The 139,946-nt window shown below is 46.1% G+C and overlaps 1 protein-coding gene, 1 long non-coding RNA gene and 1 pseudogene across 4 annotated transcripts; 1 reads left to right on the forward strand and 2 right to left on the reverse strand.

The window, feature by feature from the left end:
* The first annotated feature begins 13,015 nt into the window (after positions 1-13,015).
* Positions 13,016-103,911, forward strand: LOC118594614. 2 transcript variants are annotated; one of them, XR_004946391.1, is made up of 5 exons: positions 13,016-13,150; positions 92,529-92,776; positions 93,946-93,985; positions 94,612-94,661; positions 103,748-103,911. It is a non-coding gene; the product is annotated as an uncharacterized LOC118594614 (long non-coding RNA). The 2 variants fall into 2 exon arrangements; XR_004946392.1 differs by lacking the exon at positions 103,748-103,911 and having other exon boundaries at positions 94,612-94,748.
* On the reverse strand, positions 19,503-88,374 carry Fgf1 (fibroblast growth factor 1). 2 transcript variants are annotated; one of them, XM_036204588.1, is made up of 4 exons: positions 88,074-88,374; positions 37,448-37,650; positions 25,413-25,516; positions 19,503-20,573 (listed from the first exon to the last, which is right to left on the reverse strand). In XM_036204588.1, exons 2-4 carry the CDS (start codon positions 37,614-37,616, stop codon positions 20,382-20,384), a joined length of 465 nt encoding a protein of 154 aa, XP_036060481.1. In that variant the 5' UTR covers positions 37,617-37,650; positions 88,074-88,374; the 3' UTR covers positions 19,503-20,381. The 2 variants fall into 2 exon arrangements, with proteins under 2 accessions (XP_036060481.1, XP_036060480.1); XM_036204587.1 differs by having other exon boundaries at positions 19,503-20,576; positions 88,074-88,367.
* A 25,294-nt stretch (positions 103,912-129,205) lies between the features above and the next one.
* Positions 129,206-129,656, reverse strand: LOC118594612 (annotated as a pseudogene).
* Positions 129,657-139,946: the final 10,290 nt, after the last annotated feature.

The raw sequence follows: 139,946 nt of genomic DNA on the forward strand, positions 1-139,946 counted from the left end.
AACTACATGGAGAAACCCTGTCTCAAAGACCAAAAACAAACAAACAAACAAAAACAACAGCAACAACAACAAAACCCCCTGAAACAAAAACAAAATATGGCTATGTGGAGAGCCTGACACTTGGACACTGACATTTTACTGCAGAGAGTAGTTCTGTGCATCCTGGCTTCATTGAGAGTTTTTCCTCAAATGGAATTTTTTTGTGGGGATAGCCTCTTAAAGTTGATTAGTTTTTCAAAATAATGGAACAGGGCTAGGGTATATAGTTCAGTGGTAGAAAGAACGCTTACCTAGGATTTGATTACTGATACAAAAATGAAACAAAGAGTTGGGACAGGAGAGGTGGAATCATCCAAAGGCACAGATGTCACTCAGACAGCAGTGACACCCCAAGCCCTTCTGTATGTGCTGGGTGCTGGCTGAGTTCTCCTCAAGTTCTCCATTGAATCCTCATGGTAGCCCTGTCCCTAGGTCCTTGTACGTTCCCCATTTTACCACACAACGGGTAGACATTTAGGACCATAAGTCACCTGCCCATGTCACAAGTGGGTTTCAACTCCAGAAGCCTGACTCTAGACCCTGGTTCCTTCAGAGCCGCTATGCTATTGTGTGTGAACTCTACAGAAAGTGCACAGTTATGCTGTGTCCCCACTGCCTAAGACTCTGACGAAGCCCACCTGACCATCCACAGATGGGTAGAGAGCACGCTCTGCCATCTATGTGTTCATATTTTGGTTTTATTAGCATTCTAATTAAAAAATTATAGGCCGGGCATTGGTGGTGCACTCCTTTAATCCCAGCACTCGGGAGGCAGAGGCAAGCGGATCTTTGTGAGTTCAAGGCTAGCCTGGTCTCCAAAGCGAGTTTCAGGAAAGGTGCAAAGCTACACAGAGAAACCATGTCTCGAAAAAACAAAACCAAACAAACAAACAAACAAAAATATATATGTATATATACACAAGTATTTTATATATCATTCAGTTGTTTAGTTTTAATAGTTGTATAAAATATACACCAAAGGAGTTTATATCTAGTTTTACATATTTCTGCATATTTTAGTAATATTATAATAAAAATGACTTGTCCCAACACTGTCAGTCCACAGTTGTCTACCATTAACACCTTGAGAACATTAATACTGTTTACTTTAAATAAAATCCCTCCACAGCTTAAGACTGCACATATTTTGATTGGCTGGGAGCTGAGAGGTAATGAGAAAGCCGGAAGCGGAAGTGCAGGAGTGGCCAGCTGTGGTGACGGAGTCCCCACCGTTGCGAGGTTAATGGTCAGGCTCTCTCAGCTCTTTGAAGACAGGTCTTTTCTTTCTTTGCCGCTGTGATTGCAGTGAAAAGTCAGCTGTTGCTGTAACCACCACCTGACAGGTGACCATTCTTCCCTCCAGCTGCAGCCAGGGTGGTTCCTTCTGCGGCACTTCCGGTACAGGGCATCCCTGCACCCCTGGGACCTGAGCTGCTTGTCTGTCATCAAACTGGTATCCTCCGAGTGTGGGCTTCTCACCTCCCATCTCTCCGCATTCTGTTCTGTTGGTTCCTCGTCCTGACCATGCCACGTTCTGATACTCTCTTCAGAGCTATTTTTATGTTTCCCTCATATTCTCTTTAGATATTACATACTTAGGATTTTTAAGTGGCAGGCAATGGTATATTTCATTTCCCCTTTAAAAGATTCATTTTTCTACTTTAATTTTGTGTGTGCCCATGTGTAGATATGTGCTTGTGAGTGCAGGTACCCACAGAGGCCAAAGTCGTGGGATCTCCCTGGAGCTGGAGTTACAGGAGGGTGTGAGCCACCAATGGACCTACTGGGAATCATCTTCTAGAAGAGCAGGAAGTACTCTTGACTGTGGAGTCCCATTTCTCCAGCCCCCACTTTCCTTTTAAAATAAGGTATATGATACATTTTATACACATATTTATTTATACTATGCAGTTAGGGAGTTTTAATGAGTGTGTAAACCACTACACTCACTCAAAGCACACACTTTCACCCCCGACCCAGTTTCCTTGTGTCCCTTGGGGAAATTTTCAGGAAACATTTCTTTAAATTTTTTGTTTGTTATTTTGAGTAATGACTTGGCTGTCCTGGAACTCTTCTGTGTAGACCAGGCTGGCCTCAAACCCACAGAGATCTGCCTGTCTCTGCCTCCTGAGGATTAAAGGTGTGTGCCACCACACCTGGCTTCTCTAGTTTTTTTAATGAATTAATTTTCCTATTAATGCAGATTTGTTCATGGCATGGATTTGTGTGTATGTGCATGTGTGTAGGTCAGAGGACAACTCTGAGGAGTTGGTTCTCTCTCTTCCCTTTTATATGGACTTCAAGGATAGAACTCAGATTGCCACAATGATGTAGTCTGTGTCTTACCCACTGAGCCATCTCTAGAGGCCCCCACCCCACCCCTTCTGGAATCTGAATTATCTGTGCCTTGAACATTTAGATATTGTTCCCCTAGGTCTCCTAGGCTTTCTTCACTTCTTATTCAACTTTATTCCTTAGTTTTCTTGATTTCTTTTTGAGACAGGGTCTTATGATGTAGCCCTGCTTGGTCTTGGATGCCTAGCATCCCTTCAGCCTCACCTCCCAAGTGCTGGGATTCCAGATGCTCTTTTTGCTGTTTGGATTGGCCATGTCTATTAGTATCTTTGTGTGTCTGCCCCCAGTTTTTTGGCTGAGTGCATAGAGTGGACTTTAAATTTTTCAGTTTAGTTTGTTTTAATCCTTGCTTTCTCTAGTATTATTACTGTTTTTGTTTTTAAGCTTCTATTTCTGTGCTTAGAGTTCTTAACAGTCCATTCAATACATCATATTTTCCTTCGTTTTTTTTTTTAGTATGGTTTTAATAACTGCTTTAAAGATTTTTGCCTGTTAATCCAACATCTGGAACTGCTCACAGCCTGTTTCCGTGGGCTGCTTTTCCCCTGAGTACAGTGCAGTTTAGCGTGTCGTGGCATAGGTAGTAATTTGGGTTGAAAATTGGGCCTTGTAGGTAATACATGATGGCAACTCTAGATTCTGTTGTCTTCTTCTGATGATCATTGCATTTTGGGTAGAGTAGGAGATCACGCTTGTGGGGTACAACGGCCCATAGCCTTTGTCCTACGGCTTCATATCCCAGCCTGACTCCTTGGGGGTTTACCTGGTTCTGTGTCATTTGCTGGCGAGCTGAGGATTTCAGCAGTGAGAGAAGTCACTCTCTGATTTTCTTGCTTCTAAGGTACCCTGCCTCCCCAGCTTTTTGGCGGTTTTGAGCTCTATCTATGCTATTTTAAACCTAAAAGATTTTTTTTTTTTCAGAGCTGAGAGACAGCTTACTTGATAAATTATCTGCCACACACACATGAGTTTGGATCTCCAAGAGCCATGTAAAAGCTGGGTGAGGGTGTAAGCATCTGTAACCCTAATGCTGGGAGTGACGGTCGGGGGTGGAGACATGAGGATCTCCAGAGCTCATTGGTTAGGCAGTCTATCCAATCAGTGAGTGCCAGGTTCAGTGAGAACCTTTGTTTCAAAAGATAATGTGAAGGGCCAGAAAGATGGTTCAGTGTGTAAAGGGGCTTGCTGCCATGTCTGACAGCCTGAGTTTGATCCCTGGGACTCAAGTTATTTCTTGACCTCCACACATGCACTGTGCTGCACACAGATGCAAGCATGCACACACATATAAATACATGTGTATATTTCTTTTTTTGGATTTCCCAGACAGGGTTTCTCTCTGTGCAGCCCTAGCTGTCCTAGAACTCACTCTGTAGACCAGGCTGGCCTCAAACTCACAGACAACTGCCTGCCTCTGCCCCGCAAGTGCGGGGGAATTAAAGGCGTGTGCCACCAAAGCCTGGCATAAATGTATTTTTCTGAAAGGTGGAGAGTGACAGAGGAGGACATCCAGTGTCAGCCTCTGACCTCCACATGCACTTCCACATGTGAACACACATACACATATAAATTAATAACAATACAAATAAATAGACATTTAAAGAGTCCGTTTTTTTTGCCACATGACTTGCTCATAGGTGGGGTCTGTACTTGGTTTAGAAGGCACACTGTTCTGCTGTCCAGGGTCAGAGTTCTTCTTGGGGTCTGTCCACTTTCTTGCTGGGACCTTCAGAATCTTCAGCTCGTCTGCGTGGTTTAGCTTCTAGTGAGGGGTCTGGGCAGTCCATGCTCACGAGTTTGTAATTCTTCCATGATTTTGCTGCTGCCCGTGTTTTTCCTGCAGGTTCCGTCTACGTCATCCCCAGCCTTGAATTCTGCTCCCTGGCACTGTCAGCAGCTGAGACAGTGGCTTCCCTCAGCTTCTCTCCACAGCTGTGTCTGTGAGGATTGGGCATCACTTGTGGGCCAGGAAGATGGCACCTCAAAAGTCTCACTCCTTATCATGATGGTTTTGAGATTAATCACCTCCCCCCCTTGCTTCTGTGCTTGATTTTAGGATCTCTCCAGGTTCTTGGTCGTCTTTAGTGTTGTTATTATATTTTTAATTTTTTAGTTATCCTGTATTTTATTGTTTTATCTTCCATGACCATTTGAGTTGTTTTCCATTTCTGAAAATTCTGCCGTTAGGCTCACAATTCTACTGTTTCTATTTTTCTTTCTTTCTTTCTTCTTCTTCTTCTTCTTCTTCTTCTTCTTCTTCTTCTTCTTCTTCTTCTTCTTCTTCTTCTTTTTTTGCCAGAGCTGAGGACCGAAACCCAGGGCCTTTCGCTTGCTAGGCAAGCTCTCTACCACTGAGCTAAATCCCCAACCCCTGTTTCTATTTTTCCAATGAAGCCCGAGTTAGTTCCTTTCTGAGTTAAATCTGTCTTGTTTTATGATAACCTCTGTGCTCTTCTAAATTAAGCCTTCTTATGAAAAATATATTTGATCACTGTAAAGTTAGTTATGTTAGTGTGGGGTGATAGTTCCTGCTTGTTATCCTATCACTCGGGTGCTTGAGGAAGAAGAATCAGGAGTTCAAGGGCAGCCTAAGCCACACAGTCAGTTTGAAACCTGCTTGGAATATAACATGAGACTCTATTTCAAAGGGAAAAAAAAGAAAGAAAGAGAGAGAGAGAGAGAGAGAGAGAGAGAGAGAGAGAGAGAGAGAAAGGAAGGAAGGAAGGAAGAAGGGAGAGAGGGAGGGAGAAAGAGAAAAGAAGACAGAAAAACGGACAGGATTTGTGTATATCTAGTTATTTCAGGTCCTGAAGATCTTGAGTATTTAATGGTGCTATTTTTTTTCACAATATTCTCTCTTTCAGCATTTTTCTAAGTAGTTTTTGGATCGTGAACACTGATTAAACGCGCAGTAAACTTGGAGCCCTGTTTTGAGTCTGCAGTTTTCTGTCTGCCTTTGCTTGGTGTTCTAGGAATACCCCAGGCTAATTTCTGTGTTTGTCTCTCAGGCTAAGAGTTCCTGCATCAGGCAGGTAGTACACATGTGTATCCCCAGTCTTCTTGAGGACAGGGTGGTGATTATAACCCCATGGAGAGCTTCCTTCCTCCTGATGCAGGGCTGCCCTAGCTCTAGATTGATAGATATTTCTCTAGCCCTTCCCCTCACTGACTACAGTATAGCTCTTTGAGATTCTGTCCTGTCATTCTACGATGGCAGGAAAGGCGGGTCTTTGGGCTCCTTGTCACATAGGTACAAGTCCCACCAAGGACAATGTCCTCATAACCCGGTTACGGCTCAGCACTGTAACATCAGTGAGGGGGCTTTAGCATAGTACATTTTAGGGATGCACAAACAGCCAAGCCATGCATCTGTTCATCTCTTCAGACATAGTTCCAAGTTAGTCCTCTGGAAAGCTTGCTCTAGCTCCCCTGGGCAGAATTCTCCCTCCCACCTGAGTTCCTGTCGCATCCTGCACATACTTCTTTCAGCCTCCTCATGCTACATTCTAATGACATGTGTGCATAGCACACTCTCAGGCAACGTGAACACCTCAGTTAGCATTTTCTGTTTGATTCTTCAGGGTCTGTCATCCCTCTGCTCCTAGCAGGGACTATTTTATTGTTTGATTGTGAAGCAGGCTGGTCTCCATCCTGTTACTGAAAGGAACAAGATCAATTCATAGTGGTTATGAAAAAGAATCTGCCATATTTCTTACAGAAACCAGAGAATCAAAAATATTCTGCCCTCAATCCTTCCTGGATTGTTTGGTTCTCCCTGGGGCACACCACGTGACCCAGAGGCTTTAAGGAGAGAGTTTCTTCAGTGTGTTCCAAGTTGTGTTTTCTTTCTTCAATCTGTGCAAAGGCTTGCGGTTCTCTGTTTTCATACCCAGATAAAGATGTCTCCATCCATCCAGTTCCTCCCCCAGCTCTGGAGCTAGTGCCATGTCCAAGAGATTCCCTGCTGCCCCTCTGCTCCTTCCTTGCAAAGAGTGTGGGTTTAGATGTGTGATTCTTTTCAAGCTGCTTCATTTCTTTTTGGATTGATTAGTAATAAAGCTCCCCAAACTTGGACGAAAACATCGAATGCAGACTCTCTGGAGGCATAGCAGTAAGAAGCCAATTATGCCATGTTTTCACTTACACTTACTTCTTCCTTGTTCCAACCCTCACCCACGGCTGTGGGGGCAAACTTTGTCTTGCTTTTGCGTGTAAGGGAATTTGTTATGAACAAAAAGCATCTTCCTGTACTCCACCTGCTGGATATAATGTACAAAAGCCTCAGCAGAAGATCTAAATATTTAGCAAATGTAACCTCAGCCTCCAAGCTTTCAAGCCTGGAATACATTTCACAGACTCTCAGATTTGAACCCAGGCCAGATACATGCATACAGATCCTGATTATTTGTGTTCTTTGGCAGAAAGTCTAGAGATGTGTTATAATTCAGCTGTGTGCACAGTTATTTACAGATGTTGCTAGTGGGGTCCCCCCCCCTACTTTCTTCTTTCTATTACTGGTCTTTATCTCCCTGGATAGTCTAGTTCATACCATGTTCCCCACCCCTGGCTTTTATACTTGAGTCTTACTGTTAGTGTGTTCTCTATGCCACAGAGACTTGGCCTGGCTGCTACCTCTGTCTGGAATGATCTTCACAGGCCTTGTTCATACCTCTTCATCTGGGTCAGTTCCTGCTCTGCCTTCAATGTCAGCCTACTTCCTCAGGACATCTCTTGAGTAAGTTAAAACCCCCTGATTTATAGCCTGAGGATGTTGGATGTATTTCTCTGTATGAGCCTTTGTATAAAGTACATCCTGAAGCAGAGTGTCTATGTGGGACACATGATACACAGATGTTTGTTTTATTATTAACTATAAGTTTATTTTAATGTATAATTTTATTTCATATTTTAAAATATATTTTAATTGAAATATAACTCATCATTCTCCCCTCCCTTCCCACTCTCTAGCCTCTCCCAGGTATCCTCCCTTTAACCCCTCCCATCCCCCTCAAATTAATAGCCTCTCTTTCTTTGATTGCTACATACAAATGTATTTACAGTCACAAATATATAAATATACCTGCTGAATTAGTTTTTGTTGGTGGTGTATATATGGTTTCCAGGCTGACCACACTGCATTGGACAACCAGTAAGGGGACTAATCCCTGGGAGAGACTTCACTCTGCAGTCTTTAGAACTGTTGTTCTTGGTCAACAGGTAGAACCCTGTGAAATTTTCCCACGTTAGCATGTCTATTGATATTGCCATTGCTCCAGTCTGGTTTATGCAGTCATTTTGAAGAGAGGCTGTTTCACAGCAACTTCCTGGTGTTCTGGCTCTTACACTCTTTCTGCCTCCTCTTCCTGGATGTTCCCTGAACCTTCAATGCAGAGCCAGGATGGAGATGTATCTCTAGGGGATGGACTCCCCAACATCTATTGATCTCTGCATTGTGTCCAGCTATGCTTTCTGTTTGCTGTAAGGAGAGGCCTCTTTGATGAGGTTTGGTAGCTACATTCACCCAGTAAAGGTGGCTCATTCACAAAGAGAGCTTATGGGCTGTGGGTCTCTTAATGGATGCTTTTAAAAAATGTGCAGTCTACTGGCAACTAATAACTCTTTGTGAACATTGTAGTCTAGCCTACTATGGTCCTGTAGTAGATGTAACTGACTCTATCTTAAATAATACATTTAAAATAAATAAATAAGTTGCCTGAGTTACAAGTTCCATCATCAGATAATGGGCTAATGTGGCGAGCAAGCCTTTGAGAAGCAGGATGAAATTGGGCAAGGTTTGGGGAATGATGTACTCACCCATAACTCCAGCAAAGAACTTTATTGGGCACCACTGTCATCTCCAGGCTTGATATATAATTAATAGTTATTGAGAAGTATGATATTGACTCTGGGAAGTGGTGGTACATTCCTTTAATCCTAGCACTTGGAAGACAGAGGCAGGCAGATCTCTGAGTTCAAGGCCATCCTGGTCTACAGAGCAAGTTCCAGGACAACCAAGGCTACACAGAGAAACCCTTTCTCAAAAAACAAACAAACAAACAAACAAACAAACAAAAACAAAAAACAAAACAATAAAAGAAGTATGGCATTGTATGTCTGTATTCCCAGCACTTAAGGGGTTAAAGAAAGTGGGAGTGTAAAACTAGTAGTCTGGACCACATAACAAGAGACTGTTTTTTTAAAAAAAATGTTGAAAGGCTGCACAAGTGATTGAATGACCAACCTAACAAGTGTCCTCCCTCCTGGAGTGATGTCCAACTGGTGATGGGCCAGGGGGTCGGAAGGCTGAGGGTTTGCTTGCAGCTCGTCCGTATGGACCACACACAGAGTGGGCAGGTGGAACCTGGTAAGCGGAGATTGTGCCTTCAGATTCCAAAAGTCTCAGAGTGTCACAAGGTTACTTCTGGCCTGACCTAGTTGGGGACAGGTATTGCCGTACACTGGGTGCCTGAGGGGCCAGCTCTGAGATGAAGTTAAGTATGTAGCAACTTAAGAGTTCTCTGGGCCAGTGAGGAAAGAGAAAGCAACAAGTAGGGTGCAGGAAAAGTTGAGCTAATGTCAACAGAGTTCTGAAACTAGAATGATGCTTCAGAGCTGTCTGTAAAGGTGAGACCTTGGGGTTGGATCTTCTATTAAGGGTCATCATCTGGGCTGCTTGTATGTGATGCTCCCAACAGCCAGAGGGTGACTCCTGACAGGGCTGGGAACACAGCACAGGGTTTGCTCGTGTGTCTGTCATTGTGAGAGAGTCTCTTGGAGTGACCTATGTCCATCACTCTCTGTGGGTGTGTCTTCCCTGGGCTTAGAATGTCTTTACTGTTGCCAAAGTTTTTCCTCTATATTAAACAAAAGCAAAGCCAAGCCAGACATGGTGGCACATGCCAGTGATGCCAACACTTGGGAGGCTGAAGCAAGAATGTTACTGCAAGTTCATGACCAGTCTGAGCTCTGTGTTAGAGGGCAGCCTGGGCCACACAGTAAGAGCCTGTCTTAAAACAGTTGGGTTTTTGTTTGTTTGTTTTTTAAAAGCAACTTCATATTAAATCAAAGACACATCCTTGCTAATTCTCATTTAAAATACTAGATAAGAGAAATCAAATGGCACTTGAACTATCTGAAGATAGCTGTATTTCCTTTTATAGCCTTTCTTGACTAAACAAACTTAATTATTTGCCTGTTTTGCTTTTTTTAATACGTTTTTTTTTGGGGGGGTCCTTCTCTAGTTATCTGTTATAATTCAGTAAACTTGATTTAAAAAGCCAGTTTCTCCACTCTCTGGCAGTATTTCCTTTTATTATTTCATTTCATCTCATTTTGTGGTACTAAGGCTTGAACCCAGGACTTTAAGTGGGACATTCAAATAGTCTATCACCAGGCTACATTTCCAGCCCATTCTCCCTGAGTTTTTTAAATTGAAAAACTCCACTTACTATGCAGCATCTAGAGTGAGATATATTAATTACCTACACGTGGACTACCTAGTCAGACTACAATGGGAAGTAGCGTAGCTTAGGCCTACGTAAGCTCGAGGTCAACTGAGATTCTCATGTCTTTTTCCACATAGATTGTTTGCAGCTCAACATTTTCAACTGTGGATTCATGAAAGTTGTCAACAAGGTCGCCAGACAAAGAAGCTAAATGGCCCCTTGTAGCCTTATTTTATTTCATGCCATTTATAACCAGATTTATTGTAAAAAGAGTAAAAATCTGATGTCTGTTCAATCCCTGTGGTGTGCTAGGCACACTATTTCAAAGTGCCTGCATCCTCCATCTCATATAATCTTCCCATCACCTTGTGAGGTTGATTGGTTTCCATTTGCCTCTTATTGAGAAGGTACTGGAAGCACCCATAGATTGAGTGACCTCAGATTGAGTGTCCTATTGATTAAGTATAAGTAACTCTCCCAAAGTTACAAAGTCAGTTAATGAAGGAGCCAAGATTTCATGTCTGGCAGTCTGCGTTCAAAAAAAGTCTTCTTGATCTAGGTTGATTTAAAATTTTTAGATTTATTTATATTTTGATTTTGTGTAACGAGTGTTTTGCCTGTGTGCATGTGTATTAGTCACTTTTCATTCACTGTGATAAGACACCATGACCAAGACAACTTATACAGGGAAGGTTTATATGGGGCTTATGGTTCCAGGGGGATAGGAGTCCATGGCCATTGTCTTAGTTAGGATTTTTATTACTGTGAAGAGACACCATGACCATGACAACACTTATAAAGGAAAACATTTAATTGGGACTGGCTTACAGTTTCTGAGGTTTAGTTCCTTATCATCATGGTGAGAAACATGGCGGCATGCTGGGAGACATGGTGCTGGAGAAGGACCTGAGAGTTCTACATCTTGGTCCTCAGGCAGCAGGAGGAGACTGTGCCGCTCTAGGCCTAACTTGAGCATATGGTCCCTCAAAGCCTGCTCTACAGTGACACACTTCCTCCAACAAGGTCACACCTCTTAATAGTGCCACTCCCTAAGAGCCAACCATTCAACCACATGCGATATTCCTATTTAAACCACAACCGTCATGGCAGGGAACATGGCAGCAGGCAGGCAGGCATGGCACTAGAGCAGCAGCTGAGAGCTCACATCCTGACCTACAACCAGGAGGCAGAGAAAGCACAATGGCTCAAATCTTCTGAAACCTTAAAAGCCTGGCCCCAGTGACACACTTTCTCCAATAAGGCCACACCTCCTAATTGTTCTCAAGTAGTTCCACTACCTTTGAACCACATAGTTGCCTTAGTTAGGGTTTCTGTTGCTTTGAAGAGACACCATAACCACAGAAACTCTTATAAAGGAAAACATTTATTTGAGGTGGCTTGCTTATGGTTCAGAGGTTCAGTTCATTATCATCATGGTTGGGTGCAGTGTGCAGGAAGACATGTTGCTGACTACATCTTGATCAGAAGGTAACAGGAAATGGATTGTCTGTCACACTGAGCGAAGCTTGAGCAAAAGAGACTTCAAAGCCTGCCCCCACAGAGACATACTTCCCCCAACAAGGCTACACCTACTTCAACAAAGCCACACTTCCTAATAGTGCCACTCCCTTTGGGATTATGGGGGCCAATTACATTCAAATTACCACAATAGTCAGACACACGAGTTTCTGAGGCCATTCTTATTCAAATCACCATAGTCTGTTGCAGCAGAGGACATTGGATCTGCTGGAACTAGAGTTACAGGCAGTTGTTAGCTACCATGTGGGCGCTGGGAATCAAACCTGGGTCCTCTGCAAAAGTGACAAGGGCTTTTAACAGCTGAGCCATCTCTCCAACCCCAAGGTTATTTAAATTAGGTGATGACTAACTGAAGACAGAACACACCAGCGGCTCTTCTGAGATGATCAGAGGGATTAGAGAGATAATAACTTTTGCTGGTTTTTTTAATTCATTCATTCATTTATTTATTTATTTATTTATTTAAAACATGGTCTCACTATGTAGTCTTGAGCTCATAATCCTCCTGCCTCAGTACCCTCAAGTGCTGGGACTACAGGTATGCACCATTGTGTCCACCTGCCAATAACATTCTTCAATTTGAAGGAATTTAAAAATAACAACTTTCATAGAGATTTTTTTCCAGCACCATGTTTTCTGAGGAGAAGGACCATACTTTTTTTTTTTTTTTTTTAAATCTTCGAACACTGTAGGTCTAGCACAGGGCATAAGCTATGAGTATGCCTTGTCCATTTATTACCTATCTGTTCGCAATCCCTGCTTGCTCTTTCGTGGTGATGCCGGGGCAGGACTCTGCAAACGGTTCTCCTCCACCAGGGTTGTGAGGTTTGCCAGTAGAGGGCGCTGAAGGGACGCTAAGAGAAGGGCTTTTCTTTTGGGTCCTGGGACTTCCCTTCTTGCTGGGTGCCCATAGAGACCTGGTGGTGCAGAGTCTCTGGGAAGTTATTACTGTCCAGAAAACTGCATCAACAGAGCTCCACCAGCACTCGAATCGGAAGCTTCTAAAGCACCATCCAGTGGGCTCCAGACACATCATCTCGGCACAGCCCACATCTCTTCCTTGAGAAGTCACCAATTTCAAGTTTATTCCGTCCTTGAGTTCCTTCCTCTCTTCATCCCTGGGAATAGTAGCTGCTCCTTGCACCTGCCTTTCTAGTATTCCTTAGAGATCTCTTTACCTCTCTTAGCCATTAACATCTCCCTGTTCACATTATTGATGTGAATGCTGTCTCCTGCTTGAATGCGGACTCATATGAGGGTAGACAGTAAATGATTAATAAGTGGATGCGTTAGTGCACCATCAAGGATAGATGCTTCTACTTCCTGTTACTGCTTTTGAGGGTGGCACTGGGTGCTCTCTGCCCACTCAGATTTGCCCCAGAGGTCCAAGTGTTGTGCACATTTTCAAGCAATCTTTAACGCCATCTCTCTTTTTCAGGCAATGAAATGTTGCATGGCAGTCTGGTAGCACTGCATTTCTATCTCATTTGCTCTCTCTTCACAGCCTTCCTGGAACATCTATAGTGTCCGGAAAGCCTGGCCAGTTCTAAAACCCGCACCATTGTCTGGACATTTTTAAGGCAGGTGTGCTATTTTGAGAGTGTCATAGATTTTCCTATTCATTTCCACAGGAAACTGCTGGATGCTTTTAACACACTTGATATCCCCGGGCTCTCAAAGTCCTGCCTTTTCACCTCACACAGAAGAAGAAGGAACAAGAATATTCCTCTCACTTGCTTCAGAGAAGAAAGCCTCTTGGCCAAGGCATGTGGGTAAGAGAATCTAACATCTTATGCTTTTGTGTCTCTGGGCCAGACTATACACATTGTTTTTCCTATGACAGGAAAATGTGAAATGTGAAAATCACAATGAAGTCTGTTTCTGCATAAATTGCCTTTCCACACTCACATCCTCAAACACTTGGACCAAGCGAATCAGTTCCTTAAACCGAACAGAGTTCCCAGCAGAGAGGACCCAACCCTTCATTAAGGCTGGAAGAAAAGCACAGCTGGGACAGGGTGAGGTTTTGCTTGTTTGTGTAATAAAACGGACACCAGTGTTTAGCTGCTGCCTGTGTAAATTTAGCCTGTGTGGTGCAATGGGGTAGGAGGAGGAAGTAATTTGGGAACTACCTCCTCCCCACATCACAAACATTCATACCCCATCAGAAGACCCCCAAATTAGGTCCTATAATATGCGATTGGATGAGGCAAACCAGTGTGTGACCTCATTTCTTGTTTTAATAGTCAGGGTGTGAAATGTCGTGGTCACTATGTCAGTTGCAAAGCGGAACCAACGTTTCAGCGAGATTCCAACAGTCATCTAGCAGAGGTCCCCCAAAGCTCTAGGGAATGTCAGGAGAGTTAGTGTGCTTTCCAGGTGTCCCATCCCCATGCCTCCCACTCCAGCTGAAATGTAGAATAAGTTTTATGTGCAATGGCAAAAGGAGGTTCCTCCAAGGGAGCAGAGGACAGGTTTGGGGAGGGGATTATGTCATTTTAATGGTGGTGAAAGAAACTACCACTAGTGCTTTTGAGATGGAGAATACATAGGTCTCACAGTTCATTTGGGCTTCAATCTCCCTGTAGTGTCATGATTGTGCCTAACTGCTGTGGGATGTTCTGTATGCTCTGCATGTGTTGCTCTGATTGGTTAATAAATAAAGTGCTGATTGGCCAGTAGCCAGGCAGGAAGTATAGACGGGACAAAGAGAGAGGAGAATTCTGGGAAGTGGAAGGCTGAGTCAGGAGATGCTGCCAGCTGCCGTAATGAGAAGCAATATATAAGATACCAGTAAGCCACGAGCCATGTGGCAAGGTATAGATTTATAGAAATGGGTTAATTTAAGATATAAGAACTAGATAGCAAGAAGCCTGAGCCATTAGGCCAAACAGTTTAAGTAATATAAGCATCTGTGTATTTATTTGAGTCTGAGTGGCTGCCGGCCCAGGCAGGACTGGAGATAACTTCAGCTATACCTAACAACTTTTGTGGGCTGGTGAGATGGCTCAGTGGTTAAAGTGTTCACAGTGCAACTGTGAGGATAGAGTTTGATTCCCCAGAACACACACAGATGCCAGATGAGTAAGATAGTCCACTTACAATAATTCCAGTTTCAGAAGGTAAAGACAAGGTATCCCCCAGAATAAGCCAGCTAGCAAGACTAGTGGTATCTGTGAGCTCTGGGTTGATTGAGAGACCTTATATCTATAACTAAGGTGCAATATTGATAGAGTATTGTTGCTTGGATTCTAACAGCTCCCTTGGAGGGGTGTGTGTGTGAGAAGGCACAGTGTCAACAACACAGGCACTTGGGAGTCTTTGAAGGCAAATAACAGACTCATTTAATCAATGAGAGGGAAGGCCTTGTGTACCCTCCTCCCAGGACCCAGTCTGTGTGGTCATCCCTCATTGGCTGGGCATGATCAAGAACTCTGACATTGATCAGGAACTCTGACAGCTCCTGTTGCTAGGCCCTTGGGCCTACTCCAGGTTGGCTCTTAAGGAGTATGTTATGTGCATGCCTTGGCAACTGGTCTGAGTCAATTTTCTTGACCTCATGGGCATATCCTACTACAGAGTATGATCTCCAACAACAACAACCTTGGGCCTTTACATGTATGCCCACATACATGTGAATGCAATACCCCTCCAGGTATACCCACACACATCCAAAATATGCACACTCAAGTGCACACCACACATATACAGATGAAAATGGAAACAAAAAAAACCTTAATTTGTGAAAAGTACAGTCAAAGACACCTTTTTGCTGTTGTTTGATGGACCACTATTACTATTGTAACCGATATGACAAGAATCTCCCTGTGCTTTGGTCCTCTCTCCAGCCATTCAGCAAACAGGAAGTCCATCATATAAGCATCCAAAGTGATTACATCATTTCTATTTTGCTCTTTGTAGTCAAGAGCACACCTAAGAGGGGGCAGTCCCAACTAATCCCTCAAATACTTAAAAGGCACAGGGTTGCCTTCTAAAAGTTGGCTCACCAAAAATGGGAATTTCAAACTCTGTGTATAGGCTGCATTGTGGCAGCAATGGTGTTTACCTCATGCTGGTAAATTTTTGTGTGTGTGTGTTTTAGGTAGATGATAGGTGAGAAGATCATTTCCAGAAATTGATACTCAAAGTCCTTAGGTTTATAACCTTTTCCTGGTTTAAGCTCTTTTTATGTGTTTCGTAGAAATGATAATAAAATAGAACTCTGAGGCCAAGAATTAGAGACTTTATAGACTGTGAGAGTTAGGGAGGGGATGACCTTAAGACCCAAAGTGTGAGAATTCTCAAGGAAGAGGAAGTAGGCCTGAGTCTCCAGGATTCCCATAGCAGAAATGAGCTGGACCTGTCCTGGAGGCCACAGCAGATGCTTGGGGCATCTCATCATTTTATTCATTTTGTGTCACTTATGGATCAGAGAACTCATCAAGCTTTGGAACAGATGGTGCCTTTATCACAGGGTGTCCCCTTGTCCTATTTATTCAAGAATGAACCATGTCTTTGTAAACACTACAGTCATAGCGCAGAATCATAATTGGGCCTCTTCATCTTTGGAAAGGAGAATGGTTGCTTTAAGCTAGCAGTTTTCAAACTGTGGTTGTGACCCATTAAAGTTGTGGTCTGGGACTGAGCTATGCCTGACCTTTTAGGACACAGAAAGAACACAATGTACCCATTACTTTTTGTGAAATTGTGTTTCAGCTGGGTGTATGTGTAAGGGTTTCCATGTTCTGGGTTATAATGGCAGGGGATGAGGGTGCTCCAAAAAGCTCTGAAGTACCACTTAAGACAACTTACAGTATTATTATTGTTATTATTTATTATTATTTGGGGGGTATGCATGCCATGGTGCACTTGTGGAGGTCAGAGGACAGCCTTATGGAGTGGATTCTCTCCTTTCACCTTTATGTGTGCTCCGGGAATTGAACTGGGGTTGTCAGATTTGCCCATCAGTATCACTAACTCCTGAGTCACCTTGCCAGAAATTAATGCAGTATTAGAAGGAGAAGGACTGACTATAATGATAGAGTGAGTGCAGGCTGCCCATCTGTTTTCTTTCTGCTTTTTTGTGGAGATTGAACCCAGAGCCTGAAGCTTGCTGGGGAAGCTCTCTCCCCTCAACTATGCTCCAGCCCTGTCCAGTTATTTTCCTAGGTGGTTCATGTGCATGCGTGTGCGTGTGCATGTGCGTGCGTGCGAGAGAGAGAGAGAGAGAGAGAGAGAGAGAGAGAGAGAGAGAGAGAGAGAGAGAGAAGCACCTGAGGACATTAACTCTGCCATATGCTAGGCAACAGAGTGCTTGTTCTTAATTCTCACATCCCATCTTAAGACAAAGTCCTTTGACATTGACCTAAAATTTTGAGTAAATCCTTAATTTTTCCAGTTCATGATATCTTTGCCTAAGCAGAAGCCTGTCGACTTGACCACAGCAGTGTGATCTCACATACTGTGTACAAGGGAGGAAGAAGCCCCTGAGTCATTAAGAGTGCTTGCAAGATTGTAGATGATTCCCCTTCCAGAGACCTAGAAGCTCCCTTGTGTTGCCTTGTTTCCAAACAAGGTGAAACCGTTTCTCCCTTAGCTTTTCTCATTGGCCGCAGTGTCTCCTATCTAACAGTAAGATAATAACTATAGAAGACGATGCAGCTGACTCTCTGGGATGCCCGATGTCACCTCGGCGATGCCCAATGCCCTTCCACAGAGAGATGCTCAGAAACACGAGACACGTCAGCCTTTAACACAACATTTATTGGTATCTATAAGGTGCAGTGTGCTACAGTAGGGAGAGGCAGGGTGGAGTCGACAACGTCAGGCATCGTCTTCATCAGAGCCTGCTCTGCAGCCACGGACTGCAGTTGCTTTAGGCACTAGTCTCTGCAGAGCTGAGCACTTGGGTTTCACTGTCTTCAATGCAAAGCAGGGGCCTCGTCTCCAATAGCAGCTGAGGTACCAGTTAGTTTTTTGTCTGGACACACTGCTGCGGGCTGTCGGGGGAAATGCCCAGCTCCATTTCTGGTATGTTACTGTCAGAAGCCCATATGCTCCTCACACTTCGTAGGGAGCGTTGGGTGCCTTTTGTCACAGTCAGCTTGGAATTGTGTGAGTGCATGTGAGAGGCACATGACAAGCAGATGGCTTCGAGACTTAGTGATGGAAGAGAGTGCACAACTGAATGTTTCCACATTCAGTATCCCAGACAGCCCAGGGACTGGCTTACTGCTTCCTTTCTGCAAGATCTGACAGCTCTTTTCCTGATTTGAAACTAGTCCACTCCCGTGAGACAGACACAGGGTTAACGTTGAAAGTCCTGGGTTCACTTTACCAAGCTTATCCCCTCTCACTTTGTTGGGGGTTATCTACCATTGGGAGTTTCTAGAACATACTATTGATTCATTGATTCAGTAGGAATCTATGTAGTCTGGGATTTACTTGGCTGGAAGAAATGAATCCAGAGCATCTGTCTTCATAAATACATTCCCAGGGAGAGGGTACCAGACCGACATGGTCCCCAGGGGCCACTATCCAATGCCTGACACACACTGGGCCTGCAGTAGCTAATGGATAGTGACTCGGTTGATTGTTAAGGCCACAATGCACAGCAGTGCTTTGAGTCTCTGAAGTCACAGACCCCCAACTCATCTGTGTGCAGTGGTTTTAAATTTGTCTTGGCCAATGTTATACTTGAGTTTGGTTCACATAATAAAAACTACTGACTATTCTAAGTATTGTAGATTTCTTCTCTGTATACTTTTACTGGCCAAATCTTCGAATAGTTATACATACAAAGACATGGTAAGCCATACTGTATCATCACTAGTATGCCTGAGATTTACTAAAACAAAACAGAATCATCTTATCCAAGTTATAGACTTAAAAAAAAAGGGTCATGAATCATCTTATTGTAAGAAAGCAAAAACATTTTCATGACTGTTATTATTATTTTTTTTAAAGACAGGGATTCTTTATATACCCCTGGAACTTGTTGTATAGAGCATGCTGGACTTGGTCTGACAGAGATCTACCTGCCTCTGCCTCCTGAGTGCTGGGATTAAAGGTGTGTGCACCACCAAGCCTGGCAGAACATTATTATTAACCATGTTGTCAAGTGACTCAGTTCAGTTCCTCCATTAGCACTTGGAACTCTCAGAGCTTCATCATCTGTTTCCTATCCTAGATATGACAGTATAGTTGGAAGGAATTTTTTTAAAGGAATAATTCCTTTAGGTCCTCGTCAAACAATTGTCAAACAAGTGAACACTGCCATTGGTTTTAATCCACAGCCACCATATCATTGCTTTAGATTAAAAAAAAAAAAATTGTGTGTATGTCCAAGTGTGTGTTTGTACATGTTCATGCAGTACCTCTGGAAGCCAGAAGGGGCCAGCAGGTCCCTGGAGTTGGAGTTAGAACCAGGTGTGAGCACAGGGATGGGAGTGCTGGGAACTGAGCTCCTACGCTTTGCTGGAGCAGTGTGCGCTCTTAACCACTAAGCCACCTCACCAGCCCCAGATACATGTTTTTAAAGCACAGTAGAAGACCAAGAGGAAAAGCCTCATGAATAAATGTAGTGTGTTAGAGAAGTAGCTTACCTCCTATGCAGTTATTATCATTCTCTGTGGCTGAATGTGAATCCATTTAATTCCTTCAAGCTATATAAAATGCGACAAAAACAAAGTCTCACAGTATATTGAAATGGCGTATGAAAGGCCTTTCCATGGCCTTTGTGTCATTTGTCAGAGATGAATAGTGTTTCTAATTTGCTGCCCACTTGGGCCAAGTTTACTTTAAGGGGAGGCCTGTTCGGAGAAATAATGATAACAGAAATGGTCTCTTGGGAAAAGCTATTGGTGAAGTTTAACAGTTTTTTGAAGTATGCTTTCTATGTCTTCTAAGTGGGCATTTTATAGGGCACTGGGCCAAAGTGCCTTAAATCCATGCTTAACTACCATGGACACTGCCTGAATGTTCAGGGAGACCCAGGCAGTTGGAGGCAGAGGAGGGTGAGGTTTGAGCAACCTTTGTTTGAATAACATTTTCTTCTTTTGAAAGCATGGTAGGGAAGCCAGCATGGACCTGGGAACCCTTTTAAAACACAGGACTCCCACACCAGCCTTGTCAAATCAGGTTTTATATTCAAATCAAACCCTCAGATGATCTGTATGCATGTACGATTTGGGGGCCATCATACTGGGACCCCAAAGCCCTTGTTTCTTGGTGGCCCAGCACACCATGTCATCCATGGCTTTAGTTTCTCTTTCCTTGTCCTCATGTCTAAAACCTCTCTTTTGAGAGGCTAGCATCCACAGCTGAAGGGCCCTTCCTTTCTCACTTCTCCTATACCCATGGCTCATCCCGACTGTAGATGTTTCCTTGGTGACTTGGGAACGACTGCTGGGCCTCGCCTCGCCTTTTACTCAGTGCTGAGACCCCACACTTCTAGACTGTCCACAGACATGCCACTCCCTTTCGGTTTTAAGTCTGTGCATGCAGGTGGGGGTGGGGGAATTTCTGCCTCTATCATGGAATTCCTCCAGTCTCACTATCAATTTCTTTACTAATATTGGTGGGGTGCTGGTAGGGGGAAGGGTAGACCTGCTGGGTGCTTGGGGTACTCAAATTAGGGCTTACTCAGTAAGAGAAAGAGCATGGAACCAAGGACCAACTTCTCAGACCCCTCTGGATGCTTCACATGGCCCCATCTTTGTGTCGTGAGGTCCAGCCTGCAGCAGGTACCCTGAGGCAACTGGATATCCAAACCCAGATCTAGACTGACCAGCCAGTTGGCCCCTTAGAAGCAATTTGGTCCCTCTGTTCCAAACTGTGCTTCGGGGGTGTGGGGGGAGGAAAGGGCTCAGCAGGAAAAGTGAACTGGCTATTATTAGAAGCACTGCTTACAGATTCGGGCTCTGTGGGCTGGGGTTAGCGCAGCCAATGGTCAAGGGAACATTTTAGGGTCAACCAAAATAGGGAGCACCCAGACAGATCCCTCTAGTCGGAAGATACCGGCAGGGGGAGAAACAGGATTGCTTTCTGGCCATAGTGAGTCCGGGGACCACGCTTACAGCTCCCATTCTTCTTGAGGCCCACGAACCAGTTCTTCTCCGCGTGCTTCTTGGACGTGTAAGTGTTGTAATGGTTTTCTTCCAGCCGTTCCAGGAAGAGGCATTCTTCATCTGGTGTCTGCTAAAAGGATAAAAACCAGAGCGGGGCAGAACCATTAGTGAAACTGAAATGGGGTTCCTCTTTTGTTCACCAGCTGCATGGAAAGTCTGCTCAGACTCCTTCCCACACTGGTACTTTTCACTAAAAGGCTGGCATTTTCACTAAAAGGCTGGCATTTTCACTAAAAGGCTGCCATTTTTGCCCCAGTACTGTCATGAACACGAATACTTGTGTAAAGTTTGCTTTGCACATATAAGCACACACTGGAGCTTCAACACATTCCTGTTGTTTTGAGATGGGCCTTGAACTCCTGATCCTCTTCTCCCTGCCTTCCACAGGCATGTGCCACCATGCCTGGCCGTTTGGAAAAAGAGAAAATAATCTTACTTATTTTAGTTGTCTGTGAAAAGAATTATATGCTTTAAAAACTTTGTGTGTGTGTGTGTGTGTGTGTGTGTGTGTGTGTGCGCGCGCATGCACAAGTGCACTCATATTACTCACTCATGGAGGTCAGAAGACAGTTTGTGTGGTCGGTTCTACGTGTGGGTCCTGGGAATCGAACTCAAGTTGTCAGGCTTGACAGCTACCTTCTTTAGGCATGGAGTCCTCTAGCCAGGACATGAATTGTACTCTTAGGAAAATCACAAGGGAGCCATGAAATGATGGCTCAGCAGAGACCAAACCTAACACTTGAGTTTGATTCCAAGGACCCATGTGGTGGAAGAAGGGAACCAACGTCCACAAGTTGTCATCTGTTCTTCACACTTGTGCCATGGCACACATCTCCCCCTGTTCTGCCTTCTGCCCCACTAAGCAATAAATAAATATATATAATAAAGAGAAGATCACAACTTCAGTTGAAAAAGGAAAAAAACCCAAAGCCCACCACCTACATGTAGGCAACTGTGGGTGTTGGTTGGTTGGTTGGTTGGTTGGTTGGTTGGTTGGTTGGTAGGTACAGTGCCAGAGATTAAATGCAGGACCTTGTACATTCCAGGCAAATGCTCTACCACAGAACTATGTTCCTAATTCTAGACAACTGTTAACAATTCACGAATACCCTCCCCTATCTCTTCATGTACATGTAGAATGTATAAAGAAGGCTGTGGATATAGAGTCACAATCTATCAAGGTCGTAGTCTATTTATTTGCCTTTTTTTTTTTCTTTTTCAAGACAGGGTTTCTATATCTTACAGCCCTGGCTGTACTGGAACTCACTTTGTAGACCAGGCTGGCTTCAAACTCACAGAGATCTGCCTGCTTCTGCCTCTTGAGGGCTGGGACTAAAGGTGTGTGCCATTGCCTTATCTGCTGTTTTAACATTGGGCAATAAACTAATGAAAGTGTATTCAATATCCCTCCCAAGGGAAAGTGAAATATTATTAATATTTGTTAGTAAGGATATCTTTCCGAGTGTGGCTGGAAGATAGGAATCAAAATCGGAAACACCCTCCCTCTGTGTCTCTCTACCCCTTCCTCCCTCTTTCTTCTTTTTTCCAGTACTGGGACTTGAACTTAAGTCCTCCCACATGCTAGGCAAGCCCCTCCAGCCCCCAAACATGCATTATCTTTAATGCAGCAATTTCCTGTCTAGAACTTTACATTTAGGAGGCAGTTGAATGAATGTAAGTCATATTTTGAGGGTGGGTTTTGAAGTATTGGTTATTGTGGCATAAAGTGGAAGATGTCTGTGGCAAGGTGATCATTGGAGGAGATAAAGTTCCCTCCTCACAGTAGAATCCAGTGCAGCTGTAGGCTTATTGAAATACCCAAGCATATTAATTAATATGGTTACTTGGAAAACGTCTATCAGCTACATTTTACCTACAATTCCTCTAGTAAGAGGGAAAGAAGTCAATGTTTCAATTTCTGTGGGAACAGATTTTGGAAGGCACATATTCAGTTTGAATTTAAGGCAATGGCGTGGAAACTCTTATACTTGACACTGTCCATTTGATGACCTGCCTTATCGGACTGTGCCTTTTTCAAGTCACATGATCCCTATGGACTCTCTTCAACCACAGTTAAGTTCTGCTTCCCTTTCTCATGGTTTTTAATCAGATCATTCACTGTTCTTTATATGTGGACATGTTTGTTTTAATAGGACATAAGATCTACCAAACAGAGAGGTGGAGTCTTGTTAGCCTCTATGGTCTTTTATCTCCTCTTAGACACAGCTTTGCAGATGATGGCTGCTCACTACCTAGTGAGTGGGTAAATGGAATTCTTTTTTCTTCTTGCTTGGGTAGGAGCCAGATTCCTGCTAAGCAAACAGTCTGCTACTGAGCTACATCCCAGCCCCAGAGTTAGCTTTTATTAGCAAGGAACTATGCAACAGGAAGTGTCCACTTCTCATTCATTTATAGTTTAGGGAAATGACACCTGGGTGAGACATTGTGGATCCTTCTGGAACAAAATAGGATATAAATATAGTATTTAATTGAATGACTCTACCTCTGGAGGAGCTTGGTCCAGACACTAGTAATGGGGCACATTGTTGAGACAGAAGGAAGGAGGTGGTTTTAGACTGTGTGGGTTGTTGTGACCCTGTAGCAGGATTACCCCCACGATGGCCATCAGTGGGTGTCGGGCCTGCATTCAGTGATGAAGGTGGGCATGGTCCCGTTCCCAACCTGTTCTTCCTTGTCATACTGGTGCAGCCAATGTTCAGAGTGGCTGAGTCATGGCTGAGGTGGCCAGCCATCTCAGAGGTGCTACATCTCTGAGCCAGGCTTTGTGTGTACATGCTAAACACTTGGCACAGTGCTGGGGACATGTTCCTCAGCTGTTGATTCATGCCTATTGTTGTGGTTGTTTCTATTTTTATATTTAGCATGCTTTCGCCTCAGTTACTTAGGTGACATACACTCATTGTAGAAAATTTGGAAAATATAGGAAGCCATTAGTGTATTATAAACCTACCCACCTACCACCCCTGTAGATAACTACATTAATACTTTGTTATACAGTGTTTCAAACTAATTTTTTCAAAATAAAAATATCCTTTCTACACAGACCACAAATCTGAATTAGAACGGATGAAGACCTAAAATTTGCTCAGAGCATGAGGCAGAGCATTTAGCTATGTTAGAATGTTTCTTTGTCAATGTGGTATCTGTGAAGATTCTTAAGTAGGACATGCTAAGATCTTATTCAGGTGAATTACAATGATGGCCATGGTTGATGTAGGAGAGGATTTTTTTCCTGGAGCCTTGAGAACACTGGTTTCAGGCAGTTCTCCTTCAACATTTACATTTAAGTGTAAAATATTAGAATAAATGTCAGAATGAATTTCAAATAGAAAAAGCCTAGAACCTTGCCATAATCTCAAAGCCACATAGAGTATGTGAGGCTCACAAGCTGATCTTTTGTCTTAGAGGTATCACCAGAGAAGTGTCTCACAGGTGCCAGAAGCTCAATTCTGTGGACAGTCTTGGGCCTATGTGAGGTAGATCCTGTCTGTTGCTATAGACAGGGCTCACAGTGGACATCCGACTTGTTAGATTAGGAGAGACGGCGTGAGCTTCATCGGAGATGGAATGGTCGGCTGATTGGATGGGCAACTGGAAGAACGGCCTTAAAGTCCATTTCTGGTGCAGCAGTCACTGCCCAACTCCAATCCCCTGGAGTCGTCTCTCCCCAGGACAGCGGTCCATCTTCTGCCTCCTAGTGGGCAGTGGGAGAGCTGCACTGTGTTCTCACCCAGCCGGCTTCTTGTGCCTCTATGCTAGTTTGGCAATTTGGTACCACTGAAGGTCAGCCCAGACTAAACCTGCCTTCCAGCCTGCCTTTTTTTGTAGGTACCATCTTCCCAAAAGGGAAGGATTGGGTCGCAAGTTACAGACAAGATTCTTATAAGTGCTTGGATACAGAGAAGGGATCTCAGAATCCAAAGCATTCCAAGTTGGTTTTAACATTTTAGGTGATCCTGAAACAGGAGAGATTATCTGCAAATTTTAATACAATTTATTTTTTTAATGTTAAACTACTGTAATTTTGATTTTGATTTTTAAAGAGGCATTAAGAGATGGGAGAGACGGGCAGTGGTGGTGCACACCTTTAATCCCAGCACTTGGGAGGCAGAGCCAGGCAGGCGGATGATCTCTATGAGTTCAAGGCCAGCCTGGTCTACAGACTGAGATCCAGGAAAGGTGTAAAGCTACACAGAGAAACCCTGTCTCGAGAAAAAAAAAAAAAAGACAGGAGAAGTAACATACTCAGTAAACCTGACTTCATTTTCCAGTACCTATACTAAAGAAAAGAAAAAAAAGTCAGGCTTGGTGGTATGTTTGTCCCAGCACTGGGTATTGGAAGTCAGGCAAACCCTGGGGTGTTCTAGCTAGCCAGCCTAGTCTACTTGGCAAGTTCTGGGCTAGTGAGGGACCCTGTTCTTCTTTTTTTTTTCTTTTTTTTTTTTTGAAGGTCAACAGCACCTGAGGACTGATACCCAAGGTTCTTCTGTGGCCCTCAGATGCTTATGTGCACACAGGTACATCTCCACACACAGGCAGAACATTAAGAGACACACATAGTTCTCAGTCAACTCAAGAAGCATTTTTTGGGTTGAATGAATAGAGTAGGCTTAGGTATTCTGAAATGAGTGCCCGACACGTTGCCAAAGTACCAATCATCATTTCCTGCCTGTCTGTCTGATAATCGGAGTATTTTGAGAGAATACCACAAGAAGCTCTTTTATGTTGGTGCCTAAAATAAAGCAAGGTGGAGGGTAGGAACCGTACTGGAAAAAATAACAAACAGAGGCTAATTGATGGTGTGTCATTTGCATCACCCCGTGTAACAAGACTTCTGGAAACCTCAAGCCTTGGCTGAATCTGGAGGCGTCAGCCTCATACTTACCGAGCCGTATAAAAGCCCGTCCGTGTCCATGGCCAAGTACTGGCCAGTCTCCGTACCCTTTATATACACTTCGCCCGCGCTTTCCGCACTCAGCTGCAGCTGAACTGGAATGAAATTAACACAAGCAGAAATCAACAAACACCGCACTTTGGCCAGTAGCCCCGTAGCCAGAACAGCCGGCTATGGAAAATTCTGCTTATTCATTTTGTAGCACCCCGAGGATGAGCACCCAGTGGATCAAAACGGTAGTTCCTGTTCCTTTCTGCTCCAGGGAGAGCTGTTCATGGGGAGTTGCTTTCCTGAGAAAAAGAGAGACAAAGGCTAGCTTGGCAGCCCATCTACCCTGTGCATACCTGCCCAGTTCCTCTGTCCTCCCGCTCTGTCACCTGAGGGGAAATCATTACAGGGAGAGGTAATACTTGTTTCCCTGGTTCTGATACCCCGGAGGTCTTGGAGTACTGTACAGTAGCAGTGGCAGCAGCTTTAGCTGTCACCCTGCTGGATAGGGACACACCTTCAAGGCAGAGGGACATGCTGGCAGATCACTAATGTTTTAAACCCAGACACTGTTCTTTTCCTGGAGAGGAGAGAGTTCCAGGGAGTCAGGACTCACTCACAGTGAAATTGAGTGAACTCTTCAGCCTCCAGAGCATCCCAAATAGGGCCCTGGCAAAGAAGACATGCTCAGGAAGGGGAAGGAGTTACCCATTTTACCCATACATGCAGGGACAAGAGCAATGTTCTCAACTGGGGGCCATTTTCTTCCACAAGGGATGCCTAGAAAAGTCTGGGGATTGTCTGTGTCATTATAGCTGGAGGGGAAGGAGCAAGCTACTGGCCCTAGTGGGCAGAGGCCAAGCATGTGCAAAACACCCTCTAGTGCAGAGAGCAACCCCTAAAGATCCTGGAAAGGTCTCACCATGCTGAGACACCTTATGACTAAAGGCAAGGATTGTAAGTCACTTGAGGCGTACATCACCATGTGTTCTGGTTGATCCTCTCAAGGTGCCTTGGGTAGTGATGGACGCATATCAGAGGCTAATACCCAATGGATAATTATTATTTTGCTTATTCACCTACGAAGGGAGGTGCGTTAATGGTTCATCCTTGGGAGCTAGAATTAATTCTGGACTCCTCTGGACAATTTCTTTAGTCAATAGACTGTCACAACTGTTATTCTGACTTGGAGTATAGAAAGTAGATTAGTGGTGGCCATGGCCCGGGCGGGGGTCAGGATTGTGTGAGGAAAAATATAGTTGAGAGATGTGTGGGTGTTACTTTGCTTCTGTTCGGAATGAAATCGGGACCAGGATGACAGCCCAATAAGCGGGGGTGGGTTAGAGGGCAACAGACTTGACAGATTTCTCTATGGGTCCATTTAGACCCCTCCCACCCTCCATCAGCACCACGATGGATATGCAGCTTCAGCACAGTGATGGATATGCTGCTTTAGTGGCTGAGGTCCTGGCCCTCCCTTCCTGTCCATACGCTTCATCCTAGGAGACGGAAGCACATAGAAAGCCATTTCTAGAGATAGCCTGTGTGTGCTTTTCTAGAGCGAGCATATGCATGGAGGGCCAAGTACTTAGGCTCTCCTCTACAACAGTGTTAGCATCCTTTTTACACAGTTCTTTGCCCCGGTTTTTCCTGTCAGTGTGACAAGTTAGCTTTTTTTTTTTTCTCTCGGTTGAGATTTGAAGTGTAGGAGTGTTTGCCCTGTGTGTGTGTGTGTGTGTGTGTGTGTGTGTGTGTGTGCGCGCGCGCGCCACTTGTGTGCCGTGCTCCTGGAAGCCAGAAGATGGAGTCAGACAGTTGTGAGGTGTCCTGTGGGTGCTGGGAATTGAACCCAGGTCCTGTGAGAGAGCAGCCAGTGCTCTTGATTGCTGAGCCATCTCTCTCCCCTCTCCAGCTTGTTCTTTTTGTTTGTTGACTTGTGCTCCGTTCTGCAGCCCAACGGTTGGCCACATCCTGACAGATGTGCTGGAGTTTCCCCCTTCCTCTCTGCTTTCCTCATCCTCCAATTCACACAAGAGTGACACATAGTTACATCACCCCTAGGAGATGCACCTCTGCACCCTCGGAAGTCTGCTGGAGAGACTCAAGACTTCCCCCAACTTCCTGTGGTGAGCAGAGTTTATTGAAATTACAGGAAAGGAGCTGGGAGCCACTGACTTCCATTCCTACTGGTCTCCCTAGCTTTGGTCATCTCTGAGAGTATGGTCATGAGACAGTAGGCCAAAGGACATCCAGTAGCTGCTCCCTCCAGACTCACATTACTCACTTGCTTACTATGCTCTACCTGTGTTAACTTTCAGTTCGTGTGTGTGTGTGTGTGTGTGTGTGTGAAGATAAGAGAACAATCATGGATGCTGTTCCTCGGGATCTGTCCACCTTGTTTTTTGAGCTAGGGTCTCTCAGTTGGCCTGGAACTCTCTCACTTGGCCTGTAACTCACTGGTTATGCTAGGCTGCAGTGAGCCTAGGAATCTGCCTGTCTCCATCTCCCCCACACTGGGATTGCAAGCATGCATCGCTACATGCTTTTCCGTGTGCATTCTGGGAATTGACCCTGTGTCCTCATGCTGGCACAGCAAGCATTTTCCTGCCTGAGCTATCTCCCCAGCCCTCACCAAACTCTTTTGTACCTTAGGATCCTTGCACATCCTATGCCCCTGTCTGGCATCTTCTTCCTCCAGACATTTTTATAAGGTGTACTCTCATCCCCCTTCAGGCCTCTGCCTAAATATCTTCTCAGAGAAGCCTGCTCAAGTGTCTGTGACACTCTGCCAGTGGGTCCTGTCTTCCCCTTCCCTGATCCCTGCCTATGCCCCCCCCAGTGCCCATGTACTCCCTTCCTCATCCACTTGCTGCTTCCTTTCATATGCTCAGCACGTAATTATTTTATTACTTAAAGCTTTATCCAGGAAGCAGAAAGAAAGGAAGGGAAGGAATTTTGCCCATCTTGTCTTGACTCCTTGGGTCCCTGGTGTAGCGTCCTGCACACAGTGTCCGGTTGGTATCAGCCGAGTGGATGTCATCAGGCTAATGTTGGCAGAGATGGTTCTGCCCAGCCTTCCTCAACAGCTGTGGTCTTTGAATTATGTTCCCAACACATTCTTTGGAGTGAATGGGGTCCAGGTGAGAGGTGTAAGGCTTGAGGCTACACTCTGTCTCCAACTAGTAGAGTGACCTTAGCCAGGCTACTTAATCCCTCTTGGGCACAGTGATGGGTGCTTAGGTTCCATGTCTATCAGGTTCTCTCCAGATCTGATAGTCTGTGAAGCATGTGGCTGAGTATGATAGTGACGCTCCAGGGAACAGAATGGTGTGGTATGTCTACATAAAGGAATGAGGTTGTAGTGTATGCTAAGACATAGGTGAGTCTGGTTGCAGTGGCATGACAAGCCCAGAATCAGCAAATATATAAATACAGTGAGTAGATTTGTGGAGCCCAAGGCTGGACAGGAGTTGGAGTAGAAAACTCTTAACTTAATGGAAGAATCACAGTTAAGAGCCTGGGAGATTCTCTTTTGAAAATTAAAAGTAATAGAGATGTTTGTACAACCCTATGAAGAAAAATTGTAAGGGTCAGTGGTTAAAAGCCTCTGTAGTGTCAACTAGTGACCTGAGTTCAATCTCTGGATCCCACGGTAGATTAGTTGGTTTTTTTGTTTGTTTGTTTGTTTGTTTTTGAGATAGGGTTTCATGTAGCCTAGGCTGGCCTCAAACTTGTGATGTAGCCAAGGATGACATTGAACTCTCAATCCTCTTGCCTCTATTGCCCAAGTACTAGAATTAGTAGCTTATGCCACCACACTCGGTGAGGAAGGTTTGTTTGTTTGCTTTTTAAAGCATTTAATTTCCTAGCTCTGCCTCTTGCTGCAGGGCCAGGTGAGGGCAAGCTCTTTCCTTCTGTGAAATCCCATCATGGCCTTGGAAAGGTCTCACAGAAGTAAACAAGAGCTGGGGCCTGTCTAGCACATGACTTCAGCCCTCAGCCAGGGATGGTATGCTGGTGAGCGTCGGCTGAAGAGTTTCCTCTATAAATATTATTTCTCCAGGATGTCCAAGTTTCCTAGCTCATTCTCACTGGGTTTCTTTCTGGCTGTGTTTCCTACACATATATTTCTGCGAGCAAGGCTGGCAGGAAGGCACTACGCCCAGCCTGCACCATGCATGTCCGTGACTGGATGTCCAACCCTCTGATGGGGGACTCCATTCTGGTTCTGCAGAGCGATACCCTCTCAGCTGCTGGCTGCAGGGAACACTCCAGGCAGGGAGGAAGTGTGACCTCAGAAAGAGGCAGGGGCTGGCCACACAGCGTACTCCTTCTGTAGCAGCAGAGCAGGGGCAAGGATTGTAAGCCATTTGGTGCCCCCCCCCCACCCCTACCTGTGTGTGCTAAAAGTTGTGCTCATGAGTAAAAGTACAATTAAATATCTCCTCACGCCCCCCTCCCCCGTCACTCTGTCGCTCTCTCAGTTATCTCCCTACCCCGTTTTGTCCCCCCATACAAAAGTAGGAGATAACATACAGCAGAGAAATTGTAGGGAAATAAGTAAATCCTTGCTGAAAAACGTTTAAGAAGCATAAGCTAGTGTGTATAGCACAAACAGATGTGTGTAAAATGTAAAACTTACTGGACACTGTCAGGCGTGTGCTGCATCTGCCCTGGGGAGGCTGAGAAGGAGGTAGAGGACTGGGGACCCATAGAGGGAGGGTCTGATTCATCCTCATGGTCTCTCTATTTCTCTAGAATCAGTTCTGCAGCCATCGCTGGGTCCTGCGTGGATGGCATTTGCTGGTCTCTGGTCTGTATGTATATAATGCATGCTTTTGGTTTTACTGTATACACGTGAGCTACTACAAAGTTTTCATCGAAGAGTCACTGCCTCCCACAATTCTCCCTGCCTTCCAGGGGTGGTAATGTTTAAAGCTCTGTTCTGAGTCAATGGGCCGATTCTCAGAGCTACCCAAGACTCTCCTCCTTTTCCTCCTCTCCTTCCTTCCTTTTTTCCTTCCTTCTTTCCTCCCTCCCTTCCTCCTTCCTTGTTGTGTGTCTAGGAAGTGTCTGTGGAAGGTTGCATGCATACTGTGATGTAAGTGTGGAGGTCAGAGGACTGCTTGGAGTAACTTCTCTCCTTCCAAAACCTTCACATGGGCTCTTCTAAAAAACGAACAAACTCAGGTTTTAGACTTGTAAGCAAGGGCTTTACCTGCCAAGCCACCTTGCTGCCCCCAAGACTGATTCTTGCTCCTGGTGACCTCTGAGGTAGTCTGTGACTCAGCTCAGGCTTGAACACAGGGATTTGTAAGAGTTTGAGTGTGCCAAAAGTACCAGGGGTGGGGGTGTGGGATGGGATGGAAGGTCACAAAACCCCTACCTTCTCCATATTCAACACCCTCCACCAGGTGAGTACCCTGAGCAGAGAATGACACCCTCACTGGGAGGGAGACCCTGACGTCTGTGGACAGGAAGGACAGCAGCCCTGGGCATGCCAAATTGCTTATTAATGAAAACAAAGTCTGTAGCTAGCTGAGTGCTTCCTTTAGCTCAGGTCTGAAATGGAGACAGCAAATTTTGATTTAGCAGAACAGGAAACAACTTTCGAAAGGTACTCTCGTGGTCGATAGGAAATTCAAAGCCTTATAGAAATTGACTTGAAGAGGGCTGAGAAAGGCTTGTGTGGTAGTTTTTTTCTAAGTGACAATGTGTCACTCTGTAGCTCAGGCTGACCAGGTAGTTGCAGTGATTCTCCTGACTCAGGTTCCCAAGTACTGGAATGGTAAGCATGAGGCACCATATCTAGCTATTTGGTGGATCTGTGATGGTAAACATCCTAACAGAGTCTAGGGTTGTACTTTCATGTGTTTCTGGTTTTGATTTTGGTGCTGGGCATTGAACCTAAGACCTCATTCATGCTAAGCTTGGATGCTGGAGGGTGCTGGTTTGAGAATACAACATTTAAATATCAGCCTAAAATGGACACCATCATCTTGGTAGCTCATGCTCCTGTGTTCCATGCTCACTGTTCATCACCCTGTGGTTTCTGCATGCTTACAGCTCCTTCTGAAGAGGAGCCCAGCACTCTCCAGGGCTCCACCAGCTTCTACCCAGGTACTCTTGCCTTATGCCTAAGGAGTAGCTGGCATCTGCTTTCTTTTCTGTGACCATAACCTTCCATTAGGTCATAGCAGTAGCTTGTTCATAGAGAGGCACTTTGATCCTGTACTTTCTAGAGCAGAAAGAAGAGAAAAGAATCCAAGATGGCTAATACCAAGAGCGATGAGCTCTGGGACCCACACTCCATGTCCACCCTGTCCTGCACTAGAGATTTTTACAGCTGAGGTGACATTTGGTATCTTGGGCTGGGAAGCCAAAGAGGAGGGCCTTGCTTGTGTGTGGCATGGCCTGCCCTTTATGCCTGCTGCTCAGAGAGAGGCCACAGAGATTACGTGCCCAGTTTATTCTGGGTTGGAGACTTCCCGGCCTTGGTTGTGTTTACTCAAAGTGAGGTCAGCCTCATTCAGAACTCAGCCAGGTTGTTTTATGTCAGTGGAGTTTATAATTAAAGTGTAACCACAAACCAGTCTTTGCAAAACATTAAAGACAGAGAAGGGAAAACTGGACTAGAGGGGGAAAATTCCAGTGGTTTGAAATGTACGAGTGTGTGTGTGTGTGTGTGTGTGTGTGTGTGTGTGTGTGTGTGTGTGTGTGTGTGTGTGTGTGTGTACATATGGAAAAGACATTTGCTAACATCTGTAAAGGTGTCTTGTCTTTTAACATCTGGAAAAAAGTCAGACAACTTTTTATTTAGTTCAGAGATAGACTGAGAGACATATGTGTGTGTATTCATATGTATACTGTAGTTTCTCCAGAAAAATCCCTCTATAATCAAACAAGGGGTCTTGAGTTAGACTCAGGGACCCAAGAGGCTGATACACCACATATGGCAGGCAGGAACATCCTGTTGGGAGGACATTCCTCTCTGTAGCCCTCCCCCTCTTTCTGCCTATGGCAGCAGGGCCTAGCCCTCCCAAATGTGGTTCTTTGGAAAGCTGGTGAGGAATAGAATGCCTTTACCATTAAATGTGGAGTCCCATCAGACCAGACAACGGAAGTTTGGACTGCCCCCAAACAGTATACAGGGAGGGATTTCACTGCAGTGCGGTCTGCCTGGATCCAGGGCAATGCAGTAAGATCCTTGGACCAGCAAACTCCCCTGGTGCCTTTAGGATGTGGCTAGGTTTATAAATATTTGATTGGCACACACTCTGCTGAAGAACATTTCCATCTGTGTGGTGAGTGGTGCCGAGGATCTGCCTCCCTGACACAGCCTCCTTCCTACGTGCTGGGGAGGCTGGGGGCTGTAGGCTCCACAAAGAGGCTGAAAATTAGGGATGCTTATGAGTGTGCCATTCCTCTGCAGCTGCTGTTCCAGCTGTTGATCTTATGGAAGAGGAAAACCCGACATGCCTTCTCCAGAGAGGAAACTCTAGCAGGAAGAGCAGACAGGCATAGAGCTCTTTTCCTTTTCTCTGGTGGCTCTGTCCCAGGGAAGTTAGATGGGAAGGGATTGCTGGGCCAGGTCCTGGGCAGGCTGTGGCTTTATGCCAGGTCTCAGGAGCTCCAATTGAGACAGTCTCAGGGAAGCTAGGATGTAAAGTCAGCAGCAGTTCTGTGAACAAGTTTAACATTTATTTAATGGCCAGCTCTCAGATGGTTAAATGAGGAGGCCCAGTGAACCTAAGGAGGAGGAGGAGGAGGATGGTGACCCTGGAGAATGGCACTATTTTGAACATTCCGGTGCCTGGCAATATGTTGGGCCCTCTCTTAGAAATATCACATTTCACATTCCTACTTTCCTAAGAGGTGGAGAACTGTTGGCATTCTTATTTTTAAATCAAGGAAACGTTAGGGGCATAGAGGAAAAGTAACTGCCATAAGGTGTCACAGATCTGGTAAATACAAAAAGGGGACATCAACCCGTCCTTGCCTGTTTGCACCACGAGATAGGATAAGCATGTCAATGTATTTAGTTTTCGGGGTGAAAATGATGTCTGTCATGATGTTAGTAGTTAGTATCAGGGTGGTGGTGGTATCCTCAGGGGACGCGCTTAGTATTGGAACAGGGAATAGATGCTCCACAAGCTGTCCCTGTGAGAGGCCGGTCACATCCTGTTAGCTTTAGGGTTTTCAGCGTGATGATGTCTAGTGACCTCAGAGGATTGTTGTCAGGTGGAAGTGACCATCTGTGCACAGCCTGGCATGTAACAGTGCTTGACAGGCATTTCTTGAGGTACTGTTGGGTTTAAATTTATCTGCCAACAATACAAGTCAGCCGCTCATCAAATTAATGCTTCCTGGGCACTGAACCAGTGACAGGCAATATGCTGAACACAAAAGCTGCAGTGTCGAGCACCAAGAGACAAAGTCCTTGTCCTCAGGGGGCTTTCAGGGGGGAAGTCCAGTAAACAACCACATAAATAAATGCAGAGTGTGAGGAGAGAAGTGAGGAGAGGTGCACAGATCTGTGGCATCCTTCACATGGATGCTGTAGCATGGAACTGGTCACCTTCCCCTGATCCTGTGGCTTTCCCCAAACTCTCTCACAGTCACATTGTCTCTCAGAGCTCGTATTCTGCTATCAGAAGCAATCTTTTCACAAGCTGCATCTCCAGGGCCCCCTGAAACCCTCACTGTCTGTTTGTCTCTATCGTGGATACTACGACATGGTAGCTAGTGTTTACATCATGTACAGACAATTGCCCAGAGCTGTGGCCCAAGCTTTGGTGAAGGCAGAGGTCTCAACCCCGCCTCTCTACGGGAACCTGGTAGAGACATTTCACTTAAGTCTATTTTAGAATTGCCAGTGCACAGCGTCCTCCAGAGGTTGATACCACAGATAAGGTACTTGGAAACTATTTCTCCCTAGGGTAAGAGAGACAAATTTCAATAATTTCCCCACTTTGTGCACAGGCTCTGAGGCAAGTTCTGTCTTGTGGGGTTTATATGCTTGTCTTTTAGGGTTGCTCTTTCTTCAGGAAACTTTGGAGTACAGCTCTACCTGTCATGCTCTGACCAGTGATTAAAGAATAGAACTTCCAAGCTGGGCTGTGGTGAGACACGCCTTTATTTAACCCCAGCACTTCCGAGGCAGAGGCAGGTGGATTTCTGAGTTTGAGGCCAACCTGGTCTACAGACAAGACAGCCAGGATGACATGGAGAGAAACCCTGTCTTGAAAAAACCAAACCAAACAAAACAAAACAAAACAAAACAAAACAAAAAACCCCCAAACAAAAAACCACCACCACCACCACCAACAACAACAAAAAAGAACTTTCCTTTGGCCGACTGTGTGTGTGGATCATGGCTCTCCAGGGTTTCCACTCCAAGCTGCCCAAAGACTGCCTCTGAGGCCTGAGGTTCAAAACGGCAGTGCCACCTCTGGGCAGAAGATGGCGACAGATCCACACCCAGGGAGATCGCCCATGCCTAGGAGGCCCCCTGTGGCAGGCTGATGGGTAGATAGCACTTCAATACCACAAGAGGACGAGGCTGAGTCTCAGTGAGATTAAAAGACTGCCCAAAAGTGAGCTCTGGGGACACTGCAGATTAGAAGAATCATTGGTGGACAACTTGAAGCTTCTCTAGCAGAGTAATCATGCAAAACAGAGAGACTATTAATTGTCTGGTTAGAAAGTGGCCGAGTAGGACATGAGCACCAGCATTCCAGGGCCCTGACTGCAGAGGGTGGGTGGATTGTCCTTTCTGGTTTCAACCAGTACAGGGCAGATTGCTGCCTATTTACCTTAGGACTCTCCCGTTGGCCCTTGTCCTTAGTTCTAGAATAAGCAGACAATAAGCACGTAGAACTACTTTGAATGTTGGTAGAGAAGTGTGAATCCAGACTCCAGCCCTTCATGGGCCAAGAGAAGTGCCTTATTATCACACTGCATGTCCATACGATGCAGTGGGTCTGGAGACTTGGGATGGTAATGGCAATATTGGCCAGCATGTGCTGAACTGTTACCCTGCGCCAGGGAGGCACTATGCCAAGAATGTTTACTACATTATTTCGTTTACCTCTCCCAAGAAACCTGTAATCAGTATTTTCATTTTTTTTTTAATAAGAAAAATAAAGCCTGAAAGATTGAACCTAAATTCACACAATAAATACCCCGGCATCCCTTGGGCACATAATTCCTTACAGCTCTCCTACTGAGCAACACTGAGTTCCCAGGGCTTCTGACAGCTGAAGTCTGGTAGCTAAGTGCCATCACAAGCTGTCCTAGTGTTATGTACCCTGAGACATCCTAAGCTGCTAATGACCAGAGTGAAGGCACATGACCTTTGTCCAGAAACCCAGAAATTGTAGCCCTTTTGTTACCCCAAAGCTTCAGGTTTCCAAGAACCAGGCAAACCTTAAGAAACATGTTACCATGTTAACCTTTGGCTTGGATCTTGGGGACTAGAACATCTCCCATTAGTTCAGAAAATTGTGAAGACTTAGTAGAAACATTTAAAACTCAGAGGAAATAAAGCTTGGTGCCCTGGGTTGTGTGGGTGGACCCATGGATTGCATACTATGTCCAATGCAGTGAACTGTAGTCTTAAGTTCATTGGTAGCACAGGGTCTCTGTTCTAAGCCCTGCTCACCCCGTGCAGCTGCAGGGTGACTTTGCTTCCGACGGTTCTTCCCTCCACCTCCTGACTGCTGAGATCATAGAGGTATAACACCATATTCAGTTTTTACTTGGCGAGGCCTCCTATGCTAGGCAAGCACTCTGTCAACTGGGCTACAGGCTCAGCCCAAACTCGGTTATTTTTAATGTTCTAGAATCTCTATTTTTGGCTTGTCCTGGGTCCCTGTTTTTCATAGAATGGAAAACATGTAGGAGGCCCACTTGAAGACAGGTTATCCAAACAAAACCCCCGAATCATAAGCCTGCCCCATCTGGCTGGCCCTAGCACCCACCTTTCTGGGGAAGGAGAGACAACACCAGCACCCATCCCAGTCATGTGTGCCTCTGAGACTGAGCAGGGTATCTCAGAAGCCATCTTTGCACTGTCTGTGAAGTTTGGTGCCTACACCGGGTGAAATTCAACATCGAACACGTAAGCCATCACATCAGCAGTTGGCATCCCCCTTTCAAGCCAGTCCCAAGCCTTCTTTCCACCTGTGTCTCTCAGCTTGCAGCCTGTTTGGCTCTTGAAATTGCTGCTCCTCTATGCAGGGATCATATCTGACGTCTTTAACTTCCCTACAACATCTAATACCCTAGTGGTACTGAGGGAATCTCTTAGTAGAAAGCATATATCTAAACACACACACACACACACACACACACACACACACACACACACACACACCAGCACTAGAAGTACTGGTCAGGTAGATTATTTTCTCTAAGCCATACCACCATTTATCTACATTGTCTGAAAGCCAGGCTGCTGGGAAAGCCCAGAATTGTCAGCCACTCACTCTGTGGCTCCATTAGTGTCTGGAGAATGACTCGCCCCTTCTACATACCACAGCCACATCTGCAGAATGTGCTGCAGGAAAACTGCATAATTTATGATGTGTTAGGCTATGCTTAGATATGGGGATTCTCAAATCAAGCCCAGTGGAGACATCACCTGGAGAGTCTGTTAGCTTGAAATTGAGCCCACATCTTTGTGCAGGATTTCCCACCCCTGCCCATCAGGTTCTTCCCATCGTGGACCAGCAGGCCCTTGTCTGGCTTGGGGGCCTGATCTTTTGTTAGTTTATAGAAACCTGGGGGCAGGGGGCAGTGATTGGACCCTAGCAAAGGCTATATGAGGCCAACAGAGAATCCTTCCAAAAGCTTGCAATAAGATGTAATTAGCAAAGTGGTAGCCCACAGTTCCCTGTCTTCCAATGCCAGCCCCTTGGTATATGTATGTTATCTCATTTCTAAATGCATTGCGCCTACATAGAGCCTTGCTGTCCTCCCATGCTGGACTAGGGAAGACACAGGAAAGTGTGGGTGCAATTCAGATAGCTGCTTACTGTGCTGGTCGCTCCTGTCCCTCGTCCCATCCACTGTGCCGTCTGGAAGGATCCTCAGGAAGTGGCCCCCGTTGCTGCAGTAGAGCAGTTTGGGCTTCTTGTAGTTTCCTGGAGGCAGATTAAACCTCTCGGTCAGGGCTGTGAAGGTGGTGACCTCCCCTTCAGCCATGGTTCAGCAGCAGCCGGTGGTGGTACTCTCAGGACTGAAAGAAACGGAGCACACCTGTAGAATGTTCTTCAGGTAAAGGTACGATAGACATATTCAGGAGGGGAGGACCGCGCAGGGCCACAGACTGCTCAGGTGATGCCCAAAGTGCACGGGCCTGCTAGGTGAGTGGTAGCAGAAGAGGGATGGCCCCTCGTCTAGAAGAGGTTTTCCAGTCTCTCTTCCCTGTTGGATACACCTTTTCAACAAGCTAGATTCCCCCCCCCCCTTTTTTTAGAACTTCAAATTTAATCATTTGGCCAAGAGGAAAAACATTACGTCTTGGTCCCTCCTTCTGGTCCACACACATCCTCAAATTAAATACTGTAGTTATACTAAAATAACACCTGGGGTCTGGCAGAGACCCACAGAAGCCAAGAGGCCGAGGCTGAGGTTCTGCCTTCCACCCTCACACTGTTTTGACTAGGCACTGCCAAGCCAGAGGGGGGCAGAGGGCACAGATGGCCTGGGCATTTGGGCACCTGTGAGCCAAGGGTGCAGGAGGGGCAGCAAAGGGTTAATGTGTGTGGCAACCTTCTAAGTTGGCTGGAGGGAGGGAAGAAGGCAGAGAGAGGGGTTGGGGCATTTTTAAAGAGCAACCACTGCACCCGGGAATACTTTCTGAGACAGAACATCTTGAAGGCTGTGCCTGGCCACTGCTGGTTTCATAGCCCTCCACCAGACCCTCTAATCACACAGGGATGTCAGGTCTGTCCTTGTACCCAGACTATCTTCATCTTAATTATTTTCTGATATGAGATGCCTTTATAACACAGAGCCTATCCCATAACATTTTCTAAACCTCTAACATTATATATATCCACTACGTATACAATTCACACTAGTGTAAAAGTGTATCAATTATTAACGCTGGGGATTTGAAAGTGAAGCCAATGAAAGTTAGAATATTAAGCCATGTATTTTCCCCACCACTTAGGAAAAGAAAGTCCTAATAACTACAAAGACAGTGAAAGTTGTTTGTTTTGGGGTTTTTGAGACAGGGTTTCTCCGTGTAGCTGTGGCTGTTCTGGAACTCACTCTGTAGACCAGGCTGGCTTTGAACTCACAGAGATCCACCTGCCTCTGCCTCCCGAGTGCTGGGATGAAAGGCATATGACACTACTGCCCAGCTTTTTTTTTTTTTTTTTAAAGAGCAGGAACCTAATGTTGGCCTCACCTATGTATAGCTATTAATCATATATGTGTGTGCATGTGTGTTTACATGTATGTATGCATATATACATATATAACAAAGTGGTTTTATAACAATAGTCATCATCACCAATAACAAATGTTGTGCTGAAAAATAATATTTGTTAACTTCACCCTGACCCTTTAATATGAATGCTAAGACTCCTATTAAAAAAATTAAATCAGAGCTTAGAGGTGTTAAATTGCCCGTGCAAGGTCAACAACAAGAAGCTAGGTCTCAGAATGAGTCAGTGAGCACCAAGCCCGTCTGCCCTTAATTACTATGGAAAGGTTACATGATTTCACTGATGTAGATGTATTATGACCAGAAGTGGGGTGTTTGCCCATTGTATCAAATTACACCTGCCCATATACACTTGTCTTTTCACCTACCGTCACGATCTAAATGCTAATGATCTCCAACAACCTCCTCTGCACCTGTTCCCTGTTAACTCTGCAGCTGGATTCCACATAGCTCCTCAGGCCAGAAGAAACTCATGCCAGTAGCATCATGAACTCCCAAGACCAGTCAGAGCTCCACATTCCATGCCCTGGTCAGTCCTGCACGGGCACTCATGCACATCTATTCAATTGTAACCCAAAGCACCAATCTGGATAACTTGTCTTTGCAACTGGAATTAGAGCTTGAACTGGAAGTATCCACCTTTTTTTTTTTTCTGCACTTGGCAGTATGTCTGGTACATTCCTCTATTCTGCAGTCCCATAGGTCAGCTATTGACTTCAGTTTCAGCTACTGTTTGGGAGGCCCCTGCTTCAAGGACATGCCCCAAGTTTAAATATACATATAAACTACATTCGAAGTCAGACTATCACCAATGGCTCTCAACACATGGTGCAACATTGTTCTTGCCACATAAGATGGTAAGAGACAGATAATGTTATTTACATCAGCTGTGGAGGGAGGATTTACCATTGTGTTTTTCTTCCAAATTCTCAATATTTTCCAAACATTACCCTTTCACCTCAAGCCTCTCGTCTCTTTGCCCACTTCCATCTCCTCTCTCCTCAGCTGTTTACCCTCAGCCATTCCTTACTCTCCTTCTCTCTGAAACACTTTAGTTTTTCCTTGCAAAGTACTGGAGATGGAGTCTCCTGTGTACTAATTTTTGTTGTTGTTGTTTTTTGAGACAGGGTTTCTCTGTGTATCCTTGGCTGTCCTGGAACTCACTTTGTAGACCAGGCTGGCCTTGAATTCACAGAGATCTGCTTACTTCTGCCTCCTAAGTGCTGGAATTGCATTCCCTATCACTGCCCAGCTCTGCATACTAATTTCACATACCCCGCACCACTAGCTGCACCCTGGCTCCCCTCTAATATAAAGCAATGCAGCTATTTCAAGTGTAGCTAACTTCATTGGCGCTCCATTACCTCACAGATCTCCCTTCTTAACAATGCAAATGAGAGATCATATATTTTTTTCATTTATTTTACCCCTAATACTTCCTAAGTTGTGTACTTCATTTGCTATACAGGAAACAATAACCACACTCTAATGGCTACCAGTAGAATTGTCAATCTTAGGAGAGTAGAACTTTCTTGTTGTCTCAGGGTCTCCTCCAGTGGTGGTTTCTGATTGCATTTCCCATACTTCCGAAGTTGTGTACTTCATTTGCTATACAGGAAACAATAACCACACTCTAATGGCTACCGTTGGTATTGTCGGTCTTAGGAGAGTAGAACTTCCCGTCTCAGGGTCTCCTGCAGTGGCAGTTTACATTTGCATTTCCTATGCTGTGGGCCAGCTACATATCAAGGATGCCTCCCCTCTTCAGCCCTAGCCGGGAGTGGCTGTTAGGTTGTTTTCTAAGTGCTGGGCATAGATTTGGCTCTACCTGCCTGTATGCTTGCCTCCATCAGTTGGGATAAAGATGAATAGATACACCAGAAGGCTGGATGGGGTTGGAGGTACCAGCTCTGGCTAAGAATTATACTAATGTTCTCATTTACATGTGGGTATAAGCCATGCAGTCTGGATGCCATCCCCTCAGAACCTTCATCAAATCATGGCCTTGGCCAGCACTCAGCGGGTCCCCAGGGGTCCTTCCTTCTGAAACACGGTGAGAACTGAAATGTATAAGGCTGCACCTCTATTCTTTGCCTGCTCCTCTCATAAATGGGATAGTTATGGGATGGCTGCACAATTGAGATACTCTACTAACCCTTCAGTTCACATTTGCACCTGGATGCTGAGAGCCACATGTTGACTCCTTAAATTAAGCCTGGCATCACCATGGAGCTGATAGCCTTGGCAGGTAGATTTATGAATCATCTGAAGCCTGGGGGGGGGGGCATGAAAAACCTCTTGTTTTTAATTTTATTTACAATTTACCTATATTTTGAGAAGTTGACAGTCCAGAATTCTTTGGCTAATCCATTGTTTGCTAAAGGATGTGAATAAAGGAAGTATATGGTGTGGCAAAACCATAGGCAGCAACCTTAACAAGTGTCCCTGGGGATTAATGCAAACTGCTCTCATAAATGAATCAATTAGCCAAATGAAATCAGGCATTAAGCATAATGTGGATTCGCAACTACTTCTCATTACTGTTGTCTGGTTTATAGTAGCTATCTGGAGAGGGCATTTTCTACGTGGGAGATGGAGAAAAGCAAGTTCAGTGGAATCCCTCTCATTGTCTCGCACCAGCCAGCACCTGGATTTAGGACGCTGGTGAGATTTTAGGAAAGCCAGATGATTTTCTTGGTTTCTTAGTGACACCAAAGTGAGAGACACTCAACCTATTGGAATGTCCATGTTAAAGCTGACAAACTCATGCTGGGCGGCGGTAGCACACGCCTTTGATCCCAGCACTTGGGAGGCAGAGCCTGGTGGATCTCTGTGAGTTCGAGGCCAGCCTGGTCTGCAGAGTGAGATCCAGGACAGGCACCAAAACTACACAGAGAAACCCTGTCTCAAAACAAAACAAAACAAAACAAAGGATTAAAAAAAAAAAAAAAAAGCTGACAAACTGAGTTAGCTGTGAGCTCTGGATCAGACACATGAAACAGTGGGAAGTTTATACCCTAGGCTGGGAGCTCAAGTCATTTTTCTATGTGGCATAAGAAGCATACTGTACAGCCCTGGGCATGCACAGATGGGAACATGGATGTCCCATCTGGAGATGTTTCCTCTAATGATTCCCATTTGGCCTACTGCACAAAATCCTCTGAAGAGTTAAAGAAACACAACATTCAAAAAGCACCTTGGAAGTATAAAAAATGTGACCCAGCTTCTTAGGGACAAGAGCACATGGTTATATTAAACCAGTTGAAGCCTGGTGTGGTCTGGGTCAGCTTAATTTAAGAGAGTTATTTTTATTCTCTTCCATATGGGGCAAAAATTAGCTAAGCTTCTCCTTTTATTAAATCATAAAGGTGATAACAGAGTAGATGAGGGGGACAACGATTAGTTGGTTGTATAGGGAGAATTCAAGTCATTGTTGCAGACTCAGATATGGGCAGATGTGGAAGTGACCCAGAATCCTGGTGTTCCCGGGAGGCATTGTGCTTAGTGTAGCTCTGGTGACTGCTGAGGAGAAAGAGCTAGGGTTCTGAGAACCAAAGGCAGATGAACATTGTCATCTGCAGGTTAGTTTTAACTCCTGCTGCTGTTTATGCAGCAGAGAACTGGCCATGTAGAAAGGCATTTTGCAAACTGCATAAAGCCATTGATGATAATGTGTTTTGACTAAGGTGGACCTTGAACCCAGCATGTATAAAACAGGACTTAGTTCCAGTTCTAAACACTGTCCATGAATCAAATCACCCAGAAGCATTAATACTGCCTCTAGAGATGTTAGCTCTCTTTAGATTTTATTTTTTTGTTGAAGGTTAGAAATAAATAAAATACATTTTAGCCAGCAGCTGGTGGGAGTGAGAGGCAAGAAGTGAAGTGGGTAAAACTGCATTTATATGAATTATCCAGGAAAAAAGAAAAAATATTGCTCCAAAGTAGATGAATAAAATCAAACCAAATCTATTTATAGCCACAATAAATATAAATGGACTAAATTCTTTAGCGATAGGAGCTCTTAAAAATCCATATAACCATATGCATTCTGACTACAAGAGATACTTTTAAAACATAAGGCTATAGAGTGATTAAAATAAAAGTGTAAAAAATAAACCAGGGTCAGTGGCATGCACACTATGGACAAACACAGTAAGACTCAGTCTAAAAAACCCCAAAACTCTAATGGAGTGAGGAGGTGGCTTATATATGGGAGAAAAGTCTCTGCAAGCTGACCAATGTTCTGTCAACTGACAGATTAATATCTAGAATATATAAAGAACTCAAAAAATTAAACAAGAGTAAAGCAACCTACTCAAAAAAAAAGGGGGGCCGAGGAACCAAACAGAAGTTCCAAGAAGTAGAAATACAGATGACCAGTAACTATTTTAAGAACTGATCAACATTCATAGCCATTGTGGAAATGAAAATTAAAACTACTTTAAGAAAGCTGAGCCGTGGTGGCACACACCTTTGATCCCAGCACTCAGGAGGCAGAGCCAGGTGGATCTGTGTGAGTTCGAGGCCAGCCTGGTCTACAGAGTGAGATCCAGGACAGGCACCAAAACTACACAGAGAAACCCTGTCTTGAAAATTAAAAACAAAAACAAACAAAAAAATTCAAACTACTTTGAGATCCATCTTACCCCAGTCAGAATGGCTACCACCAAGAAAACAAATGTTAACAAATGCTGGTGAGGATGTGGGTAGGGGCAACTTTTAGTTACTGTTGATGAGAGTGTAAACCAATGCAGGACTATGGATACCTGTGTGGAGGTTTCTCAAAAAATTACAAGTGCCATATGACCCAACTACACCACTCCTGGGCACATAACCAAAGGACTGTGGGTCCTACCACAGAGGTACTCACATATCAATGTTCATTGCTGCTGTATTCACAATAGTTGTGAAATGAAATCAACCTAGATGCCAGTCAACTGATGAATGGATACTGAAAAATGTACATGTACCAAATGGGATTTTGTGCCCATAAAGAAAGGTAAAATTTATGGGTAGGACTTGAAAATACTTCATTAAGTGAGGCAACCAGGGTTCAATAGACTTTGTGTTCTCTCATATGGAGACCCTACTTTCTAATTTTTGTACATGAATACAATTTGAAAGAGGTCCATGGGAGGTGACGAAAAGGCTTTAGGGAAGAAGGAAAATAGCAGAGCTTATGAGATGTAAGGGTGGAAGGAGGGATGCTGGGGTGGAAGGTCTAAGCAGGGATGCTGGGGCAGGGGGATGGGTGAGGAGGGGGTGCAGGAAAGGCCGACCTAAACTAAGTGTATAGGAAGGAGCCATGTGGGGGTAGAGGGCTGGGGAGAGGACTCTGTCAGTAAAATGCCTGCTGCTGAAGGATGAGGACATACATTCAGATCCCCAGCATCTGTGAAAAAGGCATGTGATAGAATCAGTAATCTTAGAGTCCTTGAAGCTCAATGGCCAGCCAACCTAGCTGAATCAATGAGCCCCAGGTTCAGTGAGCAAGCCTGTCTCAGAAAACAAGGTGCAGAGTGACTGAGGAAGATACACAGGCACACAAACATGTACCCACCCCCAATTGTCTCTCTCTCTAAATAAGTATTTTTAAAAATGAAACGTGATAGACAAATAATAATAGTTAAAAAGTTGGCCTGGCAACATTGATATGAGATAAAATAATTCCAAAGTAAAAAGAATGATTACAGGCAAAAGGAAGCCTTCATTGCACAGCGATAAATGGAAAGATTCAATGGACAGATTTGATGGCACAGCTTCAGTGTATACAAGGCTAAAATTGAAGAGAACAAGAAGGTGGTAACTCCACAATGGCGGTGAGAACTTTTGATACATCTTTGTCTCAGTGGACAGCACAATAGATACAAACAACAACAACAACAACAACAACAACAACAACAACAAGGATGCAGACACCGGAAGGGCATGGCCACCATGTTGAACTGAATAACTGAGAGGATCTTCCCTTAACGCGAAAGTGAACACTATTGCTCTCAAGGATCTGTGGGATATTTACCAAGATCGTGGAGGTAAGACTCAACCCAAATAGAAACATTTGGATTACCAGACTGTTGTGTGAATAGAAACCACTCCCACCCATCTTTACAGTCCCAAGACAGCTTCCTCTCTCCTCTCTGCTGGGTTGCACCGACTACCTTGTAGCTCTCACCTGGATGGCACTGGCCTGGGCAGTGCGTTCTTCTCTAGCATTGCTCACTTCTGCCACTTTCAGCCCCTGAGGACCGCTCTCTCCACAAGATGTTTGGCTCGGTAGAGTTCTGCCACCTTTAGGGTGAAGGGCAGACGCCCAGCCCGCCGTGGCCTGTGAGGCTTTTGTGATCTGCTCTCTGCCTAACTCTGTTGCCTTGTCTAACTGGGCTCTTTATATGCACCCACCACCCCGCCCCTTGCATTCTTCCAGGCCTTTGCCCAAAGCTGACAACAGCAGGTTCTCTCTCCCCTTCTTCCACTGTAGCCTGGCTAATCATACTCATCCTTCAAAAATTCAACTCTCACATTTCTTCCTCCAGAAAGCTCTGTGTGGACATGCTCCCCCCCCCCCAACCTTGACCTCCCAACGCCTGTCCACACCACACACACCAGGATGCTGGGTCTTTGGGTTCCTTCAGTAGCACCGAGTATCACTATTACCTGTGTTCCTCTTTCACAACCCTCCGTGGATTCCTGTTGCTGGGTAAACATCAAAACTCTGCTACAGCCTGCATGGCTGCTGGGGGCCCAGGCATTTCCCCCTACCTTACCCTCCACCCAGCTTCCTCTGCAAACCTAGAGCTCATAACCCTCCCTCCCATCCCGGGCCACTTGTCCATGCTCTTCCCACTGGCTGGGATACTTTCCTTTCCGTATTTGTCATCGGGTCTTAATTCACTCATCAGTTCCTTCAGAAAGCCCTTTCTGACTTCCCAGAACCGAGCCAGACTCCTCCTGCCTCACAGGCGCCCCGCCCCCCCCATTCCTTCCGAGATCCTCCATCAGTTTTTAATTACACCTTCATGCCCCTGATTATTTAATTAATATCTCCCTTTATGACTAGACTGCTAGCTCCATGGAGGCAGAAACTGGTCTGTCTGTTCACCATGGTATCCCAGAGGCTGGCAAGAAGCCTGGCACCTAACGGGCCCTTGACAAATATTTGTAGAGTGAGTGAATGCAGTCTAACTATGCTCTTGACTACCTGCTTCATTAGTCTCTGACACTCTGAGAAGAAGCTGCCCGCTCCTTCTGCCTCTAGCACTTGGCAGACACCTTTGTGTATTTGTCCTGGTAGTATTTGCCCTGATGGAAACATGTTATCAGAAGGCCTAATTAACAGGTGGTGTGCTGCAGGTATTGACAGAGAGGCTGAGTCAAAAGCCTTACCTATATTTTAATCTCAATTGCATTCAACAGGAAAACCCTTCCTTAGAAGCAGGCCCTGAAGTAGTTCCCATTTGTAACGATGATTTCCTTACTTCTTCAAACAAATACTGTTAAAATTACTGAGTCCAGAAGGGCAAGGATCAGAACTTTCAAGTCTGGCCTCCATATATAACTAAGAAAATGATTGATAGGGCCCAATAGAAGGATTCTAGGTCTCCTTATTTCTGCCACAGAGTGTCCAAAGGCAGGCACACCCTCAGTGAAGGAAAGTTTGACTGTGGGAAGGGAGACGGCGTGTTCTGTTCCCAGCTCTCCTTATTTCTCCTGCTGTGTTCTTGGTGCTCTGTATGGATCTGAGTGTGACGGGGTTGGCTGGCCTGGGGGTTGGCATGTCAACCTGCTGTCCCCAAGCCAGTTCTCTTCCATGAGCTGAAATTATTTTTTTCCATCATTGACAGAAAACTGTGGAGTCAACTGTGGGGTGGACTTCAACCAGACTGTACAGGTGTTGAACCCTTCAAGTTCCTGAAAGGTGATTATAGCCCAAGCAGAAATCATGGTGCCATTGGTTAAGCCATCATTAGTAGCTTGAAATAAACTCTGGTAAGAGTGCTTATGTCACCTGGCGGTGGTGGCACACACCTTTGATCCCAGCACTTGGGAGGCAGAGGTAGGTGGATCTCTGTGAGTTTGAGGCCAGCCTGGTCTACAGAGTGAGATCCAGGGCAGGCACCAAAGCCACACAGAGAAATCCTGTCTTGAAAAAACAAAAAAAGAGTGCTTATGTGACAGAAATGGCCATATAAACAAGACTGGAACACTGGCAATATCAATGAACAGGCTGACGTGGAAGGGGAAAATTTCATTGGGTCTCACCCTAGACAAAGAACTACAGGCAACCAATGACTGCTCAGAGGAGAAAGAGCCTCTTCCAGGGGTGAACCCCCTTATTGGCTGTCCATTACAGGGTGGTCAGCCTTGAAACCATCTATACAAACAGCAGAAACAGACTCAACAGATTATATTCATATACTTGTGCATAAATATATGTGTGTGTATGTAATAATAATAATAATAAAAAGAAAAAGGCTGTCAACTTATAGGGAGGGGGCTGGAAGGAGGGTACCTGGGAGGGGCCAGATGGAGAAAAGGGAGGTGGGAAAGTGATGAATTGTATTTCAATTAAAAATATTTTTTAAAATGTTGTTTTCTCTTTTCTACCCATTCCCCCACCTGGCTGATTTATTAGCCTGCCATTCAACTTGAGTTTAAATCTTGTTGGACATTCATTAGTAAACTATTCTTTCTCACAGAGCCTCAGTTTCCTCATAACCATGGCTGCTGCACTGAGTCATGGTAAGTCTTAACCTACAACACATCTAAAGTTCTCAGCCAGGCCCTAGAGAACGTGCGAGCATCTGATTGTTGCTAACTTGGTTATGACATACATCACGTAGCCGTTCATGATGTTGATTCAGAATTGAACAAACTTAAGTCTTAACATAGCAGTGTTTGAAAAGTGTCTTCCTGCTAGGCTGGAATGTTCCACCATCACTTGCATGCAGCACTGCTGTCTTTTCATTTGCTTACATCAGAGGTTCTCAACCTTCCTAATGCTGCGATCCTTTTCATACGGTTCCTCATGTTGTGGCGACTCCCAACCACAAAATTATTCTCATTGCTACTTCATAACTGTAATTTTGCTACTGTTACAAATTGTAATGTAAATGTTGGGTATGCAGGATAGCTGATGTGTGACCCCTGTGAAAGGGTCATCTGACCCCAAAGAGGTCATGGCCCAAAGGTTGAGAAACACTGGCTTGGATGATATGCTGTACAGTGATGTGATGGGATCTCTGAATTCTATAGGTTCCAAGGTTGTGTTGTCCATAATGACAGAGGGCCTAAGGTCTTAATAGTCTTCCTGTCCATTTTTTTCTTCTAAGCTCTGGGGATTGAACCCAAGGTCTTCTACATGCTAGGCGAGTTCTCTATCATTGAGCTACATCCCACCCTCCTCCCCAGTTCCTTAGGAACTTTCTAATCCCAGAGAGCCCGCAAGTTCCTGGACATGTAATGTTCCTGGGCTTCCATAATCAAATGATTGAGGGAGATTAAGATGGCATACTTCAGGTGTCAATCACTCCTTGTGTCTGCCATGGAGAGAATGCTGCAGATGTCCTGGGAATTTAGACAAAGAAGAGAAAAGAAAGGTCCCAAGTCCCTAGCACCCAATCCCGAATCGTAAAAACCTAGAAATACTTTCATAACTCAGATTGTGGCAAAGCCTTTCTACAGCTTGTTTAAAGTCTTTGTTTACCCATCTAATGTTGACATCTGTCTAGTTGACTGTAGAATTGCTATTGTATTTGGTTGGTTAGGGGACTGTCTTAGACCCCATGGGGTTGTTTCGTGGTGTGTGATAGATGAGCCATCCCAATGTCTTTAAACACACACACACACACACACACACACACACACACACACACACACACACACACAAACAAAAACAAAACTTTCAAGATGGTTTCTTTATGTAGCTGTGGCTGACCTAGAACTTGCTGTGTATGCCAGACTGGCCTTGAACTCACAGAAGTCCATTTGCCTCTGCCACATAAATGTTGTCATGAAAAGGGTGTGCCACTGTGCTTTCTGCCTTTAAGGCGGCTGTAATCAACCTTGCTGGACTCAGCCAGGCTCCAGAGAAGGCCGTTGTTGCCTGGACCAAGTGCAGCTGGCAAGAAGTAGGGCTGTCATCTAATCCAGGTGCTTTGCCCTGCAGCCCAGTCTTAGCTTTTGCCTTTACATCTTCCACAGAGACAAGAGGCAGATGTATTCCCACATGGGTCAGAGACAGATGCACTCCCATGAAGGCCAGAGACACAGAGAGGCAGATGCACCCCCACAGGTCAGAGACACAGAGAGGCAGATGCACCCACACAAGGGTCAGACACACACACACACACACACACACACACACACACACACAGAGAGAGAGAGAGAGAGAGAGAGAGAGAGAGAGAGAGAGAGAGAGAGAGAGAGAGAATGCACCCTCATAAGGATCAGAGACAGAGAGGCAGATGTGCCCCCACAAGGGTCAGAGATAGGAGGCAGATGTACCCCACAAGAGTCAGAGGGGGGTAGATGCACCCCCCACGAGGATCAGAGACAGAGAGAGGCAAATGCACCCCCCCAGGAGGATCAGAGACAAAGAGGCAGATGCACCCCCCATGAGGGTCACCTCCAACATCTTTTATTTCTTCCTTCATTTGAGATCTTTGATTTTCTGCAGTCTGACTTATTCAGCCCCCAAACATCTCCCCACCATAACATCATCATCCAGCCGGAGGTCAGACATTCTTTTTACTGCCTGCAGAGAACAGAATCCACATGGAAAGGAAAAGCAGAGACTGCCTGGCGCAGTGGTGTGTTCTGCTGGCCCCAGTTCCGTCTGAATTTTAATGGGACACTCTGGTCCAGCGAGTCCTGAAAACCTGCGCACATCTTAAACAGAAATATCCTTCCTGCAGACTGAGGCATTAAAGCTGGGGCTTAGTGCCAAATGTTAAGTGATTCTGCAGGGGCTCTTGCAGCCTCTCTCTCTCTCCTCCAACCTCCTCTTACTGATGTGTCTCCAAAAATCTTTTTAATCTGTTGTGCAACTTTACAGTCTCCAGGAAGGGCCCAGCAAGGACATTCCTTTCTCCAAGTCAGCTGACTTCCCTGCTCTTTAGAAGATGGGGTTTGCAGAGTCTTTTCTCTCTGCATCCCTCTTGACCTAGAAATCTTAGCGTCTTCAAACGCGGTCTTTTGAAGTGTGTGCTTGTTATCTATTTGGACCAGCCAAAGGTTTGCCTTACCATGCCTTACCCGATAACCTGCCCTGGCTACAACCATAAACAGGAAAAGTTCTTAAACATGTACAGTGTATCAGACATGGTCCTAAACATGCTATATACATTAGTCAATTCTCAAAGACATTCTGTTAGAGAAGCGTTGCCCGCCCCCTTAACAAGGTGGCAGATGAATAGTGTAATATTTTCAATCCAGAAATGTATCCTGGCCTATTTTAGTGTTGAAAGTTTAAGATCTCAACAGAGGGTTTTCTGATGTCAAAGTCTATAATTTTAATCATGGATTCAGTGTGATCAAGAGAACAAATGCTCTTTGAACTAGGTGACCCTTCACCTTCTCTGTTCTTTGTACCCTACCGACTGCTGAAACTTGTGTGGCCCCGTACACAGCTTCGAAGAAGGGGCATCATTTGCTTTTATGCAAGTACAGTCTTTGCCCCTGACCGCTGTCCCTTCCCATGGTGCTGTAGTGGCTACCACTGAGGTTGTTCTTCTGACACGTCAAGGTGACCCAGGGTCACGTGAGATCACCTTGGCCCTCATCAGGTGATCAGTGGCCATGCTGGTAAAGGTCTGGGACAAGGCCAGAACCTATTTGGGAAAGGGCTGACCTGAGAGGATTGGAAATGGCCATGCCAAGGAGAGTTCTCGCCACCTGAGATTTGGATTTTGGTTTCTATGCTGTCATTAACTCCTTTTATGACTGGCAAGTCACTTACTTGACCTTTCTGCTCCTCTGTTGGGCTGCCTGGGACTGGGGATGTAGCACAATGGTGGAGGTCATGTTAAGCATGTCAGCCGTAGGTTTCCAGCAGTACCATAGCAAAGAAAACCAAGAGTGCCAATCCCGTGACAGTGTTGTGAGGAAGAGGAACAAAGTCTGGGCAGGATGTGACACATGAGTATTGGTAGATCCTAGATATTATTACATCGCTCATCACACCCTATGTCTCGGTGGGTTGGTTCATTAAACTATTAAGGCATTTGGAGTTTCACGGAGCAGTTTGAATAAATGAGCCTTTCTTGGACTCATGGGGACTGTTTTCTACTCTTCCTGCAAGCTACTTGAATCACCCCATTTTTCTCAACCCTAGACAACTGCACGGTTCAGCTAAGTAAACCTGTCGCTTAGCCAAGACTAAAGCCCTCACCCCCAAGACATGTGTTTATAATGTCACCTCACTGTTGGGCAGCCTCACTTTCAATAGCCCTGGCTCACTCAAAACACTATGAAAACAAAGGACAAAACTCACGTTTTGGCCAGACAGATGCTATCCAGGCGTCTCTGGAAGAGGAGGTGGCAGGGCCAGTGTGTGGCTGGTGTTTAAGGTGCTTGGAAAACCAAGTGGGGAATGAAAACCCATGGAACTTGCTCATGTGTCAGTCTGTTCTGGACCTTGAAGGAGAGCTATGGAGGCCCCAGCTGGGCCCTGAGAACTCCAGGCCAGGAGCCAATGGCAGAGCTGAGGTCCATGATTTACAAAGGGATCCTGTGGGTGTCACAGCCAAAGGGCAGGAACAAAAGAGCTACCAGCTCTGGGACAAGCATTCCAGGACTGTTTTTGCAGGGACTGCGTTAGGACAGTGGCACACTTGTTCCCTTTGGCATTCTTCTTTTTAAGGAGTGTTGGTTATTCTTAGCAATTCTTGTATTTACCAACTCTCTTCGATCCCATATGAATAGTCCCCAAGGGGCTGTTTTTCCATTTGTACTACATTTCAGTGCTGCTGGTGGCTCTCAGGATCCTGTGACATAGCTTTCCATATACAGGTCCCCATACAGCCTAGCACCCGGGTGGGTATTATGGGATAGAAATGGAGCGGGAGAACAACATCACCACAGGTCCTGGAGGAATAGCCAGCCTTGGAAAAGGGAGGAAATCACTTGGAAGTGAGCTGAAATCTCATGCCCAAGGGCTAATGTAAGAGATAAGTCTGCCCTGGTATCTCCTGTCTCCAGGAAGGTACGAGTTAAGGTCAAGGCACCATTTCTCAAAAAATGATGAGGGTAGGTAGGTACCAATAGCTCCAACTGCCCACCCCTCTGTCCGAGGAGGCCTCTCAGTGAAGGTTACACAAGCTTGGCTGGTAGCTCAAAGCACCCAGCCCTCCACTTCTCATGGTCTCCTTCCTCATTTGTGTGTTGTCCTATCTGACCTTCCAAAGCCATTTATTTTCTTCAGCATCCACTACCCCTCTCATGTTTTAGGGATCAAAGAACCACTGTGTTGGGTGTGGCTGTATGAAAAATAAAATGGAGACACTTAAGTTATTGGCCCTTGAAAACGATTGGGCAACAAGGAGGATGGAGAGGCTTCAAAGGGTCTCCTGTCTGCTTTCTCTGCCTTAATTCCCCTGGACACCCAAGGATGTGCATTCCTGGATCCTCCCTGCTCTTGGCAAGCCCCAGGGGGCTCTTCTAGAGTTATATAAATCTAAGTCTTTGGACAGGCCCATGGAGCGGGGCAGAGAGAATGCAGAGCATGTTCTAGTTTTTTCATCCTCCTGTGCAGAGTGCCCAGGGCTGTGATGTCCCCATAGGTCTGATCTTACAGGAAGTACATATACAGATGAGTATTGCTTCTCAACATTGCCCTCCACAGGACCAGTCCTTAGACTATAAGATTTCACAGTGCAGAGTTTGATGGACAGGAAACCCTTATTAACACAGCATTTTAAGGCAGGGCCTCTTCAGCATCAAATTCTGTTGTACCACCTTCATCTGAGGAAGCTCTCCTCACTGCCCTGCTTCATCTCAGTCCTAAATGTGTCATGGTATGGTAACTTATGATGATTACTGCTGTCCATCTCACTACTGTACACACACACACACACACACACACACACACACACACACACACACACACCTGTCCATATGTATATGTGCATATACACGGACATACATACAACTCATTAGGTTTCATATGAGGTGTTGTTTTGCTCACATTATATTTTCATCATTCTTACTTAACTTGTCTTTTCATCCTCTTTCTCTTCATTATTATTGTTATATTTTTAATATAAATATTTTCTCCATTACATTGATTTTTTTTTTTTGCTTGTTTGTTCATCTTTTTTGTTTGTTTGTTTTGTTTTTTGAGACAGGGTTTCTCTGTGTAGTTTTGGTGCCTGTCCTGGATCTCACTCTGTAGCCCAGGCTGTCCTCGAACTCATAGAGATCCACCTGGCTCTGCCTCCCGAGTGCTGGGATTAAAGGCGTGCGCCACCACTGCCCTGCATTTGTTTGGTTTTTTGAGACAGGGTTTCTCTGTGTAACAGTTTTGGAACTCATTTGTAGACCAGGATGGCCTCAAACTCACAGAGATCCACCTGCCTTTGCTTCCCAAGTGCTGAGATTAAAGGCATATGTCACCATTGCCCAGCTGAATTTTTACAAAATGTTGCATGGTTACTATGGCAATGGCTTCCCTTGTGTTACCCGATTCCCAGCCTTATTAACTGTCTGACATCTCTGAGGTATACCAATCAAACTCTGACTCCAGTGAAGGCTTACCAAATGTACTTACTCCTCATTACCAATTCCCTGGCCAATTTATGCACTGACCTACCGCACCGTCAATCATATTTTCTCAAAGATGTTCTTATATGATTCTCTGTGTCATTTAATGCAGTGTCAGAGAGAATGCATACTAAAACCCTATTTTGGAGTGCATTCTAAACACCTTCTTCTAGCTGAGTGGTGGTGGCACACGCCTATAATTCCAGCACTTGGGAGGCAGAGGCAGGTGGATCTCTGTGAGTTAGAGGCCAGCCTGGTCTACAGAGCTAGTCCAGAACAGGCTCCAAAGCTACAGAGAAACCTTGTCTTAAAAAACCAAAAACAAAACAAAAACAAACAAACAAACAAACAAACAACTCTCTTCTAAAAACCTATTTCAGATTGGTCATTCCCTGGCTAAAATTTTTCTATAACTTTGCATTTCTATAAAGCAGAATCTAAATCCTGGCCTGGCCTATATGATGCTATGTGGCCCAGCACATCCTCACACTAATTTGTCCCCACATTCCAGCCTCCCCATCATCTATTCTTGGATCCTGAGTTCATTGTGGTCTTTACCACACAGCCTTCCAATAAACTGTTCCCTTTCCTAACAGTGGCTACTGGCTGACTTCTACTCACCCTTCAGATGATATCTGAAGTACCACCTCCTCAGAGATTTTCCTTGCCCTCGCCACCCAAGTTTAGTACCCCTCTTCCTTTGTACTCTCTCTCTTTCAAAAGGTATTTGTTAATTTTTGAAAGACTTACGTGCATGAATATTTTGCCTGAATGTGCCCCATGTTCATGCTTGGTATCCACAGAAGTCAGAAGAGAGGGTGGGATCTCCTAGAACTTGAGTTATTGATGGTTGTGAGCACCATGTAGATGCTGGGAATTGAACCTGAGACCCTGCAAGAGCAGCAAGTGCTCTAAACCACTGAGCTATCTCTCCATACCCTATGTAGAACCCTTCGTGTTCTTTTCTTCCTCAGTGCTTACCACCTCCTGTTATTAATTATCTGTCCCTCAGCTCTCAGTTCTTTCTTGATGTGTCTCTTTTCTTAGACAGCGAGCTCCTGGGGGTGGAGAGGATGTTTCTTCATCTCCTTCTCAGCCCTCAAGGCTTGGCTCAAATACTCATTAGATGACGAGGAAGGGAGAGGGAAGAAGCAGATAAATGAAAATTTCAGATTGCAAATTCTTGACCCAAAGATTCTGCCCCACTGAAGGGCTTTCGTGCTCCACTCGCCTCTCTGTTGTAATGAACTTGGCGCTTCTGAAGTAGGTGGCTTTCCCCTAGACTAATTTTATAGAAAAAAGAAGGAGGCAAATATAGAGATAATTGTTGACTCTCACTCATCAAGTCCCGGCTCCCTATCACCAGCATCCTCTCCAGAGCCTCTGCACAATTCCTGGGAACCACAGGAAACAAGGCGACTGACCACTTGAAATACTCCTGCAAAAATAGCCCGGATTTGACCTTCTTCCTGTGAAAGGATGCTGTTCCTCAAGGCAAACATTACAAAGAAATCTTATCTGCTTTTAGGAGCTTTTCTCTTCAATCATTCTCTCAGCAGAATCTATCTGGCCAGACTCAGATTTCCGTTCTGAAATTACCCCCATGCTGGCTGGGTCATGGCTGTAGTCGATTGCTCATTTATTATTTTGATGCTGTTGTTTGTGCAGTAAAATGAAAAGATGGGAGGAAATCAAGCTGCCGGGACGATCCTCCAGGAGAGGAGGCTCTTTCCTCCCCAGAGCTCATGTCTGTCTCGCTCCTTCCCAAGTGTGAAGCTTCCTTGTTCTCTGTTCTCTTACACAATCCCTTACTTGCAATTGCCAAGTTACTGCTAAGTAGTTGAACTTAATGTGCCTTATCTAAAGGACACTAACTCTGTAGAGTAATTACAAACACTTCCCATAAGCCGGAGTCAGCCATAAATTCCTCGAAAGAAGAGTGTCACTGGCTTGTCCTGCCCTGTTTGTGTCCTGCCTGCTGGGTGCTTTAGCTTACAAGCAGTTCTTGGGGGAGTCAGGAGCACAGTGATCTCAAACAAGAACTTTCTCTTTGAACAACAAAAACATATGAAAGCTTGGAAGGGGTTTTCTTTTACTATCATGGAATCTCCTAAAGACATGTCTTCTCCTGTTCCACAGGGGCATGGTGCCCCAGGCCTGGGAAACTGGGCTAATTTTTAGATCTGTTGTATCAGTTCAACAAATAAGCAGGATATGGACAGTTCACCTAGGTTACTTCAAGTATAAGACAAATACAAGAAAATTAGAATATATACATAAATGATAATGAGAATGTTTTTTTAAGGTATAAGATTACTTCTGCCAGAATTTAGTCCCATTAAATTTTCTTCACTTTCTTTTCTTTTAGACAGAGTCTCGTGTAGTCCAAGCTGGCCTTGAACTCCCTGTGTATTAGAGGCATGCCTTGATCTCCTGATTCTCTTTCCTTTATCTCCTGAGTGCTGGGTTTATAAGTTGTGTGTCTTGATGCTGGGTTCTTCTGTTAATTTTTGTATTAAATGTAAACATTTTACAAAGTGGGGTTATATAAATATACACTTACATAAATGTATCATAATGGTTAATATTGACTGTCAACTTCACAGGATCTAGAATGTCTGAAGAGATGAGCCTCTAGGATGTCTGTGAGGGATTTTATTCATTTGGTTAAATCAGGAAGATCTACCCTAACTGTGTATGAGAGTATCATGTGGGGTGTATGCAACATACTCAACATTATACAAAGGCTCAATGAACATGATGAGCTACTACTGACTCTTCTGTCCAATTCTGTCCATCACCTTCCTAGTCTACCTACCACAGGTCCCTGTCACCAGGGTTAGTTCAGGCAGTGTTAACGTAAGTGACTAAACAGAATCTGCCCCCCTCCACTTGTATTAGATGATGGATACGCAGCTTTCACCTTTCTGCGTGGCCAAGTCTGATATGTGGCATTTTCCTTTGCTCGGAGTCCATGGCACCTGCCTTTGGCATTCCTGGGAGATCTGAGTTTCCCCTCCCTGCTGCCTCTCTTGTTATCAGGACCTACCATGGTGCTCACATCCTGGGCTTTCTTCTCTGTGTGGCCCAAGATGGGAAGATTATGACAAGTCCCTCTTCCTAGTTCTAATATACTGGGACAATCAAGCTTGGTAACCCATGTCTAGCAAATTACCTCAGCAATTAACCACACTGTGTGAACTGTGGGCCTCAGTAACTCTTTTGGTATTAAGATACAGAAAAGTAGTTCTGCTTAAGGGAAACAAATTTGATTATTTTTCTTCCTTTAGCTAAGTCACTGAAATATCTCCAAATCTACTTTTTTTTTTTTAAGCAGTAGCCAAGGGACACTGCCAATTTCTATGTTTATTTTTTTCTTTCTTTCCATTACTCTTATTTCCTTTACTGAATAATTGTTGTTGGTACTGGGGGAGGAGAAAGCAAAACAGAGCATGAGGTTCCTTGCTCAGTTTCACAGCAGGAGGCTGGGCACCTGAACATGGTGTTTGTGGGTTTCCTCTGAGGCTTTGCTTTGGTGGGACCTAATACAAAGGCCCAGACCTGTAGAAAGTCTTTCTTAGTCCTGCCTGCCAGCTTCCAAATAACCACATGGAGACTTCTTATTAATTATGAAAGCTCAGTTGGTAGCTTAGGCTTGTTTCTAACAAGCTCTTATAATTTTAATTAACCCATTTCTATTAATTTACTTCCTGCCTCGTGGCTTTATTACCTTGACCCTGTACTGCCCATGCTGCTTTCCTGCTTCCTCCATGTCTGGCTGGTGACTCTCCTTCCTCTTCCCAATGTTCTCTCTGCCCCCAATTGTTTTATTAAACCAATCCAAACGACACATCCTTACAGTATACAAAAAGATTAATCCATAACACAGACCATTGTGAACTAAGCCAGAAAGTGGTTCTGAAGAATTAGCTAAGGCCTACCTACAGCACACAGGCAGGCAGGTCCATCATAGAGGAAGTGACTGAAACCCAGTACTGAAACACAACAGTATTGTTGTGTTTTTGCTTCTTCCTGCCCTCACTTTTTTGGGTAAAGTTGCTTCCAAGGGTTCAAGAATCTGATGTGTATTCCTTCACCTAACCTGCATTTAATGAGCACTTAGTAGTACCAGGCATGGAGAAAGGAGTAGAGAATAAGGCACGCATAATGAGGCACTCTTGAAGTTCAAATTCCAGTAGGGAAGATGCAAGAGATTCTGGGTGAACTGGGCAATAGAACAATGAAGTGTGTGTGTGTGTGGGGGGGGAATTTCAGGGAGCCACATGTCAAGTGATCTACAGAGCCTGAGAGATGTCAAGGGGTCCTGGAGGAAGGGTTGTTCCTATTGGGAGACAGTGGAGAAAGGCATGTGCACAGGTACTGAGTCCAGAAAGAGCACATTTCTGTTGAGGAACTAAAGAGTCCATCATGGAGGAGGAGAGAAGGCTGTAGCTGGGGCAGCTGACAGGCCACTTGGAGCCTTGTGGGCATTTATTGGCAGGACTGTGGAAAACGACCAGACAAGGCAGGGTAGGGAGTGACATCATCAGATTCGCAATTTTAAAAGGTCACTCTGGCTGCTGAGTGGAGTGGTGGTCAGGTAGAGCAGGGTCGTGCATACAGAAGCCCACATAACAGGTATGGGAGCCTCCCAGGCGTGGGTGTGGGCCATGGGCAAAGCCACTCTTCGTAGCTGCCTGACGAGACTATTTTGGAGACATCAGTCCAGGCACCTTCTCTAAGAAGGTGGCAGCATGCCATGGGAACATGGGACTCAGATGTTAAGCAGCTGACTGGAACAAGGCATCATGACAGCTCAGGGGATGACACATAGCAGAGGAGCCACTCACCCTGTTGTGCCAGGCTGGACCCTGGGACTGTTGTCCATTCCTCTTCTGCATGTTTTCTACTCACAGGAGCTTGGACAGCCAGCCAAGCCTTCAGCAGAGGAGTGTGACCTCAAGACCTGCCTTTCCAGCCATACTGCTCTGTCCCTTCTGACATCTGCTGTCATTTCTAGGAGGGGTGTGGCTAGGGAAGACAGCCAGTGCTCCAAATTCCTTCCCCACTTCCAGTTCCTCCGGCACTTGGTGATGCCAGAGAAAATGACTGAACCACCTGCCTAGCTCTTTCATTTACTCTGAAAATGCTCTCCCCCCCACACACCGAAGCTGCTGTGTTCCAGCCCCATTCTCTGATGGGGAGCACACCTGCAAAGTTTATATTCTAGATGTTTCCTGGGGACCCACTTGGTTTCCAAGCTGTCCTGGTCTTTGTATTGAGAGAAAACAGATGGCCCAAGAGTTCCCTGGCATCATATCCATAGTGGCCTCCAACAAGAGTGAACTTCCAGTTTCAAAGTATACCAACATTGTGCATACCTTTGATCTTACTTCCCTATTGGTCTGGACCTCTCTGTACCAGCCTGTCAACACCCCTACCTGCCTTGGAAAGACAGGGTACTTCTTTTCCCTCAGACCCAGAGTGAGCCTCATGCTTGCTGTCTGTTTCCATTGGGGTAGAGCTCCTGTCTGCCTTGCTCAGCTTTTTATTCCCAGTTTCTCACATAGGTCTGGCATATAAGACATGTTCAATAAATATGTTGGCTCATATAAAATACAAAACAACTCAAAATGGATTGACATCTTATGCATAAAATCAGAAACTATAAAAACGATTAGAAGAAAATACATGAGAAAAAACTTAGCAGTGGTCTGAGATGGGAGTAGAGTTGGAAAGATGGTTCAGTGGTTAAAAGCATTGGCTACTCTTGCAGAAGACCAGGGTTCAGTTCCCAGCACCCACATGGTAGATTACAACCATTCATAACTCCAATTCCAGGGAATCCAATGCCCTCTTCTGGCCTCTGTGGGTACCAGGCACATATATGATATACATACATACCTGCAGGCAAACACTCATATACATAAAATAAAAATAAATAAATCCTTGGGCCTGAAGAGATGGCAAGCAATTCTACTCTCGAATATATTGAAATCATTGTATCAAGTAGACATCTTTATCTCCACACCTATTGCAACCAAGATGTCTTTATCCTTGCATCTGTGGCCATCAAGGTGAGGAACCAGACCCGCCTTAAACAAAAGATGAAAATGCTATCATTTGCATCAAGATGAATGAACCTTCAGATATTACCAAAGCAGACAGACCAGGTCCAGAAAGACAAAGACCACTGGATCTTGCTTAAGTGTTGAATCTCAAACAAGTCAAGTTCATAGAAATGTAGAGTGGTGGTTGCTTGCAGATAGGGAATGGAAAGGAGAGGATGTTGAGCACACAGTTCTGGTTAGTCAGGATGAGTGAGTTGTGGAGACCTGTGTGCAGTGTGGTGAAAATAGTTAATAATAATGTGTCCTTGGGGCTGAGGAGATAGCTCATTTGGTAGAGTGCCGTCCAGCAAGCGTGAAGTCCTGGATTCAATTCCCAGAGTCCTATAAAACCAGTGTAGTGGCACACACCCATAGTCCTAGCCTTTGGGGGGTGGAGGCAGGAGGATTATGAGGTCAAAGTCATCTCCAGTTACACGAGGCCCTGTCTTAGAAAGAAAGAAAACAAAGAAACAAACTTTAACTTCAAGCCAGTTACCTCACTGTTCAATTCCAGCGCCAAGGAGACTGAGGCAGGAGGATAGTGAACTTGGAGCCAGCCTGAGCTACATAGCAAAATCCTATCTCAAGGATAAAGAGATCCCAAAGTTGTCTAGAGAATGAATAGAAAGGGGGAAAAATCAGGCAATAATAGTATATCCTTAAGTGCTCACCAGACAACTGAGAGCTATGGGAGGTGGTAGGTATGCTAATGAGATTGATGGCAGAACTTACTTCACATTTACACATGTATCTCCATACCTCCTTGTATGTGCTGAACACACATCGTTTAAAACCAGTCATATCTCAAAAACATGGAGTAAAAATATATTTGTTTGGACAGAAAGATGGTGGGAAGAATAGCTGTGATGTGTCTGTCCATCCTATGTGACACATTTTGATGACACTGTGTGTGTTGCCTCATGTTTTCTCAGGAATCAATGCTTGATTCCCCAATTATTAATCCAAGTGTGAGAATTTTGGTTAATGAAGTCAACCTGAAGTCCAATTCATTTTCTAAAACCATTGACCCCTCCTCACAAAGCATTCTAGCTTACCAGAGTTAAGAGACCGAGGGAGAGGTGAGATTGAATTCAATTATTGTTCACTAATTCTTCCAACAAACATTTAATGGCTGTGACTTGTCAGCACTGCATGTGAGGGGAAATAAGAAAGGTCAGCTGTCAGCCCCCATTTCGTCCCATTGCATACCTTCGTTCATCTAAGGAGAGCTGAGGAGCAAGTTCAGGGCCTCACACATACTAGGTAAGTGTTCTGCCACTGAGCTACACACTAGCCTGGAATCTCTCCTTTTCATTTTCAGAAGTGAACACCTTGGAGTTGGAGAGATGGCTTGGAGGGTAAGAGCTCATGTTGTTCTTACAAAAGACCAGAGCTTCATTTCCAGCACCCACATTATGTGGCTTCCAACAGCCTGTAACTCCAGGCTCCAGGGGATCTGACACCCTTCTCTGGACTCCAATGGCACCTTTACTACATACACACTCCCCAACATACACATAATAAAAAAAATAAAATTAAAAAGATGTGAACTCATGACTAAGATAGTCTGAAATGGTGCCTGTTCCCCTCGCCCCTACTGAGCCGTGGGTAACAGAAGGGAACAGTGTATGAGTACATGGGGAGTGGGCAGGGGGGTTCTCTGAAGAATTAGCATTGGAAGATTTGGGGATGTGTAGGAACTTGCCAGGTGGGGTGAGGGATGTGTAGGAAGGCATTTGTATCTAAGTCTGGCCTATTGGAGGAGGCTTTGGGAGCCCCATCAACAAGAAGCTGTCATGTTTCCAAAAGTGTGATGCTGACCTCCTTTCTTGCAGTTGTGATTTTAAAAGGCAATAACAATGTATATGACTGAAAGGAAAGACCACAAATTACATACATGCATATATTTACATACACATGCACACTATAGAATACACACACCCCTCAAAATATGACCATAGCCAGCATTGGGTGGTAAGATTATATATACAATACCTATAACCATTTTTAAAAATTTGTTTAATACCTATTTGTGTGTGTGTGTGTGTGTGTGTGTTCCATATTTTCTGTACTGTTTATAAGGAACTTTTCTTATATAACCTGAGACATTTTAATAATTAATTTAAAAATACTGGATATATCCCTTGCTAGTCGAGAAGTTAGTACCTTGAGTTTGTGCTGAAAGTTCCTCCCTCAAAGCTCCCTTCAGGAAAGCAGGGATCCCCCTCCCCCAAAAGTAAGCGCGAAATCTCTCAGTAGCTGACTTTAAGGTTCAAGATGGAGGCGATTACTCAGGGACCCTTGTTGTGCATTTAGAATAGAGGAGGGTCTTCTCAGGTGAAGACTTGTCTTCTTCTGGCCCTCATTCCCTCCTGTCCCTGTCAACATACAGCTGTGGTCAGCCAGATGTGCACCTGTCCCTGGTTCCCCAGTGTGCCCGCTATGGACCCTGTCAAGTCATAAGCCTTTGCGTTCCAGTCCTTCATGTGCAAACTAACAGGCATATGAAGAGGAGGACATGAGACTGTGCATCTCAGCTTGTGTTGGCACAGCCATGGAAGGTTGGCTGTTCTCAGGCCCATTGTCTTCTCCTGGTCTTTTCCACCTACCACCTGGGAAACACTGTTCTGAGATAGCTGGTTCTGTAAGCCCAAGCCATACAGCAAGAACTGTGCCCTCCAGAGTGGCCCCAAGAGCGCTTACGCACAAACGCGGCTTAGAACATCGCTTCTGCTTACCTGCTGGCACGTGGTTGGCTTTCTGAAGCGATGGCAGAGCCTCCCAAGGTTAGAAAATGTCTCTGGCCAGGAATCCCTTAGGAGCCTGGCTGTGCCTGGTGCCTTCTTCCCTCCGTGAGCCAGCACTCTCTTTAAGCTGGGCCTCTGGCTTCTCTGACTCAGAATGTCTTAGGTCATCCTGAACCAGCCTTCCCCTCCCCACCTTCCCTACTTCTACCTGCTTCTCTGGACATTTGTCATCCTCAACTGCCCAGCATCTTCAGCTCCGCCCATCTCCATCGCTCTCTCTTCTACACATACATACGCATCCCCACATCACTACATAGGTCTTGTCTGGGTGAGAGAGTCCTATATTGTAACGTGGGGCCACCATGCTTTCCCAGTGACTCTTGGAACAAACCCAGGCTTTCCAGACTCCTCTCTCCAGCTTTTGTTTTGGGTGTTTACAGTTCAGAAAGCCAGCCCACTCTTCTTTGTCCTTCCTGTCTACCATGCCATTCAGTCCTCCGACTGCTGGTCCCCAAACCTCCCTGGGCTTCTGGATGATAAATGCCTGCTTCTCTTCCCTAGACTGGTACCTATACAGCTGCTGGTGGAATCTCTGGCAGAGAACCAGAGTGTCAGGCACATAGTAGGACCTCAACAAACGCCACACGAATGAATAAGTAACACCATCAGAGTATACACAGGGGACTCAGAGCAAGCCAGCATTTCAGGTGGACAGCCAGCCAAGCCACCAGCCTTCACACACCCTGGCCTCACGCCTAGTCTGACTCTGGGGCATTCAGATTGCCTTCAAGCTCCAGCAGGCAAGCAAGTCTTCCAGCAGTGACTGAGCAGCAGGGTGTGTGTCAGCCACGTTTTGAAGGGAGTGAGTAACTACCCAGGCAGTGTTCAGCTTTAAATCATGGCTTACACTGTGGTCATCTCCTGAAGCTCCCTGCTTAAAATGGAAAGTGACATTACTCATGACGAAGGACAGACAATAAAATAGCCATTTAGGTGGGGCTGGACACAATGGTGTGAGTATTCCTGATGATGGATGAGTACATCTGCCCTGAGACAGTTCAGTCATAGAAGGGCTTTGAGTTACATTTCCAAATTAGCTCATCATTCAGCACCTTGCTCTCTGGGGTGTCAGGCGACATCTCGCTCCTCAGCTATGGCAGGCTTAATAGGAAGAATGTTCCTGAAGTGGTATCAGAAGGAGGGAAAGCAGAGCTGGGACTCAATCTCAGCTCTTGAAGTTCCTAGCTCAGTGACCCTGAGTACATTACCAGCCCCATCCCCACCCCTGGCCCACACCCTCAGGCTCCTCATCTGGGAAAGGAGTTAAATAACTGTATCTACTCCAGGTCATGGAATAAACTAATATGAAATTCGGTGGCACACTCTGACTCCACCATCTGGTATGTGATTGACATACCGTTGGTGGTGGCTGCCATTGTTGGCCATGTTCTCTTGCCATCTTCTTCCAATGGTTTCCACTACTTCTCCGTCTACATGCTTTCATTCCTTTGTTCATGCCACTTGGCCTGCAGGAGTCAGCTTCTACCTCTAACACCCTCCTGAGCTGAAGCCATACTCCAGCCTCCCTCCATGGTCGCCATTCTTCATTTTCAAGTGGTCTTGCATTTTGTAGAAGTCTGTCAGCTTATATATCAAGACCCCCTATCTGATACCTGACTTGTCACTGTTTCTTTCCATTTTTAGAATCCACGACCCAGGACAGCATCTAATAAAATGCACAAGAATGAAGCAGTCAGGTTTTCACAAGATCTCATGGACAGAGCAGACACAAGGGCATGAGGTTATCAGAGTTCAGCGTTGGATTCCAGGGCTGTAGCAAAATGCTAGTACATGCAGGTAGAAGGCAGAGTGGGCCAAGGTCCGCTTCTATAGGAGATGGGCATTGGATAGCCTGGTAACAGGTGTTTTGTTTTGTTTTTAAAGCACTACAAGCCGGGCGGTGGTGGTGCACACCTTTAATCCCAGCACTCAGGAGGCAGAGGCAGGTGGATCTCTGTGATCTCTGTGATTGTGAGTTCAAGGCCAGCTTGGTCTACAGATTGAATTCCAGGACAGCCAGGACTGTTTCACAGAGAAACCCTGTCTCGGGCTGGGGGGAAGTGGGGGTGGGGGGAAGCACTACAAATGTAATATTTTTATTAGGAAAAAACATATGACCATGTTTCTAATAATACTTTTGTCAGAGTTCCCGTAGCTAGGTTCATGTTTTTCTCAAGAAGGGTGCTGTTTGCCTACAGCAGGTTATGCACATGTCGAGACATACATGTGTTGAGACCCCTAACTTTGCATGGTCTAGCTCTGTAGACACTGAACCAGGAGAACAGCTGTCTTCAAGTCTTCTGAGGGTTGAGAGAGCTCCTGCCTTTGACCACCTGTGACTGTATTAACCTACAGCCATCTCAGGGCAAAGCCTGCTCACTCACGGCTCACTTTCTCAGCATATTGAATGTGGAGCCTTCACTGTGCTGAGCACATTGTTGTATAGCATGGGAGATACTGTCAAAATAAATTAAGGAAGTGGTCATAAGCCCTGCATTTTAGGACTTTAACCACCATGGGAGATTAGTATGCACAAATAATTCTCATAGGGAAAAATGTGACAGATGTCACAAACAATACATCTAGAGGTTCTGTTTCTTGAGCCAGGGTCTCCCTGTATAGCCTATGCTGGCCTGGAACTCTCAGCCCCCCTCCCCCCTTAGCCTCCCGAATGCTGGTATTAGAAGCATCTGCTACCATACTCCACCTGGCATCTGGGGTTCGTTTTGTTGCTAGTCTGTTTGCTGAGGGGCTCACAACCCAGGCTGGCCTCAAACTTGCTATGTAACTGAGGCTGGCCTTGAACTCCTGATCCTCCTGCCTTTACCTCCTGAGTGCTGGGATTACAGATGTGTTCCACCAAACCTGATTTGATGAGGTGCTGGGGATTGAACCCAGAGATTCATGCATGCTAGGCAAGCCCTTTATGGACTGAGCTACATCCTTGGTCTCTAGTTTTAATAGGAGTCCTCACAGGCGTGTCAGGGTGGTTATCTGAGGAGTAAGGCAGCTTGAGCTGGTGTGTAAATGTAATTAAGGTCTGAAGCCACTAAGAGTGGCAGGTGCATTAGGCAAGGGTCACTATGTAGTCAGAAAAAGCACCGGGGAAACACCAGAAAGAGGAAACTGTCCACTTTGAGGCATTCATGAGTTCATGGTGTGTGTGTGTGTGTGGTGTGTGTGTGTGGTAAGTGTGGAAAGATCATTTATAGCCAGATTTTACATCCCACTGCCTGTTTGGCACCTCAACTTGGAAAGGCACTAATTATCGTTATGTGGCAGAACTGTTGGCACCCCAAGCTATTCCTACCCAGTATTTCAAATCCTAGTAAATGTTCCCAGTGCCTCATCCTGAAACAAAGAGAGAATTTCATCTATTCTCATCTAACCCATCAGCAATTTCTGCCTCCAAAATATATCCTCATTTTGACTCTTCTGCCTTCTCCGTGACTGCTACCATGTCCTGGGATACCTGGTTCCAATCTGTGTGCTCCTGGATCAATTTTCTTGAGATAGGTTATATCCCTTTGCTTGCTCAAAATACTCTTACTGAAGCCGGAGGTGTAGCTCTGTGATGGGATGTGTGCTCAGTGGGCCTGAGCAGCTCCTGGGCTCTCCCTGGCCCTGTTATTCTCCTCTCCCCAATTACCCACAACGCTCCACCCATGCTGCAGCTTTCCTTGTCTTCCCTCATTGCATCTCGACGGTTGCTGTTCCCTTTGCCCCAAACACTATTTCTTGAACCCTAGATACTCTTTGTCCCTTAGATCTTTTCGTGTTGACCCCTCGTCACTCAAATATCAATTCTGATGCCACAATTATAGAAGGGTCTTCCTTGATTCCAGAGTTCTAAGATGCTCAGGTGACTCATAAGTGACTCATAAGTATATTCAATTTCAGAAGCACTGGTCCAGCAGGATGCAGAATTCCTGAGGGATAATTGTTATGAAGCTCAGTTGGCAGGCTGAGCTTGCTCAGTCTGTAGGACGGAGAAGAGGGGTGTCCCTCAGACAGAGGGATGTGGTTCTTGAGGTCCCAGCGTAGTCAAGAGGCAGTGAGCACCTTCACCACGACAGTCTTGATGAAACAGCTGTCAGGCTAGCAAGACCATTTATTTGGGCACCCACCCTTTTCTGGATTGTTGGTAACTTGGACACGCTTGCCTCCTTGTGCCACGACACTCGGCTCACTCACATTTACTTCAGTGATTGCCACTGGCTCTCCTGGGGCTTCTTGGAACATCAGCCCATTTAGGTGGTTTCTTACACAGCAACCGCAAGCTGAGCGGACTCCAGGAACCATGCTCTTCCGAGCCTTCTTCACTCTCTGCCCTTTGAACAACTTTCAGCATTTCTGTTCCCCCTGAGCACACTCTTTGGTGAGAGGGATTTCCCATTTCCCTGCCTTCTCTTTGTTTTTGCTTCATGTCAGGAGGAAGGACTTTTGCTCAGGCCTTCTCTGTCTAGCAGACAGGCAGGTTCTATTCCTGCGGAGGCTTGCCAATCGTCTTGTGCACTCTTTCCTCCTCCTCATGCCTCCTGATGACCTTTCCCTTTGCATTTTCTCAACATGCAGCTGTTTATGGCAGAGCTCTGTCTTCAGACCCATCATCATTTGTTTTTGCCTTCTTTGGATGCTCACACACCTCTCCATTTTCTTTCTGTCTCTCATACTTAATCTAGAACTCTTACATGGCCAATCAATGATGATGGTGGAGAGATACCTACAGCTGCTTGTTTGTGACAGCCCAGGCTGGCTTTGAACTCTCCTCAGCCCTTTACCTCCACCTCCCAAGTGCTGATATTATAGGCACGTGTCGACATACCTGGTACCCTGTAACTGTTCTTACCTGAACTCTTCTTGATAGTCAATATGTGATCATTTTATAACTTGACATAGACTTTCTTACCTTTTAATTAATAGACTTGATTTTTTTTTTTTAAAGAGCAGTTTCAGGGTTACAACAAAGCCGAGCAGAAAGCACACCACCACCACCACCACCCCCACACACAAAGCCTTTGTCATGGTCACCACCTTCTAGTGGAGTGGCACATTTGTTAGAATCCATGAACCTATGCTGACGGCACCTTGTCACCCAGGTCTGGACCTTGCAATGTGTTCGCTGTTGGTGGTGTACTTTCTAAAGGTTATAGCAGACATGATGGAATTCTTACAGTGTCACACAGCTGGTTTCCCTACCTGAAAAATCTTTCTTTGTCCACAAATTCAGCCCTCTCTCTTTCCTAACTGTGGGTGGCCATCTTTCTGTCTCCATGGTTCTAACTTTCCCAGATAACCATACAATAGAGATCAGACAGCCTGTAGCCTTCGGTTGGCTTCCTCTCGGTCATGTGTCTTTAAGATGCTTTCACATTTTCTTGTAGCTTCATAGCTCATGATTTTTTAGTGCTAAGTACTATTCTACCATGTGGACTTTTAGTATCTTTTTCAACTCCATTTCCTGGACTGGAGGCTAGCAAGGTAATCGGAAGCATGAGCTGAAAGAATCTACAGTAACAGCTATTATGGCTATTTGGTGAGTACTTAGTACCAGATAACTCCTCTGAGTGCTTAGTACCAGGTACTCTTCAGAGTACCCTTAAGCCCATGACATAAGTGCTATCAACAGTCTTACTTTACAGGTGAGGACTGAGGCCGAGGAGTTTAAGTTATTGTTCAAGGCAGCCTGTCCAGGAAGGGATCTCCCTGGGACTTCAACCCAGAGATTCTGACCTCAGGTCTTAAGACAGACATATATTTCACAACAGGGACATGATCAGAGAAATGTGTCACAAGGCTGCTCTGTCATGTGAACAACAGAGACACTACTTGCCCAAGCTAAGACAGTTATGACATCCCTGGGCTGTGTCGTCTTCTGAGACTGCCCATGTACAGCAGCCTGTGTTCATCCTTGTGGAGCTCAGGACTACAGTTGACATGCCCCCTCCCAAGAAGGAAAGCATTGTTCTCCCACCATCCCCAGATGCTGCCTCTTACTAATGTCAATATTTTTATGTAGAGCTATTGAAATTATAAGGGTGCCTTTTTTTTTTTCTAATGAGAAATTCAGAGCACCATAATGCTCAGAAATTACCAGTGCTTCTCTGATGTGCTATGGAACTGGAGCTGTGTGCCTTGAGTATAGAGGTTTGGCCTTACTCTGGAGAGAGCAGTCATCAGTTACTAGTCACTCACCCAGTGGGTCATCCCATCCATGGGCACAATGATCCTCCAAGGAAGCAAACAGATAGATGTGCCCCTAGGGCCTTACAGTGCTTCCCAATGCTCCTCCCCATATTGCATGGCACCCTGCCAGCAATGGGTCAACATGTACAACCCCAGGAGCCGGGGTCTATGTCTGGATGGCAGCTGGATGGGTGCTGCCTTTACCATGGCCCTGTCATAGTACAGTTGCACATGTACATGTGTACACACACACACACACACACACACACACACACACACACACACACGAGTTCACCCCAGCTCTAATGGCGGGTGGTTCAGCCTGGGCAGATCTGCTCACTCCCTGTCCCTTCCACTTCCTTCTGCCCTGCATTTCCAGACAGAGTCAAAAATGGGTTCACATCAAATAAGGTTTGTTTTCCTTTAGTGTAGTTTTCCATTTATAGTTGGTCTTCTATTGAAAGGCGCTGTCCTTCCTCTGTCTTTTTTCTTTTTCCTTTGGGGTATTCAGGATAAACTCCTGGACTTTTTTTTTTTTTTTTTAAATCTTGTGGTCAGCCAGCTAACCAGTCATTCATTCAGAATGTCTCCAGAAAACCAGCGGTTACCTTTACAGACATTTACGCTAATTTCCACGGCTTCTGAGACCTCCTTCTGGCCTGGTGCCCACAGATTCATGTGAGCTGCTGAACAGAAGCATTCAGCTAGCCTGCTAGGTCCTTCTCTGAGCATCTGGGGAGCAGGGATGAGAGTGGTGCTAACAGTGAAGACCGATGATGGGGTAGGAAGGCTCATCCGGGCCCTCGCAATGGGGCTCACAGAGGAAGACGTAAGCTCAGGGATGTGAAGACCACTGTCAATTACACCGATTGGGGGTTAGGCTGCTGACTCTGCTGGCCTTGTGCTTCAGCTGCATCAGGCTTCCTCTGGCCCCATAGATACTGCTGTAGTTAGAATGTGAAATATCTCTCTTAGGCTAATATGTCTAAACATTTGGGCTCCAGTGGGCTCCTCTGTTTTGAACAGTTATGAAATGTTTAGGTGAAGCCTTGCAAGAGGAAATGGGTCCTCTTGGGGAGGTGTGCTGGCTGTTCCACCCCGTCTGCTCTTAGCTTCCCGACTGCTGACAGAATGTGACCAGCTGCCTCACACTCCTGCTGCCACAATGGACTGGATCCCTTTTCAATCCCAGTCCAAAGTAAACCCTTCTCCTCATCAGTTACTCTTGTCAAGTCCTGGGTGACAGTGACAGGTAACTAATACATCTCTACTCTGTGGTCTCCCGCCGGCACCTTTCCGTTCCTCTGGTGAACTCACCAACTCACCTACTCTTCCCTCACCCCAGCCAGATGCGGCATCCCAGCTGCACAGTACCACTTGCCTCCCTCTCCTCCACAGTGCCCGTCAGAGCACAGTTAAATTTCTACTGTTATGTGAGTAATTTTCCAATTAACCTCTGGCTGCCCCTCCAGACAGTAACCCCACGACCTGCTCCCTGATGTGGCCACCTTTCCTTGCACTTGCCCATGCTGTACCAAAATGTTCTGTTTGCCATGTCTCACCCTCAGTCTGTGCATTTCCTGAGGGTGGTGTCTTTTCCTAACACTCTGCTCAGCTCAATAAATATTTGTTGAATTGGGCTGAATGAGCTGGGTTTAATTGAACAATGTGACTTCAGAAAGGGTGCCCAACACTGGGCGGTGGTGGCACACGCCTTTAATCCCAGCACTTGGGAGGCAGAGGAAGGTGGATCTCTGTGAGTTCAAGACCAGCCTGGGCTACAGAGTGAGTTCCAGGAAAGCACAAAGCTACACAGAGAAATCCTATTTCGTAGCGCCTGAAATGTTGGAACTTTTGATGCAGCAACCCTACATCACACAGCCCTCTTCCAGATGTCTTGGAAAGCAGAATGGTTTTAGAAAGAATGTTAGATTTCTTAAAAAGCCAGGGTTACTGATGATCAAGAGAGAGATAGTCTGCTGAGCTGTGAGCAGTAGACTAGGACACACAATTTTCCCCAAGGAGCATCAGTATTGTGGTTGTGAATCTGAGAGGATCTCTACCCCTCCAAGGTCCAGATGGTGTCTAGGGAAAGACTGGGCAGAGGGAACTAATGACCACTCACTGGATAGTGTACCAAATTTGGTTCCTCACAGCCTTTGGGCTTGCCTGGGTCATTTTTCTCATCTCTCTTGCATGATCTTATCTAGCTCATCTGCCATATTATCATCTACTGTCTTCTACCCCATGCGTACTGAGGCCTGGCTAGGACAGCCTGGTCGATCCCTCTGTCTGACAGATGAGCCCCTGCATGAGAAAGAAAGGAGAAGGGGGCTCTGTTTCTGCCAGCAGGAAGAGCAGGGCAAGGCAGTTAGGCAGGAGTTGAAGGTTACAGGCCTGTGGCTCACCCAGCAGGGTTTATGGACTTAGTGGCAGGTAACCGCAGACTCCCACATCTAAATGGTCCCAGCCTCTGCTCTCAGAGAGCGAGGGAAAACAGTTATTTGGAAAAGTCGTTTTCTTTCATGCTGGCTCCTCACTGTCATCACGACAGACCATGAGCATGGTCCTTCTGAGCCTGACTAGCCTCCTTTAAGGATGCTAGAAGGAAGCAAGCGACTTTGGAAGTATGAGGACTAAATTTAACAGTTGCAAGGCAGCACAGATTAATGCCCAGCCCGCAGTAAGCAGTTAGGGTGCTGGGAGATTTCCAAGTACTTCACAATAAACACTCTTGCCCAATTAGCATGCATAATGTGCAAAGTGACGCTGTTCATGGCTTGCCCTCCTCAGAGACCCTCTCCAGCACATGTCCTACCACACAGTAGGTACTCAGGAAATATTACTACAGAGTCAGGAGGCTGCCAACTCTGCTAAGTGGTTAGAAAACTTCATCCCAGGCACACTTTGCTCACGTGCACTGTGTAGTGAATAGCATTGTGCTTTTCTGCTTTGATCTCTATACCTACGTCCCGTATATCCAAAGTTATGGATTTTCTTCCTGGCTGTTAAAGAATGTACATATAATTCTAAGGGCTTAAAAGTCACCAAGGACTCAGTCCTGGGGAGGAGCAGAGCCCTGGCCAACCTGAAAAATTTATGAAGAGAACACCTTGGGTTGTCCGTGGCTTCAGCATCAGAAAACCAAAGGTTCGTTGATGTTGGTGTTGGTTGGAGAGCTCGAGCTAGCTGCCTTTGAAAAGCTAAAAATCAGGCTCCTCCCTTGGCTAGGCTGGAATTGGGGTGGGTGCAGTGTAGCCTAGGGCCAGAAGAGGGCGCCCTCAGACAATTGTGGCGCCGCCGCAGTGAGAGCCAGGGGTCCTAGCACTTGGCTGCTGTATTTTTTTTTCCTTTTATCTCTTTCTTTGGATGCTTTGTGCTCTCTGCAGGGAGCAGAGAGGGTTCCCCGACTCTATGCCAAAGATAATCGTGTGAAAATATAATTAAGCTGACTTCACATGTTAAATACCAGATCTCAGGGATATTGTCATGTCCACAAAACATTTCAGTGGACTTGAATCTTGGATGGCCCTAAAGTCTGTGAACAAATACCATGCCACACTCTGACAGTCTGCACATGCCGTGAGGAGTCAATGTCTCTCTCATTCACATACTGACTCGGTGTAGAAGATAGTCACACTTAGAAGATAGACTGTTATTTTATAGCTTTGAGGAATGTTTCCTTCTCAGCCGCATTAATCAGAGTTGCTTTCCCGTAAATACATCCTCTACAGCCTACATCTTAATTAAAAATAAAACGGTACAGTCATCAAGTTGGAAAACTTTAATATCCTTGTTTTCGTTTTACAAACTTCCTTGGAGTGGGTATATTTTCTTCCCTGCACTTTTTTCTTTTTTCTCCCTTCTTTCTTAAAAATTTTTACTTATTTTTATTTTACAAGCATTGGTATTTTGTCTGCATGTATGTTTGTGTGAGGGTGTTGGAGCCTCTGGAACTGGAGTTACAGACAGGTGTGAGCTGCCATTTGGGTGCTGGGAACTGAACCAGGGTCCTCTGGAAGAAAAGCCAGTGCTTTTAACCACTGAGGTATCTCTCCAGCTCCTTCCCTGCATTTTTCTTTTTCAATCCTTCATGGGAGAGTGGACAAATTCAAGAAGCCCTTTTGGGAAGCAGCATGCTTATGTGCAGAACCATGGTGTGCTGTGAGCCAGTGTTAAAAATTTCTCCTACAGAATAACTCACACAAATACCCTAAGATGTGGTGTGAAAGTCGCTGCAGAACTGTGTGCAGAAGAAATAAAAATACTAAAAACCATGATACATCAATAATGGAGTGATAAAAGAAGTTACTAGCCAAGCAAATGATAGACATATAGGAGCATTAAGAGGAGAGGAAATGGAATCTTTAGAGCAGTGTGTGTGAAAATAGCTCATGACTGCCTTAGGAATCACTGTGTGTTAAGGACATGGAAAGAAAGCCAAAGAAGTGAATTCCTCAAGGAGGTGGGATGGATGGGTGAGGAGATCTCAACTCTATTACTCTCCCCATCTCCAGCCCTGAGAAGTCCGCTGGCGCTTCCTTCCCGATGTCCTGATTCTCCTTGTCACTCTATTACACTGCCTTTGTTCCTATGCAGGTCCCTGCCACCCAGTGAATTCTCCCAGGGCTCTCTTGCCTGCTCCCCTCTCAGCTTCTCATCTGAGCTTCCCAGAGGAAGTCAGCACAGTGGCCAGAACTTTGAATCCTACTCCCAGACAATTCTCTCTTCTCTCTTCTCTCCAGTTACTGGCTTCTGGCTGTTTCTTTAATGATCTACCCTGGTTTCTATTCCTTTAGCCACTTTGAAGTGTGGTAGCCCCAGGCACCCATTCTAGTGAGACTTTATTAATGCACATGTTCTCTCTGAGTGCCCTTGTCCACCCCAGAGACAGCCATGCCTCCCAGATTCCATCCTGGCCCTCACCCTAACCCCCCAGAATCACAGCTCCCACCACCTCCCAGGAGCCTCTCTAGGCAGGTCTAAGGAGGGTGTTAAGAAAATACTGTGGTCACCAAGGATTCATTCCTGAAGGGGAGGGGAGCTCTGCCCAACCTGGAAATACCCCACTGGCCTCCCCTCCATGCCCTATCCTCTGGATTGATGGCAGTTCAGTGCTTTCAAAGTCACTCATGGAGCAGATGCGGCCACATTTCCTGTCTCCAACTACTCACAGGCATCTGGTCAGGGTGCTATTGACCACATTTCTCTGCCTGCCATCATTGTCATAGCTCAGGTCAGTGAATTCCCAACTTAGCAGTGGAAGCTGCTTCTACATTTCTTCTTCTTCCTCTTCTTCTTCTTCTTCCTCTTCCTCTTCTTCTTCTCTTCTTCTTCCTCTTCCTCTTCTTCTTCTCCTTCTTCTTCCTCCTCCTCCTCCTCCCCCTCCTCCTCCCTCTCCTCCTCTTCCTCTTCCTCTTCCTCATCCACAGCACTGGCAACCTTTCCTTGTAAACCACAGATCTGATTGTGCCTTACCCTTGATCAACTCTCCACTGTTAGTCATCCTTGCACAGCCTGGACTTTGCAGCATGGCTTGAATGAACACAGCAGCAGCCTTCATTTATTCAAGCAACAGACTAGGCACCAGAGGTGAGTGAGGCCTTAGAGATACCGTTACCTTAGTGATCAGCTATGGTGCTTGTACTGAGAGGACCACACTGTAGCAGGGACACACACACACACACACACACACACACACACACACACACACACACACACACATTTGCCCCATTTTGGCTTTACACCCCTTCAGAAGATGTAAAGGACAGAAATGATAGCACAGTGTAATGAGAATAGTATTTCCATACCTTCTGGAAGACTCAAGAGGGGCCAGTGTTGGACAAAAAGCTTACTGTACTTAGAAAGCTAGTGAAGACTGCAGCTGCAGGCAATGGGCTATCAGGAGTACATAGAGTCTACTAAGCATCTGTGATGTGGGGGCTGGGCGTTCCTTTGTTCTGTCTTAGGATGGTGGATACAGTTCTGCCAGCCTTTGGAGGGAAAATGTTCAGTGACTGGCAGATTTGGAGCTGCCAGCCTGTTCCTCCTAGGACAGCCCTTGACCTCTGTCTCTCATACTTCTCTTCAGTTTCCCTGCCACCTTGTCGAGTTTGTTCTCCTGCCAGGGGACAAATGATGGCTTAAACCACCATCCTCACCCCTTGCCTCCAGCTGCCTGATGGTTCCCCACAGCCATCAGAATAAAGCCTCAGGTCAGCATGGCTCCAAAGCCACCATCTGCTTGTGGCATGCCTCCCAGCCATACCCAGACCACTTCCCCCTCAGTTCCTGGGATTTCTGTTACATTCTAGAACACACCGAGCTCCTCCCACCCCAGGAAGAGAAGACTCTCTGCCTACTCATGGCTTCATCTCCATCTGCTTCCATCACCTCCTGGAGCATTTGTCTCTCTATGCTGTTTCTCATCATCTCCCTGGGCCAAGGCTTCCTTGTCCTCTTTCCAACACAGACCTGTCACAGTCTGCTGATGCCACTAGTTTCTTCTTTGGTGTACTGTCTGTGCGCATGCATGGCGTGCGTGCGTGCGTGCGTGTGTGTGTGTGTGTGCGTGTGTGTGTGTGTGTGCTCGTTCTTCCTTTTACCCTGTCCTTGGCTCTGCTACATCAGAATGTAAATGGCCTGAGAGCAGGGACCACTGCTTGTCAGTCCTTGTAGCCTATGCAGATTCCCTCAGGAAAGTGCATGCTAAATAAATATGAAAGGATAGGATGCAGGGGGAGGGGGAGGAAGACTCGGGGAAGAGGGCTCTCTTTCCGGGCAGCCCTGTTAGCTGTGGATGGAGGCAGTGTGTCCTGCGTGGTCTTAGCATTACAATGCAGGTTAAAAATAACCCCCCTGGGTGGAGTGAGGAGAGAGAGGATGGGGAGAGATAATGAGCAACATAAGCTCGCCAACGCAGCCTAGCAGGATGTGAGGCCAGCCAGGAAGAAAAGGATCTGGACACAGGAAAACACTGTCAGGGCTGTCACCATTGACAAATGGACAGCTCTGTGTTCTTCACCAGAAGTCCTTCCCTCCATCTGCAGTGTATGAGATGTGTTCTTAAGCTGTGTGTGTGTGTGTGTGTGTGTGTGTGTGTGTGTGTGTGTGTGTGTACTATATGCATGTACACAAGTTGGTGTGTGTGCAGGTATGTGCTCACATGTGCATGCATACATATGAGGAGGCCAGACCTAGACACTGGCTTCCTCAATCACTCTCCCCCTGAATTTTTTAAAGACAAAGTCTCTCACTGACCTTGGAGCTCACAGACAGGGCAAGGCTAGCTGTCCAATGAATGCCAGGGTCCCTCCTGTCTCTATCCACATCCCTATACCCCTTCCCACTACAGTGTTGGGGTTACAAATGTGCTCTGTGGTACCCAGCTTTTTATGTTGGTGATGGGGATCCACATAAAGGCAGGCACTTCATTGACAGAGCCATCTCTGCAGCCCATAATGCGTTTTAAAAATAAGCAAAACAAACAAACAAGCAAAACAAAACACAACAGTCCCACTGTGTAGTCAGGCAACCTCAAATTCCCAACTGCTGCCACAGCCTCCCAAGTGCTAGGATTATGTATAAGTGCTGCCCTGCCTGATGAAAAAACTTCATGTCACCAGGTCAGGTTAGACAGTCAACTTCCATCTTACAGCCAAGACGTGTTAAAAGATTTTCAAGTCACTTCCTAGAACAGGGGCCCCCACCGCCCTCATCTGACTGCTAAACTCTGAGGAGAGACATGATGAGGCCCTCCTTGGCCCATCCTTCCCCTGCCCTCCCCCAGGGCCCATCCATCCAGCGTGGGATCCAAACCTCCCACCCAGCACAGTAGGCTCAGGCCAGCTACCCCAAGGTGAAGCCGCCCTCCAAAGGCTTGGCTCAATCTGGGGGCTGCGTAAGGCAGGGAGGGTCAGGTCAATGGGTCACTGGAAACAACTGGGACATTGCTTTAGAAACGCCCTCCCTGCTTACTTGCCCTGTGTGCCTCTGGATCCACCCCGGTCCAGCTGTGCAACAAACCCTCAGGCCTCAGTGGGAGGTGGGGGAGTATCAGGGAAGGCCGGAGTAGGACTGGAAGGGTTCCAGCTTCCTTTTGGGAGAGTATCAGTCTTCGGTGAGCAGCTGTCTAACGTCCCAGGAGAGCAGCCAGGTTTGCATCCAGATATTTTTGCTGAGCCGCAAGGGTAAAAGATGAGCTGAGGGGGTCGTGGGTGCAGCCAGCATCGCCTCCTCCAGACCTCAGCCTGGAGCCTTTGCCAGACTCCATCTCTCTGGGCTGCTTCCGAAGCCAAGTGATGTGCTCATTCATGGTCACCTGGTGCAAGGCGAGCGGTTCTTGGACCACCGGGACGCTGATCACCACTGGCTGTTTCCATGTCCACAATTCTGAGATGTCACAAGGGCAGGCCAGGGGATGGAAGGCATCAAAGGAGATGGCTGTGCCCTGCTTCATGTATCACCTCCAGTCTAACTCTAGCCCTCTCCTTGTCAAGCTTTCTCATAAAGAAACAGAAAGAAGAGTTCCTTAGCTAGCGTCATTAGGAGGGAGGGTGGAGCATGGGGCAGGCAACGGCTGTGCAGTCCGCCACTATCAGCAGCCCCTGGAGTCTCTGTCACCCCTTTTCAAGTGATCTGAACCCAACACCAACCCCAGGGTACACTGAGCAGAATTGCCGGGGAGGCCCTGCATTGACGAACCATGGTTCCTCGGGTAGGAAACCCAAAGCCTTGTGTGCATAGGACAAAGGAACAAAAGCCTGCATGTCCTTAGTCATTGTTGGGGACATCTATAGCTCAGTGTGCCAAACCTGCATCTACTCTGGGCTTTGGGCTTCAGCCTTCAGGACTTCAGAGAGCTCTGCTGGCTCATTCCAGGCTCCTGATACGAAGAAAAGCCCAGACTGACCATCTTCCCTATTTGGAGGCACAGGGTGGGGCTGCCAGAATAAGCAGGGCAGTGGAGAAACCTTCATGGTCTAGTACTTTTTTTTTTTCTTTAAGTTTAAAAATGTTTGTGTGGAGATTTCCAGAAGGCTTAGCTAAGCTGCAAAGTCTGTCAGTAGTGATAATAGCTCACATTTCATCGAGGAAATGTTAGCTGGTATCTGTGCATTGTGTGTTAAAACATTGTGGGTGTTATCTCTAATGTCTAATCCTCTGAGATGGGAACAGTTGACATTGAGGCATCTCTGACAGGCACTATGCATTTTACCTGTGTTAACTCACACATTCTTGGCAAGAGCCATGAGGGATAAGTAAGTACCACTGTAATGTTTATTTAATAAAGCCTTAAACACATAACTTGTCGGGGACCACACAGCTATGGAGTGCCGGATCCAGAATTTGAACCCAGACTGTCCTGCCCCGTATCCTCTGTCCTTGACCACTATGCTACACACTTGAGCACCACAAGCTCCAGAAAGATGGGTAAGAATGAGAGCTGTCGGGAGACTTTTTGACCTTCTACTCGGGGCCCGAAGACTTTGCTTCCCCTGAGCTAGCCTGGGAGGATGAGAATGGGTTTTATGCAGCTAACGGCATGAAAATTTCGCTTTGGGAAGGTTGGGAAGAAACCTTTGAAATGTGCCATTTTCAACCTAACCTGCACCTACCATTTAGAAGTGTCCCCCTACCAGACATACTAATTGACCTGAAGGAGGAATACTTACTGGGCCATGCAACTTGGTCCGAAAAGCCGGGCCACTCAGCCTGTGACTCTGAGACAGGGACGTGCTCTCTCCTCAGGGCAAGGCTCTGCAGCACTTCTTCCGAGCTCCCACCCTGGCTCTGTCAAACCCTGACAGGGATTCTGAGGAAGGCACAAGGAAAGCAGCACCTTCGAGAAGCCCTTTCTTCCTCTAGAGTCTCCAGAGGGCACTTGGCACACATTGGGTGATCAGTGTGAGTCACTCTGCCATTCCCATCAACCCCCGGGAAGCTCAATCCCTGCACCCTTTCCGAGAGCTCCACCCTTTCTGAGAGCTCCATGACACCTATTTGCTTCAGATGTGCCTCAGCCACGAGGTTATTCATCTCTATGTGAATAACACATCTAGGATGAGCTTTGGTCTGCCTGAAGCCGTGGATCTCAACCTTCCTAATCCTGCGACCCTTCAATATAGTTCTTCATGTTGTGGTAATCACCCCCCACCCCGCCCCACTACCCCCCTCCCTCCCCCCATAAAATTATTTCCATTGCTACTTCGTAACTGTAATTTCGCTACTGTTATGAATCATAACGTAAACATCTGATATTTCTGGTGATCTAAGGCAACCCCTGTGAAGGGGTCATTCGACCTCCAAGGGGTCACGATCCACAGGTTGTGAAACACTGGCCTAAAGTGACTGCAGCGATGACACCAAGCCACCCATACCAGAGCAGCTGAGAGCCGGCAGGCTGTGGACTCAGGCTTTACAGCTTTGCTCTCAGATGCAAAGGGTTGTGTAAGGATAGCAGAGATGGGCAGGATGCCCCACTGCTGCCCCGGGCCTTGGCTCTCTTACTCCCAAGATGTAGGGATTGGCTCATTCACTGGATATCTGGCTACTGAGCTCCTACTCTGTGGCTAGCCTCTGTCCTAGGTACTAGGGAGGGAACAGGAATCAAGACAGACAAGGCCTGGTTCCTGCCTGCCAGGCTTTTGTTCTACTAGAATAGGCAAGAACAATGTTTCTAAACTTTGGCAAGACAGCTACTGCTTGGGGTCAGCTCACAGAGGAGAGACAGGCTAAGACTGGAGTAACCGGAAGCCTCTTTGAGGTAAGGCCGGAGGCTGAGAATAACCAAAACAAGACACTCTGCTATGCGAGGAACTCTAAGAAAAGCATTCCAAGCCCATGGCACAGTTGCAAAGCCTCGGAGGCAGGAAAGGGCCAGCGGAGGAAAAGAAGGGAGTCCAGGGGGGCTCGAGGGGTGCTCTCAAGTCATCATGGCTGCTTCCTCTCCTCCCAAGTTACTCCATGGATTCACCCTTGCTTAGCCATCTCCAATGTCTCTCTTTAAATCCAGAGGAGACAGGGATTCCTTCTGTGGCAGACAAAGAATGTGCAAGTAAACTGCATTCAGTTTTCTGTAGCAGACTTTGTGACAGGGGACGTATTTCTAGGACATTTGTTACTGGTAGGTTTCCCAGGGAAGGGACTGCAGTGTGCAGTAGTCAGGTATCTGGTAGGACCTCAAATACAAGCCAGGGTCCCGTCCCTGGGCCTGGTGCACTGCCTTTTTTTTTTTTTTTTTTTTAAAAAAAATCTTTTAAACAGGCTCCACCTATGTAGCCCATGCTGGTCTTGAACTCTGATCCTCTCGCCTCAGCCTCCCAAGTGCTGAGATTATATCACACTTGCTCACAGCTCCTTGTATGATGTCATGGCTAAGACACATTTAGCTTTGTGGCCTTTGCATTTCCCCACCCAGCAACTTCTGTTCTCTTTCTTTCTTTCTTTCTTTCTTTCTTTCTTTCTTTCTTTCTTTCTTTCTTTCTTTCTTTCTTCCTTCCTTCCTTCCTTCCTTCCTTTCTTTCTTCTTTCTTTCTTTTTTTTTTTTTTGTCGGAGCTGAGGACCGAACCCAGGACCTCACACTTGCTCTACCACTGAGCTAAATCCCCAACCCCAACCCCCTGTCCCTTTCATACCTGTCCCCACCAGCTTTCTCTCCTGTTGATTATCACTCTCCTCTGTCCCCTCCTTTGCCCGCCATCCCCAGCACTTGCTGAACAGTTGGATCCCCAAATGTGTACCAGTTCTTGTTACTGCAGGCAGAGTAGAAGCAGAAAGCAGAGGCTCTGTCCCCAGGACCTTTGTGTCCTTCCAGTGAGGTCCAGTCACCTGAAGTATGACCCCTGCCTGGCTGCCTCGTTTATGAATGGGATCTACTGACCACAGACAACTACCTGGTTTGAATGTGAAATGTCCCCCACAGGCTCACATTTGTCCCCAGCTGTTTGGAAGGCTGTGGAGCCTTGCCAGAGGAAGGAGGTCATCGGAGGTGGGCCTTGAGGTTGTACAGGCTGGCCCTACTTTCTGTCTCTCTTGGCTTCCTGTCTACAGGTGCAGTGTGGTCAGCTATCCTGCCCTCATCCCAGCCATGCTTTCCCTGTCTTGATGGGCTCTATTTCTTACTCTGTAAGCCAAAATAAACCCTCTGGACCTAAGCTGCTTCTTACCAGGCATTTGATCACAGAAAGGAAAAGTAATTGATACACTGTGCCTGTTCAGACACTTCGATAGCCACTGCTGAGGGAGCATTGTAACTAAACTCTGTTCTCTTCCCCAAGGATCCTGCAGCTTGGTGAAGCTGACATCCAGCTGCCTGGGCTCCTTGCTGCTGCCCCACACCAGTGCCTCCAGCCTTGTTTTGAAATGAGTCACACCCTCTAAGCCAGTGGTTCTCAACCTGTGGGGTTGCGACCCCTTTGGTGGGTCTGGTATCAGATATCCTGAATAGCAGATATTTACATTATGATGCAGAACAGTAGAAAAATTACAGTTATGAGGTAGCAAAGAAACACTTTTATGATTGGGGGAGGGGGAGTCACCACAACATGAGGAACTGCACCAAAGGATCGCAGCATTAGGAAAGCTGAGAACCACTGCTAAGCTTTCTGTGGCTTTAACAGCTTAAGCACCTGTGATGGCCATCCGTGGCTGGCAACTTGACACACTTGGGAAGAGGGAACCGCAAATGAAGAATTGCTGCCATCAGAATGGCCTATGGGCATGCCTGTGGGGGCGTTTTCTTGACTGCTAAGTGGTATAGGAGGGCCCAGCCCCACTGTGGGCAGTGTCTCTAACAGGTCGTCCTGGGTTTTCATAAGGGAGCTAGCTGAGCAGAAGCAGGGAGCAAGCCAGTCAGCAGCATTCCTCCATGTTCTCTGCTTCAGTTTCTGCCTCCAGGTTCCTGCCTTGAGTTTCTGTCTTGGTCTCCCTTGAAGACAGGCTATCACCTGTCATCCCATATTGTTTCTATGTTTACCCAACAACAGAGAAAGGAATGAAAACAAGATCCAAACCTTTAACAGCCCTCTCCTAGGCAGCCCCTCTTCCCTGCCCTCCAGCCATACTGGCCTTGCTTGGCTCCTTGGTGGTCACACTTCCTCATACCATGTGACCTTCTGGAATCCTCTGTCCTCCTCCACTTCCTCTTGACAGTCTTTCGGATCTCAGCCCGAGCAAGCGTCTCCTCCAGGCACCTTTGCCATGTGCTGTGCAGGTAACTCAGAAGAGACTGATAGCCACACCCCATCTAAGGCCTCTTGTGCTCAGGGAACTATGGTTCTCAGCTCTGCTGGAGCTCAGGGAACTATGGGTCCCAGCTCTGCTGGAGCTCAGGGTTTGGCTTGCTCCCCGGCTGCAGGGAGTTCCCGCAAGTGAGCTGCATGGACTTGTCGTGGTCATTACTGGCACTCATAAACCTGACCACAGTCCCCACTCAGTCCTTCCTCCTCCCTCCTTCTTTTCTTCTTCCCTCCTCCTTCCGTCTCTTCAGTCCTACCCTCCTGAGCCTTGGGCCTTTTTGTACTCTCAAGAGCAACACTTAAGACAACAGAAAGGCATTCAGAATTGAAATTCTCCAATGTTGCTCCAACTTGGCACAGTGTGTGGACCTTCAGCTAGAACATTCCAAGGTCAGGGCCTAGAGGAAGCACTCAGAACATGGCTTCCTATATGACTTGACTTGGCCAGGGCTGCTGAGGAGAGTCCACAGAATGAATGGGAGAAATAACAGAAAGGTATTTTCAGGTTGGCTCTTTCCGAGGGCTGTGAGACACTCTGCTCCAGGCTTCTCTCTTGGGAGGCTGTGTCTCCTCACATCCTTCCATCTCTGTGTATGTCTCCGTGGGCAACTTTCCCTTCTTTATAAAGAAATCAGTCACTTTAACAACTTCATCATAACTTGGATATCACTGAGAAGACCCTGTTTCTAAATAGGGTCACATTCTGGGGTCCCAGGGCCTGGGGTGGTTTCAGCATGTGAATTGAACCTATTACTCCTGCTTCCACACACCCATTTCCCCACCCTTCTAACTTACTGAATGCAACAAGGGTAGAGGGGTGTGGGAACATGCCGTCCTCTGGAGAAGTGCCACGTGAGCCTGGGAAAGGTGGGCAAGACAAGAATGGACACTAGAGAAGGACACCACCCACCCCCAGAGTGAGAAAGGAGGGCTGAACCTGCAAACACAGAACAGCCTTATGCATTTGGACTCTGCTAGTGATGAGTTCAAATCCCAGCTCCATAGCTTCCCGGTGACAGGCCCATGTCTTGCATTAGTGAGATGTGTGTAGTTAATAGCATCTACCTTGTGGCATTGTGAAGGATTCATGAGAGAAGAGCACCATGGGAGCTGGGCCTTGTACACAATACTGTTGTGATACTAGGTCTGTCAGGCAAGTCAGTGTGACAAGGAAGAGGCCAGCTGCCACTCAGGCCACACACTCACACACAACTGTGTTCCCCTTACTGCTAATAAAGAGGGAGGACCCACCGTGGGTAGCCAGATCCAAGATTTTCTAATTGTGGCCTGTGATCAAAGGCATAAGAAGCATCTTGGCATCACTGAGGAAATGCACAATCCTGGGTCCCCCATGGACCACTGAATCACTTCTCTGCATAGGATTTAGAAATCTGATCTCCAAGGATTAAACCTAGGGCCTTGTGCATGCTGGGTGGGCCCTCTCGGCTACCCCTCCTTCTTTCTATTTTTAGTTTTGAGATAGTCTCTTTAAATGCCCAGGCAGGCCTGCACCACTGAGCCCAGCAGGAATGGACCAGAGCACAGTTCCTGGAGGGGCAGAGCTGAGTCATGCCCATGAGTAACCCTCCATATCAACATAGCCTCCTGCAAGGTAGGCATGGCTTTTCACACCTGTGGGTATCACCAGCATTCCTTGACCAAGGTTAGCAAGACAGTCTTGAATGGTTATGTAGATGCGGGATCTCTGGGGTAACATATGTAAAACATTTGGGTGTACTCTTCAGAAAAGTCAAATCTTTCCCTTCACCATAAACTCTTAAGACACTTTGTTTCAGATTATCCATTCTTCCTATCTCTGCAACCAAGGTTGCCCAATGTTACCCTCAGACTTAGCTCAGGCTACTATGAACTTAGGCAGAGAGTCCTGGTTCAGCATTCTCTCCATGCCTGAATCTTTTTTTTTTTTTTTTTCCCATTTCCTGTATTCTCTAGTCCCACCCACTCCCTGGTTCAGGAAAACTGGGTGCCACAGTACCTGTGTAACCTGTCTTGTTTCCAAAGGCCCTGCCACCCAAGGCTGTCAGTGGTGTCCAATCTTTGAACATTGAGATACATATTGTCTTCTACAAAGTTCAGTCAAGAATGATATATTGTTACAAAAAAAAAGAAAGAAAAAAAGAAACCCCCCCCAAAAGACCCTCCTCATAATGTTTTAAGTGAATTTATAATTTTATTTTGAGATGCATTCATGGTTATCCTGGAGTGCATGTGGCCAGTCAGCTGCAGACTGGACATGCCTGCATATAAGTCTTCAAGTTTGAGACTCTGTCCATGATGCAAGCTAGGGTCCTGCCATCTCTAAACAGTGGTTCCAAATTCTAGCCTATTCTCTAGGGTCTTAAGATGTCACCTGTTGCTAAATTCCTGTCACCAAGTTCCATCGGACTCTTAGGATGCCTCCCCAGGTAAGAGCACAGACATGGTGGACAGTCTGACTTGACTCCGCCCCTTGGTAACTGTGGGACCACCTGTAAATGGCCCTTTCACTGAACCTCAGCCCTGCATCTGTACCAGTCCCTGCTTCGCTGGGTTGTTGACAGGCTGAGCCCAGTGTCTGGATACAGAAAGGATGAGAAACACTGTTGACTAGGATAATAGCTGTTTTGTCTCCAGATCTTCACAAATGCAAACAGAGCCCTGTGCCAAAGCAAAAGTGCCAAAGGGTGGCACTTGGGGGCACCCCAGCCTCCTCAGTGCTCAGTAACGCTCCCTGATAGTTAAGCAGTGGATTGAGGTTCTTACTCATTTGATCTTGCCCTTAACAAGGTTAACATTTTATCATCCTTCTTTTAAACAAGGAGACCGAGGGGCAAGTCACAGCACTAATCAGTAACAGGGTCAGAATTTGGACCTCAGGCAGCCTTCCTGGAGAATCCATGCATTTAACCACCTTGTCATACCATTTTTCGTGTGTGTGTGTGTGTGTGTGTGTGTGTGTGTGTGTGTGTGTGCGCGTGCGCGCTATGTACATGTGTATGTGTATGTACATGTGTGTGCAGGTGCATGGGTACATATGTATTCATGTATACGGAGGTCAGAGGTTGATTTTAGGTGTCTTAAATTGCTCTCCACCGTGTGTGTGTGTGTGTGTGTGTGTGTGTGTGTGTGTGTGTGTGTGTGTGTGTGTATGTGTGTGTGTATTCATGAGTGAGTGAGTGCTGGAATGCACTTGTTATGATGTGCATGTAGAGGTCAGAGGTCAACTTCAGGTGCTGTCCTTGCCTTCCACCTTGTCTGAGATCAGAGTCTCTCTTTTGTTGTTCCTTGGTGCATATGCAGACTCTATGGACTTCAAGCTTCTGGTGGCTTTCCTGTTTGTGCTTCCCACCTCACACAGGAGCCCTGAGATTACAGATATGTGCTGCCACACCTTTACATGGGAACTGGGGGTCCAAACTCTGGTCCCTAACGCATGCGCGGCAATGCCGATCCCCACTGAGCCATCTCCCCAGCCCTGCAATGCTTCTTTTCACTGTGATTTAGGAATGTAAACAGCTGGTATTCCCTCCTCTGCCTCTTTGTATTCTGTCCCTACAGTCCCACTTCCCTAGAGCAGACTCCTGTCCTCTGCCCTGGATTAACCTGTCATCCCAACCCTTTGCTGTTACCCGTGTACTCTACAGCTCCCTTCCCTTCTCCATCTGGTAGGGCTGGAACCAGTTGCCTCTGTTATGGGGCACCTTGTTGATAGTTGATTTAAAAAAAAAAAAAACAAAAAAACAAAACAAAACAAAACAAAACAAAAAAACCTTCCTGTTTGTGAATCCTTTCTTAAGGAAAAGGTTTTACTCACTTGCAATCTATGTACAGTGAATAGATATTAGCGTTATTTAGAGCAGGCTATGTCCTTGTTAGTGCTATTTAAAGCAGGGTATGTCCCTGGCATGAATGACTATGGATGAATTCCTGTCCTAGCAACTTAAACCAAGGAGAATTGTGTGAGTTAAGCAATGCCTTGGCGACAGGCAGAAGTGGGTGTAGTCTCTGCCCTCCTGGCAGCTGGCACATCGGGTGGCAGGTCCCTGATTAACTTATTCCGAGTCCGCAGAATGCATGTCTGCGAAAAGACTGGCTTCAGCATCTCTCCCTGGGTTGGAGAGCCCTTCACTAGTGTAGACCAAGTGTCCACCTGCCGTCACTTCTGAAAATAGCATTGGCATGGTTGGTACCACTCACCTGTGACTCAAACCACTTACCCATGACCTGCTTTCTTAAATCCTTTTAAGAACCAGGCAAGGACATATAAACACAAAACTCTTTTCTTACTTATCTTTTCATGTATTCCTTTCAGTGTCTCATTAGCAAATCTACATGTTCATACTTTTAAAAGACAGTAACAGCAAGGCGAAAGTGTTCCCGAGTCCTCAGCCAGCTAGCTGTCCTCAGCAGTAATCTGTTGAACTTGCCTTCCAAGATACAATTTTAAGAGGGGACTTTCCTGGGAAGCCTTCAGTGCCCAATGCAAAAAAAACAAAACCAAAAAAACAAACAAACAAAAAACAAAACAAAAAAAACCAAAGGCTGAGGGAGTTTGTGGCTGTGAATCAGAGTCTCCACCAAGCCACACACTATTCGCACCGAAAACAGTCCTTATGAGGGCAGCCCACTCTTCCTGGATACCACCCTGCCCCTAAGCAAGGCCGTTTGTTCTCAGTCGTGTGTGTGTGTGTGTGTGTGTGTTTGTGTGTGTGTGTGTGTGTGTGTGTGTGTTGTGCACTCTCAGGTACACACATGTCCATGTGCATGCAGAGGCCAGCACATGGACACTCCTCAGGAGCTGTCCACCATGTGTTGTGCGTGTTTGTGTTCTGGTTCCTATTTCTGTTCTGTTTGAGCTTGGGTCTCTCGCTGACCTGGAGCTCAGTGAGTAGGCTAGACTGGCTGGCAAGCCCTAGGGATCTACCTGTCTCTGCCTCCCTGGCACTGGGCTTTCGAGCATTCACCACTGAACCCAACTGAAAAAAACAACAAAACCTCTAAAACACAAAAAAATAGTGACTTCTGGAGATCCAATTCCGGCCCTCAAGCTTGTATAGCAAGCATTTGCCAGCTGAACTATCTTCTCAACATTTTGCCACAATGCCAAGCCATAGCAGCAGCTGGGGGTGAGAGGGACAGAGAAGCCTGTCTTGGGATGCCTGTCTCCCCCGACTGCAGCACGAAGAGCTAAAGCCCCATAGATGACATCCCCATAGGAAGGGAAAGCAGAGGTCCTGGTCACCAAAGTGGACAGGACGGAAGAGAAGGAACGGTGGATGCTAAATGGCCTAGAGAAAGCATGGAGGCTTAAACTCAGCTGAGACACAGGCAACTCTCAGGACTGAGATGGGAGGCGAGGTCTTTGCAAACTGGCCCTTGATTAAATAGCTGGAATTCCTACACGGGCACCCAGAGGTCTGAGAGTCTCAGGCCTTCTGTCCAGGAGCCTTGCACAGTTTCGGTATGTACTAGTCCCTACAGGAGCCTAAGGAAGGGATCCTGAGGGGAGCCTGCAACTATGAAAGAGGATCAGAAGGTAATGAGTAACTTGAGTAACAGGGCAGGGAGCACCAGAGTCCACCCCATTAAAACCATCAGCTTTTCTATGAACCTGTCGCCGATAAAAGCCTAAACTCCCCACAGGTTCTGCAAGGCAGCAGCTGAGTTTCTAGGCTGTTGGGTAGACTGAGCATGACACAGCAAGACAGTGCCAGCCAGACCCACTGTGGTCATAGCTTTCACCTTCCACACATTCTCCAAGGCAGCATCCAGGGCTTCCGTCAATCAGATGATCCCCACCCCCTGCCGGAACGATGATGATAGGGCAGCCGGGTGTAGGATTACTTTTACAGTCTCTAACCTGTAAGTGTTATTTTCTCCATGTCTGGACTCTCAGCAGGCCCTTCCTCCAGAGCCAGCTGCACCTCAGTTCAAGCCAGCCATAGGGGAGCCTGTTCCATCCACGGGCAGGCACGCTGGCTCCCTGCTAACTGTTTAAAACACTTCTCTGTCCCTCTTTCTTCTCTTCCTACTCGCTTTATACATGGTCTAGGACAAAACAGCCCAACCCAGCTCTGGCTATAATGCACCCCCTAATTCTTACCTGAAGAGCGGTCAGCCTGGGGGCTAGTCTCACTCCACTTGCTCCCAAGGAGGATGGAATGAATCCGCTTGGTGGCCTTTGCTCTGGGTGTCACGGTTCCTGTGCCGAGGCTGCCTCTCCAGCCGGCTCTCTGAACCTCAGGATTACTGCAGCTCTGTGTGGGGAGAGGGACGGGCTGTGGCATGCACATCAGGTTGCTGGCCCGCCTCCAGACACTATGCCAGTCCCAGAGGGCTGTGTGGGAAGCAGGGAGGTGGATGGGGGAGCAGAGAGCGCCGGCCTCTAGGGTCTGCCTCTAGCTCTGCCTTTGGCCCTTGTTCATCAGCAGAGGGGCCCCGCCTGCAGACCACCACACAGCCCCACCCCACCCCACCGCGTCAGTACCCACGGAGCTCTAAAATGCCCCTAGCCCTTGACAGTCTGCAGCAGACCTGGGACTGCAGAGATGGCAGACAGTGACAGCAACTACCTTGGGTGTTATTTTAGCATGGTTTGTCTTGGGGCAGAAGCCCGCCTGAGCCCAGTGTAACTACCGTGTACTACCGTCTCAGCGGAATCCTGTTTATTTTGAGGCCTCTGTCACCAGGGAAACAACTGGTAGTGTTGAAAGACACTCCTCTAAAATCAGGCTGCTAGTGAAAGGGAGCCCTTTTCTGTTCGGTCATCTGTCCCCATGCATGGTGTAGGTGTCTGTCTGTATGTCCCCACAATTCCCAGAGCCAAGCCCTACCAAGTGCGTTCTGCCAAGCTAGGCAAGGTAGTGGCCACCAGGTTAGGGCTAGGGAGGGGCATCAGAGAGTGTCCCCAGCATCCTTCACCACACTTCCCATCTACCCCGGCTAGATTAGGGGAGTCCTCAGGAGAGCCTGGTTCCTCTTCAGCAGTCATCTTCATACCACAGAGAAGGAAGGAAGGTTGCCATCTGTACTGATAACTCTGGCTTGAAGGTAGGGAGTGAAATGGACTCAGAAGATAGGGATCAGAGAAACCAACTGAAACCATCTGATTAATTGTTTCCGATCACTGGCGAAGAGAACCTCCCTTCCACAGGCAGTTCGGCCCTGGAGGCATGAGCGAACATTCAAGCGTGTGTGGGCTCCAGCCTGCCCATCTGATGGCTCAGATAGAGAGAGGCACATGGACCTGGGGGAACTGGAAATATACTCCAAGGTCTCTCTCCCTGATCAGTGCAGTCTCTCTGGTGCAGTGAATCCAGTGAGGGCAGGATGGGTGGAGGGGAGAAAACCTACACACACACACACACACACACACACTCCCTAATTGCTGACATACACTGATTTCTTTGCTACAGTAAGTGATTAGCAATATTATGGTCCAAATCCTGGGAAATGGATCCTCAGTTCTTTAAGATCCATTTATAATATAGTTCTCTTAATGTTGGCATTTATTCTTCGTGGTTTTGAAATGTCTCTCATGTTTTAAACACTAACTTGGTCTCCAGCTTGTGGCACTATTTTGAAGGCTAGAGAGTCTTTAAGAAGTGGGCCTGGCTGATGGAATGATGGGCAGTAGGAGCAGGTCTCTGAAGATTGTACCTATCGCTGGTGCTCTGGTCTAGCTCTCTCCACTTCCTGGTCCATACCATGTGAACAGCCACCACTCTGCCCTGCTGTCACTATGCCTTCTCCACCACTGCTGGACTGAAATGTCCCTGAAACCGTGAGCCACGGTGAACCTTTTCTCTCTTAAGTTGTTTCCGCCAGGTACTTTCTTATGGCAACAGACAAAGTTAACAGTGGGGTTGGGGGCCTCTTGTCTGAAAGAGCATCCAGGGCCATTCCTGGGCCTTCAGAATGAGGAGTCCCGAGGAGCTCAGCTCCTAGAGCTGAGGCAAGAGGCTCAGATGTCACATGACTCTGACCATAGGTCTCTCAAAAGGGACTGGTTCTCAGAGACGCCCCACAGAGGGACACCATCACATGGGTACCAAACCCAGTCTTCCTGGAAAGAATGGATGAAGTACAGGCTGGCTAGGTCCCCAACTAGAAGGGAAGCAGCTTCCTCCCTCCACCGCCGTACGTGTCATGCACAGAACATGGCTGAGGGTGCCACGCACACCTGCCCTCAAGCACAGTGCTGTGTGTGAGCATGGTCCCATCAATGCCCTTATTCAGGAGAATGGGTCACATGTTGAAACCCAAAGTTCTGGGTGTGAAAAATACACCCTTGAGATTCATTCAGATGAGGGCAGGTGTTTCTTGTTCAGTCTCTCAAGCTGAGAAAGAAGAGTTAATTCTGGAAGGAAGTAGCAGTGTGTACATTTTGGATTCTGCACTTTGATTCAGCAAACCATGAGCGTTCAAACCAGAAGGTGTTCATGGTGGTTTGAATGGTATGTCCCCCATAGTCCCTGGCATTTGGATGCTTGGTCCCCAGTTGATGGTGCTGTTTGGATAGGCTTAGGAGGTGTGGCCTTGCTGGAGGAAGGTTGTCACCGAGGGTGGGCTTTGAGGTTTCAAAAACCACACACGATTCCTGGTTGTCTTGCACTGTGCTTCCTGCTTGAGGTTTTAGATGTGAGTGCTTAGCCTGCTGCCCCAGCCACTGCCACGATGGTGATGGGCTCTCATCCCTTTGTAAGCCTGAATAGCCTTTTCCTTTTATAAGTTGCCTTGGTCATGGTGATTTATCACAGCAATAGAAAAATACAGTGTCCATGCAGCATGTGTGTGTCTGAAAAGGAGCAGGTCAGCATGCCGGTGGATCTGATCTGAGAACTGTCGGGCTATGGAAACTAAATCACCTAGTAGAAGATCTTCATAGTATTGTAATGATGTGCTCCAAGACCCTTTCTGAACAAAAGACACAGACCCAGCGTCCCATCCAGAGTCACACCCCCACCTAGTCACCGTGTGACTAAACCTCCCCTTCCCTAGCTCAGCATAATACTCATTAACCTGAGCACACTGTGTTCTTGGCCACTCCTGGACAACTCAGCTCTTCCAGGCTCCAGACTCCTTCTTTCCTAAGGACCTCAATGAGATTTCCAACTCACATACCCCTGCAAACTCTAGAGCACCATGACAGTCAAGTGTATCCATGCACATGCTAGCATGCTCAACTCGAAGGTACAAGTGTAAGCTGTTGTTTTATTTCATTTTTCCACTGTATCCAGTTGTGAGCACTATCACACCCCTCCACTCCCCTCCACCTTTTAGGTCAATGCAATCCGTAATTGCTGATATGTACTAATTTCTGTGCTATAGTAAGTGTTTAGCAATATTATGGTCCAAATCCTGGGAAATGGATCCTTAGTTCTTTAGGATATGTTTATGATATAGTTCTCTCTCTCTCTCTCTCTCTCTCTCTCTCTCTCTCTCTCTCTCTCTCTCTCTCTCTCTCTCCCCGAGACAGGGTTTCTCTGTGTAGCTTTGCGCCTTTCCTGGAAGTCACTTTGTAGACCAGGCTGGCCTTGAACTCATAGAGATCCGCCTGCCTCTGCCTCCCGAGTGCTGGGATTAAAGGCATGCGCCACCACTGCCTGGCTAGTTCTCTTAATGTTGGCATTTAATTTTTTTATATTTTAACATTCTTCAATTTATATATTTATTTCAACATGTGTAAAGGATCTATACCTGTATTGGAACTAATATGCACAGGGTTTTTAAAATCCTGAATGATAACAAAGGATGCCTCTTGGCCCAACTATTATGTGGAGTGGGAAGAGACTGTGAGATTATCTAGGAGGAAAGTCTGGCCCTAGAATGGACCTGAGTCTTGAACCAGGAAATAGTCTGTGGAAAAAATAGATGTTAAAGCCACTTATTAAGCACCCATGATTCTGTAGGGCCTTCCGTGTGTGATAGAAATTGTATCTTCTCTTGATCTTCTCAGGCCACTTTAAGGCCCTCTTCTGTCACAGTAAGACCTTTTACAGAAACCATATACCACTGCAGAGGCGTGGCCTGAGGAAGACAACAGATCTTTGAGGACAGACCAAGTCCTGGTAGGGTTATTCACAGAGATGCGGGCTTGCCCAGAGTTATCTGAAGCTAAAGTGCTGGGGTTCTTAACGGGGGTGACATCCTCCTTCCGAATCTGAAGAGCCAGACTTGGCCAGCACTCAGGCAGCTGCTGTTATAGAAAGTGGTTCCAGAACTCTCAGAGGAGCTCTGGAACAGTGGTTCTCAATGAGGCAGGGGCCAGGCACCCCTTTTGTGAGCCACTAATGCTACCACCCTTTAATACAGTTCCACATGTTGAGGTAACCCCCCCACCATTAAATTATTTTTGTTACTAATTCGTAACTGTGATTTTGTTACTGTTAGGAGTCATACTATAAATACCTGTGCTTTCTGATGGTCTTAGGTGACTCCTGTGAAAGAGTCATTTGATCCCCAGAGGGGCTTGCGGCCCACAAGTTGAGAACCACTGCTTTAGAAGGTGCGTAAAAGCAAAGGACAGCATTTCTTCCTTCTTTTTGTTTTTCCTCAGCTGATGTCCTGGTCAGTGCTTCTGAGCAGCAGACGCGGACCCCTCACTCTTGAACCTGGGTGACACGAAGATGCCGAGCATCCCAGGTTGGCAAGGTTTAGAAGACAGCCGGGTCTGCAGGCAGAACAGCCAGCCGCCCTGGCATCTCGACCTTGACTCTGGCGGCTGACATTTCCGATTTGCGTCGTCTGCCTCATTCATTCTTGTTGGAAGAGAGATGCCGCTCGGGAGACTCTGTCATGCTCGTGGTATTTTCTTCCTAATCTCATTTTGACCTTGTCCGGGGCCCAACAAATCCTAATCAGCTGACAGGCAAAATCAATGCCAACTGCCACAGAGCATTTCCGCCGTTTATGCCCAACTGGGGCTTTTAAACAAGGGCGTCCTGGCCACCTGGTGAGTCGGCTGCCAATTGGACTGGGAAGCGCAGCAGACAGTCTCAAGAAATTGCATTAGTTACCTGAGGCGACCTCAAGGACAAACACATCAGCAAAGCTGGAGGACAGACATTGGGAACAGTGGCTCACAGAAAGGGGTGCCTGGCCCCTGCCTCACTGTCACCCAAGAACATTAGCCAATTTTTTTTTTTCAGCAGCTATAGGCAGGATACTCGGGAAAGGGTCCCTCCCACAGGAAGTGGGATGCTTCAACTCTGATAGGACCCCCCCCACACACACACATCACTTCTTCTAGTTCCTTTTTTCTTTTTTTGGAGACAGGGTCTTGTGTATCCTAGGCTGGCCTCAAACTCCCATGTAAGCTAAGAATGATCTTGAATTCCTGACCTTCCTGCCTAGACCTTCCAAGTGCTGGGATTATAAAAGCGTGAGCTATCACGTCCAGTTTATATGGTGCCAGGGAATCCATCCTAGGGCCTTTACATGTTTTGAGACACAATTCCACTCATTAGTCTGGGCTGGTTTGAACTCAATGCAACCTAGACAGTCTTTCTGCTTTGTCCTCCCAACTAGCCAAGAATTATAGACCTGTGCTTCCCAGTCCGGCCTGTGTGATTACACGTGATGTGTAAAAGCCCTTGTTGGGAGCCTCACTAACTCTGTCCTCCCTGAAGATGGCCAGGTGTGTGGAATGGGCTGTCTCAGGAAGAAGATGACTTTATGCCATGGATATGATTGCACTAAACAAACAACTTACTGTGTGTTTGCAGGGCTCTATCTTTTTGTTTTGTTTTGTTTACTAACAGACCTCTATCCAGGCTGTGTGAGGTGGTAGAGGCCTGACATCTCAGCAGTCTGGAGGTGGAAGCAGAAGATAGGGAGTTAGTTCAAGGCTAGCTAGGGCTACAGAATGAGATTTGGGGATGTTGGTCTAGTTCATTGAAGCATCAGTTTTTCTTTCTGGGATTATTGATTTCAGTAACTTCCCTCTTACTTGTCTTCCTGTTTCTTTCCTTCAGCCCCACGGGCCAGTCCTTGCTAGAAGACCCTTGCTAAAAGGTAAGTCAGGTTGCATCTCCGTTTGTTCAGAACTGTCTGGTACCCTCCTTTGTGCAAGAGCAAAGCCGAGCTCACGAGTCTCAGCTCTCAGCTCACCCATGCACACCTCTTTACTAATGGTGTTATTTACAGGTTGCTCATCACATAATGCCAAGCGTGCCCAGATGCACCCAGTGCTTTCTTTGTAAATGGTGGTTCTGTTTGCCGTTTGTTTTTTTCTGTGTTGGACTTAAACCTTCTAAAAGTCTTTGCAACAGGAACAACTCCCAAGTTTTGTCAGCTAACATGGTTTATGAGCTCCATTAACTCGACAGCCAGGGATGAGAACCCTTGCATTTTAGGGGGTCCAAGGAGGAGCCCATGCGAGCCACTGATGTTCTTGGCACACTGAGAACCAGACCTGGCATGGCTGTCTGTCACTGGGGGTGCTAAATGTGGCTAGAGCAGTCTGGCTGTGCTGCTGGTTCCCAGGCAGCCTTGGTGCTCACAGCCCTGCAGTCTGGCCCACAGGGAGCTATGAAATCTAGACAGTCTCAAGCGCCTTGAAAATCTGACAAAAGTATGACCCTCTCCCCCAGAAGAGTAAGCGTGTTTACTCACACACACCTTTTTACATTTCATTTCAGAAACAAGATGCCCCAAGTCCAGTTTAGTCCAAGGAAGAGCATCTGGTTTGGTAACTGTCTTACTATTTGGCAAAGCAAACAAACTTATCTGCACCCCCATTTAAATGAACCAGAGGCTTAAATGTAAAAGATGGTAGACCTTAAGGGAACATCCCAGGTAAGCATTACAGCAACACATTAATGAGATGAATTGGCAGACAGTGAACGTTTTCGGAGGGCTTTCCCATCAGCATAATATGATCTGAAATCCAGGAGGAAAGACAACCAGGCAAACAACACAGCCTTTAACTGGACCTGTGCAGGGAAGCGGGCCAAGCCCCTGGACCCTCTCTTTTCCATCTATGATCTTCTCATTGGTCTGTGCCCACACTCTGTGGGAGAGACCTGAGCTTACCAACTCACAGTAAGACGGTACCTTCAACCAACCTGTCACTGGGTTAAGATCCCACTGAATTTCTGTGCTGGCTAGTTTTGTTGTTTTGGTTGTTTTGTTTTGTTTTTCAACTTGACACAAGCTAGAGTTTTCTGGGGAAAAGAACCTCAATTAAGAAAATGTATCCGTTCAGAATGCTTGTTGGCAATGCAGTAGAACTTTTTTTTTTTTAGTTAATGATTGGTGTGGGTGGTGCCACCTCTGAGCAGGCAGCCCTGGGTTGTTTTAGAAAGCAGTCCCGGCAAGCCACAGAGAGAAATCCAGTAGCAGGATTCCTCTGTGGTTTCTGCTCCAGTTCTTGCCCTGACTTCCCTCAGTGATGGACTGAGATGTGGAACTGTAAGCTGACGTAAACCTTTTCCTCCCCAAGTTGCTTTTCGTCATGGTGTTTTCTCGTAGAAATGGAAACCCTAACTAAAATAATTTCTTTACAGTTTTATTCACATATAACGCATATGAACTACGGATCGCATGTCCAACATAGTGGTCTCAGTGCATTCTCGAATCTATGGAGCTGTAAGCACAGTCACTTTAGAATATTTTTTGTCACTTCAGAAGAAGCTCTGTGCCTCTTAGTGGTCAGCCAACATTTTCCCCTCCTGCCAGATTCTGACACCCATAGACCTACTTTCTGTCTTGAAGATTCCCTGTCCTGGCCATCTTGTATAAATATAATCATTCAATGCAGGGGTTTTCCCTTAGCATAATATCTTCAATTCTCAATCATATTGTAGTAGGCATCAAAATTTATTTTTAAATTTTACTGCTGAATGTTTCATTGTATGGATACACCACATTTTACTCCGTCCATCAGCTGATAAGTATTTAGGGCTCTATATTATAAATAATGATAGAAAATGATGAAGATATACAGTATTTTTAAAATATTTATTGTGTGTGTGTGTGTGTGTGTGTGTGTATGTGCACCACATGCATGTAGGTGCAGAAGATAGCTTCTAATCCCACTGAGCTATAGTTACAAGTGGCTGATATAGGTGCTGGGAACTGAACCCAGGACTTCTGCAAGAGCAGCAAGTTATCTTAATCACTGAGCCATCTCTCCAGCATACAGAGATCTTTCTCTTCAGTATTAACCTAAAGAATTCTGATGCTCAGAGGAGTGGTGCTCAGAGCATGCACTGTTGTATAAGCATGCATTGTGTACATGTATGTGTCTGTGTGTCCCTGCATCATAATCTTATGCAGAAGCATGCAGGCTTGGATACAAAGTCCCCCAGAGTGCTTCCATTCAACTGGAACCTTTTGGGTGATCCTGGGACTTGGCTCAGTCTCAGTGTCCAAGGGGAGTTATGTCATCCCTAGAAGGAAGGGGACAATACTCTTGTGACCCTCGCAGGGCAATGTGAAGATAAATGGCAGAAGTTAAATGGACTCTACTCTTTGGAAGATCAAGTCCATATGAATAGACTAGTGTGCACTCCTAGATGGAGGGTTTTGTCAGCACCTAGGCAACCTGCTTCAGCTCAGAGGTCCATGGCTTGTGACTTGAGAGCATGGATGGTATAATTAGTCATCATTTATTCAAGATGTGGTTTCCCTTGAGATTAGAATATGGTCACTTCTTAAATCCCGGAGATGATCCCCTAGAGAAAAGTCTAGTCTTTTTCTGCTTGGCCATGCTGGGCAAGGTAAGGGCAGGAGAAAGGGCAGGGTCATATCTAGTGATCAGTGCCCAGAGGGGCAAGCTTCAGTTCTAAAGCCTTTCTTCTAACTAGTTCTTAGATCACCCTGCCCCATTTCACTGCAGAGCACCTTATTCTCTAGAGTCCCAGAGTACCTCCTTTCATGAAGCCCATGATCCTTTGACCTCCCAAAAGGGATCAAATCCAATAAGGCCTCCTGTAGAGGTGTCAAGTGACAGGGAGGTGTCTAAAACATCTAAGGGTCCTATGTAGTCTGCCAGCCTCCTTGGGTCTCTTGGGCTTTAAAAGCAGGCACCAGGAGATGCCACTGAGAGGCATCTGTATGTTAGACGGAACAGGAAATGAGATGGCAGACATGCCTGGGGTACACCCCAAAACATCACCACTTACTAGCTATATGATTGAGGGCATGTATCTCCTCCACCTGAAATGGTGTAGTAGCAGGGCATGCCTGGTGGCTGGATTTATTGTGAAGACTACATGGGATGGCGCTATAGGGTCTCCACATGCATTCTGAGATCCACCAAAGCTTGCTGGAGTTATATTACCTTTAAAGTCAGAATTGAGGCCCATGAGCAGGCTAATTTCCTATTGGTCAATTAATTGAACTCACTTAATTGGACACCAGTTATATGTCAGATTCTACAAAGCGGGCTGGGCACAAAACTTACCTTTCCCCCAAGGATGCAAAATTCAGGTGGGAAAGAAACTAAGAATTAGGAAGTTTTTGTTTGTTTGTTTTGAGGCAGGGTTTCTTGGTGTAGCCCTGGCTGTCCTGGAACTCATTCTATAGACCAAGCTGACCTTGAATTCAGAGATCCGCCTGCCTCTGCCTCGAAAGTGCTGGGATTAAAGGCGTGCGCCACCACGTCCAGTTTCTCATGGAGTTCTTAAAGACTACATAAACAAATAACAGTCCTGACAGTGCCATTTGGGTTCAGAGAAGAGAGATGGCAGAAGTGTCTGGAAGGGGAAGCATTACTCTGAGACTGGCAGTTGCAAGGCAAGATGACTTCAGTCAGGAGAGTGAAGGGATCTTGGATGAGGGGAGGGGAGGGAAGAGCGCCAGGTGCGACACAGGCAGTGAGTGACAGCCTAGAGTAGTCAGGACGTGGGACTGGTCTAGTCCTGAGCCAGAATCAGCTTTCTGATGTTAGCACCTTCCTCACTGCCAGGGGTCTCTGGGTATGACAGGCCAGGCATCTTTTAGTGACCTGTTCTACCGATAACTAGTCTTCCTCCGAAACTTCTGATCAATAACAGGAATTGAGTGAAAGAGGCAGGCCAAAGTTACCGTCATGGGAAGAGCCACACACCAGCCGCCTTCTCTGGGGGTGAACACTTTGACTGCCTTTGGGGGACCACCCTCACTGCTCTCAATCAAGGCGTGGTGGAGAAGCTGACCCCCCACCCCATGGCAGCGGAAGAAGCGCTCCTTTCCACATTGGTCCTATGAGGTGCAGGTCTAAGACCAGCTGGAGCAGTATGTCAGCAGGATGTTGGCTGAGTTGCTGGGAACAGAACCTGACAGGGAGCCAAAGGCAAAGGATGGAGAGAGAAGGCTTCAGGATACCATCACCTTTCCACCTAGAGCCACCAAAGCCTTGGCTTTCAACAGGAGGGAAGAATATACCTTCTTTCTGCCTAAGTCTCTTCACTCTTGGTTTAGACTGTGATCGTTAAAAGATTTGTGTTAAGTGCACGGTTTTGTCAGGGTTTTGTTGATGTCTTCTTAGCATGGATATATGCAAGCCATTGCCCAGGGTGGCCTGTGTCAGTGGCGACAGAACCCACATGCTGGGGATAGTGGCCCCTGTGCACATCCTCAAATGGGCATATATCCATGTGGTATGCTCAGGGATACAGAAGGCTAGACCAAGATGCAAACTGCTCTTCTCTTTCTCCCTACTCTGTGTACCCAGTATCTCTCCCCAAGCTCTTTATTTCATTCTCCCCTTTCTTAAAGTAAAGAGTTATTGAGTCTATTAAGTATATTTTGCAGGACCCTGGAACACCAAGGAGGAGCAAGAAACAGAAGCTTTACAAGCCTTGGTTTTGTTTTTTGTTTTCCTTTTTGCCCATTAAGGGAGGATCAGCTGTGTTTCTTTGATTTCCTGTTCTAGGCTGTGTGTGTGTGTGTGTGTGTGTGTGTGTGTGTGTGTGTGTGTGTGTTTTTAGAAAGCATTAACTTTATGGTGATGGGATTTGGGCAGTCTACAATTTCCTGGTAACCTCTTCTTGGATCTAAGCAGAGATAATTCACTGGGTAGGAATCATTTCCTGCTTCCCCGCTAAGAACTAGTCCTACAAAGTTCTTTCTGGGGTGGGGGTGGGAGTGGGGGTAGGGGGGGTAGCGGGGGTGAATTTGCCTCTGAATGAGAGGCAGGATTCTCTGCAGACTTCAGCCTGTCTTTGACCCAGATCCAGATCTGGGAGTGTGTGTGTGTGTGTGTGTGTGTGTGTGTGTGTGTGTGTGTGTGGTGGGGGGAAGGGGAGGAAGGAACAAGTGGGAGGTGATGAGCAGGAGCACAGGCACTCACCTCTGTCTCTGTGGTGGGAGCCTTTCTTTCTGGGGTGGGTGGCAGCCGCTGGGGTCACACTGGGCTACCAGGATGCTGCAAGCAGGCTGCTGAGAAAGGGAGTTTCCATTCACCGTGAGAAGGGAGTGTCCATCCAGAAAAGGAGGCAGGCGATGCCTTTATCCCCGGGAGGCTGTTGTCCTCTCTGCTTCTCTCTCTGGTGTGAATGGAGCAAAGGAGACCCCCAAGGGAAAGGCTAAGTGAAACCACACACCCCCACTGGCCACTTAACAGGTGGCTTCCTGGCCTTGGGACTCTGGGAGGAAGGCAGCAGAAAGGGGTCTCAAGGCCACCCTCTCCAGCCCCTGAAAGGCTGGCTGGCACTAGTATGCCTACAGAAGGCCAAGGCCAAGGGCCCATGCACTTTTATTTCGCCTCTCATGTGATTTATTTTTGGACTAGACACACAGGCTATTTGGGGGCTGGACAGCTGCCAGGTGAAAGGACAAGTATGTTGGCCAAGTTGTGTCAATGCCCTGCTCTGAACTCCACCTTGTCCCTTCCCCCAGATGAGATAGAGGGGTGGGGGTCTTTCTTGCTTTGAGCGACTTTGGCAACTCCCCATGCTTTTCCGACCAGTGGATCACTGCCCTTTGAAATGTCACCGAGCAAATATGCAGTGGAAACTGTCTTCACTTCTGCATGTGGGGCAGGCAGGTTCTGAGGCTGGGCACAGCCATACACACTAGTTCAAACAAGGAGACCCTCTATTCAACTCAGGGGCGGGCCCCGAGACATTGTGTAAACAGTGTGGGAAAGCCGGCTCGGGTTCTAGGTGCTCCGCTGGCAGTTCCTGTTTCCTACACTTGTGGAACTTGACACTGAAGCGGGTTGATTCCTCACCTCCCGTTCTGGTCACTGATCAGGAATGGAGAGTTGAAGTGGCGGCGCTTGAGCTGATGGTGTGCGACTTAACCTCGTCGTCCTGGCTGTCATGGCTCTCACTCCTGGGCTCTTTCTAAATGCCATCTCTCCCACGGTCCAGCCCCTTTGATCCTCAAGGCAGCCAACCCTTTCCTCTGTGTGACAGCCAGGGAAGCTGAGATTTGGAAAGTCCGAACTTTACCTTCAGGAAGGTTGAGGTGCGGGCTCCAGACTGTCTGCCTCCAGAGCTGGTGTTTTTTTGACCGCTTTGCTCTGCTGCCTTCTCGAGTAGAAACGGTCGAGAACTTGTTGCTCTTTTCTTTCCAGAACAGGAAAACAAGAGCTTCAGGGGTGAGTCGAACCTTCAATTTTATTCCCAAATTCAGTTCTTGAAGGGGAGAGAGAATAGCCTTTTTGTGTGTTAACTGTCCCAGGCTGAGTCTAGGTACAGGATGGAGTCTCTGGTCTCCCTTGTCCTTGGAGACATTTCCCTATGAGTAATTCACTGTGCAAATATTAGAGCAAGCTGGGTTGAGCTGCCCAGACTGGACTCCCAACCCATCTGAGCCCAAGTGCCCAGACTTGAGGGAGAGCCCGAGGTAGCACTCAACTGCTTGTCCAACACTGCCCTCTGCAGGCTTTTGTCTCGTATTACACCAGGGTGGCCATCTACCAGCTAGCTCAAGAATGAGATTTTAGAATCTTTTTCCAGGTCCTTCAAAAATGACTTTGTCTGGGAACGTGTCTGTGCCGATAATAACTCTTCTCCGCTTGTATAAAAGCTGAGAATACACGTCACCATTGCAAATCTGAGTAAGGTGTCTTCACCCCCCCCCCAAAAAAAATCCCCAGATTCCCTAATGGCCCAGAATCTTCCTTTGATTACTTAAATCAACTTTCTTTAATGATAAATTTGATAATAAATTAGAACAAACTTTTCCCCATAAGTTCACTATTGAGTGCTAGACCTGCAGAAAAATTTAAAGAGGATATTAGAAAAAAAAAAAATAACCCCGTGTGTGTGTGTGTGTGTGTGTGTGTGTGTGTGTGATGTCTATACCTGTTTTATGGGCATGTCGGGTGTCTTCTTCTATTGTTCTCTACCTTAGTTTTGGAGGTGTGTCCCTTGCTCAACCTTGAGCTTGTGGATTCAGCTAGGCTGTCTGGCCAGCAAGCCCCCCAGGACCCTCCCACCTCTGCCTCTCAGTTCTAGGATGACAAGCTGGCCCCACAATGCCAAACTTTTCACCACATGCTTAGTATGAAAACTGGGATCCTCTGGCTGCTGCCTCAAGTATGTTGCCTACTGAGCCATCTCTCCCTGGTCCCAGGAGAATAGGTATTCTTAAAGAATGTTGTCCCAGTGTGAGTTTCAATTCCAGTATTTATGATATGCTGGAAGTTATCATTGTCAAGCCATAAGGACTTAACTGTGAAAATTAACACAGCACTTTTCTAAAATTGTGTGTGTGAAAAAGAATGAGAGGTTTGACTTTTCCTGGGACTCTAACACTTTTGTGTGGTGCTGTCCTGGGAAGTGAACCCGGAGCTTCATCCACACTAGGCAAGCACTCCACCACTGACCTCCATCCCCAGCTGTTTGTTGTTGTTGTTGTTGTTTTTTACTTTTTATTTTGAGCCCGAGTCTTGCTATATTGTCCAGGCTAGACTTGAACTCACTTTGTAGCCTACTAGACCTTGAACTTGTGGGCTTTAAACCCTTTTAGTAATTTTTTTTTTGAGAGTTCTGTACATGCATGTAAGGTATTTTGATCGAAGTCACCTCCTATTACCTTTTCTTGTCCAGTTCTTCTCTTACCTTTTCTTCCTAATTAGCCACCTTTCTATTTTCATGGTGTGTGTGTGTGTGTGTGTGTGTGTGTGTGTGTGTGTGTGTGTGTGTTCACGACTAAGTTAGTTATGGTTAGTTACATGGGCGTGAGTGAGAAATGATAAGATCATGAGCAACTTACCATTAGCCATACTACTGAAGAAACTGCCCTCTTCCGGTAAGCATTAACTATTGATCATTCCTCAGGGGAAGGTGGAGACTCATGGGCCCCTCCCCATGCATGTCACAATGCTGTCAGGCCCAATCTTGTGCATGTCTAATACGTATCTACAGCTGCTGCTGCTTCATGAGTATACTATCCATGTCACAGTGGAAAGAATTATTTCTTCAGCGCCTCTCCCGGTCTTCCGGCTCTTACGTTCCTTCTGCTTCCTCTTCTGCCAGACTCCTTGAGCCTTGAAGTGGCTGATGTAGATGCCCCTTAACATATCCATTTTATTGTACAGGGAACGTTTTTAGAGTTGTTTCAGAAACAGAGCAAAAATTCATCAAGATTACTGCTCACCAGGGCTGGCTATTGTGGCTTGATAGCAGCATCTACCATCTGTCAGGCCTTTAGATACCAAATATAAAAACGGTGAGCAAAATCCAACTCATTACATGCTGACTTCTTTGCCATGGCTACCTCTAGGACACTGAGTGAAGGAAGCAGCTTAATAAATATTCAAATGAGCCACAAGAATTCAGCTTGGTTAAAGACTAGCAAAATGGGTATTTAATGCACCATGGACGTTGACCCTGGGAACCAGTTTCATTCATGGTGAAATGAGGGAAGGCCCTAGAGACATGAAATCTAAACCAAGAATAATGCTCCAAGAATCTAGACAAAACGATGGAGAAAGTTCAGGAAAGGGGCTTCTAGGCAGTTAAGAGAAAGAAAGAGTCTGTCTTTGATTTCTGTTTGCTGTGATAAAACACCGATGAAGCTTTTTGCATGGGCACATGCTTTTGGAGAAATTCTCACCAAATTCCTAATCACAGCTACCTCTAGAGGGCACGAGAATCAAGCAAAACTAGCTGGGCCACTGGTGGTGGCTTTCTACCTAACCCTCCCCTCTCACTGGATAAATGCACTTTCTCCATCACTGCTAAAATTCAAGCATCTCCAACTGCCTACAACCTTCGACTTCCAGGACACTATCCCCTGCTTATTGTTAAAGGGAAGATCCTTCAAATTCACCTGCAACCAGAGCCAAGCGTGGTAGTGTACACCTTTAATCCTGACACTCAGCAGACAGTGGCAGGTGGGTCCCTGTGAGCCTGAGGCCAGCCTGGTCTTCAAAGTGAGTTCTAGGACAGCTACCTTTACTGCTTCCTGTGAAAGCACATCTAGGGATGCTGTGCTAGCCTCCACTGACATACTCCAGCTTCTCTGGCCTCGCTATGTAGATTTAACATCGGCAACTCTCCAGGGACTGCACAGGCCTTTAGTGTTGGATTGAGACTGCTAAGTTATCCAGCTTCATGGACTGGGCAGCTATCCGGGGTCTCTGCCTCTCCAGCATTCCAACACACAGATGGCCATTGTTGGACTACCCAGACCTATTATATAAACCAGATCTAATAAACTCCCATTTCGTTACACACACAAACACACACACACACACACACACACACACACACACACACACACACGCACACTTAAGTGCATATGCACATGTTCAGGCATTCTATTGAATGTGTTCCTCTAGATAACTCTGCCTCTGACTAATACATTCACTGATATTGACATGTCCATTTGCAGTTGGCTGGGAAGACTGGCTCCGAGCCATCCTCACTCAAGTATTTATACTGAAGGAGCTCCAAAAGCTGTGCTTTCCCGGAAGGAGAGGAGAGATGCTTACCAATACACTGAAAGTTACTTCTTGTGTCCAAAGAAAGCCATATACGTGACTATACTGTACAGAAAATGAGGTAGGACATTTCAGTGCTATTGTTTTTTGTTTGTTTGTTTGTTTGTTTTTGCAAGGTGGCTATGGCATAAATATTTAGAGAACATGAATTCTGTAATTGTTGGATCCACAAACTAACATTTGCTAAGCTTGTTCAAATAATATGCTTATATCCCTACTCATTTATCTGCTCACTTCCTGTGGTTTTTGTCAGTGTCATCTTTGTACATTTGAAGCTATATTATTTGGTGTATGCAAATCTTAGAACCATTGGGAACTGAAATCTTTATCATCATGTATTCCTCTTTATCTACATAAAGATTTTAGCTTAAAAGTCTACTTTGTCCAATAGTACTGTAAGTCCTATTAACTTTATTATAATTTTATTCGCATTTATATTACCACTATAATTTCAGTGTAATACAAAGTTTTAGATATTTTAATGGACACTGCATAAAATTTTAGTCATTTCTATGACTGACTTTTAATTAAAGCATTTAGCTCATTTACATTTAATGTAATAGCCAATCTTCCTAGACTTAAACCTAATGTATTTTTCTTCTTGGTACTGGGAATTGCACCCAGAGCTTTTTGCATGTTAAGCAAGTGCTCTACCACTGGGCTACATCCCTAGTCCTTTTAATTTACTTTGAGATAAAGTCTTTCTAAATTGTCCAAGCTGGCCTCAGACTTATGATCCTCCAGCCTCAGTCTCTGGAGTAGCTAGATTACAAGCATAAACCACCACTCCTATCTTTAAATTCCCATGATTTGATTATTTCTCTTATTTTTTTATTTTCTTTGTTTGTGACAGGGTTTTGATGTGTACACCAATCCTCCTGTCTCTGCCCTCGTAGTTTTAAATTACATTTATTGTGTGTGTTCTGTGCTCTTTTTATGCTTTTTTGCAGGAATTGAATATTTTGTTTTTTCCCTCTATTATTCTGGAACTTACATAACTCTTGACTGTTCTTTGGAGGTGACTTTAGAGATTGTAATATGAGATCACGAGTTCTCAGTATCTAATGTTAATTGGTGCTTTTATCTTCTTCCATACTGTTACAAGGACCTTTGAACATTTTCATTCTCATTCCATTTAACCCCCCTCCTGATTTATATGTGCTTCTAAGATAGTTTATGTTTCTTAGACCACAGCAAGCATTGTTATATTGTATCTCTGTATTTCATTTCCGTAATTTGTCATCTTCAACCATTTTGCTTTTCCACAACGATCACACCTTAGTTTTTGTGCTGGTAAAAGTTCCTGAATTTATATTAATTTCTTTTTGTTTGTGTTTGTTTTTGTTGTTGTTTTGTTTTGTTTGAGACAGAGTTTCTCTGTGTAGCCCTGGCTGTCCTGGAACTTGCTCTGTAGATCAGGCTGGTCTCAAACTCACAGAGATCCACCTGCCTCTGCCTACTGAGTGCTGGGATTAAGGGCCTGTGCCACCACTGCCTGGCCTATTCATTTCTTTTTAAATATCAGAGGTTATTTGTAACGAGAGCCTCAGTGGTCTCTCTCTAATATCAATTTATTAAGGGATTCTATGGGGAAAACAGACTCACTGAAGTGAAACTGTTGCCTGGTCTCCCAGGGAAAGGTGGAGAAAGCTCTGGGCCAGGTTGCCAAACCATTCACAAGGAAGCCTTCTATGTCCAAGAGAGAGCTTGTGACCCCTCTCCCCTTTCCCTTTTAAGAGGGATAGGCAGGCAAGAAGGACAACCTCTATCAGGGCAGGTAGTCCAAGATCATGGGTGGAGCGAATTCCCAGTACACTTCCCTTTTTGTTTAAATAAGAAGGTTCTAAACCTAATACAAAACTATGTACAATAAGAGCAATTATCAAGAAAGGGTAATAACATAAACAAAAAATGGAACTACAACCAACAACAACAATGTCAAATAAGAAACATACTACATGTCCAGATCATAGGTAAATGACAAATTAGAGATTACTTCAAGAGCTGTCCCATCCTAAAGAAGATACAAAATGATCTTAACTGTAATTATCTAGTCTTCACCCCATCAAAGACCTGAGAAGTAAAATAATATTACCTGAGTAAACAGGAAGTGCAAGCAAGCAACTTCCAAAAAAATGCAAGAAAAGACAGAGAGAGCTGGCTACCTGGACAGTCTACCCAATGTTTCTCTGCAACGTTGGGGCATCCACTTTTGGCTAGATGTAATAGAACACAGGTAATGCCACAAAGCCATGTGGCAAAACATAGATGAATAGAAATGGGTTGAATTAAGTTGTAAGAGCTAGTTAATGAGGGCTGGAGAGATGGCTTAGTGGTTAAGAGCACTGACCTCTCTTCCAAAGGTCCTGAGTTCAATTCCCAGCAACCACATGGTGGCTCACAACCACTTGTAATGAGGTCTGGTGTCCCCTTCTGGCCTGTAGTGCCACATGCAGGCAGTATACTGTGTACATAATAAATAAATAATTTTTTTAAAAGAGCTAGTTAATGATATGCCTGAGCTATAGGCCAAACAGTTTGTAAGTAATAGTAAGCCTCTGAGTGATTATTATAATAATGGCAGCTGCGGGACCGGGCAGGACCAGGAATCTTCTGGCTACAGTCATTTTCACTGGGTGTAGACTTCGAGGTTGATAGCTAGTTTCTTTTGTCACCTGAGTTGTTTAAGTTTCACTAATTTGTACTTTTCCTTGTTTCTGTCTGTTAAAGCAGTGGTGGCTATCTGTGATTTCTTTTCTATTTATGCTTGGTTTTTATCTATTTTACTGTAATGGACTTGAATGTGGCTTTAAAAAAAATGTGTCCTGCCTCTGGCTCTCTGGGCTCTTAGAATGTGTCACTCGATGCCTTCAGTCACTGTTGGCAGCATCTCAACCATTTTCTTTTCAACTGTTGCTGTTCCCCTGTTCTCTCTCACTTCCTTCTAAAAACTCAGTTTTCATCTTTCACGTGTCTTATTTGCCCGGTAGCAGTTTCCCATCATGTTGTTACTCTGTGTTTATCCTGATGTTTTCTTTGGACCTACACCTCCCTGCCTCCAGCTGGGTCTTACTGTCAAGCTCCTGTATCCAGCCACTTCATTTTGTCATTGTTTATTGTTTTTGAGACAGGGTCTCTTTTGTTTTGTTTTGTTTTGTTGGGTTTTTTTGTTTGTTTGTTTTTGTTTTTTCGAGACAGGGTTTCTCTGTGTACCTTTGTGCCTTTCCTGAAACTTGCTTTGGAGATCAGGCTGGCCTTGAACTCACAGAGATCCGCCTGCCTCTGCCTCCCAAGTGCTGGGATTAAAGGCGTGTGCCACCACCGCCCGGCGAGACAGGGTCTCTTTATGTAGCCTTTGTTGGCATGGAACTTGCTGTGTAGACCAGGCTGACCTCACCATCACAAAGACCTATCTACCTCTGCCACCACACCCAGCTAAAGGTTTGTAGTGTTATTTTTCAGTTCTAAATTTCTGTTTGGCTAGTTTATCAAGTTATCGTCTTTTTATGGGTTTTCAGTTCTCTGTTTCTTATCATGTATTTTATCGCATTTAGTAAACATAGTATGAAATTCTTTACACTTACTTATTTGATAAGTATTGGTGTGTGTGCATGGGCACATGCTAAGCACACATGGAAGTTAGAGGACCACTTTTGGGAAGCAGCTATCTCCTTCCACCATGTGGGTCCCAAGTTATCATGGCTTAGTGGTAAGTATCCTTGCCCATTGAGCCGTCTCACTAACCCAACCATAGTTATTTTCAAGTCTTTTCTGCTAACTCCAAACCACTGTAGTTCTCTGGGACTTTTCTTTCTATTGTAGTTGCTCTGCGGAATCACTTCCATATTGTCTTCTTTCCATGTGTCCTTGGTTATTTTTATGTATGCCGAGATTGTATGTGAAAATTGGTAGTAGAAGTAATGAGAGGCTTATTTGGATGTTACAGGATGTTATTATATTTCTCCAGAGAGCATTTACATTGCTTCTGCAAGGCACCTGGGAGCCATAGCAGTCTGGGATCACCTCGGTTCTAATTTGATGAATTAAGTTAATTGAATGTTGGCTGAGGCTTTGCAAAACCCCATCTGCTTCCAATCCATCCAGTCCTAAGGTTCCATCCTATGGGGGTCCTGGCCCAAGACTGGAGGTTACAGGCACTCCCTCATTTGGTAGGCCCCGTATTCCAGCTTTTCTCCATGGAGGCAAGCTGAGCTATTGAGCTGCCATCTGATTTCTCATTTCCTGAGTTGTCTTTTCCAGAAGGAGTAAATGTCCCATCTACTGAGCTTGCAGCCCTGAGTGCCATCATCCCCAAGATCCTTTTCTGGTGGCTCTTCATAACCTCTGATGCTTTCAGGAGGATTTCAGTTTCAGTTTTTCTGCTTTTCTTGTTGCTACCAGCCAGCAGGAACACAGGTCTGACGTCTTTAGTCTGCCCTGACCAGATGGTGGGTGATGTAAATCAAGACGCAGCCAGGTGTTCATGCAGCTGCACATGTAGGAGTCATAGATGCTGGGTTAGGTGTTGACCTGGTGGGCAGGAGGGCCTGGTATCGTCCGTTGTCAGTACAAGAAACCAAAGGAAGCACAGGCTTTAAAACACAACATCTCAACTTTCAATACTGGTGCAAACAAACAAACAAAACAACCCCTCTCTGGTCAGGGGTGATGAGCCAGCACTTGCCAGATTGAAGCAGGATTGTGGAGTCAAGACCAACCTGGGTTATACGGTGAGACCCTCTCTCAAACCAACGACTGAACAACATCAAAATGACTATTACTTAGTCAAAAGAAACCAAAAACAAAACAAAACAAAACACTGGGGGTTCATCCCCAGTCCAAGACACCAGTTTAAAATATACAAAGCACAGGCTGAGGTGCAGGGAGAAATGGGGGGCAAGGGGGACTTCTTCCTATTCAATTCCAGCCTCCCGGTAGTCGGGGATGACTTGAGTAAACACCAGCCCCTCCCCATGCAAAGCATAGTTTTTAAGTTAATTTATATCTTTACTGAAATCTCTTTAAAATGCCAAAGAGCCAGGGGTGGGGGTGGGGTGGATTCCATTCATAACATCAACGGCATTTCTGAACAATCCTCTTTGCTTGTCTCTTTCGCAAACCCTCCTAATGACAGTCTGCTATCTACTCCACCTCCTGAGTCTGTCTCCGGAATTCCCACCACCCCATAATTGAGCACCCCCTGCCTTTGTCTCCTTTACCCTCCCTCCGGCCTTCTGACCTCGTCTGCTTCCTTCAGAAGAGAGCGTTCCTTAGGTGGCCCTGCCAAGCCATCCCACCCACAGAATGGCATCTTTCAAAACTCCCTTCCCGGGTTTCTATATTCTGCAGAAATGTACCAGAATTTAGCTGGCAGAGACTAAGCCCTCCTTCACAGGAAGTGGGAGTGAGGACACCGTTGTAAATATTCTAGAATGCCTGCTTTTTCCTGTTCCACAGCTGTGGCGTCTGGGGTGATGCCGTGACTGATACCATTTCAAAGGAGGAAGAGCCCATCTCTAGGAAGTTTTGGCACTAAAATTGAGTCCTCAATGGCTACTATTTCCCTGTGATTCCTATTGATAGGTCAAGGTCACCTCCAAAATCATTACACACCCTCCATCCCGCAACCAGGCAAAACTGGGAGGGAAGGGTGACTCCAAGGGAAATCAAACTCAGATTTCCCCTGATTTGTCTAATAATAGAAAGTTGGCAAAGCATGTCACAGCATACAAAGTATTTGATAAAAATAACGTCTGTTTGGCTTGGGAGTAAAGCTAGAGGAGCATGGAAATGTAATTTATTCCTGCTTTGTGCGTTCTCATCCTTGAAGACCTATTCTGTCTCTCTCCTTAATTAGAGATATTTCAAATGTCGCCCTCTGTGGTCACAATGGTTTCTTCTCCCAAGGACTGTTGGAGGAGGCTGCCAGGCAAGGGAGGCATAAACTAGGTACTGGCTCTTCACTACACCCCCTTTGCTCCCTGACACCCCCAGGGCACAGTGTCAGGACTTCTTGTGCCAGCGAATGAGCTCGTGGAGATCTGGGAGATGCTATTCCCAACAGGAACAGGACGTGGTACTGTCTCATGGGGTGGGGGCAGTTGGCCAATGGCTGTGTGTTCCCCTTTTCCTCCCGCTGGGTACATCTGTGTGTCTTAGAGTCCTTGAAATTAGAAGGTTAAGATTGTACAGCCTGTAGTCCTTCAGGGGGATTCCGAATCTTTAAAGTTCCACTCTCAGTGGGGCCCCTTCAATTGTGCACACTGGAATGAGGCTGAAGGATCTAGGGGAACCTCACATGACTCAATGTGGAGTCCATTGGTGGATGGGTGGATTTAGTTGTGGTGAAATAGCTTAACAAAGTTTACAGTTTAACTGTTTTTAAATGTGCATTCACACCATTATGCAGCCATCACCATCCTCCGGCTCCACAAGTCTTTCATCGCTGCTGACTGAAACGCCCTACCTGCCAACAGTAACTGCTCAGTCCCCCTAACCCCTTAGCTCCAGGCAGCCACCATTCCCCTTTGATCCCTCTGGGTAGTTAGGAGAGTGCAACCAAGTAGTATTTATCCTTCTGTGTCTGGCTTATTCCTCTTAACATGATGTCCTCAAGGTTCACCCATGTGGCAGCATGTGGCAGAATTTCCTTCCTTTTTTTAAAAAAAAATTTTATTATTTTTTTATTTTTCAAGACAGGGTTTCTCTGTGTAGTTTTGGTGCCCTTCCTGGAAGTCACTCTGTAGCCCAGGCTGGCCTCGAACTGCCAGAGATCCGCCTGTCTCTGCCTCCTGAGTGCTGGGATTAAAGGCGTGCACCACCACCACTGTCCCGCAAATTTCCTTCCTTCTTAAGGCTGAGTGAGTCATACTCCACTGTATACAACACTAGCTCTTATTTATATACTCCACTGTATACAACACTAGCTCTTATTTAACCAGTCATCCAGCAATGGATGCTTGGGCTGCTTCTACCTGTTGACTGTGATGAATAATTATGACCAATAATAATATAACTATTCATTATGATTTGTTACTGTTAGAACAGCCCCACTCTAGCAGAGCAATTTCTGCCCATCTCCCCGATGGGCCTATGAGAGGACATAATGTATGTCCAGTGCTGAGCACAATGCACAGCTCCCAGGGAACATTTTGTAAAGGTTAGTGCTCATTACTACTTCTTCTTAGACCTTAGGAGCCATCTTGATTTTTAAATTACATTTATTTAATTTGGGGGGTGAGGCGGGGCATGTACAACCCACAGCATATGTGTGGAGGTCAGAGGACAATTTGTGGGAGTCAGTTCTCTCCTTCCACCATGTGGGTCCCAAAGATTGAACTCAGGTTGTCAATCTTGGTGTCAAATGTTTTTACCCACTGAACCACCTGATGAGCCCTGTCTTGATTTTAACATCTATAAAATTTGAATGAAGAAACATGGTAAGTCTTAAAGCCTTCTCATTTGGACACAAATTCCCTGGTATCAACAGCAGGCCACCTATTTCAGCCAACACACATCAAATGGGCCACTAGCCCCTCCTCTGCACCTGGACTGGATCTTTGCCGATGACGATCACCTCCAGTTCCCTGGTTTGTGTCTGGCAGATACAGTTTAAAGGTTGGCTTACCTTGTTAGGGGTAAAGGCAAACACATTAAAGAGCAGGTTGGTTTTCAGGTGGACCACTAGGGGGCACCCTCAACACAGCCATGAGCATCTGTGTGCCACAAAAGGGCTTTGAAGTTGAAGGTTGAGTGGCCGCTTGAATAGTGAAGGGAGCGTGGAGATGGCCAGCCACCTTTCTTTCTGAAGATCCTCAAAGTGATAGAATTTTTGGGTTTAAGTAGACCTCACCCTTGCAAGCTAGAGCTAGGTTTCTCAAAGTGGGGTCCCAAGACCAGCGTGTGAGCATCCAGCCACCACCAGTAAGTAGCTTAGGGAATCCAATTCTAGGCCCCATGGCACTCGGTGCGATCTGTAGCTCTGGGTCCAGTGATCTCTGGTCCTGTTGTTCATTGTTTGGGTTTTGTTACTGTTTTGGAGACAGGGTCTCCATACATAGTTCAAATTGTCCTTGAACTTACAATCCTCTGACTCAGCTTTCTAACAGAATTGATAGATGTGTTTCACTATGCCCCCACCCTGACCCCTGGACACATACCATTTTGTGTTTTGAGACAGAGTCATTCTGTAGTCCAGGCTTGTCTGGAACTTGCAGTGATGCCTCTGCCTCTGCCTCTGCCTCTGCCTCTGCCTCCCAAGTGTTGAGATCACAAGCTTATGTCACCAATTTCAGCAAAAAATAATAATAATAAAAAAAAAATAAAATAAAGATCTTGCTATGTAACCCAGGTTGGCCTTGAACTTACAAATACCCTCCTACCTCAGTGTTGGGATTACAGGAGTGAGCCCCACATCTGCCATCTGTTTTCACCGCTGCTCCCCATCCCCCACCAGGGTAAAGTAGGCTCATGGTCTAGAACCACTGCTCCCAACTTGAGGACACCCTCCTGCATATTCATTGGTGATGAAACCATGCTGGTATTCGATCTGTTCACACTTCTGCCAGGAGGTGAAATGGAAGAGCCCTCATCCTCCATGCCAACATCTTCTCGGAGTCCTTTATCTGAGGATACCTGAAGGTGCTGAAAGCCAGTCATTCTACATGCACTGTGTCGTGTCAGGGCTCTCTGCCGGACCAGGGGCTGAGGGAAAAACACAAAGCACCGTGGAAGGCAGCTGTTGGGAAGGCCAGAAGGGTGCAGGGGATGAGCGGGTGTCACCTGGAGCCAGGGCACAGGAAGGGTAGAACCTGCTTGAAAATGCCAGTGGAGAGGAGGAAGTAGGGATAGTACTAAGGGTGCTGGGAAGTAAGGGGCCAATCTTTTGAGCATGTAGCTAGGCTATAGAGAAGGCCCCCCTGAAGAGTGTTTGCTGCCAGTGAGATGAATAAATGTGCTGGAGAAGAAGACACATTTCACCTGAGCCTAGCACTCGAAGGCAAGGCTGCTGTCGGGCAGGCTGCTCTGACTCGTGTTAGTTGTGGGATATGCCACAGGCAAGTGTGACCACAGATCCTGCCCTTGAATGGGCCATAATTTGCCTGTGGGCTTGTCCGCATGCCGTCTAATCTAGAGCTCGCTCCTGCGGCTTACAGCACTGCTCCCGGGGCAGACAGCTCCTCTGGCAGAGTGCTCTCTCCTAGGCAGCTGCAGAGTGTGGCACCTGGCAAGGAGGGGCCCACCTGGCGGCGGGATGTTGCTGCACAGGATGCATGCCCACCACAGTGGTTCCTGGATGACTTGAAGACTCAGCTGCCGCCGGTGCCTTGCTTCTTCCAGACTAACTCAGAGCAGATCGACCTCCAGCTGTAGGGAGGGGTAGCTGGGTGGGGGGTGGGGGCTCTAGCTGGCCACTTTCACCTGGGATTCTTCCCTTAATGGAGAAAAGGAGAGGAGAGTTCGGCAAAGTGATGGGGAATACACTTCCCATTGCTATGGGCCTTTCTTTTTCTTTTCTTCCTTCCCCTTTCTTCCTTCCTTCCTTCCTTCCTTCCTTCCTTCCTCCCTCCCTCCCTCCCTTCCCTTATCCTCCCTTCCTCTCTCCTACTTTCCTTCCCTCCCTCCCTCCCTCCCTCCCTCCCTTCCTTCTTTCTCTCTTTTTTTTTTTTATTAAATCTATTCATCTATTTTACACCTCTATTGGTTTAAATATTAAGGCAACTCCTCGTAGTTAAAAGGGAGGTTTATTTTGTGGAGTGACTTACAAATGAAGGGATAGGTTACAGGGTCTGGGAAAGGTGTAGCGCAGGTCCAGATCTCGGGTTTTTAGGGATCCTCTCTCTGCTCCGCCTTGTAGGCATGACAGTTTCCGAAGCCTCAAAGGGGGTGGTGCTTCCAGGTCAAAGCTGACCAGCTAACCACTACACACCTCAACCACAGTTTCCCCTCCCTCCTCTCGTCCCATTCCCTCCCCTTTCTGTCCCTCCTTCAAATCCACTCCTCCTCTGTTTCTTTTCAGGACCGGCAGGCCTCTTATGGATGTCAACAAAGCATGGCATATCTAGTTGAGGTAGGACTAAGCTCCTCCCCTCGGATTAAGGCTGGGCAAGGCAACCCAGTGTGAGGAATCGGTTCCTAAAGGCCAGGCAAAGCTTTAGGGACAGCACATGCTCCCATGCTAGGAGTCCCACAAGTAGACTAAGCTACACAACTGTCACGCATACGTAGAGGGCCTGGACCGATCTCATGCAGGCTCCCTAGCTGTTGGTCCAGACTCTGTGAGCTCCTGTGAGACCAGGTTAGTTGTTTTCTGTGAGTTCCCTTGTGATGTCCTTGACTCCCCCCCCATCCCCCCCCCCCCACCCCCACTGCTCCCAGCTTGTACAATCCTTTCTCCCTCTCTTCAACAGGATTCTCTGAGCTTGGTCCAGTGCTTGCTGTGGATCTCTGCATCTGTTTCCATCAGTTACTGGGGGAAGGCTCTCTGATGACAGTTGGGGTAGTCACCAATCTGACTGGAGGAAATGGCCAGTTCAGGCACCCTCTCCACTGTTGCTAGGAGTCTTAGCACATGTCATCCTTGTAGATCTGTGAGATTTCCCCTCGCACCAGGTTTCTTCCTGACCCCCAAATGCCCCCAAAATCAAGACTCTCCCCCTCCATCCACCTGCAAGCCAATCCCTCATGTTCCCATTCCACCCACCCCATGCATTTTCCTTTGAGCCCTCCTTGTGACCTAGCCTCTCTGGGTCTGTGGATTGTAGCATGGTTATCCTTTACTTTACAGCTAATATCTACTTTACCATGTTTGTCTTTCTGGGTCTGGATTACCTCACTCAGGATGATTTTTTTTTTTATATTTTATTTTTTTAAAGATTTATTTATTTATTTATTTATTATGTACACAGCATGTATGATTGCAGGCCAGAAGAGGGCAGTAGATCTCATTACAGATGGTTGTGAGCCACGATGTGGTTGCTGGGAATTTAACTCAGGACCTCTGGAAGATCAATCAATGCTCTTACCCTCTGAGCTATCTCTCCAGCCGGATTTTTTTTTTAGTGCCATCCATCTGTCTTCAAATTTCCTGATGTTATTGTTTTTAACAGCTGAGTAATATTCCATTGTGTAAATGTACCACATTTTCTTTATCCACTCTTCAGTTGAGGGGCATCTAGGTTGTTTCCAGGTTCTGGCTATTTCAAATAACCCTTCTGTGAACAGACTTGAGCAAGTGTTCTTGTGGAATGGTTGAGCATCCTTCGGGTATATGCCCAAGAATGGTTGATTTTGGGGGGAGTGGCCTTGTGGTAGATTGAGTCCCGATTTTCTAAGAAACTGCCATATTGATTTCCAAAGTGGTTATATACAAGTTTGCATTCCAACCAGCAGTGGCAAAGGACACTGTCAATAGGACAAAATGGCAGCCTACAGAATGGGACAAGATCTTCCCTAGCCCCACATCTGACAGAGGGCTCCATCCAAAATATATAAAGAACTCAAGAAACTAGATATCAAAAAAAAACCCCAAGTAATCCAATTAAAAATGTATCTAAAAAGAGAATTCTCAACAGAAGAATCTCAAATGACTAAGTTACACTTAAAGAATTATTCAACATGCTTGGCCATCAGGGAAATGCAATTCAAAATGTCTCAGAGATTCCATCTCATACCTGTCAAAATGGCTAAGATCAAAAACACTAATGGCAGCTGTGGGCCTTTCTTAACTGCTGGGCCATGAGGTATTTTGTTTTGTGGGAGTTTGTTTGTGTATGTTGGGTATACATGTATATATTCACAAGTGAGTGAGTACATATGTGTATAGAGGCTAGGCTGGAGATTGATGTCCAGTGTCTTCTTTAATCACTCTCCACTTTGTTTATTGGTCCTGGAGCTCATCAGTTCAGCTAGGTGATGTACAGTGAGCACTCTATCCACCTAGCCTTCTCCTGCGCCCTATACAAGGAGGGATCCCCCAAGGTTTCTGTGCTAGGTATGTATATGGACATCCAGATGGTGGTAAGAGCCCAAGAAGGAGATATCAACATCAGAAATGAGCTGGGTGTTTTTTCTGAACAAAGTAATTTCTGCAGCAGTAGAGTCCAGTTATCTATGTGCCAGATTTCTCGGTGAAATATAGCACACTCGGGGCTGTGCATTCTGGATTGGTAAGCATGGGTCGAGACCCCAAATCCTGTTCTAGGGCTCCTCAATTTACAATAGGGCATAGCCTCAGAATTCCATTGTAAGTTAGAGATTATTATTCAAAAATGTGTTTTTACACCTACACTACTGAACACCCTAGCATGGCAACACATTACAGGCCATGGTGTTTCCTGACCTCCAGTGGCTGGCTGAGAGCCATGGCTCACTTCTGCTGTTCAAGAGTAAAGGCATTATGAGCCAGGCATGGTGGTGTGTGCCTTTAATCCCAGCACTGGAGAGGCAGAGGGTGGTGGATCTCTGTGAGTTCAATCAAGGCCAGCCTGGTCTACAAAGTGAGTTCCAGGATAGCCAGGGGTGGGGTGAGTAACACATTGCGTCTTACTACCCAGGAAAAGATTGTAATTTGAAATTCAGTTTCTTGATTGCATCTTGCTTTTACTCCATCCCACAGAGCCTGGGACCATCAGTATTGTTGGCCAGGCCTATGGACTAATTTCACACAGTGTGATCTTAGCCTGCAAGGTACCCATGGTAGTTGTTAAAGATGCAGAGTCCTTGTGCTGCCCATCCTGGCCCACTAAACAAACAGCTTTAGAGGGTGGGTAGCCTGCTTGCTTGCTTGCTTGCTTGCTTGCTTGCTTGCTTCCTTCCTTCCTTCCTTCCTTCCTTCCTTCCTTTCTTTCTTTCTTTCTTTCTTTCTTTCACAATGGTCTCTATCCCAGAGTAGCTTCTCATTGGCTATGTAGCTGAGGATGACCTTGACTTACTGGCCCTATCCTACTTCTGATCTCTCAAGTGTTGGGATTATAGGTGAGGATATCATGCTCGGAGCTTCCTGCATGCTTCTCTCACCCCCACAGCAGCCAGAAAGCAAACAGCCATAGAAGGGCAGACTGCCCAGACAGCTTTTTAGCATTGCTTCATAACATTTCAAAACTTGCGATAGACAACAGAAATGGAGAAAAGGAATAGAAACGAAGAAGACGTGAAGGATGTGAAACCAAGCCACATTCTGACCCCCGAGCTCCACCCTGCAGCCCCGGCAGCTTCCTTTTTAACAGGTAACCTTCAGCAGAGGTGCAGTGTGGGAACCACTCCTTAGCTGATCCTGACGCACTGTGACATGGAGAGAGCTGAGGCTCGAAGCTCAGATTTCTCCCTTGTAGATCCTTGATCTCTTTTCCAGACTCAACCAGTCTTCAGGAGCCAAGCTAAGTGCCGGCCAACATAAAACAAAGAAGCAACAGAAGGTAGGAAAGTGATGTCATTTGAGGCCATCTTGAGTCAGAGGCCAAGAAACTGCGATGGAAAAACACAGGATTCCTCACCTGGATGCTCACCCGGCCTTGAGGCCGAACTGAATGTGTGAAAACACTAGCAAAGTTCTTCGGGGAGAGGCTGCGTGGAGTTAGAGACCTCCTCCTGGCCTCCAGAAGCAGCTCCAGCCTCTATTCCTCAGCCAGCTTGGCTTCACACTCTTCTTTGGCAGTCTGGAGCACTGCCTGTGGGTAAGGAACCTGTAGTCCCGGAGTACCCCAGCTTCAGCCTACAGGTTCTGACCTCTGAGGGAGCAGAGATACATTCCTAATGTCTGTCTGTGAGGTGGCTCAGTGTGGCTTTGCTTCCAGCCCTCTGGAACCTTCCACATGGAGAAAAGAGCAGTGCTGTTCTCTAGGGACCCAGCCCATGGGACAATGCCAGCTCTGTTCCTGCGCTTACTGGCACCCAGGCAGTTAACCCAGAAACCTTCCTCGTGCCCTTCAGGGCAGGCAAATTTTAAAGCACTCTCTTCAACTTTGGCCCAACATATTACAGGCTAAGGAGACACAGCTGCTTCCTCACTGTTTTTTCCATGACTCTTCTGTGACCGTGAGGTCCTCCTCTGCAGCTAATGATCCCTGGGACAATTTGTAGAGCTTCAGAATTCCCCCAGGGACTCCTGACACAGTGAAATCTGTGTCCACTTAACAAGATGGGCTAGGGATGTGTACAGTGTCTTTCTCTCACCCCCAGTGACAGCCAGACAGCAAATAGCCACAGAAGACCAGAAAACCTCCACATACTTTTCACATTGTTCAATAACATTTAAGAACAGTAAGATAACTAGCAGAAATGTAGACCATGCCAGGAAAAGGAATAGAAACAAAGCAGACAGTGGAAGAAGTGAAACCAGCTGATGTGGGCATAAATTCCCTCACATGTCTACCAAAGACGGCACACAAGTTTGGTTCTGAGATTTTTTTTTTTTTCCAAGAAAAGAAGCACTCAGTCTTAAAGACAGCCCAGATGAAACTCAGTTTCTTTACCTTTCCCTTTATTAATGAAAGGTCAGCTTTATTGAACTTCAACCAAAGGCCAGCCACTGCCCTAGGCATGAGGAGGTAGCCAAGAGGATGCCAAGTTCCTGTCTTCATGGGGCAGACTTTCAAGCAGGGGATGGGGACAGATGTGAGTGGGGTATGGGTGGGGTAGGTAAGGGTATGGGGGTGGAGGTGTGAGTGTGAGGGTTATAGGGTATGAAGCATGAGGGAAGATGGGGATGGAAACAGTATACAAGCAACGGAATCCATAACAACTCTATATGTGAGATGAGAAGCGTTACAAACGCAAGAATGAAACAGCATTCCCCAGCACAAAAAATGGCCCTGATCATCTTAAATAGAGTTGCTGGGGGAAGTCCCCTCAGAGAGGGACAGCACTTGAACACCAAGCTGCAGGGTGAGGAAGTGAGCCACCGGATGTGTGGGAGAGAAGTGTTTCAGTATGGGGGACAAAGCCATACGGCATACCGGGAGTTATATCTGGAGCTTCCACAGGGCCAGAGTGGCCCCAGCAGAGGGAAGTTGGCTGGGAGGAAGGGGCCAAGAAGCCTGGATGTCCCCCCCCCCCCGAGTTGTGCAACATATAGCACAGGTGGCGGTGAGGCCACAGTAGAAGAAAGGCAATCAGTGGCCAGTAGAGAGTAATAGCTGAAGCCTGCGTGGTGGTGCACGCCTGTAGAGTCCCAGCACTTGGGAGATGAGGCGGTATTGGTGGAATTATTAAGGCCACTCCACGTAGTTAAAAGGAGGTTTATTTTGTGGGGTAACTTACAAATGAAGGGATAGGTTGTAGGGTCTGGTAAAGGTATGGTGCAGTCTGGCGGTGTTCTCTGGAGAACTCTGCTCGGTCTACCTCCAGCATCCAGGGTCCCAGAAGCAAGCAAGACCTCCTCTCTATCCTGGGTCTTCCTCTTCCTCCTCCGCCCCGCCTTGTGGGCGTGACCATTACCGAAGCCTCAATGGGGGTTGGAACTTCCAGGCCAATGCTGGGATGGCTACCCACTACAAGGCAGGAAGATCAGGAGTTCAAGGCCAGCTTTTGATACTTAGGGAATTAGAGGAAAGGCTGGGGTAGGTGTGGGTAGGAGTGTTGGTTTGCTTAGACTGCCACAATAAAATAGCACAAACTGGGTGGCTGGTACAGCAGTGGATAGCCTCACAGTTTAGAGGCTAGAATGTGCAGATGGATGTGTTCTCAGGTTTGTTGCTGTTTTTCTGGTGGTGCTGGAGGAGGAACCTGGGGTTGTGAACTTGCTAGACAAGCGCTCTACCACTGAGCTACACTCTAATCCCTTCTTCTTTTCCTTTACATTTATTGATTTGTATGTGTGTGTATGTGTGTGTCCAAGTACTTGTGCTTATGAAGGCCAGTGAACAACTTGGTTCTCTCCTTCCACCATGTGGGGACCAGGAATCCAACTCAGGTCATCAGGTTTGGCATCAAGTACCTTTACCCTCTGAGCTATCCCTGAGCCCTTACCTTGATTTTTAATGACAGCCCTTTTTCCATGTCTTTCCATAGTCTTTCTCCATGTGCACATCCCTATGTTTTCTTTGTATCTCTTGGTATCTCCTAAAGGCCAATCAGGTAGCTGTAGCGGTCACCCTGATGGCCTCTAAAGTCACACCCAGGCATAGTCAGAGGCACTGCAGATTAGAACTTCAATGCATTAAGTTTTGGGGAATAGGGTCTGACCCATAAGAAGACAATGGCAGGAATTAGGGAGATGGCTCAGTGGATGAAGAATTTGCTGTACAGTGTGGGTACTGGAGTTCAGATCCCCCGTACCCACATAAATGTCAGCCTGTCATCCCAATGTACAGTGTTCTTAAGGCCCACTCACGAACATCGACATCGAGAATCCATCCCTTTTGGTTTTGTTTTTGTTTTTTGTTTTTTTTTTTTTTTTTTTTGTCTTTTTTTTGAGACAGGGTTTCTCTGTGTAGCTTTGCGCCTTTCCTGGATCTCACTCGGTAGACCAGGCTGGCCTCGAACTCACAGAGATCCACCTGCCTCTGCCTCCTGAGTGCTGGGGTTAAAGGCATGCACCACCGCCACCCTGCACCAAAGTATTTTTTAAACAGTTAAACCATTCACGGTCTCATCAGCAGTAGCTGAGCACTCTGGTTTCTCCGGGTGATCAACAGGCTTTACTGTGTGTCCCAGCTAGTGAATGGGAAGTGGGAATCTTTTTGTGGTTTTGGTTTGCTTTTCCCCAGTGAGTCAGGACTTTGAACATTTTTCATTTTTCACTTTAGAGGAAATAGCTATTTTAATTACTTGCTTGTTTGTCTCATTTGAGTTGTGTGTCTGTATTGAGTAGCAAGGAAGGCTTCCTTGAATACTCTGGATGGATTCCTTAGCTGATACTGGAATCCCAAACATTTCTTCCTACCCTATGGCTTGTCTTTTCTTTCCTGATTGTATCCTTTGAAGTACAGATCTTTTAATTTTGATGACCTGTCATATAAATTTGAGAATCTTCAGCATCTCCACAAAAAAGTCCCAGAAGTCCATAATGCTCTTTAGCAATCTTATTAGAAAGAAGAATTGAAGTACTCAAGGGCTGAGCCCAAGATTGGTCACTATTCAGACATCTAGATATGGGGAGATGGCAGCAAAGGAGACTGGGAGGGTTTCACACTCTTTTCCTCTGCTCTGTTTTGGGGTGCTCATCCCTTTCCAGTGTACCTCCAGGAAAGTCACAGTCCCCGTTTGTTTAGAAGCACATTTCTGACTCTGTTTCAATTCTCTCCTTCAAGGCCTTACAAGCTCCAGGGTCTTTTCCAGACCCCTGGGAAGCAGATGCCAAGAAGGCATTAGAGGTGCCAGAGATTTGTTGGCTATGACTTCTGGGAAAGATGGAGAGGTCAGGAGGCAGGAGTTAGTTAAGGAGAACCTCCAGTTCATGGAAGGGAAAAGAAGGAAAGAGCATTACAGGGTGAGTCGAAGACTCAATGCTGTTCTGAGAGCCTACTGGCGTTTCCAGCAGGGGCCTGCCCCAAGAGAGGTCCATACTGGCTAGAAAATGGCCTGGCTTTGTACTTTCTAGCATCATCAGTCTTTGGCTAGGAGACCTTTGGGGAGCGAGTGGTCTTAGCATGAACACTGAGGTTGAGTATGAAGAGGTTGATGACTGTTGGTAAATTGTAGTCCTCATGGCAGGATGTCTCTTGAAAGGACAATGAGTGGTGGGTCCTCATGCCTTCCACCATCCAACTTCCTGCTCACAACTGCACTCCTTCATACACACTCCACTCCTCTACAGCTGTGTTGGTTTCTGTTGCTGGGATGAACATTAGAAGACAATCAGAACTGATTACAAGCCGGGGAGATAGCGCAAACCAGGAAAGTGCTTGGCATGCAAACAGAGAACCCCAGTTGGATCCCTAGCACCCACATAGAAAACGGTGGCCTGCAATTCAGTGAGGAATCCAGTCTGAGAAACAGTGTATCTCTGGTTTTCCCATGTTCACACACACACACACACACACACACACACACACACACACACACACACACACACTGGGGACCGATTATGTCTTCTAGGGCAACAATAGAGATTAATTAATTCTTACCATCTCCCTCTTCTCTATCCACTTACAATTCCTTTCACTTTCAGTTATCATTTCTGCAGAACTTTGTGGTTTGTCTGGTGATGATAAAGCCTCACCCTTCTCAAATAGGGTTCCTACAGTTGTAGAAAACAGGCAAAGTCCTGTGGTACATACATAGGAATAATGGTAAGTGGGGCCACTCCTGATTCTACACCTGGTTCTCTGATAGTGTGTTCATCTACTGAGGATTCAGTGACATACTGGGATCTTTGATTTAATGCCTGTAATGCATGGCACCCATCCTTCAGCTGTGCCTATAGAAGCCTCCGAGACTCACTAATGTGGATGCTTTTGTATGATGAGTCTGATGGGTCACATGTCAGTGGCCTGTGCAGGCTATGGTGGTTGGAGTAAGAATGGCCTTCATGGTTAGGGTTAGGATTAGAAAGATGAGTAGGTATGGCCTTAATGGAGTAGGTATAGTCTTGTTGGGAGAAGTGTGCAACTAGGGTGGGCTTTGGGATTTCAAAAGCCCATGCCAGGCCTAGGCACTCTCTCTGCCTACAAATCAGGATGTAGTTCTCAGCTACTGCTCCAGCACCTGCCTGCATGTTGTGTGCTCCCTGCCATGATGATAGCGGAATTAGCTTCTGAAATTGTAAGCAAGCCCCCAATTAAATTCTTTCTTTCATAAGAGTTGTCTTGGTCATGGTGTCTCTTCACAGCAGTAGTACACTGACTAGGACAACAGCTGTGTACGTAAGATGCACATGAGAGAAACTATGGACTAGGTGGTCTCTAAGCTTCTGGATAGTGGTACTGGTGAGGAACCTCTCATTAGGAAAGGCAGGTCCTATACTCTGAAAAACTATTACCTTTCTCCACAAGAATGAAGGCATGACCTTAGTTAGCATTATTATTGCTGTGATGAAACCCCATGACCAAAAGCAACCTGGGGAAGAAAGGGATTATTTCACTCACAGCTCCACACAAAATTCATCATTAAAAGCAATGAGGGCAGGAACTCAAGCATGGCATAAACCTGGAGGCAGGAGCTGATGCAGAGGCCATGGAGGAGTGCTGCTTACTGGCTTGCTCCCTGTGACTTGCTCAGCCTGTTTTTTAAAGAACCCAGGTCAACCAGCCCTGGGGTGGTACCACTCACAATGGGCTGGGCCCTTCCCCATTGATTACTAATTAAGAAAATGCCTTACAGCTGGATCTTATGGAAGCATTTTCTCAGTTGGGGCTCCCTCTTCTCTGATAACTCTAGCTTGTGTCAAATTGATATAAAACTAGCCAACACAACCTTATAAGACAGAAAGTGTCACCAAGTAGCATTGAGGAATAATGCCATGTCAGGGGCTCTGTGAGCTTGCTGGGCTATGGTAATGAAGTACCAGACCTACCCAACAGAAACAAGCTAGCTCCTGTTTCTTCAGGCTAGAAGCCCAAGTCCAAAGGTGTCAGCAGTGTTGGTTTCTGCTGAGGACCTTGAAGGGAGATCTAGTGAAGGCTTCTTTCATCGATTTGGAGAGGATGTCTTCTTCCTGTGTTACATTGTTTTCCTTCTAATTATGTTTGTGCCCAAATCTCTTCTGCTAAAGATGCCAGTCACACTGGATTAGAGCCTATCCTAAAGACTTCACTTCAACATTGGTGGGTAGGTGGGAGGACACAATTTCTATCATCACATGAGCTTGGGGTTGCCCGTTGTTACATCCCAGTTGAGAATGTAGCTAGATCAGCCATGGTATGGTAAGTGGGAACCATGTTGCAGGCATCTTCAATGGGTCCCCTTCTCTGTTACCCATCATGCACCTGGCTCATCTGTCCGAGGCATTTTGTCTACTTGGTTGTTCTATGCCTCTTCCATGGAGGATGCTTCCTGGTAGGCATCAAAATGTGATTCAAACATTTTCATTTCATGCTTACTCTTACCTGTCCATCCACATGTCTGGGCCCCAGATCTTCCAGTCTCCTAATCTGATAAGCCGGATGTGTTCCTCGACTCCTATGTCTCTGTGTTCTCACCTCTGGACACAAAATAGATGTGCACACACATCACTGTCAGTTCCACCCACTGGGTAGAATTCTGTCTCTATCGACTGTCTTTCAAGACCACTCCTGAATGTAGAAGCAATGCACTGCTGTGTCATATTGCCTGGCACCCAGCAACCAAACCAGTCCATCATTATCCACGCTAGGATCTCTTCTTCTTTCAGCCTATCCTAAGGACCCCAATGTCATATAGGTACCTGCTGGGGAGGGATGCTTGTGCCACTGTGACAGGGGACCTGAGGGTCTTGGTTGTCTGTTGATGAAAGTTGATTCCATACAATAGACCACTCTCAGCTTGTCCTCCTTTGTGACTTGGTAGATTTGCAGATCCCAGCTTTGTAACAGGTAGTGTCAGACAGATGATCAGTGTGTTTCCCACAGCCAAGTGAACTATGTCTACCAGGGTCCTGTGCCCATTAGGAGTGGCTTTTCTTACAGCGTGTGCTTGTCTGCCACAGGCAACATGATCCTGTTTTGAAATCCCAGGGCTGCACCGTGGTTCATCCACTGGGACCTGCAGTGATATCTTTTCCCTTAGAGGAGACATTCTGTCACATTCATGACAAGTGGCAGCCCCTGCATCTTTATAGCATTCCTTCCCCCTCTGTGAGGTACCCTTGTCTCACCAAGCTTTCCCATGGTTAGTCACTCCTGGTGCATTCTGTAAGAACAGTGTGATGCCATCAACAAGATGCATCCCTGTGGTTGTTCTGTGGGAGTTCCAAGGAGCACGGTGCTCTTCAGGCTGTCTCACAATGAGAACAGGGGACTTAAAATAGCCTGGTGACAAAAAACAAATCGGTGTTATAAGTTTTATGATAAAGCGAGACAGTACAGATCCTCTCTTCTAAGTAGAATAGGAAAGTATGTATGAGTCAAGCCAATGGCCACTCACTTCCTGGAGTGGGGAGGGGGGCTTATTAACCTGCTCTAGCTGTAGTGCCCCATTCAGTGCTACCACTGAGCTCAAGGCCACCCTTCGAAGAAGCTTGTAACTGCAGTCACTCTCCAAGCTCCATCTGGTCCACTAGTCCTCGACAAATTCAAGGAGGATGTGAGAGGGACGGTCAGCCTTGCATCCCTTACAGTCTTTTGGGGGAGGACATATGGCAGTAGCTTAGGCTGGTCTGTAACTCACTGTGTAGCCCGTGGCCTTGAAGTTCAGGTTCTTCTTGACTCACGCTCCTAACTGTTGAAATTACTAACAAGCCACCATGCTCGGATTATTGAGAGTTTTGTTGTTGGGTTTGGTTTTGTTTCATTATTGTTGTAGTAGACATGGGCCTCACATAGCCCAGCCTGGAATAAAACTCTGCATGTAGCTGAAGAAGTAATTGATATTCCAATCCTCCAGCTTCTACCTTCTGAGAGATTATAGGCATGCACTGCCATACCTAGCTGGAGTCAAACCCAGGGCTTTGTGCTTTGGAACAATCCTTTTCTATACTATGAATATGTGTTACTCTCATTGGTTAATAAAAAGCTGATGCACTGGTAGCTGGGCAGGAAGTTAGGTGGGAAAGCCAAGCTGAGGATGATGGGAAGAAAGAGAGTTGAGTCAGGAGAGATGCCAGCCAGCTGCCAAGCAAGCTGGATGTGTAAAAATGAGGTAACTCTGACCAATCCATGAGGGTCTACCTGGCTCCTGTTCATTCCTACCAGCCAGCTAATTCTTGTAGATAGACCTCACTGTATAGTAGCAGAACCAGCACATGGACGGCTCCAACCCTGGGAGGTAAAGACAGCCTAAGAGACAGGGGGCCTGTTACTGTGGAGGTGATGCCTCTGCAGCATCATTCAGCCCAAGGAAGTGATATCTGTTCCTGGGAAGAAGAGGGTAAGTTGTCTTCTCTGAGGTTCAGAACCACCTGTGGAGAGCGGGGAGTGATTTCTTCAGAGAAAGCTCACCATGTCCATACAGGTATCTGTATCCTATACTTCAGAGCCCAGGTTCCCCATCCAGGATCCAGGCAAAGCATTTGAGAGTGTTTGGAACTGCAAGCGTAACAGGTCCTGCAGCTGTTCCTCAGCCATGTTAGATCTTCACAAAAATAAGGAAGGGCCTTGTGTAGGTCACAAGCCTTATAGTTAAAGACACAGTTTTTGCCATATCCTGGCCCATAACTCCAGCAGAATAATCCTGCTCTGCTGGAGACCACACAGTACTAGGAACCCCAAGCAAGACACTGCCCACTGCCTGCTAACACTCCTTAAAGCCCACCCAGAAGTTCCTAACTCCTGCTCTACCAGAGACCATGCTGGTACTACAAACCCCAGAGACCAAGCCAGAACCCAGAGACCACACAGGCCACCAGAACTCCAGCAGAGATACTTCACTGAACCTGAGGACTTGCTAGTCACCAGAGCCACAGGTCACCCAGGCCAGAAGACCAGAGAGGAAACAGGAACGGGGGGGGGTGGGCGGGATCCGTCCAACAAAGATAAACTCAGAAATTGACACCTAAACCTATAATAACCCCAAACCCAGATGACTAGAGGCCAGCATAAGAACACAATCAACAACAGCCAGGGTAATATGGCACCACCAGAGCCAAGCTATCCTACTACAGCAAGCCCTGAATATTCCAACACAGCTGAAAAACAAGAAAATGACCTTAAATCCAATCTTATGAAGATGATAGAGGCCCTTAAAGAGGAAATGAATAAATCCCTTAAAGAAATCCAGGAAAACAAAAACAGATGAAGGAAATGAGTAAAACTGTTCAAGACCTGAAAATGGAAATGGAAGCAACAAAGACAACTCAAACCAAGGGAATCTTGGAGATGGAAAATCCAGGCAAGCGAACAGGAACTACAGACACAAACATCACCAACAGAAAAAGAGATGGAAGAGAGAATCTTAGGCATAGGAGATACCATAGAAGACATTGATACCGTGGTCAAGAAAAATGTTAAATCTAAAAAGTTATTGACACAAAACATCTAGGAACTCAGGGACACTATGAAAAGACCAAACACAAGAACAATATGACTAGAAGAAGGAGAAGATTCCCAGCCCAGAGGCTCAGAAAATATTTTCAAAAAAATCATAGAAGAAAATTTTCCTAGCCTGAAGAAGGATGTGTCTATAAAGATATAAGAAGCTTACAGAACACCAAATACATTGGACCAGAAAAGAAAGTCCCCTCTGCCACATAATAAGACACTAAACAAACAGAATAAAGAAAGAATATTAAAAGCTGCAAGGGAAAAAGATCAAGTAACATAAAGGCAGACCTATCAGAATCACACCCAAATTCTCAGTGGAGACTTTGAAAGCCAGAAGAGCCTGGACAGATGTCTTGCAGACTCCAAGAGACCATGGATGCTAGCCCAGACTACTACAGCGGAGAAAAATTTCAATCATCATAGATGGAGAAAACAAGATATTCCATGACAAGGTCAAATTTAAACAATATCTATTCACAAACCCAGCCCCCACAGAAGGTACTAGAAGGAAAATTCTAACCCAAGGAGATTAACTACATCCAAGAAAACACAGGAAATAAATAATTTCACACCAGCAAAACCAAAAGAAGAGAAGCTCTCTCTCTCTCTCTCTCACACACACAGGCGGAGCTATGGAGATATGCTGGATATGCTTGCTTGCTTGCTTGCTTGTTCTCTCTCTCTCTCTCTCTCTCTCTCTCTCTCTCTCTCTCTCACACACACACACACACACACACACACACACACACACAGGTGGAGCTATGGAGATATGCTGGATATGCTTGCTTGCTTGTTCTCTCTCTCTCTCTCTCTCTCTCTCTCTCTCTCTCTCTCTCTCTCACACACACACACACACACACACAGGCGGAGCTATGGAGATATGCTGGATATGCTTGCTTGCTTGTTCTCTCTCTCTCTCTCTCTCTCTCTCTCTCTCTCTCTCTCTCTCTCTCTCTCTCTCTCACGCACACGCACATACACATGAGTTGTTCCATCTCAGGATTTTTCAGATGTCTGGTTCATCCCATTAGCAAGGCTGTTCTCTTCTCCCAGAATGCTTCCCTAGGTGGTCACATCACTGAGAAACAGCAGCAAGTAGCCTCCTTCTGCTAAGACTTTCTGAGATTCTACAATCTACAGAGGAATCTTCTCTGATGCCAAAGGAGGCCATTCCCAGCCCCATCTCTCTGCCTGTTTTCACCGAGAGTTCCCTGGCTGGTGTATGTTCTCTGAGAAGAAATTTTCTACAGAAGATGGAGGTAGCAGGACCTAGTGAGAGCTCTCAGCTGTCCAGCTCCAATGACTGTTTAGTGGAGCTGGGAAGGAACTGCTTGGGAAGAGCACCAGGACAGTTAGTGCTAAGAAGCCAGGCCGGCAGCAGAGCTCTCAAGCCATACTTAGATTCCTGCCCAAGGGCCTTGCAAGCTCAGCTGTTGGCTGTGGTATCTCTAGAGAAGCAAGGCCTGGGCACAGTCACCACAGGAAGTCCAGAAGGACTGTCAGCTGTCAGTCACCTCATCCCCATCATCCCCAGCTTCTTAGTGGTGGAGAGCTGAGCATTGAGAACAAGAAACCTATGCCAGCATGTGGCTGAGTTTGAAGATCCCTTTGCCCTGAAAGCCCAGCTAAATACCCATCTGAGGCCACCTTTCTACTACCTGCACCCATCCTTGGGGCAAGCTTGGTGGTCTCTGAAATGAAAACCAGGGGTGGAGCACATGGTGCTATTGAAAGATGATGCAGAAGGTGAGCATAGGCAGCATCTTCTAAGAGTTCCAGTAGGATTTCCTGGTTGGGTGCAGAACACCCGGGACACTGAGGCTCTGTCAGCAGCCACATGGCTTTCTCAGGAGACACAGATAGGACGCTCTGCACTTCGAGGACTGCAGCTGTGTTCGCTTTCAGCATTTATGGCTTTCATCTCCACCACTGGAACCATCCCTTTGCCTAGAGCCCATTCTCTGCAGTCTGTTTTTATTTCTTTGCCTTTTGTGTTTATGTGTACACATGTATGTGCAAGTGCACATATGTGTACATAAGTGTGGAGATCAGAGGTCAGTGTTGGTGTCTTCTTCAGTCATTTTCTACCTTATTAACTGAGACAAAGTCTCTTAGTGAACTTGAAACTCTCTGAGTCAGCCAGCCTGGCCAACTAACAAACCTCAAGGATCTTCACACATCTCTACCTCTCCAGGGCTGGGATTACAGCTGAGCTATCAGGCCAGGTTTTTTTTTTTTTTTTTTTATTTTTTTTTTTTTTAACTTTTAAGCAGTCTTTAGTGAAAGCTGTGTAGGACACACCCCTACTCCTGCATCTTCTCAATCATTTCTTCCTTGTATTTGCCCTTCTCCTTTCCGACTTGTCAAGACTTGGCTTTCCTTCCCAGGATCTTTTTGCGGTCTTTGTCCAGCTTTAGCCTGGTGATAACCACTTTGCTGGGGTGGATGCCCACATGGACAGTTGTGCCATTAGCCTTTTCTCACTGGACTCGCTCAATGTAGATGACGTGTTTCTTCCTGTACACTTGGACCACTTTGCCAATCTGCTGGCCTTTGTAGTGTCCTCAGGACAACCTGAACTTCATCATCCTTTCGAATGGGCATAGACCGAACATTGTCCTTCTGCCTCAGCTCTTTGGAAATGGGGGAAGACATGATCTTCCTCCAAATATGAGAAGGTGCATTGAAATGCCCTTTGCGGTTCTTGCTTCGGTCAGAAGTCACAAAGGGATTGAACTTCATTTTGGTGGCTGCAATCCAGTGATGGCCACAAAAGGAAAGAGGTCTCTACCCGACTTCTGGTTCTGGTTTTTTTTTTTTTTGTTGTTGTTTGTTTGTTTTTTTAAGGTTCTGGAAAATCAAGCCTGGATCCTCATGCTTGGGAAGCAAGCAGTTTACTGACTGAGCCACTTTCCCAGACCTTCTGGATTTTTTCCAACCCTATTCTTTCTGTCTTCCTTATCTTGCCTTCACTTGTCAAGAATGGACTAATTAAATTTTAAATATTGCTAGGTAAACTCATTTTCTGAGTCATTTCTTCAAATTCAGGAGTAAACCTAGGGCACAGGAATTCAGGAGAGATGATAGATAGATAGATAGATAGATAGATAGATAGATAGATAGATAGATAGATAGATCTGTTAGATAAAGGGACCCTTGAAGCAAGTGATCAACTATGAAATGATTGCTGTTCCTTCCGGTAATACCTGGCTGCTGAGTGACAGGCCCTTAGAGATTCCTGTGGTCACATGGGACTTCAGGAGTGGTAGGATGAATGAAGGAAAGAGAGCTTCAGGGGGTCTCTGGAAGACAGGTCCCAAGTGTGAGAGTCCTGTACTCTGGAACTGTGGAAGTGCAGAGTTTAGGCTTCCTGTACCCATTGGCACCTGGACAAGGCTTCTGGGTCCCTCAGCTACAGGGTCTCCCCAGTACATGGGCACGCTGGGAAACCTGGAGGATAAGGGAGCTTCTGGGAGCCTGATTGAATGTGGCTTGCAGTTGGATTTTGATTTCTTTTAGAATAGTGAAGTGATGGGTCAGTTCATACACAGCTGAACTAGCAGCTCAAATATGTCTGCTGTTCCAACACCCACTGCAGAAGCTACACACTGACAGCCACTTTCCTCTGACCTTAGGATACCAGACCTAGCCATGGCACTTTCCAAATGTCTTTCCCCCACCCCCTGGAATCTCAGAACAATGTCATGTGAGATGTTCTGTCTGCCTGCTTGTCTGACTATCTGATTTAGAAGGCAAAGTCCCCAAATGCTTCACAACTAGCTCCAGGTCTCCCAGGCTGAATGGCAGAGTGTGGGTTTCCTATGGTCTGCACCCCCCCAGAGGAGGCTCCACTTTGGAGACTGATCCTCTGGAGACCCACATTTCTGCCCTTACTCTTCCTTCTTGTGAGGTTTGTGAGGGACTCATAGCCAAAGGCCAACCCTCAGACTGACTCTCTCTCAGCATCAGATTGCCCTGCAGTGTGACAGGAGCCAGAGTTGCCCGCCTCTCTGTGGAGGAGAGCAAGCACAGTGGCCTGTATCTGCGGTGGGGGGGGGGGGGGGGGGGGGGGGGGGAAGGTGTGCAGTCCTGTGGCTACAGGTAAGGGAAGTGAGTGAAAAAGAGAAATAAAATTAAATGGCATGGCTGCTCCTAGGTATGGCGGAGGAGAAAGTGTATTATAGATATGTGGGAGAGCATAGCCAGAGGCAGGGACATCTGGGAGAATCCAGAGTGGACATGTCCCTGAGCTGGGCCATGTGAAGAGAGGGAGGGAGGGGAGAAGGGAAAGGGGGAGAGAGAGGAACCAGGAGCAGCAGCCAGGACGCCCAAAAGAGGGTAGAGGAAAGGACCAGGTAACCAACATGGGAAGGCCAGCTGTGGGGAGGGAAGCCTAGCCCCTGGGCTGGAGAAATAAGTTTAGGGTCAGGGCAGGGTATGCCAGCCAAAAGGACCCTGTAACAGGTAGAAAACTGAGGGATGCTGGGAGAACCTGGCGATCAGGTCAGCTTTGATATGTTAAGTAGGCACCTCAGCCATTTGTTTGAAACCTAGCAGGAAGGATTGCCTCCCTACAGTTTGCTCTAGGATAGTTTTTACCCCTTCAAGGTACATCATGCCCTCTGCTCTCCCCAGGACCTTCTACACTGCCGAAGTTCTCAACCTGTGGGTTGCAACCCCTTTGGGGGATTGCATATTAGATATCCTGCATATCAGATTTTTTTTTTTTTTTACAGTACAATTCATAACAGTAGCAAAATTACGGTTATGAAGTAGCAAGGAAATAATTGTATGGTTGGGGGGTCACCACAACGTGATGAATTGTACTGAAGGGTTGCAGCGTTTGGAAGGTTGAGAAGCAGTGAGCTGGAAGCTCCCCAGGGGATTGTCTTTCTTGATCCCTGATTGCCTGACATGAAGGTCATTTCCTTGCTTTAGTGACTCAAAGCTCTCTTCCTAAAATGCCTATGGACAGTTGGCAAAGCCTCCCCGCCACCCCCAGGTGAGGCTCCGAGGGATGGCAAAGGGCAAAGTCGCCTTCTGGTCTGAGAGTGAATGTTGATAGGGTGTGCAGAAAATGCCCACAGTTACTTTCTTCCAACTCCTATATTTATGACCTAAAGACTGCTCTTCCACAGACACTGTCCCACTGAAGTTAGCTAAACCTGCCTCCTTGCTTAGCTGTGTATGATAACTGCACCTTCTTGTTTAATCTGTATTTCATAGCCCCCCCTCCTTGTTCGGCCATATGATGTACCTCACCTCCCCCGTTCAACTCTATACAATGACATGTTGAACTTTCGGGGTGGTGGTGGTGCTGTGGCTTCTCCATCCAGGAGCCCAGACCACCTGATCACAGCTTTTCTGTTTCTGTGTATGTGTGTCTGTCCTTTCTTCATTCCTTTCCAGGACTCACGCTGTGCAAGGACAAGGCAGGTTAGTGTTTGCAGGCTTGGCCAACACAGTTTGAAAACAGAAGGATGAGGTGCTATGTGAGCAGGGAGTGCAGGTGCATTCTTTGCCCCAAGAAAACTAATCAACATGTGAACTTAAGTCACATGCAAATAAGGATCTATTTGTTTTCTGAGTCAATCATCTGGGCATTTTTCTGTCCTTAGTCTGTAGTTCCTTGGGTAAGATGGTTCGTGAATTGATTGTGATTTTTCTGTCAGTCCAGACTTGTGCCGACATATGTGAGTAGTCACTTAGGGCTGCGCAACACTGAATACAGCCCACCGATGGCTTCTACCCACAACATGGTCATCCGAAGAACACAGAGTTGAGCCAATCCTAGCTGATGACTTGGGTCTTTATTTTCATTCCTGGCCTTCGTTAATGACATTCGGCCATCACACATACACAGCAAATGGAATTAAGATGTGATGGAAAATGTGACTTCTCTATAGGAACTTAAAATCCAGAAACTCACCATCTGGATTTTATGTCTTCTTACACAATGAGGCAGCCACTTCAGACAGCGTATTTTTGGGGACAGCTTGGCAGCATTCAGCAGCAGCTCACTTCCTCTCCATCCTTCCTGCTCCCAGATGGTGAGTCCAGCTCTGTAGCGTAAGTGGGATAGGACAGGAGTGAGGGAGCAAGCCCCAATGGTGACTGCTGACAGGCCCATCAGCATCCTTCTCATGTCTCTGTTCCTCTCTTTGCTCAAGCTCAAGTAATTCTTTCCTGTCTTTGAAAACTTCCTGAAGATGTCCTGACATTGTGGCCTCTTGCCTCCCCCACAGCCATCTGCAGTTGCATGCATTTCTGAAGACTGGTAGAGCTTTTCAAGGCAGGCAAGCAAGGGCATGCAAGTTCAAGTGCTTGAAATCTGCAGCCATTACTACCCTGCTGTTGGTAAGAGTTCCAGATGTGGGACTTGTGCCTTCTCTGCCTCTTACTATTCTCTTGTGCCAGGAAGAGTACTTGGTATTAGTAGATATTGATTAAATACAGGGGCTAGTGGTGTAGCTCAGTGGCTGCATGTTTGGGTAGCAGATACAAGGCTTTGAGTTCAGTCCCAAGTACTGCAAATAAATATCCATCATATTTAACTAAGTTTCAGCCATTTCTCATTAGCTTTCTATTCTGGTGTGCAGTTATAGTTTTCAGTATACTTTATTGATCAACTTGTAAAATTAATTTCTTTTGCACTCTATAAATTATATTACTACCACAAAATGGTACCAGTGATTTAAACATTAAATAGAAAGGAAATTTAAAACCTAGCATATTACTAGTTAGATTTAAAAAAAAAAAAAAAAACAGAACAAAACAACAGGCTAGGATCTGTTCCAGTAAGTAAAGTTCTTGCCACACAAACATGAGGACCTGAGTTTCATCTCCAGATCAAACTGGGCACAGTAGCATGTGTCTGTAATTCCAGTGTGATTCCTCCTTAAGAGAGAGATCGAGACAGGGGAATCCTTGGAATCTTGAAGACCAACTAGCTCTGTATACACATCAGCAAACAGGAAATGAATGTATCGCAAACAAGGTGGAAGGTGACGTCCGACATCCAGTGTTGTCCCCGGACCTCTATATGTACACCGTGGCATGTGCACACATACATGTAGGTTTCAAATAAATTTAAATAAAAGATAAAAGCTAAGTGTCTATGTGCCATCTAGATCTTTCTGACACCTGTGAAATAGGACATTGATGACTGACTTTGACTCAGAGGCTTGCAGGAGAGGCTATCAGTGCCCTTCAGACAACCCAGTTTGAGGACCCTTGGACAGCTTTGATGGTCAGAACCTATACCTCTGTGCCTGAGGGACTTTTCAGAAATGCCAGCTCCCTTCTTCCTGCCCTGAAGGCTATTGAACTTTTAGCAAGATAGAGAGAGTGGCCTCAGCAAGGGAGGGACGGATGCTGGCAGGTGAGCCCCATTTCCCCATCCCCTGCATATGAGTTGGCTCTCTGCTTCCTGGAGAGCCTCTGTGAGATGCAGGCTCCAGGCGCTCTCTCTAGTCACAGCTTGACAGCACATCTGTGACCAGCTGCCTTCATGTCTTCTCTCGTCACCCCAGCCTTTTACTGGTGTCCTCAGATGCTTGAGAAGCCCACACTAAGTCAGGGTACAGAGGTCTCCTGCCAAAACTCAGACCAGGTCTGGGCATGGGGACACATACCTTTACTCTCAGCACGGTGGAGACAGAGGCAGGAGGATCTCTATGAATTCAACATCAGCCTGGGCTACGTAGTGAGCTCCAGGCCAGACAGGATGACATAGTGAGGTCCGGCCTTTCTACTGTAAACAAGCAAACAAAAATGAAAACAAACCCAAAGACCTCAGCGCGGAAAATAAAGCAGCAGCAAAAATGAGATGATTGAAAGAGCAGGCGTATCATCTGCTTGATTGAACTCTGTTTACTTTCTACTTTGTCTCTTTGGATATTTCGACATGACTCTACTCCTTCCAAAGGTTTCCCCCAGCTATCCATGGGACGGATACCAATGGAATCCACTGAGTATCAGAGTCCACTTGGCTTAACTTTCTGGGTTGCAGTGAGCAGAGATCAAGGTCCAGAGTCCATGGAGCTTCGAAACTAGTGAGAGGGTTAAGTCATTTATCAAATCATTGTAAAGCAATGTCCATGGAGGAGAATGTTGCGGTAGTGAGAGAGAAATCAAGAAGGTGAACCTAGTCACCAGGGTCAGGATTATCAGTGTAAGATTTTGCTGAAACTTGAAGTTTGTTTTTAACACGTGGCGCATGAGGAGTCTGGAAGCAAAGCTCATCAATGGCTTCAGGGCCACCTGTTCCTTCTCACTCTTTAATCTGCCATGGTTAGTGGTTAGAATGTGACCATTGGCTGCAAACTTTCAAGAAGGCTTCCAGAGCTCCATCTCTCCAGACAGGGGCAAATACGACAGAACTCTCACATGTTGAGTTGGTATCTCTCTTAGGAAAAATCTCCAGAAATATAATCTAACAACTTCTGTTCATGTTGGAACTATGCTCTGTGGCTACCCACAACTACAGGAGAGGCCAGGAAAAGTAATATGTTCTGGAACCTTCCCTACTTCCAACTTTACTGGAATAATGTTAGTTATAAGGAGAAGAGGATAGATACTGGATCGATAACTGTCACGTGACGAAGCTGAGGAAGGTGCCTTCAGGGAAGTGATTTCTAAGCTAAACATAGAGGAGAGTCTAGGACAGGAGCAGTAGAAAGAGAAAAATAAACAAACATTTAAATATATGGGGGTGGTGGTGCACACACACCTGTAATCCTTGTGCTTGGGAAGCCAAGGGAGGGAGGTTGTGAGTTCAAGGCCAGATTGAGCTACATAGAGTCTGAGGCCAGTAGAGGCTACGTGGCAAGACCCTGCTCTCCAAAAGCAAAATAAACAAACAAAACCCAAGACGAAAGGAAGAGGTATTCAGTAAGAGAGAAGAGCAATACACGGAGGAGGGAGGTATGGATGAGAGTGTAGTTCCTCAGTATCAGCATCACATAACAAGCAGCATTTGACTATCCTGGCTTTCTCTTGAGTAGCACATGAGGATTAGAGTCGAATAATAATTCTCAGAAAAGGAATGTTATGTGGGACCTTCCTCATGACTCACCTCTTCCCACATATCTTCAGCTTGGAGCACTAAATGCTTTTTCCACTGGAAATATGAAATGGTGGCCCCCCTGATCCTGCCAAACTTCTCGTCAGCTTTGTTCTGGACATTGGAAAAAAAAAAAATCCTGTTTCCTGTCCTTTGTTTCCTGGCCGTAGCCTTGGATAGCACCCTGCCTTATCTCACAGTGCCGATTGCCCAGCACAGACCCAGGTCAGCTTTCCCCTTGCACAGATGCCAATTCATCACTCACAGTTACCTAAGACAAAAATGTCTTCTCTCTCCCAGGGGCTCTTGTCTTCTTGGATTGCCATCTTTTGCTGTTTTTCTTAGGTTTGTTTCCCAGGATCTTCTCTGCAGAGACAGGAAGAAGTAGCAGGTGTTGGGGGCCTGGCTCTCCTGGGGAACATGCCGGAGTAGAATTGGTGTCAGACCAGAAATGATGTCATCATGTCATTGGCAATAAAATGAAGAAAAGGGAACTCTCAGGACTTTACGTCTTGGGTGTGGGGTTGGGATATGATATTGTGGCCAGAAGAGGGAGTAAGTGAAAAAATTCTGAGTTTACACAATTCTAGCTTCAGCTTCTAGTCTGGCTGAACTTTGGCTATTTATTTGAACCTATTCAGCTTTTTAAAAAAAATCTGTAAAAAGGTAATAATAGTTATTTCTGTGATGGTTAATTTCTGTGTCAACATAACTAGGATAAAAGATGGCCAGGTTGCTGGTAAAATGTTATTTCTGGGTGTGTCTCTAAGGATATTTCCAGAAGAAATTAGCTGTAAATGGGTAGGAAGACTAAAGCAGCTCTACCCTTCCCTACCCTAGGTGGGTGTGTCAGTCAGGACTCTGTAGAGGAACAAAGAAATACATTGAAAGGGGGCTTGCATGATATAGCCTGGACAGTCCAACAAGTACCATCTTCATACTAGAGAGGCAGAGAAACCAGTCCCTACTCAGTTCATGAGGCTGGATGTCTCAGCAGTGAAGGCCTGGGGCATTTCTGGAGAAACCCTGGCCTTCAGTCCATGTTAGGAGGCTGAAAAGCTTAAGCTTTCTCTCCGACCTCCTTGTATCTGGGCCACCACCAAAAAGTGTCACCTGCTTCTTATTTCAATGAACAAAAACATGAAAATCCCTGTAGGCATGCCCAGAGGGTAAGCTCATCTAGACCATCTCATCTCCTGGGTAATTCTAAATCCTGTCAAGTTGACAAGCACCATTAACTGCCACACTGGACATCACTGAGGCTATAAATAGAACACATTCATAGAGGAAGGATGTATTCACTGTCTGCTGGATCTAGGGTCTCCATCCTCTCTTACCTTTGGACATTGGTCTGGGGCTGGGAGGCACACCATCAGCTACCCTGTTCCTCAGACTTCTGAACTCAGACTGAATTAACTCACTGTATTACTAGCTCTGCAGCTTACAGACTGCATACCATAGGCTTTCTTGTCTTCCTAAACACATGTGCCAATTTCGAATATCTCTTCGTATGTATGTTTACACTCATCCATTCTATTCTGGAGAGCTCCAATACATTATGTAATTTGTTTATGCTGAGGATGAAATAAAATGACATATGTAAACTTCTGGCTCGTAGCGCCAAATAGTACATTGATGATAAATGATCTTTATTTCTACTTCCAATGTGAATTTTAATCAATAGTATTTTCTGTTTTAGCTATGAGAAGAAAATATTTAGAAGACAACTCATTCTTTTATGAAGAGGCTGCCTTGGCATGTATACATGGCATGAAAATGATTGACATTGACTTTGAACCCTGTCTCTATGGGTTCTTGAGGTACAGATACTATCTCTCTGTGAGTGAGGGCACTTTGGATAAGTGATGTTTCCAAATGTTCTCAGTTTGAGAGTGGTCCCCTGGGAAGTGCCTGGAGATGAGGGACAGAAGTGTTGTGGAGTCTCTCTAGCTATCATGGAAGTAGTCTTTGACAGATGAGGAAAGCCAGCTGAAGATGGAGATCTAGGAGGCTTGTTTCACTCTGGTTATTGCATAGAGAAGACACCTCTTTTGAATCTTTCTGCCAGTCAATTAAAGCTATTTTGCTATTGACCGTAATTCCGAAATTTGGTCACTCTCTCACTAAATGGCGAGCTTCTGGAAGGTACCTGTAGACTCAGCTGAGAGGTCTTAGGCATAGTACAATAAGAGTGTCGGTTATCCATGCATACTGCACTCAAACTCTTGCTGTATGCATCAGGGCAGGGCAGACAGTGTGCAGAAATGAGATCCCTAAAATATCAGTGGCTTAACACAGCAAAAAGTTATTTTTCTCACACTGCATGGTCGGATCAATGTCAACTGTCACTGATAGAGAGAAGGGCGACAAAGGCAATCCTATTCTAATTCTTACAAGGCACTGCTTGCATTCTAATAACTCAAAGAGGTCCTGTCGCCAGTTAACCTTAGGAAGATTCTCTTGTCACTTTTTATAGCTGGGCCGATGGTAAGTTTTGATTGTCAACTTGATCGGATTAAAAGCTGCCTAAGTCTTTGGGGAACACACCTCTGGGTGTGTCTGTGAGGATGTTACCAGACAAGACTTACTGAGAAGGGAAAAACCTATTCTCAGTGGGTGACACCACCCCATGGGCTGGGGACCCAGGCTAAATTAAGGGGGGTAAAGTAGAAAGCCATGTGAGTGCCAGCGTTGATCTTTGCCTCCTGGTCTACTGAGATATGAGCAGGAAGACTCATGCGGCTGTTGTCACATCCTTGAGTACCGATGTCTTCCCCACCATGGTAGTCAGTACCCCAGTGAGCCAAGAGAAATCCTTCCTCTCTTAAGACACTTCTAATCAGGTATTTGGTCACAGAGGCCAGCAAAGTAACTTTGGTGATGCTGTTAGGAGGTGGGGCCTTGTGGGAGATTCTTAGGTCATGGGTAGGTTCCAACGAAGGACACAAACACTCTTTTTTTGTTTGTTTGTTTGTTTTTAGAAACAGGGTTTCTGTGTGTGTAGCTCTGGCTGTCCTGGAACTCACTCTGTACACCAGGCTGGCCTTGAACTCACCAAGATCTGCCTGCCTCTGCCTCCCTGAGTTCTGGGATTAAAAGTGTGCGCCACCACCACCCAGCTTCTTTTTGCTTCTTGGCCATAAGGTAAATCATTTGCTCTGCCATGGTTCCCCACCATTGCTATCTAGTATCCACACCAGAGACCTAAAAGGCAGTGAATCCAATCGTTCATGGACTCGAGCTCCCAAAAATGTGAGCCAAAATAAATCTTTCCTCTAATAGGTTAGTATCTCAGGCATGTTGTTATAGTGATACAGAGTTGGCCAACACATATTAATGTTAAATTTTTTCCAGTTCAGCTCACCTTAGATGGTGCATGACTGTAATCACAGTTACTCAAGAGGCTGAGGCAGCAGGAGCCTGAGTTTGAGGCTAGCTTGGGTGACATTGCAAGGCCTTTCCTAAAAATGAAAGAGCAGTTTTTGTTTTTGTTTTCTAATTCAAAGTGGCCCGATTATAATCAATGTGTCTTGAGTCTTTGAAATTATTTGCTTGAAACTGGAGAACACTGACTAGTGAGCTAGTGAAAAGGAGACAGAAGAAGCAGTAGAAATGCTTACAGAGAGTGGCTTTTAGAAAAGGAGGAGGGCTGGGCATGGATCTCTGTGGTGGAGCACCTGCTTAGTATGTGTGCCACCCTGGGTTTGACCTCCAGCACAGAAAAAGGACAGAGTGGTGTTTTATCTTTTCACTTTGTTCAAAATCAAACCTGTTTCATACCTTCTATTGAATCTTAAAATAGATGCAGAAAGTTGATTCAGTTACTCAGCCGATGCTGGTTTTCTTTGATAAATGATCAGAGTGATCTTTGTAAGAACAGAAGATTCAGGGAGGCAGGGAGAGAGCTCGGTGGATAAAGTATTGGCTGTACAGGTGTGAGAACTGTAGTGAGAACTGTAGTCTGGATGCTTG

The sequence above is a fragment of the Onychomys torridus genome, chromosome 13 (assembly GCF_903995425.1).
Source record: "Onychomys torridus chromosome 13, mOncTor1.1, whole genome shotgun sequence".
Taxonomy (NCBI): Eukaryota; Metazoa; Chordata; class Mammalia; order Rodentia; family Cricetidae; genus Onychomys; species Onychomys torridus.

Excerpts from the sequence above, each read along its gene's own strand:
- Fgf1 (XM_036204587.1), bottom strand. The coding sequence starts at position 37,616 with ATGGCTGAAGGGGAGGTCACCACCTTCACAGCCCTGACCGAGAGGTTT. Across the intron at positions 25,517-37,447 it reads GGACAGGAGCGACCAGCACA|TTCAGCTGCAGCTGAGTGCG; the intron begins GTAAGCAGCTAT and ends ATTTCATTCCAG. Across the intron at positions 20,577-25,412 it reads ACGGGCTTTTATACGGCTCG|CAGACACCAGATGAAGAATG; the intron begins GTAAGTATGAGG and ends TTATCCTTTTAG.